Genomic DNA, 144,179 nt, shown 5'->3' with positions numbered 1-144,179 from the left:
GACCATATGATCCAGCAATCCCACGTATGTATCCATATCCAAAGGAATTTAAGTCGGAATCTTAAAGAGATGTCTACTGCAACATGGCTACTGTGGCATTCTAACATTCAAAAGATTATTATTAAATGTTATTTTCTCTTGAAACTTGATGTCTCATCTGATTAGAACCCCTGTCTCTCTATAGATATACGTGTTAGTCTATGATCCCATGAGAGTCCCCTAGTACACGTATGTGAACTTTGCCTCTCCAGAGCTCTTCTTGCCTTTACTCCTTCACAAAGAGTATTTTCTTTTAAGACGCTTAGAACCATCCACAATGATTGATATAAAACTGACAGCACATAAATTTCTTATTGCTTTCACACAGTTTTGTCTTTTCTTCTTGCTTTTGAGTACTTGCAGAACCGTATTCTTTGTCTAAACAGGACGAACCCAGACTGACCCGAGATGGCACATGTCATTGGCCACTTAGTAGGTGTGTAATTCAAGGCAAAAGTCTCATCTCAGCTTTGGACTTTTCACATGTACAATGAGTTTTTGTGAAAAGCAAATGAGGTGAAGCCTATAAAACATTAGAAGAGTGTCTAGCAACCTATACTTAGCTCTTTTGCGTAGGATGAAAATTTCTTTATCAGAACACACACCTATCAGTTCTGTTTTGTGCACTGTCCAACACACTGCTATCATTTATTAATGTGGTATCAGTTGTATTATTATAATATTTTTCAGTGTCAGCCACAGTATTATGGTTATATAAGGTAAAGCAATAAACTTACAGAACTAGAGTTTCAAACATCTTTGATAATAACACATTTCCTCTCCGCCAAAATTAAAATTTCCAGAGCTCCTTGGCCGTCAATGCTAAAATTAGAGCTTGCTTTATTTTTTTTCCATTATTTTACACATAATGTCTAACTACAACATATTATCTTTTCTTATGGAATACATTCTTTCATAGATAATCGGTGAATTTCAATGAGAATTTTAATAAGCTCTAAGGATTATATTAGATTTGCTTTGCCGGGTGTTTATTGAGCCCGTGAGAAGTCTGAGAAGAGAACGTGTGGATAGAGTCCTATTTACTGGACTTCAGAGTTTCAGGCAGACAGTGAATTTGATTCATTATTGCTGTTTTTATGCACAGGTCTTTTATGTTACTATTATCTAATCCTGTCATAGACAGTTTCTAATTCGCCCTAATCCGCTAGCGATCTGATAGAGACTGATAACCTCTTCCATTATTGACTTAGCAGAAAAAAGACGTGATGGAAATAATTATGCAATTCAGCATTATGAAAAATGTGATCACATCACTTTATAAAGGCATGCTATTTTGGATCTTAGTATTAACATTTTCCTGTCATTCAGAGTCTTAGAGCAAATATCACTTATCATACATATGTCATGACATTATTAAAGGGATAGTGACAATATGCCCCCTCCCCCTTAAAATTGTGCTTGATAAATATGGAAAGGCTGTCATTTCCCTGTGGGAGATATGGGTCTGTTAAAAGGGCAAAATGAGAAGAAACAAAATACTTCAATGCTAAAATAGAAACGGAAACCAATTTTTCCTTGCATACATTTTTAAATGCATGTTATTTATATAGGCCTAACCACTTGTACATGAAGATAAACAAGTTAATCATCAACCTGTTTACTTCTAGGTTTTAAAGGAAAGCTATGTGGAACTATAGTAAAAATCAACAACAAAAACAGTGAGTTTTTAAGATTGGGTGAGTAAACAATAGGAAAGTGAAGAGACAAAGTAACATAGGACAGAGTTAAATAAACAACTAAATTAAGCTTTATTTCTTTTTTAAATGGTCACAGGAATCAAATACAGCTTTGTGGTATCTTAGGGACAGAAATTCATTTCTGTGTGTAACGTTAACTCATAATCATAAGCATATCGTATTGTTCTAAGGTGAATCTGATTTTCTAAGTTGCCTCCTCTCGCTGGTCTTTTGCTCACTTTAGTACAAAGTCGAAATAGACCAGAGCTTTGGCCAAGACTATAAAAATATTGCTAATATTATTAGATCATGATTTGATTCAAGAACTCTGCCGGGCCTTTTATTCCTACCCTAATGAAGACATTTGATTAAGGTTAATATTGAGACTTACCTAGAAAATAACAATAAAACACTATTGCTATTCCCTTTCATGAAGTTGGTGAGGGAAAGAGGGGAGGAGAAAATGAGAAGTATGATGAAGTAGAGAAGCGACCTGTCACAGGTGTTGACCCACATGCAAAGGCAGGACACTGACTGGGCACCTTGTTGTGGAACATGACTGATAACTTCTCACACATTAGCAAATAAGTGCTTCAGCGAAATCTCAGCCCTGGTTATTATTGGGGGTGGGTGTCCTTAAAATTACAGGCTTTTTTTTATCCCTTTTCTACTAAGATAAGGGAAAAAGTAATGATAGACACTCTTAGGGTAACCACTGTCAGGAACTGTAGACATTTCTCGAGAAGGCCAGCAGATTGACACAAACAAGCCAGTTATGTCATTCGAGATGTGACTGGTCCATATTCCCTTGAATCACTTCAAAAATCAATAAGACCTTTAAGCAAGCGTTTGAGAAGAAAACTCAGTATCACTTGTTCATGCATACGGTGTGAGAAATTGCGTCGTGTATGGTTCTATCCCGCATCGGTCATTCTGTGCCTGGAATGCAAATGCCATCAGGAAGTACACGAGCTCCTGATCGGGTCTCCTGCTGCTTTGTCTACTGATCAGTGTGATAAAGCCACAAAAGTTGCCTTTTCTTCGTACTCACAAGAAAATAGAAAATGCGTCCTCATTTTCTTCCTTTCCTGTCCTCTGCGGCTTCTCAGCCCCGAGAAGGATCTGTTGGATGTATTTGGATGCTATGTGTCATCTAGGTTAACTTTGTCACAGTTGTTCTTTCCGGCCTCACCTCCACTGCTCTGCCCTCCATGCGGCTAATTATGGGGGGCCAGTTGTTTCTCTCAAACGATGCGCAGTTTCACGGGGGTTAGGGTTAGGGTTACGCCTGTGTTTCTTCATCCAACAGCACTTTCTCTGTCTTCTTAGACCTCCTAACTCGCTTTCACGGGTTTTGCCCAGTTTATCCTAATCCTTGCTATCCAGAAGATAGAGACTGCCTTCTTGCATGATCACTGTGTGTGTTCTGCATATCATTGGGGGGTAAAAAAGAGCACTTCTTCCAGCTGGTTTAAGTCAAAGAAGGAAGTGGACCCAGAGGCCGGCAGTTGGGTTTCTTGTCCCATCTCAGGAGAGGCTGGAAGCGGGGTGGCAGGCAACCTTAGCTCTTCTCTCTCTTCTTCTCTCTTCCTCTTTCTCTCAGGATGCAAATGCTATTTCTGTACAAATCTTACTGCCTCTTTAGCGTGTGTGTGCGTGCATGTGTGTGTGTCAGAAAATAAGTTTTCTGTAAATCTCTGAGCACATGACCAAACACAGCCTTCCCAAACATTTAAAATCTGCTAACACAAGAGTTCATCACAGACTCGCAAAATGGCCCCGTGTCCCAATACAAAGGAGCCTGGGTCAGGTGTTCACACTGGTCAGAAAAGCTTTAGCTTGTTGGTGTGTAAGCACATTTTGGAAGTTGGACTTTTGAAAAAGCATGTTTGGAAGAAATGCATTGAAAATTTCCATTACACCTGCTAAATGTTACTATTATAGCTATAGTTGCATTCTATTTAGATAAGGCATTTCCCCCAGTGAACAGTGAGCTCTGTGAAAGCATGGATAATAGCTTATTCTTTTTCTTTTGCCCAGAGCAAGCTTGTAGTCAGTTACCAAGAAATGTTAAATGAATTAGAATGGCTGCAATGTGTTGTGCCTGAAGATTATGTCAACCGTCATAACATGCGAACTTGCCAGAATCGCTTTGCAGAAGGCATTTGTGAGTTTTAGTTGCAGTTCAAGTGTTTGAATAAGAACATATTTAAAATAATATACTAAGGCTTGGATAAACTATAGAAGGCTATGAGGGAAGCTATGACTAGACTCCAGGATGTGAAATTTCGACACTCTGAGTCACTCAGCTTCCATTTATACTAAAGAAAGCAATGGCTATATTAAAACGCGGCTGACTCCTTGTGTTTCAGTTATCTATTGCATTAGCAAGCCACCCAAAACTTACTCACTCAAAGATATTGCCAGTTTATTTTCTTTTTAAAAACACTTTTCCATTGATTTGAGAGAGAGAGAGAGAGATTGAGAAAGAGAGAGGAATGGGGAGAGAAAAGAGAGAAAAGCATCAAGCCGTTGTTCCATTTTGTTGTGTACTCATTGATTGCTTCTCTTATGTGCTCTGACCAAGGTCAAACCCATGTCCTCTGGAGTGATGAGTTGATGCTTTATCCATTGAGCCACTGGCTGGTGCCAGCCAGTTTATTTTCTGATGATCCGTTGGATCAGTAGTTTGGACAGGGCATGGATCTCTTAACTTGATCATTCCCTGGGCATCCGCTAGTGTCAAACGGCTGGGCGCTAAGTGAGAGCTTCAGTTGGAATCTTGTTCTGAGGACTTGATTCAGGCTATCCATTGGATTTCTGTGTTTCTCCATATATGATCTCTCCACATGGATGACTTGGGCTTCCTCACACCATGGCGGTTGCCAGGTACCTGGGTTTTATACACTATATCTGGTTTCATCCCCCCTTCCGAGGGATAGAACCAGACCTCACAGATCCTGATTTCCAATGTGTTGTGTTGGTGGAGGCCAGTCAGAAGGCCAGTCCAAGTTCAAGAGGAGGAGGCCTGGACTCCACCCCTTGCTAAGTGTAGTTGCGTCCTAGGCATGAAGGGAAGAAATGGGTAGTGGCCGTGTCTGGAGACAGCCTAGCAAACATAAACATGCATACATTTAGGCACTACTTTCGTGGTTACTTTGTCTTCTAAATAAATACCAGATATCATCTGTGCATATTCAGTTTTTAGTGTTTGTGCAAAATTATGTCTACTTTCCTGTGTATTTAAACATCATTAAGAAGTATTTTCTTCTTTTCACCTTGGCAACATATGCACCAGGATGGACATAAAGGGATGAAAGTTAAAACTTAGCACTATGTGCTTGACTGGGCGGTGACACAGTGGATAGAGCATCAGACTGGGATGTGGAGGACCCAGGTTCGAGACCCCGAGGTTGCCAGCTTGAGTGCGGGCTCATCTGGTTTGAGCAAGGCTCACCAGCTTGAGCCCAGGGTTGCTGGCTCGAGCAAGGGATCACTGGGTCTGCTGTAGCCTCTGCTCAAGGCACATATGGAGGATCAATCAATGAACAACTAAGGAGCCACAACAAGGAGTTGGTGTTTCTCATCTCTCTCTCTTCCTGTCTGTCTGTCCCTATCTGTCCCTCTCTCTGACTCTCTCGGTCTCTGCCACAAAAATAAATAAATAAATAAATAAATAAATAAATAAATAAATAAAATAACTTAGCATTATGCATCTGGCACTCTCACACTATTTCTCAAATATCACCAGAAGAAGAGAAAAGTTTTGAGCAGCTTCTGTGCCCTGATCTGCAGAATATGCCACTCCAATTTTTAGATAGACTAGGGGATTCTATGAGAGTCAAATGGTCTTCCAATTCAGGCATTTTGGCTACTTGTAGGCCAAGGTAAGGACTTTGGCTTTGATTACAAAGCTGCAGGCATCCGTGGAGCATTTACAAAAGAGAAGTGATCTGATGTGATTTTTTATTGGTAGAAACTAGATCATTGATGGGAATCAGTTACATCCTATTTACATGGTTAGCACGTGCTTAGTGTGCAAATAAAAATCACAGTTTCCCTTTGGTGATTTTTCCAAATGTTGTAATAAAGACGATTCAAAAATACATATAACAAACACACCACTGATCCTGTTTGCCACCCAATTTGGAAGTACTAACAAAACTGATTGATCTGCTGACTGTTCTGTAACTTTGAGATCTGCTGAAAGTGTCAACAAAGCCCAGTGTCAAGAGCAGCTTCATGAGGTTGCATGTCAGGCATTCTGTGGAAAGTATGCAAGGCGCATACTGCCCATTACTGCCCATTGACAGTCAGCCCCTAGACTCTTCTGCAACCTTCCCCGAGTCCAGAAGCCCCCAAGGTGCATTCCAGATTTCCTGGGCAGCACAGTGTCAGCTGAATTTGGCCACTGGAGCTCCACACATCAGCAGTGGATGAAAGGGTAGCAGCCGCCTGGTCCCTCCGATGGCTTTAGCATCCTCACAATTGCTTGCGGGAGACACGGGTGTTGTCGGCAGGACAGTGGGGCTGCTGACTCCATGGGCGGCAGTTACAGCAGAAATGTAAGACGAATGGATTCCCAGAGGCTAGAAACGAGCTTCTTCCTTTAGCTAAGGACCTGCAGGGAGGGGTGCCCCGCCATCACGCACTGCCTCCCTTTTCTCTTCCAATGGTCCTATCTCTTAGTATCTCACTTGGCATCCTCCTCTGTGTCACTCAATATCATTAACTGCATGAAATGAATATTGCTTTGACTTTAGATCAGAGTGTAGCACTAGTTTTGTGATTGTATAAAACTGCTTGATTTAAACATGTGACAAGGTGCTCAGGAACTAAGATGCTCTCTAGAATGGCATCTGACAATCCTCTGAGAGACAGGTGGACACGCTTGTATACTTTAGTTTGGGCAGGGTGGCCTGCAAGCCCAGGTACAGAAGCAGATAGTCATTAGAAGTAGGAGGAAAACAAACTAATAATCACCCAAGTGAAAGTAAGCAACTTAGAATATTTTCAATAAAAAGACCAAACAAGATGTATAAATCATGGTGGAATAAATGGAATGAAATGGGCTGCAGTCACATGTAATATTCCCTATTTCCTTAAGCTCAGTGTCTTGTTTTTAATTTCTATATAAACTGACAAATTATGATAGTTCCTATGAAATGGAAAATGATGAGGAAGACCTAAATTTAATAAGCAAAACACTCTGGGTTTATACATGTAGCTGCAGGTGATATGTTAGAAAACACTTGGGTAAGCCAAAAAGATAGAAACCACATGTCAGTATGATGTATTTGAATATGTAATGTTGTTGCCAGCTGTTTCACCTGGGGAAAGTGGCATTTTGTAGATGCTATTTCCTTTTTCTCCCCCATTGCTAACTACCATTTTTCTATCGGGCAACACAGTTGTTCTACTTGTAACTAGGGTCTTTTATAAATCTTATAAATTAGACCTTCATCTTTTTCAATATTAAAACAACCCAGAATAGAATGTTCATTGAAGCAATTTGTTACTGTTTTATTGCAGCAAGAACAATACAGTAGATAGACTGCACAGCCTCTTGCAAGATGTCTGCCGTAATAGGAATTTGAATGCATGGTACAAATAAAGGAGGTTATTTTAAAATTTTAAAAGTAGGAATGTCCTCTTTATCTTCTGTCTGAGAATTAGCATGAGAATTTGAACCATAAATTTAAGCAAATATGAGGGATTATTATTTTTTTTTGGTTATTTTTTGGTGGTGTTTTATTTATTTAGGCCAATTTTTTTGGCATGTCCTCCTGTAGTAGCTGGCAACTCCAGCCCTTGCTAGAGATGCCGAATGAGTTTGAAAGTAGAGTTTCCATCTTTGATGCCTATGCCACTGTTTCCCTGGTGCCTCATGGTTTAGATAAGTTTTAACATAATAGCTTAATTTTTCTAGATGACCATCAACATAAAAAAAGGAGTCTGTTCATGATTACTGCTGAAATGTAATTCCCACTGTCTTTCTTCTGAAAAGACATATGTTACAATGTTAGTTTTCAGAATTAATCTCCAAGAAAATTCTATAAGAAGGCACCCAACAAAGGAATTAAAAGCATATACTCTGGGGACAGTGTTCAAATAATGACTTAATAGTCAATGTCAATTAATTTACCTTCCTGGGAATCAGTTTCTTCAGCTATGAAATAGAAATACTGCCATTGTGGTGGTGAATTTCATGCAGTGGCTTAACTGGGCAACAGGGGCCTAAATATTTCTCAAACATTATTCTGAGGGTGTTTGGGAATGAGATTCACATTTGAATTGGTGAACTGGGTCTACCAGACGGACCTCCCTAAAGTGGTTGTGGAGGCAGGTACAATATTGACGCTGTGTAAATATCTTTGAGGTCCATAGTTGCCATGACTACAGAAGCTCTATGACCTCCTTTCTGACCACGGTGGGAGACTAGTTTATCTAGACAGACACATATGAGGAACTTGACTGTGTCAGGCGCACCTTAGTGAGTAGATAGAATGACCCAAATGTTCCTGAAGGCCTGTGACTGCAGGAGGTCCCTGTGCACATGTCTATTTATGGGGCCTGGGAAGGTGGGAGCAGACAAGATTTACCCTTTTCAAGGAAGATAATCAGCACTGTTTTTACTGACTAGTAGAATCTTCACCATCACCTTGGCTTGACCAAGCTCCAAACAGGTTTCTTCCTGCCCCAGTCCCCTCCCCTCCCCTCTTACTAGTCCTTATGGAATTCACATGCCCTGACTACCGTGGACCCTCCTCTCTCTGTCTGAGAGCGTTCACTTTAGAGAACTTGCGACTATGAGTCATATCTCTTCTCCTTTGAAATGTAAGTCTTGAAAGCCTCTTGACAAGGACACAACCCAGGAAGCGGGCACCCTAGCTTCTGTTCTCTGGGAGGGCAGTGGCCAAGGGGACACTTCCTCCAGGTTGTCACCCACCTCCCATCACGGAGACAGGAGAAATTTTACTAAAATTACACTCTAGTGTGCAGTAGTGTCCCCTGATATGTAAAATGATTTTCCATGTGGAGATCAAACCAGGAAACATCCTAGCCCCATGTGTCTTTTTTATCATTTCTAGCTTATCTTGGTAGAAGATTTGTTAGCCACGGAGAAGACAGCCTAGTAGAAATTCTATTCAGCACAGAGGAGAGAAGAGTTCTCCCCTGAGAGAACTTCTGTTTCCTATCTAGATAGATCATTCTTACACAAGCAAGCAGACAATGGGATAGAGGGACCACATATTAATAAGAAACAAACACAGGTGTTGCTCTCTGTATGAAATCAGAAGTGACCTGGTCCCACTGGAGTTGGAGCCGGGGACCACAGGAATGATCGTGCATGAGGGCGAGCTTTCTGTCTACCTGAACTCACAGCCCCGGAGCAAACACATTCGGTTTTCTGATCAACTTGATGTAAATGTTCTTGTCCCTTCTTCAGCTGCAAGTTTGGATAAGACTGAAGAATAAATAAAAAGGCAAGAAAACTAGGAAAGACCATTTATAGTCCCCTCAGCATCTTAGTTTCCTTGCTGAGTCCATGTGTATCTGAGCTTGACACCATTCAGCAGAAGATTCTGTGTCCAGACATGATCCTTGCCTGTGACAGACACAAGCTAAATCTCTTAGGAGACGGCTTCGTCAAACCGTAGCATCAGAGAGCATTCCTCTGCAGGGAAAAATACAACGGGGTGGCTTATTGAAGTCATTTCTGAGATACCAGCTATTAGAAATATCCAATTATATAACCTTGTCTCAGGGAGCCCTGCTTACAAACAATGGAATGCAGTTGCAAACGATAAATGCAAACAAACGTCAGCAGGATTGAGACACACGTTTCTTCTGATGTAAAAGGTTGCAATGCACAGGCCTGATGGGTATTGCTCGGACCCTGACCCTTTGTGCACTGGCGTGGCCGATGTTGCCTCTTTTGACATGGTTTCTAGATCGTTTTATCGGTCATCAAGCACCATCGGGGATGGCGGTGTTGCTATGGAAGGTAACACCGCTTAGGCGATGGTGCCCGACTCTCGGACCGTCATTCCTTTTGTCTAAATTTACACTTGGTATCTCAAAGGGCAGCCCCATCGCCCTCTTTTCTGAGGGTGTAGAGGACACATCAACGGAGCTGTAAGTGCTGACATTAAATTCCTCCATAACCAGAGCCTTGATGTTTAAAAGAAAACTATTGATTCCTTTCTGAGAAATAGACCAGTGTTTTTCTGCCCGCCCTTCTAGAGGACTTGGACTAAAATGTCAAATGCGAAGAAGACATTTGAAGAAACCGGGCACGTTCAGGAATTGACAACTTTCTGACCGTAAGGATGTTCAAAGCTGAGCAGCATTTAAAGGGTGAGGCATTATTCTGCTCGCACAGACTCTTATATTTGTATAGCATTATTAAGCGCTAACATTGCCATCTCAATACAGTGCAGGTTTTTAAAGAGTTTCCCCCTGGGATTCAAATGAGAAGTATAGAAAGCATATTTTTAAAATATCTTACTGTCTTCAAGTTGGCAGAAGTCAAGCAGTGGTGAAGAAAGTTGGCTAGTAGCTGCAAGTTGTCCTTTACCCTCCCAGAGAGGCACGGTTGCCATGGTGACAAGAGCTGGTTAAATATGTAGAAAGACTGACAGACAAATGGATGCAATAAAATCCTATCTCTAAGGCCACATCTGATCTAAATCGCTAGTTTTATTTTTTGATGCACAATTTCTATTATCCCCATGAAAAGAAATATGTGAGAGTCATTTAAAATGTGCTACGATTTCATAGTTATCTGTTAATTTACTAGAAATGAAAAAGTATATGGTTGGGTTCAATACGATCACTTCTCAAGTCTCAGTGTGTTGTGTAATCTCAGGCTCACACAACAGTAAGGAACCTCGACAGTGGCCCATGGAAGAGGAGAAATGTGTCCCCAGGATGTTGACAGGCGGTGACGTCCACTGAGCCTGTCTTGCGCGGAGTGAGAGCTTGACTCTGACTTCAGAAGAGCTTTCGTCTCTAAGAAGAGATCTCTTAGCATCGCAGCTGCTGGTGCTTTCATTGCCTCTGCTTAAAAATTTGATTCTGGATTTAACCCCCTTGAACAAAAATGTGAATTCAAAGGTTCTACAGTGTCTTTGTGTTGCTAAAAGTAGACACCAACATGTACTTTGAAATGAAGCTATCTCCTTGCTCAGGCAGACTCATTCTCCCAAACAACTCTCTATGCTCGATGTGGATAGAAAATAATAAGCAGGGACTTCAGGGTGCGACCAGGGTCCTCAGTGACACACTGTGGGCTGGTGGGGGCCAGCGGGGGTCCGGGAAAGGCTACATGTGGCCCAGAAGGCACTTGTGTCCATGGAGTGTTTAGGTAAATACCACCAGAGACTACTGAGCTCCCGTTATGCAAGTGTGAGCAGAATATACCGTCACTTAAATAGGACAGGAGTGTGGGCCTTCCCAAAATTGAACAAATACTTGTGTTATGCATTTGATTCACATGTGGAGGGCAGATCTGCTATACATGTGAAATAATATATTTTTGCCTAAAAAAAAAAAAAAAACACAACAAAAAACTGCAAAACTACCCAAGAATGAGACCTAGATCTTAAAGCAAAAGGATGTTTGAATGGGTAATACCTACATATGGGATGTAAATCTCTAAATATATGTTGAAACCCATAAATAGTTGTGTTTTTTTTTATTAGAAACTACACTCTTCTTGAAAACCATAAAATAACAATGAGTGAAATCTGAGTGTTGGCTACCAGTGTAGTAATATTACCTGAACCTTACAAGAAAAGCAAGCTGGTTGCTGATGGCCGCTCATTTACTTTACCCTCTCAACAGACACTTCCCATCAGCATGCGTGACAGAATATGGGCTGTGTCAGTCAGCAAGCAACGCAAACACCTACTGCTGAAACCCACGTGTGGCGTGCACTTAACAGCTAAGGAACTATTTCTAGAAATTCTGCAAGACTATATGCATTATTATAGGAAAGATAAAGAAGAATTAAGCACAGGCCTCTTCCTTCATGTGTAGGCAAATGACCAAAACATGATCCCTAATGTTATCAATATCACAAATCAGAACAAATCAAGGAATACAGGAAAAGGAGAAATGCTAACAGATTAGGATACTCAGTAAAAGGCCTCATTGATATGTTAGGTTTACCTGGGGTAGATGAACGCAGTGGAGCCAGTCTAGAAAGAGGGTTCATTATGCGCAAAAGGTGGAAACATGCAGAGAGGGAGGAGTGGGCAGAGTCTGGCTGGTGACAGGTGCACAGAGCCCAGCAGTGAAAGCTAAGATTAGAAGAGCTCAAAGGGGCGGAATCAGGAGATTCTGTTCAAAACCATGTAGGTAATTATTTTAAGGTCATGAAGGGTCATAGACAACACAGAAGACTGTGACTCTCAATTGACAATCTCTTTAGCTATGTTCTGCAAATGTCACATCATGTAATTGACTGAGGCTCCTACCAGATAATAATTACAGAATCATTGTTGGTAAGAAAGAGTGCCCATTTACTAGTCTCAGTGTCAAAAGAGCAGTGAATAGGCTTCAGCTGTCTTCCTGAAAAACTTTGTATCTAATAAGCTGTAAAGTAGCTGGAACTCTTCTAACCAAGAAAATTAATGCGTCATTTTTTATTCACCTGAGCACCAAATGCACTGCTTTAATCGTAGATTATCAATAGGTAAACAATCCTAAGATAACTTATTGAGATTGACTCATATACTGGAACATTATTTGTTTTTGTATTTTATTTGTTCTTCATATTTTCTAAATAGCCTAGTTAAGAGACATGTATCTCTTAATTGCCTTTTTTTTTTCTTTGTAGCTATTGGCTATGCTTATAAGCATGAATTTTTGCTACTTACTAAAAATATCACACAGATGTATACCTTACAAACAGCGTTTTCCTTTTTTTCTTTTCAAAAAAATTTTTATCGGATTCATTGGGGTGACATTGGTTAATAACATTACACAGATTTCAAGTGTACAATTCTATAACACAACATCTGTATGTTGCACTGTGTGTTCACCACCCATGTCAAGTCTCCAGCCATCACCTTATATCCCTCCTCATAACTCATAAAGCAGTCCATACATGGGACTTACAAGTTCAAAGAAAATGATCATAAAAGATAAATTACCTTTTTTTAGTACTTGAGAGTTCATAGGGTCAACCAGAGGGTACTGTTTATATTATAAAGGCATTTGTTGTACTTCTTCTTTGTCTTTGTATTTTATTCTTTTTTTTCCTATTGTAATACTGAGACTATTTGATGTTGAGGAAGAAAACAATAAGAGAAACATTTCTTAATATCTATTTAAAAATTATAATTTTGCAATAGTAGAGTGTTTCTTTATTTTTTATAACCAGAGCATTAGGGCATCTATAGAGCAGATGGGAACAAACAGTATCATCATTAATTTCTGTACTAGAACTATGCAGGGGGCAAATTATTTTTGGATAACTTAAAATGTGTTCTTCTCCCACCCCCCAAAAAATCTGCATACATGCAACATGTTTATTTATGAGTTTCCTGATTAAATAAAATGCATTTGTGCACAAATATATTTATATGTATGTACGTAACCACTTAACTAGTCCTTGTAATGAAGCATAAAAAATTTTGTAAAACAGTGCTGCAGCTTCTAAGGTGAAATTGGGGCTGGCAGTTTATACCTCCCAAACTTGCCCACCGTCTTTCATAAGGCGATCCAAGGACCTAAGAAGAAAAGATGTTGCTTTCTTTGTGATTCAGACAACTATCAATCAAAAAAAAATACTGAAGAGGTGCCGGCAGATGACTAAAAAGAGAGAAAGTTTTTAATGTGTTTCAGAAACGCACAAGGAACTATACTGGAATATATATTGAATATTAAAATCATAAAATCTGAGGTTGTCCCCAGACTTTCTGCCTCCTTTCCATCCAGATCATTCTAGAATAGTCTTGAAATATCTGACTTCAAAGCACTAAAAATGTGAATAAAGAATCACTAAATATGAATCTTGGTGTATTATTTATGATAACCCATAGTAAGTCATATAATATTAACTTTTTTATTTGAAAGACTTATTAAATTTAAATATTTAAGATTAAAAAATGAATAACAATTTTTTTTTGCTAATGTATTAATTTTTATGGTATTTGGGAAGAAAAGAATTATGTGATCAAATAATTTTGGGAGAGAAACTATGTGACATTTACTAGTCTTGGAGAATAACACAGACTAGCAAAAAAATGTTACGTAAGTCGGGATGGACCTTGCACTTGGGGCCAGTCAGAGGAAGGAGAGAGAAAGTGGGGGAGAGAAAGAGCGTCATGGAATCTTCAAAAGGAAGCCACTGAGTCTTCAGCACTGACTAAAAGCACAACAGCTCTTCTGAACCTAATAAAAGCCCAGGGAAACACACTCTGCTGCCCTAGCCCACCCATGGGGTCAGCGGCAGGGTGGGCACAGGAGCCCTGGGGGCCTTAGTCACCTTCAGAGCACAGGCTGCTGCTTTGCTTCCGTCTTCTGTGGCTCATCCAAATTTCTGTGAACTTGAAATCCAAACTAGAACCATAAAGAGAGGCAATTGGGGAGGGCAAGTTCCGGTTTCACTCAACTGACATGGTAGGACATCCCCAAGGGGGCAATGTCAGGCTCTGCCTAAAGAAGGCTGCACTTTGGAGTCTTGTGCAGCCCAGCGTGACCCAGAGTATACCAGTAGGCAGCTCCCCCGCACCCTGGTTGGGCATAAGCATGTTGTATTCCAGCTCTAGACCTTCCCGAGAAACTCCTTAGCATTTTAGGGCAAAGGAATGGGTGAGGGGATCCCCAAGTCCTGGGTATCGGTAAGCACCAGTCCAGAAAACAGCTCTCTGCATTCGATGGTCACAGGCCAACTTGAGGCCCAGAAAGTAAGGCATGGCAAGCTCTTTTCGGATAGATGGAGGTAATTAAATTTCAAAACTCTGCCTTTTATCAGGGTTGACTGTGAACTTTCTTTTCTTCGGCTTCTTCAGCTTCTCCTGAAATGAGGCCCTTGCTTCTCCCCTGGGTGAGTGGTCGTTACCCACTTGCAGAGTGGTCCCCTCTAGCTCCTGTGCTCTATGGAGCAGAAACATTCCTGGCATTCTCTTGGAGGGCCTTGCCCATGTTTTAATTCAGTCCACCTGTTTTCCTGGTGACCCCAGGACCCTGGCAGGCTCCAGGAAAAGTTATTTTGTGGGACATCAGACTTTGTCATTGCGAAGGTGGCAACCACGGTCTGTTGCAGCTTTCTCCACATTAAGAGGGAGCAGAAGGCTGTCAGTAACTTCTGGTGTTTTTCTCAAATGATCTAATTAATCTTTTCATTATCTTTATGTCTGACAAAGTTAGATAAAATACTTAATTTTAAATTAACCATGTGTTCATTAACTTTCTGAATTCACTTATTATTTCTAATTCGTCACAGATCCCTTTGGATTTTGCTACGAGCACAACATCTGCAAATAAAGCTATTTTGTGTTTTCTTTCCAACTCTTTATCCCTCTTGTGTCTTTTTTCCAGCTTTATTACCATGCTAATGCAATGCACAAGAAAAATGGGGAACGTCAGTATCTGTGTCATCCGCCATCTCCCAAAGACAGCTTCACTATATCACCATCAAACGATATTAAAAATTGTGCTACCTATAGCTCCTTATAGATGTTCTTCTACAGATTTAGGGGCAGGCCCTTCTATTATTTGTGTGCATTTTTATTTCTAAATAATAAGTGTGTGTTGAATTTGATTACATGCATCCTCCCTAGCCTAACAAGTTGATCATCTATTTTGTTTTGGTTTGGTTTTTCCCTTCGATACTCTGTTAATTTGTTGAGTAGAGAATTCTTCTAAATCAATGCAATACAATGATGAATAGTTTAATTTGAAGACACCTTAGAATAAAGGTTAGAGACCACAAGTTATTAGAGTAATAAATAATACAATAAGTCAGAACTAAAATTTTGTTTTATTTTTTTTTGTCTAAATAATGTGTGCCTTATTCTTACTGTTACACCTGTCTTCAATTCTTTTTATGTTGATGTAAGAAATAAAAACAACTGGTGTTTCTTTAGATATTTTATGGAATTTATGGACTGAAATTCTCTCTGATAAGCATTTATATATTTTTTATTAGAGAAGTGTTAAAGGAAAAAATCTTAAAAATCTAGAAAAATATTAAGAATTAAGTCTTTCTTGTTTATTATGTAGGCTTTGAACACACCAGGGAATGACAATGTGCATGTATACAATAACACTCTTTTAAAAAAAATCTTCAGATAAGAATTTTACTTGGAGGTATTGGGAATAAAAATCCATGTTGATTCATTTCTACAATAATTAAAAATTCAAGATTACATCCATTTGTAGCATGGATTTAATCATTTCTAGTTATCAACCAAGTTGGAAACACAATTCAAACAAAATCATTTTTATCTCACTAAACTACAACAACTAAATTTTTAGAAAGTTAAAATTACTAATAGACACTCTGCGCATTTTTCTATGTCTAAATCTATTTAAAAATAAAGTGTATTTACTAAGGTACTAAAAAATGTATACACTTTCTACATGTCCAAATAAGACCTATTTTAAACTAATCATCCACTCTCAACTTTCAAATATTGACTCCTTGTAGGTATTACATATTTTAAGATAAAAATCTTTTAAAATTAATTTTAATGGGGTGACATTAATAAATCAGGGTATATATGTTCTGAGAAAACATCTCCAGATTATTTTGACATTTGATTATGTTGCATACCCCTCACCCAAAGTCAAATTGTCTTTCGTCACCTTCTTTTATCTGGTTTTCTTTGTGTCCCTCTCCTTCCTCCACCCCCTCCCTCATCTTCCCCCTCTTACCCCCCCCAGTTACCATCACATTCTTGTTCAAGTCTATGAGTCTCATTTTTATGTCCCATCTATGTATGGAATCATATAGTTCGACAATACATCTGATAAGGGGTTAATAACCAAAATTTATAAAGAACTTGTAAAACTCAATACCAGGAAGACAAACAATCCAATCAAAAAATGGGAAAAAGAAATGAATAGACACTTCTCCAAAGAGGACACACAGATGGCCAATAGGCATATGAAAAAATGCTCAACATCACTAATCATTAGAGAAATGCAAATTAAAACCACAGTGAGATATCACCTCACACCAGTCAGAATGGCACTCATCAAAAACAAAACCCTGTTAAGTGCAAATAATATTTCTTTAACTGTATGTTATTCTAAAATTATTTCAAAATAAATAGTTTAATTTTAAAAATAGACCTCCCTTTTTTTAAATTATCTTGGGAATAATGGAAAATAAAGCAATAGCATTCAACACTTTGGTTACTCAGATTCCTGAAGTTGTAATAAATGCTTTTTGTAGTTGTTGCATGAATTCAACTGCTCTACAAGGAGAATCCTGTTACCACTTCTGCTTTTAATTGTAGCAATATTCTTAGTGACTGCTGCCTGTGTACTTACTTGAGATGTGGCTGTAACCATAGCAGGGAAGTTAAGCATGCTTGTAGACTTGAATAGACACTTACTGTTACCCACGAAAGTAGATGCCACTTTTCTTGTGTCTAACATCCAGGGGAAAGTGGTTGGGAGTGTGAGCATATTTTCTATGGTATTGTAATAAGTCACTTTTCTGCTCACAGTACCTTTGGTGGAAATTGGGGCTGGCTCATTGGGTGGGCAGTGGAGCACACTTCCAGTAATGTCACACTCCAGTAAGGGAACATCATTGCACTCATAAAAGAATGAGCTCAAATCAATCCTGAGAGATTTATTGTCTGAACATCAGAGGAAAAACACTGGATGCCTATTTATTACTCATTTGTAAGATGGCTATTTAGTACGTCCAAACCCACCTTTTATAGAAAACAGTCATGAGTTTTTATGAAAGTTAACATCAGAAAACATATTAGAAAACAATTAACACATTCTGCTGGGTTTAAACATAGGTTTTCAAAAGGAAACATGGATTGAAACATTTGTGTTTTTCCTCTTGCCCACGTTGAAATGACTTGATCCTCCACTTTGCATTAGGTCTTATCCCTGGTCCCCAGAATCAGTGACAACCTGATGCTGGAGGTAGTGTAGTATCCCTGAATTCTGCAGAGTAAGACCCAACTCACATGACGTGTTTTGGATAACTTGGAAGTTCTTTTCTGTACAGAACTGAATCCTTCACTCACCCACATAGCCAGGAGTTCAGTTTACCTGTTCCAGGGTCTCCCATGGACAACTTGGCCCCTGCTGAACTGAAAGAGAACTGTTTCTCCAGCATCATTACTCATCCATACCTGGATGCTGCTGTGACCAGGGAAACTGAGTCAGGCTCCCACATCCCTCTGTCTGTGGTGCATTGAGGTAATGACAGCACACATCCAAATATGCTTTTCTTTCTGGGAAGAAATGAGCACTGCCTGTAAGATCTTCTCATGGAGTCCCAGAGATGGCCACACCGATTTTAACCTCATTTTCATGTGTTTGAGCAGAATTTCGCAACTTAAAATGGGCCTGTGTTCTAACCAAAGATCACTGTCAATTTTTTAAAAAGTTGTTTTCTTAAATGTTTAAACATGGTACTACACGATATGTTATGTTGGCAAATTGTAAATTATGGCACAATTTCATCACCATGTAAAATCAGTACATTGTTTGGGGGAGATAAAATAGTTATCTTAAATATTATTGAAAAGAATAACTTCATTGGAATATCATGTGACTCTTTTAAAATGTCAGGTGGCTGAATCATGGTGAGTCACAACTAGAGATAACTTGAGGGGTTCTTGAAGAAGAACTATGCATGAAGAACCATATGTCCCAACCACAGAACACAGAGAAGAGACAGGGGACAAGGACACTTAACCAGGAAAATCCAGTAGCATTCTGCCAGATGTTGGCTTTCCTCAGAATCCAGAGAGAATCAACTGATAAATAAGGGATTGCTGTGAAAGAATGCAAACTGATAAAAATGGGCAGAATACGCTCATTCTGGTCGGTATAGAAAACAGTAGCATTAAAAACAGGACACTTAATCCCAGTGCTCGAACCTCCTGAGATTTCAATCACTTCCTCTCTGCTTCCCTGCCTTCCTTCTGCTTTTCTCTGTGCTTATACATTATGTAGAATTATTTAATTTCCTATTGACTACTAATCCTCAGATTCATGATACTTGTTATGGGCTGAATTCATAGGTTAAAGTCCTAACCCCCATGTGACCATATTTGGTGACAGGCCCTTTGGGAGGTCATTCAGATGACATGAGGGCATAAACATGGAGCCCTGATCTGGTCGGATCACTTCCTGTCGAGCAGAGTGCTCTTTCTCTGGGCAGGGAAGGAAGGTCAGGGCAGCCCATGGTGAGAAGCCAGTCTCTGCAGCCAGGAAGGGGCCCCTCCACACCCAGCCCCCCTGATGCCCCATCTCAGACTTCCCACCTTCAGAACGGAGAGAAACGAACTTCTTGCAGTTTAAGCCACCACATCAAACTCACTGAAACAATACTAGCATTGTCATACATACAAGCTAGGCAAGGTGGGAAAAGGAATGTTGAGTGAAAGGTGCCTTGGAGAAAAATCAGGTTTGAAATCTGTTATGCAAAGGACGATATGTATATACATATTTACAATGATATATACACAATTGGAAATAAGCTGTTTATTTAGCACTTTATCCAAGCCATATCCAGAGTTCAGGAGGAATGGTGCTGTTGGAGAGAGTTGGGCAGGAGGCTGGGCATCCCGGCTCCAGGCTGAGTGACTCCAGAGGTGCGGCCTGGCCACACAGAGTGAGGAGGCGGGCTTTCTTGTGCCTCTGTTCCTCTCCCAGGACATCTGGATGTCTAGTCCTTTATATTTTCTAAATATAATACAGAATTAATTATACTTCCTATATGAATGGCCTAGTTAGTAGAATACAATATTCACAAGGAATTATGACGTCCTTGAGTCACGACATCACTGCTTTTCGGCAGTAGAAATAATTTCGCTGACATAGCAGCAAATGTATGTGGTCTTGAGTGCGTCCTACTTTGGCAAGGATCATTTCTTCTGATTCTGAAATGGGGAAATAAACGTGTAATGACTTGACTGTCCTCTTGTCGAGACTGATAAAAATTGAGCGATGAAACCTAATCCGATTGTGCCATTAGCCCCCCAAAATGAACTTTTTATCATCTGTTAGCAACTAAATAATAAATAATTTTTCAACAGCTTTTAAGGAGATAAAAAATAATCAAGGGGTGCAAGGAGGTGCTGTAGTATCCAATTTGGATAGTGATTCTTCCTGCTGTGAGAAATAAAGTCCTTTTCTCACACTCGTATATTGTTATCATTCACTTCTTTTTCTCCCACTCTTAATTTTGTCATTATAAATACCCAAAACCTTGCTCTCTGCCATTCAAATGTTTGAATGATAGTAATTTAGTATATAAAAAGTATCCCAGCAAAAGAAAGAATAGTATTACTCACTCATGCACGCACTATTTTTATCCCTTGATCCCATGACTGTGTGGCAGACGTTGTACTAGCTTTCCAGAGACAAAATATAGATAAGGCACGATCTGTCTTAAAAATACCAGTTTAACAAGGAAGAAAAAAACCACTAACAACAGATAACACTTTAGTATGATAAACTATGATAAAGGACTAATTAGTACATAAGCGAGGAAAGTAATTTTATTCCAAAAAAAGTGAGAACGGTGGGGAGAGACGAGCACAGGGGAAAGAATAGAAAGTCCGGACAAAACAGGTGACTTGGAATGTTTAAATGACAGAGGGCAGAGACAGAGGGAAAGCAGCTTCAGTTCATGTGGAGAACAGACAGGGGCTAACAAAATGCCAAGATACAGTCAACACTGGTAATAAATATGGATATTCCAAAGTTGGATGTGTTCATTATCACTTCAGAACCTGTGTGTCCCAAGCGCGCATGTCTAATTTCTGCTCAGGCAATTGGTATGATGTTGTGTGAACATTTTTATTTTGCAACTGGATACAGGTGAATCATGACAACAAGCATGAAGCCCATCCATTTTCTCAGACTTAGAGCATAGCAAAATCATGGTCAAAAATTTTAATTTCTGAATTAGATATTAGCACTCTTGTATGAACTTAAGTACTAGGATTTTTCTTTCATGTAAAATTTTAATTGGATCCATTTCAGAAATCCATATAAAGTCCCCTTTCCACCAAACATAGAAGGCTCATATGCACTATTTGTTAGGTGACTAGAGTAGGTATGATCTCACCGCATGTTTATTATTCAGAATGGAAAGGAACATGGTTCTTCTAGAGCACAGTCATTATTATGCCCCCAAATCAATCATTCCGGCCTCAATTATGTCTACTGTTTGCTCCTCTAGAGCTACTTTATAGTCATTTCAACATGAATAAAGATTATGGATGGAACATGCTGGCCTCTTCATTATTTTTCTTATTTGCTTTCTGCTCTCCGACATCTCCTTATTCAGGCAAAACTAGTTCATACCTCCATCACTTTAATTTCAAGTATCTCATTTTCTTATCACCATTCTATTTTTTTTTTTTTAGCTGCCATTCTCCTTCGTTCTAACAGTTAATTGCCTCTTGCATTATTTCAGGACTTGCAGCTGTACTTAGTCAAAACGAGAATTGCCACGGGGGCAACGTGTTACTATTAGTTTAGAAACATGTGGTTGTAGAGGAAAGGAAGTGAGGAATGCCACAGATGGTGAAGCATATCCAGACATTCAGTTGTTTAATTAAAACATTTGATGAGCAAACAAAAAAAATGTTTTCAAAAACCAAGGTGCTCCTCATTCATGGCAGTTACACTCTGTATGATGCCTGGCCTTGGATGTACTCAAGGTGAGGGAAGGTGAGCGGTTGTCATTAGGTCTTCACAAATACACTCCCTGCATATTCATTCAGATCCAGTTCCCCAGACGCTGATCTGTTGACAATTTATTACTCTGATCTTCACGTTTCTATCTTGATGTTGTATACTGGTATGAGTAATTAAGGGAAGACTTGACATTTATCTTCTTTGATGGTATTACAGAAGTTTCAGTCCTTGAATACTGATTTGCCACACTTGTACTTTCCTCTGAAATGTCGTAATTTAGAATTTCCCCAATAATCCATCTCTGCATTCTGAAGTTCAGTTCTCATCATATTGGGCATCCACACAGCTGGGAGCGGCCCTTCTCCTCCTCCACTCAGCTGCCTGTAACAGCAGGAAATGCGACTCTGAAATATTCACTGTGAATTCATCGCAAGGTGACAACCTAAACACCTACCCTTATTATCCCTTGACTCATGAGTATAGTGCTTCTTGGTTTATACATTATATATTGATTAAGCTATATGGGATATTATGATTGCATTCAGATATTTTAAGGATAAATAAAAATTACCTTTAAAAATGTTTATTGTTATAAAATATACATAAAATTAAATTTATCTTTTTGGCCGTTTTTAAGGGCACAGCTCAGCAACAGTGAGTACATTCCCATCGTTGTCCCACCATAACCACCATCCACTTCTGGGACTTTGCCATCTTCCCTAACTGAAACTCCCTTGGCAACCACCATTCTACTTTTTTGTCTCTATGAATTTGACTTTTTTAAGAACTCTAAGTAGAATCATACAGTACTTAGGTTTATGTGCCTGGCTTACTTTTATGTGCCTGGCTTACTGCACCTAGCATCATGTCCTCAGGATTCTTCTATGTTGTAGCATGTGTCAGAATTTTCTTCCTTTTTAAGGCTGAAGAACCAGTGTATCTAGAGACCACATTTGGTTTGTCTAGTCATCTGTCAATGGATACTTGGGTTATTACCACCTTCCCTATTCTGAATAATGCTTCTATAAACATGGAAACACACAGAGCTGTTTGACTTCCTACTTTTGATTCTTTGGAGTATCTACTTAGAATTTCTGGAAAACATGGTAATTCTATATTTAACTTTTCTAAGAAATTGCCATATTGTCTTTCATAGTGGCTTCACCATTTTAAATTCCTCCCAGCCATGTACAAGGATTCCAATTTCTCTATATATCTTCACCCACATTTTAAAATTTCTTTTAATGATAAACACCCCAATGGATGTGTAAACACCTTTTAAACGAAGTTTTATCTAAATGGTTCCAGAAACAAGGTAAATGCAGTTCTACTAAAGATAAAGGACACATTGCATAACTTAGTTTGCCAGTTCCCAGTTTGAGAGTTCTCGTCTACAGTAGCAATTTTTTAATGGGATTCTGAGTGTATTCCGGGAACCCATGGCCACCCAATAGTTTGATGACTGCCCAGAAGGACTCTTGTGATTTCACAACATGTTAAACTCAAGAATAAGATTTATTAGAGCAAAGGACACAGTGCAGGAACAGGAGGAGATATATATATTCTTGAAAATGAGATACTTGAAATATATATATGGAGGAGATGGTAAAATGATTATTCACAGACTTCTAAGGTCTTCTTCTCTCTGTAGGGACCTCATGACTTTCTTTTCTCTCCAGCCCAAGCAGCAACGATGCATGCAATATATTTCTACCCAAGAAAGACCACTCTGGTATTGGGGTCCAAAACTCAATGGGGCTATGTACTTAGCTATTTTTAACCAGCCATTGGCAAATCCTAAGCCAGGCAGCAGGTATACATCAAGAATCTTTGTGCCTGACCTGTGGTGGCACAGTGGATAAAGCATCGACCTGGAAATGCTGAGGTCGCTGTTTCGAAACCCTGGGCTTGCCCGGTCAAGGCACATATGGGAGTTGATGCTTCCAGCTCCTCCCCCCTTCTCTCTCTCTGTCTCTCTCTCTCCCTCTCTCTCTCCTCTCTAAAAAAAAAAAAAGAATAAATAAAATTTAAAAAAAAATTAAAAAAAAAAGAGAATCTTTGTGTAAACCAGGCTGCTAGCTTAGGACATCTCCGTTCACTTCTCCAAGGATATAGAGTATCCCCAATCAGTGACTCTGTGAACATTCTTGTAGCTTAGTTCTCGGAAGTTAACTGAAGGTTATTGCTGTGGCTACACAGATTAGCAAGGGTTGAGTAAAACAGATCTTTTGTGTTAACTCTTTCTTCTCAGGGTATGAATAAATAAAGGAATGAATGAGTAGCTAAGTAGATAAGTACATTCACAGAAAACTATTGGATAGAAAAAATAAGCCATTTTTTAAAAAATTGTTGTCCAGACTAGAAAGTTCTTATGTATTTCTAACTTGAATTGCACATACAACTCTTTTGCAAAAAAATTTCTCCCACGAACAGCTTTTTAAAAAAATGTGCACATGTACACATCATGTTTGAACTGTATAAATATCGACACTGTTTATTTCACTGAGTCAGAGTTTGCTCTTTGCCAGTGCACAATATTTAAAAACATATTATCGACAAAGTAAAAACAGATGATTATTTCCAGGAATCAGAGCATAACATGCAATGTGAAATTGATAGAATGGATATTAGCTGTCTATTGCTGTATTAAAGATTAATAGCATGGTGATTGCTGGGAGGGGCAGAGGTGGACGAGGAGATACAGGCATATGTGGTGACGGACGAGGACTTTACCTGAGGGGAGGTGAACACACAATATGGAGTATAGATGATGTGTCATAGAATTGGGCACCCGAAACCTGTGTAATTAGGTTCATAGTGTCATACATTTTTAAAAATTAGCCCCAAACTTAGCAGTTGAAAACAAAAAATACTTATCCTATCGCTCCTAAGGGTCAGGAGTCCACATGCAGCTTCGCTGGGTGCATCTGGGGCCAGGACCCCCGTAAGGCTGCATACAGGCTCCTGGCTGAGGCTGAGTTCGAGGGGAAGCCTTGATTGAGGGAAGGTGGGTCCAGGTGTCTGTCTGCTTGTTCTCTCAGACACGGACAGGCTGAGTTCTGTTCCACGTGGCCACCTTGTATGGGGAAGGTGCACCAGCCAGGAGCGAGCCGTCAGAAAGGGTGTGGAAGAGAGGAAATTGAACTTTCCAATATGGAAGTCGCAGTTTTATTATAACCTCAGCTCCGATACCATGGCCTATATAACCTATTCCCATAAGTCCCATCTCATCCCTTCTGCCCCATGGTAATAATAAGAAGCAAATAACTAAACCCGCGATGGAAAGGATTGCACAGGGCTGTGAGCCCCGGAGGCAGGGATCTCTAGAGTCAACTTAAAGGCTGCCTTCAGACTGTAGACCCTGCTCCAAATTCTTGCTGCTTACATTTTTAAGAAATTTCTTACATTGTTAGTATGCTGGGATGAGAGGTCTTTGGTATTACCAAACACCAATGCCTAAGTTTAACAAGGAAACTGATTAGATGAAAATCATTCTAATGTATTAGTGTCAGTTCACCAAATGGTGTTATGGAAAGAACTGTTACCATACCCTCATCCACTCCGCACTTGGGATAATTATGCTAACCCTGACAGCTTCAGTGACCTCAGATGTCAGACATGGAGTTTCTCTCTTTAGGGGAAGATCTGAAAATTACAGCTAATGAAGATGTCTGACAGCTTGTTTTCAGCTAATTGTAATTAGATTATGTGAAGGAGTATGTCACCATCCAATACCATATACAGGGAATGGTGCAAGTCGAGTGAGAAGATGATGATAACAATTACATCTGAGGATACAATTTCTGAAAAGATCACTTAAGTTAGTTATTTCCAACATGGACTTCTTCTCCCTCCCTGCGCTCACTCGCTTGTGTTGGGAGGTTGAGCTTGGTCTCACATTTGGGGATTCCTTCACCATCTAGAACAGGGGTAGTCAACCTTTTTATACCTACCGCCCACTTTTGTATCTCTGTTAGCAGTAAAATTTTCTAACTGCCCACCAGTTCCACAGTAATGGTGATTTATAAAGTAGGGAAGTAACTTTACTTTATAAAATTTATAAAGCAGAGTTAGAGCAAGTTAAAGTATATAATAATAATTACTTACCAAGTACTTTGTCGGATTTTCGCTGTTTGGCAGAATAAATTTTTATAAAACAACTTACTATAGTTAAATCTATCTATTTATACTTTGGTTGCTCTTCTACTGCCAACCATGAAAGCTGGAATGCCCACTAGTGGGCGGTAGGGACCAGGCTGACTACCACTGATCTAGAAGTTATGTCCTGTTTCAGGCATTTGTCAGACTCCGTTCCCCAAAACTCTTATGAGCAAGAAAGCAACAGTCAAGTGTAACTGGGAGGACCACTGTGGGGTGAAGGTGAAGGCAGGACTGACACAGAGGACTGGTGTAAGCGGAGGGCCTGCCAATACTGAGTCTGCTGTGCTGCGTCCCAGGCCAGGGACGCTGATCTGGAAAGGGTTGGGGGAAATTTTTACCAGCAAGAATCAGAGTGGCTTGGACTAGAGCCTTTTTAGGAGAAATAGCAAATATATATATAAATTTGGACCGTATTTCCACCATAGATGTGACATGACCTGCCAGTGGGTTAGATGTCAATGTCCAAGGGAAGGGGAAAACGAGAGAAATCGCGAGTCGTGCCTTGAATTAGCTGCAAGTATTTCAGTGATTTTATTTTTTTGAATGAGAGACTATTGGGCAGGGGAAATTTTTGAAAATTGATTTGTTCTTTAAATATCTGAGATGTCTAGTAGACGTTAATGTGCTGCTGTGGATTGGACAGCTAGATGCTCAATAACTGGGGTTTTAGAAATAGTCCAGATGATATAAATATAGATATAGATGGAGACATACCATGAAGATGGTAGAAAACATCTACTAAGAGATGAGGAGGCCCTGTCGTCATTGACTGACACACAGATTGCAACACTAGCTTCTTTAAAATCTGTCAACACCCAGAAACGGTTTCCACTGACACATGTCCCTTGGCCACATCCCCTCCTCTTCACGCCCTCCAACCTGTGCTTACTCCATGGGCGAGTGCTCAGGCGTTGGTACGTTCTGCTCCTGTAGGAGGGCACACGCAGCTCGGCCTTCAGAGCTTTGCACGAGTCCTCCCATTGCCCGGGCACCTCCCCATTTTCCAGAGTACGTTTCAGTAGTAAATAGTTTTTTGTAAGGGAAAAAATGACAGACAATCAGAAATCCCATTTCTTATAAAATGAAACCCTGTGGACTGCACAGTGTAGCTAGGCTAGCTAGATTGTTTAAATCATTTCTAAGAGAAGGGATGTAGAAAGTTTCAGAAGGAGGCACACAGGAATGGCTTATTCACTTTAAAAGGCTAGACTTTTTTTTTTTTTTTTTTTTTTTACAGAGACAAGAGAGAGTCAGAGAGAGGGATAGACAGGGACAGACAGACAGGAAGGGAGAGAGATGAGAAGCATCGATCATCAGTTTTTTGTCGCGACACCTTAGTTGTTCATTGATTGCTTTCCCATATGTGCCTTGACCGCGGGCCTTCAGCAGACTGAGTAACCCCTTGCTCGAGCCAGCAACCTTGGCTCCAAGCTGGTGAGCTTTGCTCAAACCAAATGAGCCTGCACTCAAGCTGGCGACCTCTGGGTCTCGAACTTGGGTCCTCGGCATCCCAGTCCGATGTTCTATCCACTGCACCACCACCTGGTCAGGCAAAAAGGCTAGACTATTTAAAAAAATCTCTTGGTTAAATTGAAAACTTGGAGGTATTTAGCTAAAAATGTCACATGGATTTCCAGATGGTTTGTTTGGAAAGACTCCTTGAATCGTACCTGATCACAAGAGGAGCTGCCATCGCAGAGCACACTGATATCAAAGTAGATTGCTTTAAGCCGGCAATTTTCAACCAGCGAGCAGCAACAATTTTTAAAAACATGCAATACTTGATTATTCAGTCAGGGGCACTGACCTCTGTTCCCACATACTGTCAAATAAAAAAAAATGACAATAGCCAACACAACCATAGCTGTCCAGTGTAAATGAATCAAAATTATATCTATGCTTGGCAGCTCTACTAAAACATATATATTTTTTGGTGTGCTACAGAATTTTAGTAATCCATTTATATGTGCCCTGAAATGAAAAATGGCTGAAAATGCTGTCCTAAAAGCCATCAAAAATTAGAAAACTTGAATTGTGGAGGTTGACATGTCTGTACTTAAATCTACTTTATTTTTAAATCTTTGATGCATAGAGTTTTTATATTCTATAATTTTTGAATTGGTTGTCAGATACATTTTGACATAAAACAGAAGTGATTTACCTATAGCTACGGAAATAAATGCACACATATAAACTTCAAGGTATTTTGTTCCAAAGAAAACGTAATCTATAGATGTCTGTATTGATGAAACACATAAGATCAGAAGTGATCTCAGAAATTATCATTGATGAATTGCTATGAGAAATACTTCAGTGGCTTGGACAAAATGAACTTGCTGGCTTCCTGGTATGAGAGCCCCTGGGATGGCGATGGGGTTTCTGACTCTGTACAGTGACAAGGTGGCTGTAGCCACGCCATCTCACATCCTTCCCGGTTCAGGCTCCATGGAAAAGACCCACGACCTCTGAAGAAGTCACAGCAGTCTCCTGGCACAGAAGGAACCCACCCCTCCAGTGCCTTAGCCTGAATTTATCATCAGGACTGCATATCATGATCTTATGGGATCATGGGAAATATGCAGCAATTCAGGACTGGGCCAAATATGGAGCCAAGTATGATGTCAGCCTTTGGAGGAGCCTGTAGGCGAGGACAAATGCTCACAAAGAAACAGAAGCTTCCAGAAACAGGGGCAACCGACACAGTGAGGTTCATGAGCTCATCTAACCATCCCAGAGGGTAGAACCCTTGTCTTCCTGAAGGAGCGGATCTGAGTCCTAGAGAGAGGGAGGTTGATAACTGAAATTGAGGTGTTTGATTAAATTCTGTAAAACATTAGTAATACTACTGGAGCTTTCCAAGGGAGCATGAGGAACAAGGAGAGAGAATTTCTAACATAAGTCTCAGGCAGCTTCAGAGAGCTACACTATCATGAGAGGCCCACAATGCCATCCTGGCATCAGACGAAGCCACTGGCAAGGTGAGTGTGACACAGCACCTTGAAGAGAAGCTATGGCAGCATAGGACGTAACTCTTTCTCTCCTCCCTCCCTCCTGCCTTCCCTCCCTCCCTCCTTCCCTTCCTTCCTTCCTTCCTTCCTTCCTTCCTTCCTTCCTTCCTTCCTTCCTTCCTTCCTTCCTTCCTTCCTTCCCTCCTTCCTTCCTTCCTTCCTTCCTTCCTTCCTTCCTTCCTTCCTTCCTTCCTTCCTTCCTTCCTTCCTCCCTTCTTTCCTCCCTAACTTCCCTCCCTCCCTTCTTCCCTCCTCTCTCCTCTCTTTATTCCTTTCTTCTTTTTCATTCTTAAACTTTATTTTCTCAGAGCAGTTATTAACTTCATGGCCACGTTGAACAGAGAGAACAGAGTTCCCATAAGCCTCCTGCCCCCACATGGGTAGGGTGTCCCCACCATCCCACACCACATGGTGCATTTGTTACAACTGATGGATCACATGACACATTGTTGATTGAAGTCCATGCTGACATGAGGGTTCACTCACATGTACCCATCATTATAGCGTGTACAGAAGGCATCTGCATATGTGTTGAGAAAAAGAAATTGATCATGCTAGACGTTCAACCAGCCCCTCCTTTAGCGTCTGAGCTGCCAGCAGGAAGCATAAAGCAATGCTCTTCCCTGCAAATCCATGCCGTAGGTTTACACATGAAGATGATCCTTCTGCTAAGATACACACATGGTGGAACACTGTCTTGGCCAGGAGTCTCTCCGATACAAACCTCAGAATTAGAAAGCCCACTGCTCGCTGACAATATCCACACCTTCATCAAAAATGAAGGGGTACTTCCTCTGCCTACCTCTTGTGCTCCATATCTGTCCTCCAGTTGCTTCAAACTTTTGGCAAAACCTGGGTGCTACCTATTAGGTTCCTCATTCGTATTCCCGACGGTGGTATTGCCAGGTCCAGCCGCAGGGCTCCTGAGCTCTAGCGTGCATTCACGGCCCTCAGCATGTTTGACTCACCACAGTATTGTGACAATAATCAGGACACGTATTCTCTATTGTGGAGGAGCTAATTTATGACCCAGACTGAGAACTTGAGCAATTATATAGGCATAATAGCACTTGAATAGGCTGCCCAACGATTATTATTCCAGTGAACCAATCAGCAGCTCACCATTATGTAAAATCCCTGTGAATCAAATCACTCTGATTTTACCATTTGAGCAGTGTTGTTAAATGCAAAAATGTACTTGCCTTGTCTCTGGGAGTCCCGCCCAGGACCCACCTGTACCCACTGAATTCAGGGAGCCCATCTGAATGTAGAGTATGCTATCGGCCTATAGTGATTATGCCATAACAGTACTTTCTTAAGAAACTCTGCACCAGTGCATTTGTAACAGATATAGAAAAGGAACGATCTTAGGACGTAAAGGTTTGCTTGCACCAGATACGTCCATGCCAGTGTTCCAGTTACAAAGTCTTGGGGTTCTTTCCCTTATAACAAGATTTTTGAGTGGTGTGGAAACTATTAGAACCTTCCCAATGACTTAATTTACCACAGGGAATCTAGAATCTCCTGGAAGTGTACTCGCACTAAGAAATTTAGCCCGTTCTGTAATTATAGTCTCCTCTCATTGATGTAAGTCCTTTGCAGCACCTCTCATGCTTGTGCTGGTACAGCAGGCCTGGCATTGTGTTGAGTTTCATTTCTCCAAGTCCCCCTATCTTCCTGTATTTCACCATTTTCAATCTGCAGGCTCTGACTCGTTCATCATCAATGCACTAAATTTTTATAAGAGACCTTGCCAGACGGTGAATTGTACTGATATTGTATCTTGGCCACCTGCAAAATCAATATTCGAGTTTGTTTTTTAAGTATCTTTGCCACAGGGCTGGAAGAGATAAGAAATTATTTCAATAGTTATAGAAAAGCCCTGGGTTTTGGTCTATTACATGAGCGAGGGATTTAAGAGTTTGAGGGTTTCGTTCTTTTTCTTTTCTCAGCTGTCTCATTCTGGTTAAATACAGCATCTCCACTCTTAAGAACAGACTGGGCACTGGAAGTCCTTGAATTCTGCAAGCACTTATCACGGGGTCTTTATTGGCTAGGGTCCCAACAGAAAAGATACCGTTCAAAGGACGAAAGAGGAAAGTTTAATTATTAGAGGAGTATTTAAAAAGTTGTGAGCAGGATTGATCATTTCATCCCAAGGCGAGCAAGAGCAGAAAAGCTTTTGATATGGAGCTATTAGATAGACACCACCCCAAAATCATGCCCTTCCCAGAATCTCAGAACATGACCTTATTTGGAAATCAGTCTATTGCAGATGTAATTAAGATGATGTCATACTGGAGTAGGTGGGTTTTCCATCCAGTGGGACTCATGTCCTTTTAAGGAGAGGAGGGGAGACACAGAGACAGAGACCTCCCCAAGGCACAGCACCGTGTGACAACAGAGGTGACATTGGGCGTGGTGAGTCTATGAACCAAGGAACACCCAGGGTTGCTGCCCATGGCAGAAGCCAAGAGAAAGGCATGGAACAGCCTCACCCTCAGAGCCCTCTAGAAGGAACAACTCGTGCTGACGTTGATTTCTGACTTCACCACTATGGGAGAATAAATTCCTATTGTCCTAAGCCGCTGTTTGTGTCTTAAGAAAATATTCACTGCCCATAGGGCCAGAGAAGGAGGCAGCTGTAGCTGAAGGAAAGGCCCCTGGACAGGAACTGCACCCTTGGTAGGGAGACACGGTCATTGGGATCGTGTGGCCTGGCCGGGAGGGACACAGGAAGAGGCCTCACTTGTCTGTGGTCCAGTCTTCTGCCCGTGCCCTGCCTCCTGTGCAGAGCAAGCAGCACTGGAGGACTGAGGAGCCTGTGGATTCAGTCCTCCAAGGTCAGGAGCCTGTGGATACCGTTCGCCAAGGTCGCCTTCTGGCGGGAAGCCTGTGAGGGGAGATGGAGGTCTATAGGGCAATGGAAGGGTGATTCCAAGCCCTTGATTTTGAGGGGTCTTCTTTTCTGCCCTTCATTAGCTATTTTTTCCATTTTGTGTTTTTTCAGGATAGTGAGCAACTCTGAATGAAGGGAAGGGAGGGAGAAGCTGCCTGAGAAAATGGGCAAGCATTCGTATGGCTAAGTGATCGTGCCCACTGCTCAGTCGTGGCTGGTTAGAACACCATCACCACCGCCACCCATGTGATACCTGGTTTGTACCTTTCTCTGTCTCTTTATGGTTTCTGAAAACATGCACTTTCTAGGTCCAGGGCGTTGTCAGCAAAGCACCGCATGCATCCCAATCCCAGTCCCTGAACACCTTCTCTCCGTTCGCTCCAACGGCCCCCTGGCTTTGTGCTGCGCCACCCCATCTTCTGTTCCCGTGACTGCCGGCCATCACCTGCCCACCGCCGCCCCTCTCACCCTCCCATCAGCTCCTTCAAGAGCTCCAAGTGACCTTGCAAAGTGTCACTACCCTCCTCCAAACTCTCCCTGCCTCCGTTTTTGACTCAGTGCAGTACCCAAATCCTTCCCATGTCCTGGGGAGTCCAACACGTCCTGGTCCCCCCAAACCAGTCTGATCTTACCCCTTCTCACGGCATGAATATCATACTCCCCCTGGATAGAATTACACCCTGTTCACGCAAACAGACTATTCTCTCCCTTAAGATCGATTCACTGGCATGTCTCTGCCTGAAACCACCTTCCCTGGATATCTTCACCTGCAATTCTTTGGTCAAAGACCACTTGCTGACTGAGCTCCCTCTAAGCCTGTTTGCTAATATAATCGCCAGTACTGTCCCTGATTCTGCTGGCCCTCCTTGCCCTACTCTACTTGACCGTTGTTCCATAACAGATATCCTGAACCCACACATTGGATCACAGATGTGTGTATGAGGCATATGCTTCATGACCTGCGTCTCTGCTAGAACACGACTTCAAAGAGCAGGAATCTTTGTCCGTGTGGTTCCCCAACGTGACCCAAGATCTGAAGAGTGCCTGTTTAGGTTCGATAAATATTTTGGGCTCAATAAATATTTTGAGTACTTGGATCACACATCAAGGATTGAGATAAAATTTAATCTCTGAATTGAAGTGAGGAGCAAAATGTCACCCTTAGTGTGCTTGACCTCTAGCAGTAACAAGTGGGATGAAGGACTACAAGGGAGTTTCATCTGTCATCATAGAAAAGACATTATAATAGTTCATCCTGATATTACGGTCATTGCTAGAATGTACCGATAATTTACAAATTCAGAACATACTCTCTTTTCAATTAATAAGAATTTATTTTATATATACTTCTAAAAAACCACACACACTCAAGTCTTATGACACTGCAATGTCACCATTTTAGACAATTTATTTTCCCAACCTCGTCAGGAGGTGTTCACAATTCTCAGCCGGAGCACACCGTGGTAGATGACATTTCTATGCGTTGTTTTAGCTGAGACCCTCAATACAGCCCTGTTTCACGACATGCTAATGAGCAATGGGTCAGAATACTTCATATTATTATTGATGTTTGAAAAAAAAAAGACAAAAAGAAAACAAACAAAACATACAGTCAAACCAGAGAGCCCTTGCTGAAGCATTGGTCCCATACTGTAAGGGAAAAATGTTCAGATGACTTATTAAATTTAGAAGCCTAATTCAGATAGAAGAGCTATTTCTTATTTCAAGACAATGACTTGCACCTCCCTAGACTATAAATTCTTGGACGTTGTATCCACATGTGAGAGGGATGCTCTCCCTCCCCCACCCAAGGGCTGTCCACCGCAGTGCCGTGCGCCTGGTGGGCACGGAGAAGTGCTGATGGTGATAATACCATAAAGTGAAATTACATTGTCTTCAAGGCAATAGCTACAGTCACTGCGCCTTCTATCCTTATTAGTGCATTATATCTTGATAAAGAATTTGTCTCAATAAGCCGGTAGCACTAACTTACTTGAATTGATTATATATATCACAGTTTAAATGGCTTTCATCTGACCCATTTTAAATTCACTGCTTTATAATTTCTTTATGAGACAGGATTAGTAGGAGTAGGCAAGAGAATTCTTTTCTATTACACTCTGATTTTTATATGTTGAAGCATATTTTCCAAGTGCCAGAGTCAATTAGGTCTATTTTTCACATCTAAGGAAATTATAAAGCCAAACAACCAAACCAACAACAAAGTTAAAATATGGTAAGTTAAATATATTTACTGAGACTGTAAATAATTTACACCTTTTTTTCTCCACAAGAGTGGTAATTACTAATCAAAAACCCAATTGACAAAAGAAAAAAGATAATGATCCTTTAAAAACATCGCCTTCCATAATTGCTTTTGTAGTCTATTTTGCCTTTAAGAATATCTGCTCCATTGTATCTGCTGATGGTCTTCTCTTTATCTAAAGTGATTATCATAACTACTTTTAGTTCATTTATAAATCTACACCATAATTTTTATTTCTTTGGTCATCTGTCCTTAGGTTATCTTTTAAGACAACCACTGGAGCAAAGTTGGCCTGGGCATTGAGGATGGCTCCATGGCCTCCACCTCAGGTGCTAGAATGGCTCCAATTGTAATGGAGCAATGGCCCAGATGGACAGAGCATCACCCCCTAGTGGACATGCCGGGTCGATCCCATTTGGGTGTATGTGGGAGTCTGTCTCTCTTCCTCCCCACTTCTCACTTCAGAAAAATACGAAAAAAAAAAATCCTTAACCATTAGACACACAGTATGAGTTTCCCCTAATCACCATAACTCCCTCTCTCTGTTCTATAGGGACTGATAGTTCAGTGAGTAAACTATTTAAAATAACAAAATTTCCTAACCAGTGTTTTTTTTTGTTTTTTTATTTTCAGTTTTAGAATAAGTTAGCTCTTCACTTCATGGGGTTTTAGGTAAGTTCAAGCAACAAACAGGTAACAGCCAGAGCAAAAATGATTGTCCTTTTTGAAGCTCAGATGGATAGTGTGACTTATTTCTAATTAAGTAGGCCTAAAGTATATGTCTAACAAACGTTTCTTGTTTTGTTGTCTGTTCTCAGTTTTTTACTTTGTTACTTCTTGACATGAGTTATTCAAATATTCATGTCTTTTTTTTCTGAATTCAACTTATTTTCCAGAATATGATGGTTGGTGATTAAAATATCTGTTAAGAATGTGTCTCTGGGCCCTGGCTGGTTGGCTGAGCGGTAGAGCATCACCCCAGTGTGTGGAAGTCCTGGGTTTGATTCCCGGGCAGGGCACACAGGAGAAGCACCCATCTGCTTCTTCACCTTTCCCCCTCTCCTTTCTCTCTATCTTTCTTTTTTCCTCCCACAGCCAAGGCTCCATTGGAGCAAAGTTGGCCTGGGCGCTGAGGATGGCTGCTAATGACTATAAGGTTCATGTCAGGTGCCTTAAGAGACTGAAACACAGGCACCTTGTACTTACTGGACTGTGCTCACCCTTCTTGTGACGCTGTGAGATGAGGCAGTGCAGACATGATGGGGGGATCAAGGGGACCACAGTGGCATTGTGATGTAGGGTTAAGCCAGTGCTGACCTTCTGACAACGCATACATCAGATGGAAGGTCATTTTCTTCGGGTGGTTCTGGATGAGGGAGCCTTGACAACATAGATGGCTGGGCATCAGGACCAGATGACGTTGATGGTTGGGGAAATTTAGTTAATATTTTTGGAGCACAGTTAACAGGGATCAGGGAGTAGCTGAAACCAGAGAAAGCAAGACAATGGATAAGTAAGGATCCCTGTATAGGCTTTGGTTTGCTGTACATCCTATATCTAGAAAGGAAAAGTTGGGAGGTGGGAGAGAGGAGTTCATTCCGGTCAAGTAGAACAATGTGTTTTCTTTGATAATGGCAGCATAGTGCCCAATTGCTGATCTGGGTGAGACAGAGTGGCCTGTAGCAAACCAATGGTCCTAACAGGAACAAGAAGAAAGCCCAGTAAAACACAACCATAACCTGTTTAAAGGCAGCCATGGCCGCTGGAGCATAGGGAACAAGAACAGCTAAGGACACAGACATGTGGCACTCCTATGAAGAATCCCTGGACAGATCTGTCCTTCACCACCTTAGCCAACTGATCAAATGAAACATTATTAACAGTGCAACACTGGCCAGTATAGCCCCCCCCAATGGGATGCAAGAGGCCACACACAAAGTCATCTATGAAATCCACAATATTTTAAAGTAATATAACCAAGTCTCCAGATTTCTTTCCAGCTTCTAGAAAATGCAGGAATAAAGAATGGAATTAGACATCATGAGAAATCAAAATCAGAGTGAGAAATAACCTAGAAGAAAAAGTCTATGAGTCTCTTTAAAAAAATCAGTGCCATGAACATGCCATGGGTCTCTTCTAGACAGAAAGAAATTAATAAGCCAGAACAATCGGTTACAAAGGTTGAACATAGAGTGGATTCTAGTTTGAATTTTTAAAGGAAAAGTATTTTTATAACAATTGTATAAATATGAATGTTGACTCCCTGAGAAATGACATTAAAATTACTATTTTTAAGCTTGCTAAAGACACTGCTATTGGTTGCTATTTTCGATAATTAGAAATACAAGAATCCATAATGTGACTTGAAATGAGGGACAAAAGTTAAGATTTTCTTTCAAGAGAACTGCCTTCTAATTAATGTGGAAGGGATGGTGAAAACCCTGTGTTTTGCAAGTCAGTGTGTAATAACTCCTTTAGGAAACTATTGTTAAAGGACAGTAATTACCCTCTTTCTTCCCATGGTGAGTATCAGTGTATTTAGATTGAAGCAGCAGGATTTTGGCATTGCACTTTCAAAAGTACATCACGGCCCTGGCTGGTTGGCTCAGTGGTAGAGTGTCGGCCTGGTGTGCAGGAGTCCCGGGTTTGATTCCGGCCAGGGCACACAGGAGAAGCACCCATCTGCTTCTTCACCCCTCCCCCTCTCCTTCCTCTCTGTCTCTCTCTTCCCCTCCCGCAGCCGAGGCTCCATTGGAGCAAAGGTGGCCCCGGGGGCTGAGGGTGGCTCTGTGGCCTCTGCCTCAGGTACTAGAATGGCTCTGATTGCGACAGAGCAATGCCCCCGATGGGCAGAGCATCACCCCCTGGTGGGCATGCCAGGTGGATCCCGGTCGGGCGCATGCGGGAGTCTTTCTGACTGCCTCCCGTTTCCAACTTCAGAAAAAAAAAAAAAAAAAAAGTACATCACGTGTGAGTGCGCACGCGTGTGTGTGAGCATGTATGTTTGTGTGACAAAGGGAAAAAGAGACAGAGAGGGGACAGATATTGCCAAATGTTGAGAATTTTATCTATATTTCTTTCAAAATTTCTTTATGTTTGAAAATTTATGTAGGGGAAATTGAGACTGAGGGAACTCACGTTACTTGTCAAAACTTAAAAAGAAAACAAAACAAAGAAACCCTCACTCTCATTGAAAAGGCAGTGTAAAACCAGGCTGGTTAGGATGCAGAGATAATGCGATGTATGAGCATCTGGGAGCGGGTCCTCATCCAGGAGGAAATGGACGGATTAGATAGATAATTGATGAATTCATGGAATATGCTAAATGGATAGAAGATAGACAGATGGAAAGATAGATAGATAATCTATAATTTTGTAAACCCACCTCGCATTGAACCAATTACAGAAGGAATTGTCTGTTCATTTAAGCACTTTATAGTTAATACGAAGTATTTTAACAATCATCCTAAAGCTGTATTATACAGTAAGCCTTTGGATATTAGTAAAATATTATGGGTTAATTTAATATTTTGATGAAATTGCAATATTTCATAATAGTTGATGAGAAAAGCAGTTCACTTTCAGCAATTAGGGTTAATCCCATCAGGAATTTATGGGTTGTGAGTGGCATGGTAATTTTTTTTTTCTCTAGACTCAAGGAGTCAATAAATGACTTGATTGTTTTTCCCCAAGAAGTGTGTTAGCTCAGGCAGCTTATTTTTACAGCTCCAAGGCAGTGGAGAAATCTCCAGCTGTCTCGGGGAGTGTGCATAAAATGTGGTGACACTACCTGAAATCCTGGAGCCACGGTCACAGCGGGCCTGGTTTCTGCGCACATGCTGGGGACCCCGAGGAAAGGATGCTAAACTGAGCGGCACCTAGAGCAGGCATCCTGTCACCTGCACGGAGACCCCTAAACGAGCTCTCCCGAACAGAGCTCCAGGCGCGGCAGGTGAGCACAGCCAATGGAACCGCCACTCCAGCCAGAGCCTCCCCGATTCTGGTGTGTGTATGTGTGTGTGTGCACGTGTGCGTGTGTGCGTGTGTGTGTGTGTGCACGTGTGTGTGTGTACGCACGCATGTGTGTGTGCACGTGTGTGTGCGTGTGTATGTGTGTGCGTGCATGTGTGTGCATGCATGTGTGTGCATGTGTGTGTGTGCGTGTGTGTGTGTGTGTGTGTGTTGGAGTCAGTCTACACACATTCGAAACCTCTCCCCAGCACGAGTATGCTGGCACAAACACAATGGTGCATTTTCCCAAATTCCCAGATTTCTCCCATTCTTTATGTTCCAGGTAAAACGATTTATTGTGTGTGTGTGTGTGTGTGTGTGTGTGTGTGTGTGTGTGTGACAGAGAGACAGAGAGAGGGACAGACAGACAGAAAGGGAGAGAGATGAGAAGCACCAATTCTTCGTTTTGACATTTTAGTTGTTGTTCACCAATTGCTTTCTCATATGTGCCTTGACCGGGGGACCACAGCAGACTGAGTGACCCCTTGCTCTGATCCCTTGCTTGAGCCAGTGACCTTGGTCTCAAGCTGGTAAGCTTTGCTCAAACCAGATGAGCCTGCGCTCAAGCCAGTGACCTCAGGGTTTCAAACCTGGGTCCTCTGTGTCCCACTCCAATATCCACTGCACCACTGCCTGGTCAGGTTAAAGTGATTTTTTTTTAAAATGCTTGAACTCCTTGGATACTTATTATTGATCTCACTTTGATAATAAATGCAATCAAACTATTCAAGTCAGGCATACAAATCTTCTTAGATGTTAATACAGTTTATTTCGAATGATGTAAAAGAAGTGAATTTAGAAAGCTCGAAAACTTTTTATCAACTAATTCAAGAACATATCCGGGAGTATATTTATTCCATTTCAAGGCAAATTTTTAAAGGCAGATAGCTGCCAAATTATTTCCATTCATAGAAGGAATTCTTATTTTAAGTTACACTGAATAGCAAGTCTATCTAGTGCCTGAAGTAATACCATAAATAATTTTGTGCTACTTTTCAGGAACGTGATATTCTGGCTTCAGGTTGTGCATTCGGTTTTTGTGTAACTTGGCCCCATTTTAAATCAGTTTGTTGCTGTTGTCTTATCTACGCAAGATACAGACATGGCCAAGGCTATCCAGCCCTCGGAGATGGGGAAATACTGGGATTACATCTCTCACTGACAGGATGGTTGCCGGGGGCTTCTCCCAGACTCCGTGGCCGTCTTGCATCTTCGACTGCTCATTGTGAAATCTCATTGGGCTGTTTGTCTCACCCACATGTATAAACATGTCTTCATTATGCTTTTTCAGGAAACCTAAACACACTCAGCGTTTTACACATTGGTGCCATTTCTGAAGGCCAGATGGGTGAGGGGTAGGAGCCGTGGTTCCTCCCCTCCCCATCCTGTCCCATCTCCCTTCTCTGCGTCCTCCATTTCTTGTCCTGCTGGGGGACCCGTCAGCCACAGGGACGCCCTGACTTCCAGCCTTCACTCTGACTCCTCCTCTGGGGGGAGAAGGGTGTGTGTGTGTGTGTGTGTGTGTGTGTGTGTGTGTGTGTGTGTGATATGGAGTCAGTCCACATGCACTCAAAACTCTTCCATGCTGCTGAAATTCTTGTAACACCTTTCTCCTGAGCCTCACTTTAAAAAAATAATGATAAGGTTCTGGCCGGTTGGCTCAGCGGAAGAGCGTTGGTCTGGCGTGCGGGGGACCCGGGTTCGATTCCCGGCCAGGGCACATAGGAAAAGCGCCCATTTGCTTTTCCACCCACCCCCCTCCTTCCTCTCTGTCTCTCTCTTCCCCTCCCGCAGCCGAGGCTCCATTGGAGCAAAGATGGCCCGGGCGCTGGGGATGGCTCCTCAGCCTCTGCCCCAGGCGATAGAGTGGCTCTGGTCGCAGCAGAGCGACCCCCCCCCCCCCGAGGGGCAGAGCATCGCCCCCTGGTGGGCAGAGCGTCGCCCCTGGTGGGCCTGCTGGGTGGATCCTGGTCGGGCACATGCGGGAGTCTGTCTGACTGTCTCTCCCTGTTTCCAGCTTCAGAAAAATACAAAATAATAATAATAATAAGTTGCCTACAAATATGTTTGCCTTAAACATGAACACTTAAAAAGCTTTAAGAAATATAAGAGAAACTTTTATTTTTGCTCTTCTGACTCCATTTCGTCTTTGTGAAGAATAAATGTATAGTTCATTTTGTGAAGTCCATGGAACAGATTCAAGAGCCAGGCCCAGATGTGCCGGCTAGATGTGATACCAGCTCTGACACTTAACTCAGTGGGCTTCAGACAGGTCCTGTCTGGGGCTGAGGTTTTTCCTGTATGAAAGGTGGATAGTAGAACAATATCTCACAGTGGTGCTATTCAGATTGAGTTACAGCATCCAAAGCCATTCGACAGCTAGAATGTGGCAGGTTTAAGAGAAGTGCTAACCCATGATGGGCAGGGCCAAATAGGTCTCCGGCTTCTCCCTGTTCTTAACACTTTCTCTATCTGCCTTCCTCAGAGTGGGCACTAACTTGGGGCGGGGCGGAGGGGGGAGTGAAGGGGAGGAGGCCACTGTTTCTATAAACTGAGCTTCAGTGGTACATAAATCCCAGCCATCCTGGGTTTCCCATCAGGCTGAAAAAGCTTCCTTTTACTCAAGTTGCATGTTTTCTCTCTGCTCTCAGATGTGTGGGCAGAGGCTGATTATAGCACCTCTCCTATAAAACTTGGTTGAGTGTAGCCAGAAGTCAACATATTTCAAAGTATCTATATATTTTTACCAAATTTCCTAAAGCCTGAAACGTGGTAAGCAGAAATATGGGTCCCAAGTTATCACAGGAGACAGTTTAAATAGCCAGCTGTTTTGCGACTATATCACAAGGCTGCTGGCCTCCTGCTTGGGGACAGAGAAACAATGTGTTCCTGATTTCACGCAGACCACCCTCACACCTCAGCGGCTCCTTTTCTTGTGCCAATGGTTACATTGGTCTAGATTTCTGGGGCCCTGTTGGCCACAGGTCTTAAAATTTTAAACAAGCACCCAAACCAAGAATACTTGAAAACATCTTAATCAGGGCAGTGGGGTAGAGAATAAAAAATCGTACCTGGGCCCTGGCCAGTTAGCTCATGGTAGAGCGTCGGCCTGGTGTGCAGGAGTCCCGGGTTCGATTCCCGGCCAGGGCACACAGGAGAAGCGCCCATCTGCTTCTCCACCCCTCCCCCTCTCCTTCCTCTCTGTCTCTCTCTTCCCCTCCCGCAGCCAAGGCTCCATTGGAGCAAAGTTGGCCCGGGTGCTGAGGATGGCTCTGTGGCCTCTGCCTCAGGTGCTAGAATGGCTCTGGTTGCAACAGGGCAACACCCCAGATGGGCAGAGCATCGCCCCCTGGTGGGCATGCCAGGTGGATCCCGGTCGGGCGCATGCGGGAGTCTGTCTGACTGCCTCCCCATTTCCAACTTCAGAAAAATACAAAAAATAAAATCAAATAAAAAAATATTTGTACCTATGTCAAGTAGGCTTGAAAAGAGATGATCACTTGAGGGTTGTTTATAAATGTCGAATGTAAAGCAAGGTAATGCTCCATCTCTGGAAACTGGAAAATTAAAAAATTTAATATAAAGTAGCACACTCAAAATATGGGTACTAAGAAGTATTTTCAACTGTGTATTTATGTAATTAAATTAAGTAAAACCATGTGGAGAGCCAAAAAAGTAATCTGAACACAATAGCTATGTGATGTTATTTTTTATTAGAATACAAAAAATTATATATTTCAAAGTTACATACATGTTTTTGTAAACAAAGAAGATAGTAGGAGACACTAGGAAAAATAAATTGATTTTCTCTAGGACACTGTATTGGGATTTTTGCCCTAAGCTTGTCTCTGAAGGTTAAGCACTTACTACAATAATGTGTTCATGTATAAACTATGTCATTAAAACAAATATTTCTTTTAAATTACAAAGCATACATTGAAAATTAGGGATTTTATTTCTGGAAAGTCTGAGAAAACCTCTTAAAAACTATTTGGTACTGAGACTTCAATACGATGCCTGGCTATAAATTTAATATATATGAAATCAATAACTTTATCTACAAGAAGTATAAACAGAAGGTTAGAAGATATTATAGCATGACGTTCCAATTTATAGCAGCAATGAAAAAGGTACAATACTGAGGAATAAAATAAAATGAAGCATACCGATAGTGAAAACCATAAACTGTTTCTTAGGAACATGGAAAAAAAATTCAAAAATATATATATTTTTAAAATGTACTATACTTTCGATAAAAGATAAACTTATTTTAAGTATGCAGAGTTCTTATAAATCAATACATAAAAGATCCCAGTTTGTTGTTCTACAAATGACATTCACCCTCCCCAAAATACTAATGTGGTTCATACGCATGTATAATGATGCACAACTATACTAATAAATGAAAAACCAAAGAATAGCATGCCATTTTCCACAGGTTAAGTTTTCATGGATCAAAATGTATATAACCCTTGGAGGTGTGCTAAGGCACTCTGCTCTGGATGACCTGAATATGCACAACTTCCCTGAAGGAGATGTTGTAGCATCTGCCATAACTGTAGTTCCATATTTCCAATGAACAAGTTCTTCTATTTCCAGAAATTTCATCTAAAGATGTACTCATGCAATGGCACAAAACTATAAATCCAAAGCATATGTTTGGCATGTTGTTCGTGATCAAAGACAATTAGGAAACCCTCTAGTATGTATCAACAGAGGACTAGATAAGTAAGTATTGTACAACAATACAGTGGGGTTTAGAATAAGTCAAACTATAGGTGTATAAGGTCACAAGGTTCTGTGTGTGTGTGTGTGTGTGTGTGTGTGTGTGTGTGTGTGTGAGAGAGAGAGAGAGAGAGAGAGAGAGAGAGAGAGAGAGATCTCTGAAAGGCCGGACAAGCAATTCTCAAACGTGCCTCAGAATTGTGTCACTGGTGAGGTACTTGAATTAAGTGACATGTGTCACTTTGCATAACCATTCGCATTGTTTGAAAAAAATGTTCATTTTAAAAAGTTCAACAAAAAGCACTTTAGCTTCCATACCAAGATTACCGTCAACATTTAACTATAAAATTTTAGGGCTCCACCCATATATTATCTGTAAATGAGAATGGTCAGAGTTGTGTCCTAAAGGGAATTCTAGGCAGGCTTACCGACTTCTTCTTACATCTTAATTTTAATCATCAATTATTACTCTTGTTACCAGTTTCACTGTCCTGTAGGAAAACAGGACATCGTGGCTTCACATTGAGTATAGATTTGGAGTCAACACACTTGGATTTAATTCTAACTCTGCACCCTCCTGGACAAAGGACCTCTGTCAATGCAGTATCAATGAGAATCAGTTCTTTCATCTATAAACTGAAAACATAGAGCTTAACCTCACAGAGCTGTTGTGAAGAAATCAACAATTTAATCTAGCTAAACTATGTAGCACGGTACCCAGCATTTATTAGTATTTCAGAATGTGGGTATGATTATTGTTGTGCATTGTATTCTTCACACTGAATTTGGGACTCAGAGAACCAAACCCCAAGAACTTGAAAGATAATAAACATCTCAGGCTCACTTATGCCAATTAGCCTCCAGGAACGCAGCGGAAACGGCAATAATGATGGAAGATGGCTTAAAAGAGGTGCACTTCTCTTGTTCCTGGCAACGTGCCCCAGAGAGAATTCAAGAATGTCCACCAGAACATCACAGGGGATGCCTGGGAAAGAGCGACACATCCCTTCCTTTGGGCCCCTGAATGCATTCCATAGCCAATGGTGAGCCATGGGCTAAAAACAGATGTTTACTAAACATTGGATAATTTATGAGGGCCCTTAAAAGAAGTGCTGTCTTGTCTTATGGTAGAAATAGGCCGATATCAGGGGATGCAGTAAAATCAGATGTTTCCAAGTCAGGAATAACTGCAGAGCGCCTGAGTTATGGACGCAGAGACCGGTGTAATGGAAGCCACTTCCCTCTCCGCACAGGCTTCGCGCAAGCTGAAAGCCCACGTTGTGGCCCACTCACAGAGAACGTGAAAGGTTCTTAAGAATTGATTTTTGTATTAGTCTCATTTTGGGATATATTTTATGAGTCCCTAACTTTGTATCCCTGGTCTCGTTCCCACCTACTTCTATTCTAGGACAGCTTAATGCATTTTATGTATCTGTTGTTTCAACAAATATTTATTGATCTTCTGCTAATGGGCCAAGAACCAGGGTGGACACCAGGAGTCGAGTGGATTGCGAAGTACGTGACCTTGCCCAGAGAAAACCGATGTTTCAGGGTAGGCTTCCTTTAAAAGGCAATAGACTAATGAAGTGCCTAATAAAATATGCTCACGGAGGACAGAGAAGTTAAATCTGCTGCAGGGGACATGTCTGTTTCAGCGGGGAAGAAGCACAGTGTCCCCGACAATGAGAAAAGTCAAACAATGGCCCTGCCAGCTGAATGCCGATTGCGGGAAGTGGAGGAGGCATGCACGACTGCCAGCCTCATCTCTTCCTCCAGCAGATTGGCACTCAATGCTGGCAGTGCCCAGATTCGCTTTGGAGACAGGAGGCCCATGCAATTAGGTGAAGGCTTAACACTCATTGTAAGCACCCGCAGACCCACAGCATGACTGTGCAACAGACACTGTTTCTCAGGTCGCTGTGAGCCCGATCCCTCATTCATGGCTGATGGGTTTCAGCCAAGAATTTCACTGATAGCCTCCTGGGAAGGGGAGAGGGCTCCATTGTCTGTGAGGGATTTTCTCATTCTCTGGCTGATTTTACAATTCTTTCTTTACCTTGGATTTTAGACAGTTTTATTATGATGTGTCTTGGAGTAGATCTTTTGGGGTTAAAATAGTTCAGAGACCTGTGAGTTTTGTGAACTTGGATATCCAGTACATATTTGGGGAGCTATCAGCCCTTGTATGTTTAAAAAGTTTTATGCCACTTTCTTCCTCTTTTCTCTTTTACGACCCCAATAGTACCTAGATTGTTCCTTTAAGTGGTATCCCAGAGTGCACACAGGCTTCCTGATAGAGTCTGAAAGGGAGGTTAGGAGGATGTTGGTTCTTTCGATGCCCCCAGGACCTCTGGAGCTGTCCCACCCCAGCCACACGTACCGTCAGTTTGCTGGATGGCGTGAGAAGGAAGCAGGTCTCTGGAGGCATCACACAGAGCTGGAAAAACCAGGCACTTCTTCACACACTGTCTGTGTGCCCTGTGGGAAAAGTCACAGGGTGAGAGGTTTCTCCTGGCACGGGGCTGTGTCACCTTGCGGGAGAGGGGCCTTGGTTAAAGTGAAACTGTTCCTCCTACTCTCTTGAGTGTTTCCAGTATCAGACCCATCTTTGTTGGTTTAACAACTTGCTAGAACTCCTCCATTGGCCTCCCAGCCTTCCACCAAGGCCGTCTAGTCTGTAATTGTCTCAATTGGTGTCCTTAGGGGGGACAAGTTGGTAGAAAACTCATTCTGCCATGCTGATGATGTCTCTTCTATCTGTCTCTTCTACGGAAGCAAACTGGCATAGATTATCTGTGATACGAATCATTCATTGTTCATTTTCTTTTATCATACTCTGATCTTTGATTTAATTCTTACCACTGGCATACTGATGCTGAGTGTTAACATGTGTTAATAGCAAGATTTTAAAATACAGTTTCATCTTCTGTAATCTTGATTAAAGAATCTTCAAACTTTCATGCATATTACACACAAACATAACGGCAGCCCCAGCCTTTTCTGTTCTGTGTACCATGCAGCCTTGTACAGATCCTCCCTGGCAGGGTCCTATTTGGTAATGAATTAACTAGCACCATCCACCAGTCTTATCATCCTCTACCTCTTATTCTTGACTTCAGTTTCCAAACTGAAGATCACAAGTTCAAGTTTATGAATGAGCTCAAAAAATGAAAGGCAAAATAAAAATGTGTTTGTGTTACTGTAAGCCACTAAGCTTGTTACCTATCAATATATATATATATATACAGGGTGGGTGTATCTTCTAACCGTAGAAAGGAAGAATTCCATTATGTTGCCATAATACAGACAGTCTCTTGGAAATGTGAATCTGAGTTTATCTAGCAGAAATAAAATGGGCTGAGCTTAAAGGAATACATACCACGCAGAAGCAGGACATGCAGAATGAGGGGGTGAGATGCCAGGGACATAGATAAAGAGGGTGGAAAGGCACCATGTGTCCTTTGAATCCCCTGAGGCCAATGGTCTCCTTCCACAGCTACAGGTGGGTCTGTTTCACTCTGCACCCCTGCTGGGCCAGCCAGGGTGACACATGACCCTGGAACCATGTGTTGGTATCCAAATGGCACCCCAACCTCAGCATTGGTGCCATTTGAGCTGCCTGCAAAGAACAAAAAAGGAATTATTATCCCACTATCTTTGTCATTTACTCTCATGAACTTTGCTTCAAGTTAGAAGAATGAAAAAAGCCCCAAAAAAGGACAAACAAAATATAGAGTACTACACTATGAACCAAGGGGTCTCTCTCCCCCACTGATCTTCATCCCATTGATAAACGCTACTAAATCTGCCACACACCATCAAAGGACAGCTTTTATATCAATTAGCTAATATGTGAGATCTGTGCATTAGAGATATAATTATAGTGATGTTGTTTTTCCTCAGCAAATTCCATCTAAGAATACTGTCTTGGCTTTCTTGATTAGACTGGGCTCAAACTTCAAGTAGCTTCTTGAAAACAGTATGGAGGAAGTAAGTGCAGATTTACTGGGAATAGGTCTCATTTTGCACCAATCCCACCGGGGCCAGATCTAAGAGAAAATTTCCTCTCCATTTCAAAGAGAAACACCAATGGTGATCATGTCTGTGTGGCTTTAAATAAGACATGAACATTATCATTAAGAATCCGAAATCAAAGGAGAAGATCTAAAGTCATGTTGGCACAGGGCTGTGAATAATGGAACATATAAGCATGATGAATATTTTTAATTTGATATCATGAAATGGGAAATTAAATCAAACTTTATCCAATTAAAAGTAGTCATTTTATTTTTTATGGTGAGGAAAAGAACCTTCAAACTATTCCTGCACAATCAGTGTTTTGTCAGACTCACAGAACTGGGCACCATCTCACCAATACCAGAAAATTGGAATGATTGAAGTCCTGATGCATTTTTAGAAATAAAAGCAGCATGTTCCTCAAATAGAATCTCATAGCTTAATATGTGTATGTCCTTGAGGTGGGGGACCTTCCAGTCAGAACTAGTAAAAGTACTAAAAGTAGATCAAACTATCTCAAGGACAAAGATCAGAGCAGATCAACAAACTGTTTTTGCTGTGTGTGCTCAAAATAACACATATGTGCTCAACATCACCGGCACAGACATACCATGAACATTACTAGGGGGCTCAAAGGGGAGTGTATCTACTGGAATATTTATTAGAAAATAGAGGTGGGATTACCTACAATTAAGGAATGTATCTGTATTGTCATTTGATGTTATTTCATTTTCCTAACCAAGGTCATATCCTTTACCAGAATGAACAGTTTTAATAAATGGGTTTTCTTTTGAGGTCACACTGGTTTTTGGTTTGTTTGTTTAGCTGGAATAATTATACAAATACAAAGAAAGACATTATGCACATTAGGAAAGCATAGGATAGGAGCACATGATATATATCATTTTTCAAGTGCTTAGCATCTGTTGTCAAGCTAAACAAAAGCAAGCATAAGCATGCACACCAAGCCTGCTGGAGAGAGCTTCTCAGGGAAAGGGCTCTGCTGCTGTGTTTCCCAGGGAAGTGTTGCCAGATCGACCAGGGTGAGACCACCTCTTCAGAGAGAGGGGCAGAAGCCATCAGGTGGGAGCGTCACAGTGGTGTGATGGGCAGGACCTAGGGTCCAACTCTGATCTAAGAACTCAGCAGTCATTGTGGAGGGACGGAAGGGCCCTGTTAACATTTGTGAACTAGAGCCCGGGTGCCAGGTGGTCAGACACGGTTCAATACCAGGCCGCAAGAGAAACTGAGATAGAGAAGTTTAGGACTCACAGGTCCCGGAGGACCTACCGTCTCGCCAAGAGGGGCCCCATGGGCAGGTCAAGGCCGGGTGCGGGCAGAGAGAGAGGGATAGACCTGGGCACATGCTTTTACCAAGTCTCTGGGTAGATGCTTTAGGGTTTATGGGCCACAGCTGGGTCAGGCCATTCAAACCAAACAGAGCAGTGTTTCGGTAAACCCCAAACAAGGTGGCCGTGAGCAGGGTCCTCTCAACGGGACGCACCGGGGGAAGTTGCTGGGAGGTAGAGACCGTGGACCAGAAGGGCTGTCGGAGAAGTCGTGTCAGGAACTTCCATTTCCTTGTGGCTCTGCGGGCTCTTATTGGGGGTGTGTGCTCACATGAGGGGCTCCTGCCAGGCGAAGGCCCCTCGGGCCGCTTGTCCAAACAAAATGGGCACCGAGGCAGCACCACCATGGGGCAACTTGAACTGCCCGCATGGCAGCACCCGGCAGCGTGGTCCTCAGAGCAATGGGTCTTAAGAAACCTGTGGGTTCGTTGTTTCGGACCGCCCTAACAGACTGCCCCAGACCAGGTGCTTTAAAACAGCAGGATCTTGTTCTCACGTTTCTGGGGGCCCAACGTCTGAAATCAAGGTGGCCGTGAGCAGCGTTCCACTGAGGGCTTGGAGGGAGACTCTGCCCAGCCTGCCTCCAGCTTGGGCAGGTTGCAGGCCACATCCCGGGTCCTGGGGGTGTGGACTACCAGCACCACGTGATGTTCTAAGCTATGCATCTCCAAGTGGCCTTTTTTGTAAGGACCACTGCCATTAGATTTAGGGTCCACCAACCCACTGTGTCTTTATCTTTGACCTCTGCAAAGACTCTGTTTCGAAAGGAGGTCACGTTCTGAGGTCCGAGGTGGACGTGAATTTGAATACAATTCAAGCCCAGTAGAGGGTGGCTTCTGCCTCCTAAAAACTAGCATCCATCCCCATATTTCCAAAATTTGTAATCCATTCCAGAATTAATTCTAAATGAAAAAAAATATACATCTAAATATCACTCAAAAATGTCCATGTCTTATCATCTAAGTCGTTTAGATCAGGTCCTGGAGAGAGTGTGGATAAGACACCCACACACACACCCTAAGGAAACAGTGTGCTTCATTCAGCTGTGGGCCTGTGAACTCAGGACTGAGTGCATCTCCTTATACAAGGCCCAGTGGGTCCAGCGTGGGACAGACACCCTCGTTCTGAAAGAGAAGGGAACTTCCGCAGGAATAAACGGGTCAGACAGACAACCTAAGTCCGAAACGAAGCAGGATGATTTCACCAGTTTTCCGAGCCTGATACTTTTCTGTGGCTTAGTCTGTCCACTGAGCCCATGAACCCCGCCAGCCTCGGCCAGGCCCGGCCAACCTCACCCCCGAGGCGGCTGTCCACTGAGCCCATGAACCCCGTCAGCCTCGGCCAGGCCCGGCCAACCTCACCCCCGAGTCGGCTGTCCACTGAGCCCATGAACCCCGTCAGCCTCGGCCAGGCCCGGCCAACCTCACCCCCGAGGCGGCTGCAGCTGAGCCCATGAACCCCGTCAGCCTCGGCCAGGCCCGGCCAACCTCACCCCCGAGGCGGCTGCAGCTGAGTAGGCCCCACCCTCTCAGCTCTCTGAGACACAATATTTGTGAATAAACAAACAAACAAAAATGTGTTAACCATGCACTTCAGAATAATGAAATTAAAGGGAGCTGCCATGAAAAATGACTTCAGGTTGCAGGATTTAATTTATTTCTATTGCAAATGTGACATCATTTCTTTTTTTTTTTTTATCAACCCATGAAAGCTGTTCCACTAAAGCTGGTTAGCAGGAGCTAAAAGGGAAAGTCTTTTATTAAAAACCAAATCACTTAATTACCTCTCCCAACCTGGGGTCATTATAAACTAGACAGACAGCAAAGTTAATGAGAAAGAGGGTGAGCATGCTTAGACTGAGCATTCAGGTCAGTTTCACAGGTAAACCTATTCATATCCATACAGAGGAGGATTAATTTAATAAGAAGAGAATATGATGTGGGGGGACAGTTCTCTAGCTTCTTCTGACTACTGTTAGAAATATAACTAACTTCAGCCTGACCACGCGGTGGCGCAGTGGATAGAGCGTTGGACTGGGATGCAGAGGACCCAGGTTCGAGACCCCGAGGTCGCCAGCTTGAGCGCGGGCTCATCTGGTTTGAGCAAGGCTCACCAGCTTGAGGCCAAGGTCACTGGCTCGAGCAAGGGATCAGTTGGTCTACTGCAGCCCCCCGGTCAAGGCACATATGAGAAATCAATCAATGAACAACTAAGGAACCGCAACTAAGAATTGATGTTTCTCATCTCTCTTTGTTCCTGTCTGTCTGTCCCTCTCTCTGTCTCTCCCACAAGAAAAAATATATATATACATATATAACTTCAGTATTATACCTATGAAATGTGACTTCATCATGATATTCAGAACAATATATTTGGATATGGTGAATTCTCAGAATATTGAACATACCCATGTAAATATGTATGTGTTAAAATATTTTCTAATTATCTCTGGTCCACTAAGTATAGATAAAGAAAAAATATTATGTGCAATTAAGTTTAATTTGAATGCCTATTATATAGTAATAGGTGTTGTATATCTCATATATATTATATTTATATAATATATATATAAATAATGTGGAAATGGGCTAGTATCAGGATATAGATCCTACATTTAAAAGCTTACTTTCTTAAGAAAATGACTCAATAAAAGATAGTATTTAACTATTTAACTACTCAGTAAACAGAACATGCAATAGTTAAATGATAGAATTTACAAATTATGTTGTCAATAACTTTGTCTTTATTAGCCTGAGTACTACAACACATTAATGCCAAATTACTAGATCAATGAATAACATTTTGACATTTTTTAAGAAATCCATAATTACTATTTACTATTCAACATCTGAAGAATATTTACTAGATATTCTCACTTAATTTTACTCTTGGATTCATGGATAACTTTTAATGATAAATACAAATATTTTTTAATAAAAGAATAATTATAATTTGGGTAAATATCAGAAAATGGCAGAAGTAGATGTATGAGAGATAAATAAAAATACAGGTAGATTTCCAATTTCCATGCACCATTTGTAGAATTTTAATTGTTTAAATTATTTATTTCTAACCACTTTTATATTAGTAAGATACTAAACTGGGATCAAAGTTGCATCAGACAATAGAGTTGCTTCATTTATTGGTTAATTTTCAAATAAGCCAATCCATATCTTTTTTTTAATATTATACTTTTGCTTCAAAGCTTTGCCCATTTGAATATCACTAATGGAAAAATGATAGATTCTAGATGTCTTTTCCCTGAACTAAATTATACACCAAGGATCCTGCTTTGAGAAAACCCAGAGTTAAAATAGGACACTGCCTTCAATTTGATTAGGCTTGACTTTTAAAAAATCAATACCCATCGTGATTTTAAGTAAACAGGCGCGCACACACACGCTCATGCGTGCATGTGTCCCACACATGCCCTCTTGCTTTGCGGTGCATAAAAAGAATAAGGTAGCTGGAGAAAGACAGATGAGAAAACCGAGACACATCTTATAGATGTACATGCATGTGTGTGCGTGTGTATGTGCGTGATGAATTTGGTGGAAATCTTCATACTAGATTTCTCCCTCTCTTTCTCTCTCTCTCACTCTCTTTCTCTCTCTTTGAAATCAGCCCCACTGTTCTCCCCTGAAATAAGCCTTCTGGATGTCTATCTGCCCCTCCCTCCATCTTGCTCCTCCCGCCTTTCTCTGCATGAGCCCCTTATTCTGCATGACCCAATATTCTACCCTTCTTTTCCCTGTGTGCCCTCCAGCCGCCTCGCTGAGTCTCTCCTCCCCTCCCCTCTCCTCTCCTCTCCTCTCCTCTCCTCTCCTCTCCTCTCCTCTCCTCTCCTCTCCTCTCCTCTCCTCCCCTCCCCTCCCCTCCCCTCCCCTCCCCTCCCCTCCCCTCCCCTCCCCTCCCCTCCCCTCCCCTCCCCTCCCCTCCCCTCCCCTCCCCTCTCCCCTCCCTCTCCCTCTCCCTCTCCCTCTCCCTCTCCTCTCCTCCCCTCCCCTCCCCTCTCCTCTCCTCTCCTCTCCTCTCCTCCCCTCCCCTCTCCTCTCCTCTCCTCTCCTCTCCTCTCCTCTCCTCTCCTCTCCTCTCCTCTCCTCTCCTCTCCTCTCCTCTCCTCTCCTCTCCTCCCCTCCCCTCCCCTCCCCTCCCCTCCCCTCTCCTCTCCTTCTCCTCTCCTCTCAGTTAGCGTCTCGCTTGGCCTCCTCCTGGATCATGAATATTGCTTTCACATCATGGACTATTCTGTGCCAGTTTACACAGCTAAACTACTGACTTAAAAAAAAAAAAAAAAAAAGATAATTTTGGTAGGTGCTTGATACAAGTTGAAAGAAGGATGAAGGACGGGGCGGGGGGGGGGAATACAAGGTAGTATTGTGATTATCCTAATTAGGCTTAAAAGTTACACGATTGCATCATTTTCTTTATAACAGAATTAACTGACCAAACTAAAGACAGAAGAGCCTGTTCGCGTTTCTTTGCAGCCAATTTGGACGGGAAGGCAAGCCATCAACTGTTTTGTCAGGTGCTGTTACCGGCTTTAAATAAAAACAAGTAATCAGCAAATAAAAGGCAGTTTCTTAACTAACCATTAAAATGATTGTCAAAATGTGAGTCCCAAATTGCAGATAAGTGGTACTTGTGCAATATATGATTTACGTTGTCCTAAACGGTGGGAAAACACTGTTCAAAAAAAAAAAAGGAAGGTAATCAGATTCTGCTTCTAAAATTTCAGTTATCAATAAGAATTAAAAACCAGAGAGGTAATTTCTCCTAGAACTTGAGTTTGGGGCAAACGTAAGCATCAGTTTAAAGTCTGACAACCCTAAGGGTTAGTGACCTTTAGCACAACACTTATCCTCTGTCAGCTATGGTATCTTCAAGTCAAACATGACCACCATCATGCTCACTCCACAGATTTGCTAAGAACACAAGTTATTCTAAGCACCCAGCATAATTTCCTAAATTTTTGAAATGTTTTAGATCTAGATTTAGATGTGGATCCCTATGGCAGTGAGCACATTTCTGGAGGTTCCTGGGAGCTCTTGGCAGGGTGATGCTCTATGCTACTCTTTCCTCACAATATGAAAAACAGTAGATGCATCACATTAAAGTTCAGGTTAATCAAAATATTGCTTGACAAAGCAAATAATTGAATCATACTTGCAGTGCACCGTGGTAGACAGTAATTAACATGCCACATCTTCCACATTGGAGAACAACTTCCAATTTCCATTTTAACATCATAGAGTGCTGTCTACACATTTTTTAATGGTGCCCATGATAATAATAGATTCTCTTTTTAATCATATTCTGCGTTGCAAGAAATGAAGCTTGCACTTTTCCCAGGTGCTTACCAAATTACGACTGCAAACTAATTCTCATCCCCCAAGTTAAGAGTTTCAACAGAGCACACATTAACAGCCTGCGTATGCTCTTCCCGCACAACAGAAGGTAAGTTAATATGTGGGCCTCAATTATACCCCGTTTGTGCTTTTACGGCACCCTGCGGGCAGCAGTCAGAAAGCTGTAAATGGACCTATCCTTAAGCCTGGGAAAGTGAAAAGAAAGCTGAGGAAAAGAAATATAAGAAAAGTGCTAAGAAAGAACCAGAAGGAAAAAAAAAAAAAGCCGATGTGAGGGGAATTGATAAGAAATGCAAATGAAAAGCATTGACTTAAACACTTCTCCGTTAAATTTATCCCAGAATTGATACACGTCTATAGGCATGGAATGCACACACACACCCTGTTCTATGCACGTCATTTACATAGCTTTGCTTATTTGAAACAGTAAAATGATCAAGGATAGTCTTGTTTGTCAAGCATAGTCTACAAATCAAATCACATAAGTAAGATTTAGAGTCTGCCACGTACACATTATAGACCTTGGGAATACCTATAATTTGTGTAGGCAAACCCATTAATTCCTATAGATGCAAGATAAACCTGTTTTCCTTCACTTCTCAGAAACCTTAAGTAGCTAGGTTAATTTGCAATATATAATTTGAATTTACAGAATATAGATCCAAGCTACAATATTTAAAGCGTCCCATATTGGCGTATGAGTCATGAATTTACAACTCTATGAAATAACAGTTTAAAAATCTACTCATATATTGCAAGTTGGGAACAACATTGACTCTATCTTTTTTCTGCCATTCAATGTTTAGTAGCCTTACCGACCATGAAATTTCAAAATAATGGAGATACAATGGTAATGAACTAATGCTATGTTCTGATTATTTGTCTCCTTCAGTTATGTAGCATGATAGGATATAGAAATTCAATGTGATTCACAGAGCTTAACACATTCTTATGCTGAACTTTAAGACACCTAAGGGCATAACTGTGGACAGTGGGCAAAAGAATTTCTAAGTTAAAAATAAAAATATATATCAAACTTTGATCACATTATTTTCACTATTAGTTCTCTGAGACACTAAAAAAACTTTAAAATTGTTTGTCAAACACAATGGTTTAAGCATTAATTTTAATTTTTATATTACCACAGGGGGAAAAATGAGAACTTAATAAATAATAATTCAAGCAATCAGCATTTAAATCCTTCTATTGCTCCCAGAACTTGCTTAGATTCTTTTTTTCTTTCCCTTCATGTTCATTTGACTTAAACTGACTCAATTTGAAAAACTGTCTTCTCTTTTCTGTTGGCTTATGGGCATTTTCCAATCCTGTAGCTGAGCAGGGAAGAACCAACACTCGCTCTCCTCATTCTGTTTCTGTACTCAGCACTTGTCCCTTATACCTTTGAGGGCTGTTGACCTGCATGGCTCTCCAGGGCAGGAACTAAAAGCACGTGCACCCAACACACCTGTTCCCAGTAATACTGAGCCAAACTGTGAGACGTCTAAGTCAGAGAACTTCTGGGTTGGCAGGAAGCTTAAAAGCCTCCCTGTGTTGTCCTCTCTCCTTCAATCGGTTTTTGCAAACATGATTAATTACCCCCTCGTTAAAACCTTTCCGTGGCCCACCATGACAGCCAAGGGAAGATCTAATATTTTCATGACATGCACGCATAGATTTATGCTGCGGTTTTCCACATGGCTTGTCAGTCTTCAACACAAACTCTACAGGTTAGCCACAGAGAATGTCACACAGTCTCCCACGGAGTCCAGCTAAGGTGCTGACCTCCTACTAAAGCCTCCCTGATGCATTCTCAAAGCAATGCTATTTCTTCCTTCGTGTAACTGCTCTCACTGAACAGGATTACTCAAGGAACGTTGGCTTCCAAAACTATATAGGATGCTGTATTTTCTGTTTGTTCTCAGTTAGAAACCTCGAGCGAGAATAGGCAACCAGTATGCACATGACTGTGATATAAACATCTTCAACAGCTAAGCCATTATTGCCTGGACATGGTCACTTGAAAGTCCAATTTACTTCTACACATATGTAGCCTTTAGACATCAGGTGTGTATTTGCATCTTTAAAGTTGTTAAGATAAATGGAAATTAGGTAAGCTAGTGATAATAGAGAGGATAAAAAAAATCTGTTCATTATACACATAAAAGCCAGGATCAAAGCCTCCCTCACACTTATGAGACAGATGACTGAGCCACAATCAAGCAATTGTTTCCTGTGCCTAGTCCATGTTCTACGGAAAGTTTGCTTCTCAGTGGAAAAGAGAGGTGAACAACCATTTCATCAGCAAATCCAAGCTAGGCACTTGTGAACATACATGAGATAAAGCAATGTGAGAATTGGCCTTCGTAATGGGATACAAACATTCCACAATACAAAGCAAAAACACATTTTTTTAGGCACCTGTGAAAAACCTTTGTATTGCATTCCCATAGAGGAAATTACTAAGATTCCTTTAGAAATGAAGACCTCCATTAGTAATGCAATGAACTTGGAGATGCCAGTCAGAGACTTCTAAAATTCTTGAATTAATTCAGTGCTTTTTGTTGTTGTTGTAGTTGTTGAAGAAGAAAATGATATGTACACTCAGGGATGCTAGGTACTATTTCTATTTTGCTAGCGTCTGTTTTCATCTAAAATTTGGGGGTGCCTTGGCCAGGTGGCTCCATGGATGGAGCATCATCCCAATGTGCTGAGGTCATGGGTTCGATTTCCTGTCAAGACAATCAATGAGTGCTCGACTAAATGGAACAACTAAGTAGGACAATGAGTTGATGCTTCTCTCTCTCCCCCCACCCTACCCCATCTCTTTCTCTCAAATCAATGGAAAAATTGGGGGGAAATATATTATAGTGGCTTAATTAAACCAAAGTTGGCAGACATAGATACTTCATTCATGAACAGATTTTCAATTAATACCTACTAAGGCATGCCTAAGCATTTTTAGAGAAGCAATTTAATGAATGGATAAAATATTTTCTCTCACTTCTATAAAATTTATTTCTGTATTTTTAAGTTTCAAAAATATTTGCATATATTATTTCAGCTTCTGTTGAACAATGATTCAATATTATGTCATTGGTTTTTATACACATCTATAATACATACATATTTACATGAATCATGCAATTACTTGTCTATTCACCCAATTTATTCAACAGTTGCTCTTAAGAACCTACTAGGTGACCAATAATACATTTTAGAATCTCTCTGCCTTTTTATTCTACTACAGTAGAAGCAAATGCTTACTGTTCTGTATACAAAGGCACCAACATTAAAGTTTTAGAGAAGTTTACTCTGAAGATAAACATGCCTTCTCTTTCTGATTATACTAGTAGCCACATTGCTCACCTTTGTATCACCTAGAATGCCTACCATCATTCGCTACACAAATCCAGTTCAACAAAGTGCTGAATTGAATCACTACTTTTTAACCGTGGCTGTCAAATGTATAGGGGAAAGTTTATTTATTTAATAAGCTTGATTTCTATTCATTCTGCTTTGTTTGAAAAGTTTTGTTTTACTTTTTTTTAATTTATATACTGTGTTAAGGCAATGTAACTATTTCAGAAGCAGGCAGACTATAAATTAGAAACAGGCTGTGACACCCTTTGAGAGTCATTATCTCATTCTAGTAGGTTTGTTGCCAGCAAAATACCTGTGTTACTGAGTGGCGTTATATGTACTCAAGTGATGCAAACTCCTTGCCTGACAGAAAACCAGGACAATGACAAAATAAATAATAAAAAGTGATAATGTAGCAATCCTTTCCTCAAACACTACCATCTTCCTTTCACCTAACTGATAAACTTGCACTGTGCAGTCAGTTCAAACAGACCTTGTCTGGTTGGTACAGTGCCCATCGGCCATGACACTGAGTATTGCTTTTCTTTAGACTCTTCCAATGCCATCACATTTAAACTGTAAAAGTGAATGTATTTGTTATTTCTACTTACCTAATTTTTAAGGTAGCCTTATTTTACTCACTTTGAAGCGACTGTCGCTGGAGAACAACCTTTTGTGTTGGTTTTGCAGACAACTGGAGAGTGGGTATCATGGGACACCTGCCTCTGCATCACCACCACGCCCTCCACTCTGACTGTAGATAAAACACGCCCACAAGAAGCCCTTGCTGGTTTAAGGCTTATTTTATGGTGCTGAGGTGTGAACTCACAGAGCCAGAATTATAAGGAAAATTATACCCATGAAAGCGCAATGATGCACACATACACAATGCTGAGGAATTTGTGAGTACCCATAAATGAAGCAAATCGAACATATTCTTTTTTATATCATCAGTTTTGTTTATAACCATATTTGGGTGTAAAGGTGCTAATTTCTTTGAATTAAAAGGGAGAATGAAGAGAAGGGGGGAGTAAATGAAGCATTCTCTAAGTTATATAACGAACAAGCTGTGCTGAGGAGAAAACTACGTCTTTTTTTATGTTTCAATGCTTTTATTCCCCCAGTAGCTGGCTAGCTGTATTATGAAGAAAAGGAAAGAATGTAAAGACACTAAATTTTTCATACAAACATGAGCCCTCCTCACCATCGTCATACTCTTAATCTCATATTTATCTTCCTTTGTTGGGTTTGATTCTTTCTTTGTGATATCCCAGTGATTTCTAATCTCATATTATAGTAAGATATAATGATGGCCATCTAAAGAGAGAATAAAAACAGCACCAGGATGTTCTAAATGGGATGATTTTTCAGAGTTTCCTGCAAGCTGTCAGTATCAGGTCTTTAAAATAGCATTTTATAATGTCAAAAGGAGGTTTTTATTCACACTAGGTTTGCCATAGAGTGGTATTAAAAACAAATTAAAAATGTATGCCAAGCTAGAAAATACTTTTGCATACTAACGAGGCCACTTAGGTGTGCCCAGGTATCAATCTACTTGTCAGCAAAACAAAACAGAAAACAATGTAACCCTTTAATGCCTTGTCTCAGGTACTGAGGAAATAGTTGCTACCCTTTGAGGGTCTGAGTATTATTTAGACAAGGAATACTTTAACTAGAAAAATCCTTACCATCAAATGATCGATCAATTGAATGATTAATGATGATTTGGGACAACCAGGTCTTTGTTACTGTTATTTTCTATAGATTCAAGATGGACTCAACTTTCTCTTTGTTTGCTTTTACTATATGCCATTTAGACACTGTGCCTGTGATCAGAATTATCAGAATAACCAATTAGAAATCTAAGTCATCATTTGCACTCCAAGTGACGCTATGGGATGACATGCTACCAGAAATATTTCTTAGTATTAGAAACCTAGCAAAGGAGACATCAAATTTGTCAGCAGCACTGCAGCTATGACTCTATCAATAATCCATGGCCTTCTGTATTCCCCATCGGAGGCTATTATATGGCTCTGGATAAAAGCCTGCTTCAACTTCATCATATGACCCTCTGGGACAGAAACTCATAACTGTTTCAACACAGAAGCTTCGGATAAAACGTAATAACCACAGTCAGGCAGGGTGGGACGAATTCTGAACACAGCGGCACTGAACACAAAAGTTGAGGGGAAAGCAGTTTGACATAAACCCGACAAAAACAAGCCCAGAGGACAGTTTCTTAAATGCTGAAGCAAGAAGAAACAGGCATCTTTGAAAGACATGCTTTGGAGAGTTCTGAAATTGTGTTCGTGTGTGTGTGTGTGTGTGTGTGTGTGTGTGTGTGTGTGTGTGTGAGTGTGTGTCTTACAGAGACAGAGAAAGGCATAAAGAGGGACAGATAGGGACAGACAGACAGAAAGGGAAAGGGATGAGAAGCATCCATCCTTCATTGTGGCACCTTAGTTGTTCATTGATTGCTTTCTGATATGTGCCTTGACCGGGGGACTACAGCAGACCAAGTGACCCTTGCTCAAGCCAGAGACCTTGGGATCAAGCTGGTGAGGCTTGCTCCAACCAGATGAGCCCGCGCTCAAGCTGGTTACCTCAGGGTTTCAAACCTGGATCCTCCGCATCCCAGTCTGACTCTCTATCCACTGCACCACCAGGCCTGGTCAGGCCCAGAATTGTGTTCCTACGGGAGCTGTGTGACTGTGTTAAAGGGCCAGGTATAATTTCCACACACCTGTCCCCACATACCCAGTCACCAAGGAGAAGATAAGAACTCCTCTGAGCGTGCCAGCAAGCACATCAGTGGGTCTATTCCTTATTGATAGATATGTAAATTCCAAACTGCCCTCTTGATGTTCCGCTTATCTGTCAGACCTCACCCTTACTGGACTATTGACCCTGAGACAGAGGAATTCCAAAAAGCTGAGAAGCCACCCCAAGGAGGGGCTCCGGACACACCAGGACTTTTGATTCAACACCCACATGCTCGAAGTCCCCCAAGGAGGAGCATTTTGGACATAGCAGGACTTTTGCCTCAGTATCCCCTCAGGCTCTCCCAAACACTATATAACTTGCCCCAAATCTGTAACTGGTGCTCTTCTCCCCTGGGAGAAGTACCCAGCAGGGTTCCTTTCTTCCTTTCAATAAAGCCTGTTACTCTGGTCTTTCGGACTCCCATGGATTCCAACACTTATAAACACTCTGTTTACTAAACTTGCTTCTCCTAATAACTCCTCATTGATTTCAGCATCTCTTAGGAGCAGCTTCAGGGGGCAGTGAAGATGTTGAGTGCTTTCTACCAGTCATGAGGGTCAATGGTTAAAATTGTAGAAGTTTTTTGTGCCACTTATTAAACCTCTAAGTGTTATTAAAAATTAGCTAAATTGACAACAAAATAAATTATTAAAAACAAAGGGAATATGCAAACAATTACCCCTCTTTAATGTTTTTATGAGATTTTACTATTAACGATACTCTCAAAGTTATGGACGTCTGTTATCTGTAAGATAGAAATATTGTATAATGGTGTGGAAATGTGCATCTTTCTGCAACTCTGTCTAGTAATCTTCACTGACATGTTGGTAGCTTAAAATCAGCCATAGCAGAAGTATTTACACCAGGGAAATTGGCAAATGCTGCAAATAAGGGCTCCATCTCTCCTCTAAGAGCTGGCGGTTTAATACATTCCAGCACAGGACTGAGCTAAGATGTTTTGTGTTGTCAATATCAGGCTTTGCATTTTCAAAGAGAAACACTCCTGCCACTGTACATCTTTATTGAAATGTAAACTAACAATTTAACCACCCTTTTTAGGTGCAGGTTAGAGGAAATAACTGGTTTCCATAGGACTATCAAGATTTTTATTAAACTTAACTTAGCAACCACCATCATCAGTTCATTACAGGATTTTCTTTTTTTTATTTTATTTTATTTTATTTTTTTCTGAAGCTGGAAACGGGGAGGCAGTCAGACAGACTCCCGCATGTGCCCGACCGGGATCCACCCGGCACGCCCACCAGGGGGCGATGCTCTGCCCACCAGGGGGCGATGCTCTGCCCATCCGGGGCATCACTCTGTCGCGACCAGAGCCACTCTAGCGCCTGGGGCAGAGGCCAAGGAGCCATCCCCAGCGCCCGGGCCATCTTTTGCTCCAATGGAGCCTCGGTTGCGGGAGGGGAAGAGAGAGACAGAGAGGAAGGATATTACAGGATTTTCAATGTCCTTTAATTCACGTCATTCCTTTTAAACTTTTAAAACAAGTTCAACGTAAAAAAAAATCTCAAAGCATTTAAAAATGTTGCCCTTTTAAGTTTAAAATAGTAGGCATATATCCAGTTTCATTCATAATTACTGATAGGTGTCTCACACATTTCGGGGGATGACTGAAATAACACCCATGCCTGCGACTATGGATTTAGGGAAGAAATACACAACAAAACAATGGGAGTCACTGAGTCTGTTCTGTGATGGTGAGGTGGGTAAAAATGGATCTTTGCACTTGGTACCGCTTGGTGATCCAACGACAAGTGTGGAACAGCCTATGCCACTGCCCTCCTGGGCCAATGGGAGGAGCCACACAAGCCAGGCAGAAGAGGAGACCTGCACATGGTTAGTCAGAGACGCATCCACAGTGTTTTCAAAGAACAGCTCTAGTCACTGTTGACAAAACCGACCAGATTCCATAAGGAACAGAAATGGAGGCAAGTATAGACATCAAGTTTTCAACTTGCAGGTTTAATCACCTGGCATTCATAAAACCTAAAAGGCATCTTTCTCGAGAGTTGAAAAATAATTTGAACTAATCTTAGTAGATTGATAGTCATAAAAATGGCCTTCAGAAATTTTCTGGTCCAGCCTCAATTTCTTAGAAAGATAAAATGTATGTCCATCCAAGTACTGTGGCATCTGTTCTATTTTGAAACATCGCAAGAGGAAAAATTCCATTTGGCGTTCATTGCTAATGTAGTCCATGATTTAATAATTATTGTAGAACAATTTCTTATTTTTAGCAACTTTTATTTTACTACCATTATATTCACATATGCGAAGAGTCACTGTTAAAATATGTTATGTGTCCACCATTTTTGTATACATAAATCAAATGACTACTGACCATCATTAGGAGAAAATGGAAAGTAGAGCACAAAGCTATTATTAAACTCAGGTTTATAATAATTATTTTTATGAAGAAATCACATTTATTTGATTAGAGTATAAAAATACTTAAAATAATAATACAAAACTAACATCTTTTTTCTGTTTATATAATTTACATATTGCTTATTTTCATTTTTTTTTTTGTATTTTTCTGAAGTTGGAAACAGGGAGGCAGTCAGACAGACTCCTGCATGCGCCTGACCGGGATCCACCCGGCATGCCCACCAGGGGGCGATGCTCTGCCCATCTGGGGCATTGCTCTGTTGCAACCAGAGTCATTCTAGCACCTGAGGCAGAGGCCATAGAGCCATCCCCAGCGCCCAGGCCAACTTCGCTCCAATGGAGCCTTGGCTGCAGGAGGGGAAGAGAGAGAGACAGAGAGGAAGGAGAGGGGGAGGAGTGGAGAAGCAGATGGGTGCCTCTCCTGTGTGCCCTGGCCAGGAATCGAACCCGGGACTCCTGCACACCAGGCTGACGCTCTACCACTGAGCCAACTGGCCGGGGCCATATTGCTTATTTTAAAATATATATGCTATAGACCAGCGGTTCTCAACCTGTGGGTCGCGACCCCAGCGGGGGTCGAACGACCAAAACACAGGGGTCGCCTAAAGCCATCAGAAATACATATTTTATTTAAAAATGTATTGTATAATAAATATGTATTTTCCAATGGCTTTAGGCGACCCCTGTGTTTTGGTCGTTCGACCCCCGCCGGGGTCACAACCCACAGGTTGAGAACCGCTGCAGACATTGCTATGCCGGTTAAATAAAGCATTGACTGTATAATGTTTGCTAGAAAGTTATTGCACTGGAACTGAAAAATGACAGCAATTTCAAACCTGTTTTCTTCTAGGCTAAATGTTTTATAAGTAATCACTAGGTTTAAAAAAAAAGTGGCTAGGCCCTGGCTGGTTGGCTCAGTGGTAGAGCGTCGGCCTGGTGTGTAGGAGTCCCAGGTTCGATTCCCGGCCAGGGCACACAGGAGAAGCGCCCATCTGCTTCTCCACCCCTCCCACTCTCCTTCCTCTCTGTCTCTCTCTTCCCCTCCCGCAGCCAAGGCTCCATTGGAGCAAAGTTGGCCCCGGGCGCTGAGGATGACTCTGTGGCCTCTGCCTCAGGCACTAGAGTGGCTCTGGTCGCAACAGAGCTGCACCCCAGATGGACAGAGCATCGCCCCCTGGTGGGCGTGCCGGGTGGATCCCGGTCGGGCGCATGCGGGAGTCTATCTGACTGCCTCCCCATTTCCAACTTCAGAAAAATACAAAAAAAAAAAAAGTGTCTAGAAGGTAGATGGTGACAATTATTGCTTAAAAGCTTATACATTTTTCTTTTATTTAAATATTCCACCCTCCCCTACTACTTGAAAACCAAACTAGCTACATAATGCAAAAAACAAACTAGCTAACAATTCAGTATATACTGAATGTTAAAAGCATTTCTCTTAAAATGCAAATCTCAGGATATAAGAATCCTTTGTGAACTTCAGACTAAACAGATAAAGAAGTTGCTTCTTTCTGAATTCTATGAGGAATGTACATTTGCTTGTTGATTGGTCCACTTTTTCAGATGGAATGAGATGTTTCTCATTCTCATTGCAAAATAATACATAGACATTTGGGAAGTTGGATATAATTACTTAGGTAGAACAGCCACTATGAAATTATGTAGAAAGTACTTGTTTTTATTATTCACTCTGATGGGAAAGAAAAAATAATCAAAATAAGTAAAGTTACATAAATCTATAAAGTTGAGTTTAGTGCCTATTCCTTTTATACATTAAAAAAAGTAAAATAAAATTTTCTGTGACCCCAAGTAAAAGCCAAGAAGGAGGAACTATCCCTTACTTCTGTTTACTTGCCAACCTTTTCATTACAACAAAATAACTATTTTTACAAGTCTCATATCAATCCTGTAGCTGTTGAAAGAGATAACTGTTATAAAAATAAAAAAAAAACATAAATGATATTTAACTGGCGTGGTAAAAATTTATATTGGTCTCCTGTTAAAGGTCTCCTGTTAAAAATAATGTTTTTTTTTCATAATTACAACTTGGATCTGTTAAAACTCCTATTTTCTAGAACATGTGCCTGAAATTAGAGAGGCTATTAAAAGTTGAATATGCTTCAAAGCTAAAATAATAATAATAATAATAAAGATAACCATGTGATCAATGGCAAATTTCCTGACCCTTAGTCCAACCTGTTTTCTTATAAAGTATTGGTCAGTTTCATGACAGCTTTTTTTTAAAAAAAATGTAAACCAGTGACTGTTTTGTAGATCACAGTTGAGAAAGAGGCCAGGTTAAATAGATGAATAAGTAAACACAATGACAGCCTCATCATCGGTGTGGGTTTGCTGGTGCGCTGGGCCTGGATCCAGGCAGCGGCGGAGAGAGGAGCTTGCACGGACGGACGCACGTTCTTTGCCCACTCTGCTCTCAGGGAATCGCCCCGCGTGCCCCTCAGAACGGAAGGGGGAGAAACGGGCGCAGAACGTCCCCTCACTCTCGCGTTGCTCAGTGCCCTTCCCGCTCACGTTGAGAACACATGTAGGTGGGAATGACACCTGAGAATAGGGTGGTGGTATGAATGTTTATGTTCCATGGTTACCTGAAGCAAGAAAGATTCCATCCGGGATTTGCTGGCTTCCAATCACTTTGAATTTATGGGAAGAGTTTCTTGAGCGTGAACATCCCCCCGGGAGGCCGAACACAAAGAAGGAGGCCGTCATACATTAGCGATAGACCGATGACAATGGGACATTAGTATCCGGTTTTCCCAGCCCAAAACGTGTTTGTGCACACGTTGACTGACGGCTGTAAATAGGTGTTTTGTCTCCTATGATCTGCAGGCGTCCCCAAACTTTTTACACAGGGGGCCAGTTCACTGTCCCTCAGACAGTTGGAGGGCCGCCAGAGTCAGTGGTCCTCTCACTGACCACCAATGAAAGAGGTGCCCCTTCCAGAAGTGCGGCGGGCCGGATAAATGGCCTCAGGGGGCCGCATTCTGCCCACAGGCTGTAGTTTGGGGATGCCTGTTCTAAAGCCTCATGTTAATGTCCATCATTATGCTTAAGTCAATCATTTGTCTGACCCCCCCACCCCTACCAGCTTAATATCTTTTGTCTTTAGCTGGAGATGGTATTAAAGGTGGTTCGTTTTCTGAATCTCTCCTATCTATACCAGAGGTGGACATGTTATGAAACTTCTGTTTGCTTTCCTCCCATTAATCTGTCCTTTATTATAAGGGTTTCTCAGCCAAGAACTTAGAAGGGTAGAGATGAAATTATTTTCTACCCCTGCGGTTCAATGAATACATGTTTTTTTAAGAAAATAAAGTTCTAAAACTATACGATGGGAAGATTATTAGGCTAAGTTAAGATAATTTTTGCGTTAAGATAATTTTTGCATGCCTTTGAGGGGAATACTTTGAAATATTATAACTGCCACAAAGTTCACATATGCCTGCTTGTGACATTTTAATTATTAAAACTTTTAATAATTAAAGAGGTATTCTTTAAATCTTATGTTCTTTTATTTTCCCTGTTAAAGCAAGATTGTAGTAAATACATCTAAACTTTCAAATAGCTAAACCCAAACTGGTGCAAATAACCCAGTTTTAGAGAAATTGATCTGGAGCAGGCTGGCATTGGATGCCAAGAGCTAAGTGTTAATTTTTGAAAAATTTTGTGGTAGCCAGACTTTTAAATCATTGATAGCTTAAAAGTGACCATGAGCCAATTCTATTAAAAGAGGGTCCCCCCTCTCTGCCCCCAAAACTATGCTGTTTACTATAATAACACCCTCAATAAGTCCTTGTTTAAGAGACACACGCAACTATAAAGGTAATTAAATTTTGCAAGACACCTATCTATCACGTGTTCAACAAAAGATTAGACCAAGGCAAAACTATGATGTGTGGATCTCTGTTTGCAACTTTGACCTTCTTTATCAGCCCAGTGTCAAAACAGGTATTTATAGATTTAGTAGACCTTAAATTAAAATGTAAATACCAATAGTACCTGTAAATTGCCCTAAATTATTTAATCAAGCTTTCTCTCAGCCTTCCACACAGTCCTACAGGTAGTACTGTCCAAAAATGACAACCACTCACGGCCCTTTCTTCCTCCCGGACGGGGTCAGCTCGGTGAGTCTGGCGGGTTTCCACGCGTGCTGCCCAGTCCCCGAGCTGCTCTAGAAAACTGGCAGGCTGGACTGTGACTGCCTCTGCTCACTTTTATGCCCGCCCTATCTCCCGAACAGCAATATTTGCATCTTCTTCAACCACATGCTCAAATGTTCAATGACTGTAGGTTATTCAGTGACCTACATAGTGGTTCTCAGAGCATCAGCGTCCCCTGACGCACAAATTCAGGGCCCCGTCCCAGGCCTGCGAAGTTTGAGATGCCACCCGTCAGACCCAGCAGCCTGCGCCCTGAACACGTGCATCAAGGCAGAGAGCCAGCGCTGCCGGGGAACATTGTGTGAGGACAGTGGCCATCCTCGTTGTCTGTGGAGTGCCCAGAACACACTCGGTAAGGAATAAAATATATACATATTGAGGATGAATGCATTATTCTTTGAAACAAGTACGCAGTGTTAACACACTTTGTACAAAAAAAAAAATTGGTGAACTGCGTTTGTGTTCCTTGAGACCATGGTCCCCAGAAAAGGCTTGCACTCAGCATGACAGGGACGAGCCCTTCTCTCCCTTGTTCCCATTGCCTTGGAGAAGACTTTGGGAAAAAAAGTCAGCACTTAGCCAAGTGCATCGGGATGCCTGCAGGGCAGTGGTCAGCACAGAGGAAAATGCAGCAATGTCGTGGTCACACGGGTCCTCTCAGGAGGAAAGGATGTTTATGCTGCTGTGGCTGGTCCTCGCTTCTGAGCCAGGCACAGATTTTTTTTTTTTTTTTAGAGAATGTTGGACCAGCAGTGAAAGGAATGAGATTAGGATCCAGACTGTAATAGTGAGGGGGGAAAAAAAATCAAAAGGCTTTCATGAAAGAGAAATCTCTAACAGCAGCTTTAATCTTGGACATCTCCCAAACAGCCCCATAGGGTGGGCAGCGTGGGGCAGGTCATTCTGCGGGAGTAGGTGAGCAAAAGAAAGAGATTGTCAGGCTGCCGCCGAGGCGTGTCTGTGACCCCTTCATCCCCGGGTGCCCTCTGCTTCTGCAGTGCACCTTTAGTGCAGGTGATTTTTTAGCTGGTACTTTTTAAGAACATAAAAGATTTCGCAGAACTGAAGAGGGCTGGGAGGTAGTCCATAAGCCTAAGGAGGCTGCCCTAGCAGCGGTCAGTAAGAATGTTCAGGAGGACGTTTGTGTTTACCCAGAGAGATAGATAAATAGGTTCTGTTTGCATTTCTTCTCAGTGAATGTTATAGTTAGTGACCAGACTAGTTCCAACTAGATATCTTTTTTCAAAAGAATCTCAAAGCATAAGGTACCATAGGACAAGTGCCATATGATTTCACTGGTATGTGGAATCTAGTGAACAAAATAAACTAACAAACACAATACAAACAGACTCATAGAGACAGAACAGACTGACAGCTGTCAGAGGGCGGGGGCATTGGGGGGAGCTGGGTGCAAAAGGAAGGGCTCATAAAAGTAAACTCATCCATACAGAAAACGTGTCAGCAAACATAAAAGCAAATTCATATACAACGTAAAAAGGAAAGCAGGAGTGATTCAGGTCTAACCAGTTTACGCCCTTTTGAGATAACTCCCTCTGTTTTGACTGAGGGCCAACACCCCGTATGAAACGATGTGATTAACCATGTCTTGTGTAAAAAAAAAAAACAAAAAAAAAGCCCACTATGGAAGGCCGATTCCCAAGGTGTAATGGGTTGACTTCCTTTTTTGGTAACTCCATCTGTTGGGCAGATAAAATGTATTATGCTCACTTTGTTAAAGATTACGCTGCCCACGAGGAGGCTTTCGCCCAGGTGATATTAATGTGTGTTGGGGTGGGCTAAAGGCAGGCAGAATCCTTGTAGCCTGGGGCTTGGTTTTGGGATTAAGCCTTTCCTACCCTTTTTGATGTGGGGTGGTACAATCCAATCATGCCTCAGAGAAGTGACTTTGTATTAGAGACTTCCCTATTTTGTATATTGGATTATGGGTTTGGATTTCTACACTATAAAATGGGGACAGAGCGGGAGCTTGGCTCTCTTGGTTCCTGGGATGACTAGCATGAGAGAGCAGAGGGAGCAGAGCAGAGAGCAGAAAGAGGCCATGTGGTCAGGAGAAGCAGCCAAGATGGCGGAGTGCTGAGTGAGATGCCAGTTTGTGCAGTTTGACGGTGGAGAAGGAAGGAGATGGGGAACTGAGGAGAATAAGTCTGGTGAGCTAGAAACCTTTGATTCTAGGAAACTCGGATAAATCAGTAGCTTTGTGAGCACTGAATGTGATTGGGTTTTGGAGCCCAGTGTGTGTTTTTACTTGCCCGCCGGGTGCAAGCTAGGATTAAAGATGAAGGCCCATCAGTTCTTGGCTCCGTTGTTTCTTTACCGACTGTCCGAATCCAATGCGAACCTGCATAGGCCAGAAGGCTGCTGTGATAGTGGCCCTGGCCTTGGCCACTGGCTTTACACCATCTGTCAACCTTGTCAAGCCCACCTGCGTCCTGTGTTTGAAGCATGATAACTGACCCTATGATAAGACCACTGGCCGAAATATAAGAAGCTGGAGTGAAGATCACGTCAGGCGCCTGAGACTCCAGGTGGCTAGCCAGGATCGCGGGAGAGCAGCTGGGTGAGGCCTGCTGGCTGGCTCCCAGGCTGCAAGCACTTTGCTGATTAGTGCCTGAGCACCTGGCAGCTCCACCTATTGTTAAGTCAGGCTGCAGGCGCTTTCCCTCCAGGCTAATTCTCCCAGATCTGCTCCCGCCACTGCAACGTGCTGTGTTTCTGCTCCCTTGCCCTTTGCTACGAACAGCAGGTTTTCCTCAGTGTATTTGCTCTTTCCCTTTTGTTGTTTATTCGCTGGCCGGTCTCTGCGAGCCTTCAATAAATGGGTAAGGCCAACACTTTCCAGCTCCGCAGTTCCTCTGCCATCTGCCTGAATCCGGCGTGGACCCACCTGGCCTGGGCCCCATGCATCACAACGCCCATATGACCGCTGCTGCCAAGCGCTCTGCCCCTCCAAGCAGGTTCCTTCGGGCCCCACCGAAACAGAGAGGACCCAGACTGAGCCGGCCACCGCCCTAACCGTGAGTGAATTAACATCTATGTCATTTAGCTTGCTATGAGTGTCCTACATTAAGTTACAACAGGCTACAGGGAGGAAAGGAGAGACAGGAGAGGTTAATGAGCTAGCAACAGCCGGGCAAAACCACCAGAGGGTGCTTACATTCCTGAATGTGTGGCGAATGTTGAATTAGCGTCCAGATGGCTATTTCTGAAATTATCTAGGGAGACCAGCCAGGGGCCACCTGGCCACCAGGTGCCTCTTGCTCCTTTCTGATGCAAACACTTTCCTGACTTTTGCCCACACACAGATTCAGAAACATCAAGTACTTCCCTCTTAGGGACAGTTCACCTATTCCAGAACTTTTTCCCCTTTCACCTTTTCCTACCTCCCCCCTTACCTACAGCTAATGTAAAAAAATTTTTTAAATAACTTATGTCTTTATTTTCCAAACTGTCTCCATGAGAACATCGTCAGCTTCAGGAGGGCTGACATTTCTTCTCCAGCCTATCTCCGCCACTGGGGCTGGGGTGATCGCACACCCCAGGACCTGGGTTTTCTCCAGCGTGCATTTGGCTCAGGAAAGCCTTTCTGCAAAACAGCATGATTTGTTTAACAAATGTAACTGTTTTCATGGAAAGGACAGGGATAGTCCTAACTTTCTGTCTAGTAGAACTGGTGTGAGAGGAGAGATGATACAGCTATAGAGCTGAGAGGCAAAGTCCGATCCACATATATTTCCATTTCCTAGTTTTCAGCATCTTCAAGGCCAGATTTAATTTTAACATCACAAAGGCACTGTAGCTTTTTGGTTTTTTTTTTTATTTTGTTTAGAAAATTATCTTTAATATGGTGACACTGATCAATAAGAATACATAGGTTTCAGGTAAGCATTTCTATAGCATTTGAACTGTTGATTGTGTTGTATATCCATCACCCAAAGTCAAATTATTTTCCATCACTGTAAGGTCGGTGGATAATGGGGGATGGTCACGTGGTGAACCCAGACCCGAGAACTTTGGCTAGGACCGCCCACAACCAAGCGTGCCTAAAGAGGTTTCACAGGAACCCTTTGGAAAAAAGCGACCAACCGTCTGCCAGCCAGTGAGATTTCACCATGTCATATTAGCCCGACTTCCCTAGAGGACCCCTTTAAATATCTCCCACGTGGTTTAATCCGTGCACCTTCCCTGACCTCCATCTTTCTTTGTTCGGGGCCAGGGAACCTTGTTGGGCGGGATGCACTGTACTCAATAAAGCCTTTTGCAATTCCACACTTGGTGGTTCTGGCCCCTTCATTCCTTCTTGGGCGGGGAAAAATACCTTACAATCACCTTATGTTTGTCCCTCTTTACACACTTCCCCCTACTCCCTCCCCCACGACCCTTTCCTCTGGTGACCACTTACTTCACTTTTATCTATGTCCTTGAGTCTCAGTTTTATATCCCACCTGTGTGTGAAATTACACAGTTCGTAGCTTTCTCTGACTTCCTTATTTCACTCAGTGTAATGTTCTCAGGGTCCATCCATGTTGTCGTAGATGGCAGTATGCCATTGTTTCTGATGGCTGAGTGGTATCCCATTATACTTATGTACCATGTCTTCTTTTTTCTCCATTGAGGGACACTTGGGTTGTTTCTGTTGTCTTGACCACTGTGAATAATGTTGTGATGAATATGGGGGTGCATGTGTCTTTATGTACCAGTGTTTTTAAGTTTTGTGGGTAGATTCCCAGTAGAGAGATTGCTGGGTCATATGGTAGTTCTAGTCTCAGTTTTTTGAGGAACCACCATACTTTCTTCCATAGTGGTTGTAATACTTTATTTACATCCCCACCAACAGTGAATGAGGGTTCCTTTTTCTCCACAGCCTCTCCAGCACTTGTTATCGCCTGTCTTGTTGATAATAGCTAATCTAACAGGCGTGAGGTGGTATCTCATTGTAGTTTTGATTTGCATTTCTCAAATAGCTAATGAAGATGAGCATCTTTTCATATATTTGTAGGCCATTTGTATTTCTTCCTGGGAGAAGTGTCTGTTCAGGTCCTCTTCCCATTTTTTTATTGGATTGTTTGCTTATTTGTTGTTGAGCTTTGTGAGTTCATTATATATTTTGGATATTAACCCCTTATCAGAGCTGTTGTTTGCAAATCTCATCTCCCATTTAGTTGGCTGTCTATTTGTTTTGTTGACAGTTTCTTTTGCTGTACAGAGGCTTTTTAGTTTGATGTAGTCCCAGTCATTTATTTTTGCCTTTATTTCCCTTGCCTTTGGGGTCAAATTCATAAATTGTTCTCTACAGCCAAGGTCCATGAGCTTAGTACCTATGTTTTCTTCTATGTAATTTATTTTTTCAGATCTTATATTTAGGTCTTGGATCCATTTTGAATTATTTTTTGTGCAGGGAGACAGCACTTTTGTTTTTTAAATGGTTTGAGTCTTTACAAAGATTAAGACAGAAATGTCTTTGGCTATAACAGTGAATAAAATGTTAATCTGTAAAAGTCCTGTGTTCTATCCCAGGACATATACTTGGCAATTGTCATTGTCCCATATTTTAATACAATTACCAGCAGGTTTTGAAACTGTGAGCTTGGTGCCTATGGTCAAATCACTGGCTATGATATAATTCCGTTTCTGTTATTTTAATGAAGTTCATGAGTTAAAAGTTGTCCTCACCTTGTTTTCATCATTCCATATGGACTTTTATTTTTCAACATTATTTGGTTTTTTTTGTTGTTGTTTTTACAGAGACAGAGAGAAGGATAGATAGGGACAGACAGACAGAAATGGAGAGAGATGAGAAGCATCAATCAATCATCAGTTTTTCATTGCGACACCTTCGTTGTTCATTGATTGCTTTCTCATATGTGCCTTGACCGCGGGCCTTCAGCAGACCGAGTAACCCCTTGCTCAAGCCAGCGACCTTGGGTCTAAGCTGGTGGGCTTTGCTCAAACCAGATGAGCCCATGCTCAAGTTGGTGACCTCGTGGTCTTGTACCTGGGTCCTTCGTGTCCCAGTCCAGCGCTCTATCCACTCTGCCACCACCCAGTCAGGCTCAACATAGTTTTGAAAAACAGTTTAGTGTCATTTGAGAAATTCTCTGTACCCATTTACAAGGAGAGTGCCCAGTTTTATTCCAGGTATAAAACAACAACAACAACAAAAACTATTGCATGTTTACAATAAACATATCTAGAAAATAAAAAATGTCAATACAGTATAGCAACTTTTAATATTTGGTAATAACCTTCTAAATCAGCTCCCTACCTCCCTCTACCCAACTAGGGGTCTTCATGCTACAACCAAACATCCAGTGCCCACCGTCGATGAAACGTGACTCTGAAACAGACAGGAGCTCCCTGGTTTCTACAGGATGAGCTTACGTTTCTTTTCTAATGCTTGTTGCCCTTCCTCTTGAGTCTGAACTCCCTTGTCCAGACACACTGAGCCCCACTCAAGTCACAGCGATGCTTATTGTCCTCTGTGCACACGGCTCGCTGTTCCCCCAGATCCAGCCTGTCTGCCTGGTTTATTTTGTTCTCTGCCCTCGGGCCAACCTCACTTATGAAGAAATGCTAACATTCAACCCCACGTTTCCCAAAAGTTCTCTGTTCAACACACTCAGTGGGATAGTTTCAAATCTGTCAATGGCATCTGTAGAGTAATGATACTAAATACGCATCAATCTTGTGAAATTTTCTATCTCTGGGATGCCTTCTTGCTTCAAATATTTTGTCTTCCTGTAGCTGTTGATACTGTGCTAATTATCATATTTTACATCTCCTGAAGACAGGAGTCATGTATTTTACATCTCTACCATATTTCTCTACCATGTTGGTTCCATTACCAATAATTTGTTCCTGAAATTTGCTGAGTAGCAGAGGTTCATGGGCAGCACCTCTTGTTTCTTTCAGAAAGATTTCATCCAAATGAAATCATTGGCATTATAACTTGACTTGAACATTTACTTTCACAAAATTGAATGTATTTTTTGTTTTTTCATTTCTTATTCCTAAAATTGTTCTTTTACCAGTGTTCTGTCTGGACAGGTATAATGATATGAATGTTTCCTAAGGAATTATTACATGTTGAAAAAAACACTATTATGAATAAGTCCTGAAGATGGCATCAAGTTCAGTGATATATGTCAATTATACCTTAATCTTCATACAAAAAGATGGCACCAAGCTAATAAAATCAAGCACTACCAAAGGGGACATTATTTGAATCAGATACATAATCCAGGTTGGGGCAAGAGGAGGTTTACTCTTGTGAGTACATGGAACACAGAGTTTATTCTTATATTATTACTTATTTTTTAAACTTTTTTAAATGTTTATTTTATTAATTTTAGAGAGAAGAAAAAGAAGGGAGCAACTGAGATAGGAACATCAATTTGTTCCTGTCTGTGCCCTGACCAGAGGTCAAACGGGCAGCCTCTGTGCTTTGGGATGATGCTCTTGCCAACCAAGTTATCTGACCAGGGCCGTATTAGTATTTATTAATTATTGTATTGTTTTGCATACATGCAAGCATAAACTTACTTTTGCCCCATCCATATTTACTTTTATGTGACATTCTCAACTTAAACCTTAACACATTCACTGTTAAATTTCATAATTGATTAAACTTTGCAAAAGGTATCAAAAGAAATACCTTTAGGTCCCATTGCTATGAGTTACTTTTACCTCAAAAAAAAGAATTCAGACTTTGTCTACTTCAAAGCCTGAGGAGAGAGATTTATAAAGACTGCCATGTGGTGTTTCAGGATGTAAAGTAGAGAATTCACCCACGAAAATGGAAGGGGTGGCTTGGGACAGGTCTCAGAGAGTATAAAGAGACCACAGACTTGGTGGGGGGATTTCATTCTCAAAATTAAATATGAAAAAATTATGTTTGCCCATGTTTGTCATTGTCTTAGAACTCAGAGTTAAAAACTAATCAATCTTCTTTTGGCTGTTACCAGCAATTTACAACAAATAAGCAAATAATATATGGTATAAATGAAAACAGCATGTTTAAGCCCACTTTGATCCAGAAAAATGGAGCTATACAGTATCAACAAATATTTACACACAGAGGAAAAAAGAAAGAGGTAATAGTTTAGTGTAGTTATGTCAAGAAAGCATGAGCCCCCCCCCTTCCCCCCCAAGAAAAGTGAGTTGGTTTATTCCTCACAGATAATAAGGACCATGGAATACATTCACTTCCCCTTTTTGCCTTCTTGACAATAAACTCAGAAGCCAAGTGTAATTTCTTTCTTCAACACTGTTTATAGCGGTGGGCAAAAGTAGGTTTTCTAGTTTTGAGTATGTAAAGCACGGAGTTAATTCTTGTGTTACTGTTTATTAATTATTGAATTATTTATTTGTATTAAAACTATGTACCTACTCTTGCCCACCTCTGTATAATTTGTCTGAACTCAAAACATAATTAGAAGGAAACCTAGGAGACAAAAGAAGTTTGTATGAAAGGCAGCCGAGCCAGGCTAGAAATAATTGGCTCCAAAACAAACATTCCAGGTCTGTTATCAGTCAGGGTTAGCTGAAAGGGTGTTATCAGCTTCTGTAGGAACCTCAAATATAACTCTTTAATCATAGCGCCCTATTCTTTGGTTTCTTGGGGTTGTAAACATCAAAAAAAAAAAAAAAAAAAGGCTTATGCAGCTTTCTCTCCCCCAAAAGAAGTTGAACCAGGATGCAATAGGTGAGTGTTCAACTACTCCCTATCTTAAAGGTCATGATCAATGTGAAACAAACCTACAAATCAATATGCAACATATCCTCGTGATCTCAATCAAGAAATACAGTGTATAATTAACATAATATGTTTTACTTATTCTAAGTTTTCTAACAGGAAGCTATTTATGTCCTTCTCATGATAAACGGTGACATCTACAGATTAGAATGATACTGTACCACTACTGAAGATATTTTATCCCATGCCATCCACGTGATGTGATTTTATTACAATGAGGAAAACCCTGGATTCACAGCACCGAAGTTGAACAAAGCATACCAGAGGATATAACTTCAACTTCAGTGGTACTACTCTGCGAATGAGCATGAATTACTTGTCTTCTTCTGTGCTCTATGTTGTCTACGTACAGTTGCAAATGAACTGGTTTCCCTTCAAAGAAAATTTAAAGTAAATGAATATAAAGTATAAAATAAGATGTCCTCCACTTATGCTCTGTTCAGAGGGGCCTGTGTTCTGATTAAGTGCGAAGACTGCCATGATCCTATCACCTGTCACTCATGTGCCAGGGAATCAAAAATCAAAGTGTTTGCTTAAATTCAAGTCCCTCTGTCTTTCTTCAAAACCGACAGACCTCAGCGTAACCCTGGGTTATTAGAAAACCTTACAGAAAAGCATTCTCTTTGCTCTCAGTGTTGACTCTTGACTTAAAAGGTAACTTGTCAGCAAATGGCCGTCCAATAGTGCATAAATACTACCAGGAAAATATTAGAACCAACGGTAGAAGCAAAGCCAAGGAGCGCACCTCTGCGTCTTACTAACACTCCCGTTTTCTCTGCACACAAACACACTTACTACCTTCCCAGGTGTGCAAGTGACATTTCTGTCTTCTGATGCCTTGCGCACATGCAGGTTGGAAGGTGAAATGATTAAATGTCAATGATAGGACGAAACCCGTGTTTCTTTTATCCACTCTCCCATGGCTGCATCCGAATGGAACATCGTTGTGCTGCATTACATGTTATTTTGAGTTTCTAGGGGTGTTTAACTGTTCCACTGATTTTGAATTATGTTTTTAAAACAGCCTCGGTAAGGAGAAGGTTGAGCACCCTTTATCAGGTAAATTAAGCAAGAGAGCACCTGAATAACCTGTATGTAGATATTCGCCTATCCGTATGAACAGTAGCCTGCTTGGAAAGAATTGCCGATGATTCAACGGCATGACTATGAGTCCATAGCAGCCTTTGAGCAGCAAACTCACAGCCAAACGGAACACACGAAAGGGCCTTCAATCTGAATGGCAATTTTCAAGTGACTTCCACCATCTTTCATTTTAAAAACCAAACCACCTGACTTAAACATAAAGAACACACGAGCAACACGCTGGTCAAGGCATCCACCGTGAAGTCAACAATCACGTGATTGAATTTATGGCTCTGAGCGCAGAGCACACAACCATGAACGTGGCGGAAGTGACACCTGGATCATTCTGTGGTCCGGATTGAAGCCCTCCAGAATATATCAGTCTCATCGTCCTCTTAGCTCAAATGACCACGAAGAGTGTACTGTGGGGGTAGGTGCCTGTTTGCAGAGGCACTTCATGATTTTTGAAGTGTGGTAAACCAAACTTACAGACACATCTTGTCAGGCAGAAAAAAACATTTTATTGGACACAATAAAAATACATTTGCCATCGCTTCTCGGCCTTTTGGCTAAGATCAAGTGTAGTAAAAATACATTTGCCATTTACTAGGGAAGGGGAAAACACAAGATACATATTTTCAAATTCCTGATCGTATTCTTGTTCTCATCTATTTAGCCAAACGATTTTGATGAACATCATAATCCCAACATAGGAAGTGTTTACTGTGTTACCAGGTCGTGGTGCTCTTAATATTTTAATTTCATCTTCACCGCATCCTTGCAAGAGAGGAAATGTTACTAGTTAACAAAACAGGAAGTCAGGGCTCAGAGAAGTTCACTTTGTTACTGTAGTCCTCAGCAGAGCTGGGAGCGGTGTCCAACTGTGCCTAACTGTAAACGTGGTTGAGTTAGTCTGCTAGGGCTGCGGTAACGAATTACCACAGACCAGGGCGTAAACAACTAGAATTCGCTTTCTCCCAGTTTCTGGAGGCTGGAAGCCCAAGCTCAGGGTGTTGGCGGCCACGGCTGATGGGCTTCTCCTGAGGCTTCTGTCCTTGACGTGCAGATAGCTGCCTCCTTGCTGGGTCCTCCCTTGATCTTCCCTCTGTTTGCACCAATGCTAGCATGGCTTCCTCTTCTGATGAGTCCATTCATCATATTGGATCGTGGCCCTCTCCCCTCATCTGACCTCATTTAACCTTAATTGCCCCTTTAAAAACCTATTATCTCCAAATGGAATCACTTTGGCCATAGGGCTTCAACATATGAACTGGTTGGGGAAGGCGGGTGGAAGGGAGTTTACAATTCAGTCCATATCAGCAGAGTTGTTGTTTTCTTAACTCTGCACAAGGTGCTGACCCAGGAAGTGAGTGCTCGCTGGTGTCGCATGCCTCACTCTGTGCTGGGAGCTTCCGACATACAAACTGCTAACCATGGACTCTGTCATCCAAAGGTCGTCCTGTGCGGGCACCAAAGCAGACCGCGTGCTGAGAAAGACGAGCACAGAATGCCCCGAGAGCCTTGACCTTGATCGGATTCATTCACATAATTTTGGGGGGCCGGGTGGGGTATAATTGTGCTGATGACCTAAAACAGGGCCTGCCCGCATTGGGGGTGTTTGAACAGACCTCTCAAACACATGGCTTTATGCTGAAGGTTATATTTGGTTAGCTACCTTCTTGGTTTAACGCAGGGGTAGTCAACCTTTTTATACCTACCGCCCACTTCTTCTGTATCTCTGTTAGTAGTAAAATTTTCTAACTGGCCACTGGTTCCACAGTAATGGTGATTTATAAAGTAGAGAAGTAACTTTACTTTATAAAATTTATAAAACAGCCCTGGCCGGTTGGCTCAACGGTAGAGTGTCGGCCTGATGTGTGGGGGACCCGGGTTCGATTCCCAGCCAGGGCACATAGGAGAAGTGCCCATTTGCTTCTCCACCCCCCCCCTCCTTCCTCTCTGTCTCTCTCTTCCCCTCCCGCAGCCAAGGCTCCATTGGAGCAAAGATGGCCCGGGCTCTGGGGATGGCTCCTTGGCCTCTGCCCCAGGCGCTGGAGTGGCTCTGGTCGCAGCAGAGCGACGCCCCGGAGGGGCAGAGCATCGCCCCCTGGTGGGCAGAGCGTCGCCCCTGGTGGGCGTGCCAGGTGGATCCCGGTCGGGCACATGCGGGAGTCTGTCTGACTGTCTCTCCCCGTTTCCAGCTTCAGGAAAAAAAAAAAAAAAATTTATAAAACAGAGTTACAGCAAGTTAAAGCATATAATAATACTTACTTACCAAGTACTTTATGTCGTATTTTTGCTAAGTTTGGCAGAATAAATCTTTATAAAACAAATTACTATAGTTAAATCTAGCTTTTTATTTATACTTTGGTTGCTTCACTAGCACCCACCATGAAAGCTGGAACACCCACTAGTAGGTGGTAGGAACCAGGTTGACTACCACTGGTTTAATGTCATAGCTTGGTAAGACCTCTTTTCCCTGTTAACCCAAATGTTGGTACTGACTCCAGGTGTAGAGACCGGCAGTGTAGGAGGTATTGGTCTGTGACAAATGGCGAAAGGGAAGCTCTTGTTATTGTCATTTCAGGGCATCTCTTAGTTTCCAGGCCAGCCGCAGTGCACACATCATCAAAGCCCCTGCTGGTGAGCTTTAATGCACTGAACTCAACAGAGCTTTCTCCCATGATAGCCCACATGCTTCCTTTTGCTTGGAGCATTTACCTTAAAAACGTTATTGCAATTTGTAACGAGCAATTCTTTCTCTGCCCCTTTGGAATGCATACAAGTTTCCTGAAAAATCTCTCATTAGTTTAGGACCCAGAGAATGTCTTTCTCAAGGACTTGCCAACCACCTGCCTGAGATGTGACCACCTAAGGGCAAGAGTATGCCCATCTCCCAGGCCCTGGGGAAAGGCAGGGCCTCAGGTCAGGGGACACCTGGATTCAAGGTGACAGCTACCTCCTGTCACAAGGATACCTGTCCTTTGCGGGAGGCCAGTAGAAACCATCAATGATTCACCTCCAGGCCAGCTCTGGGAAGCGCTCCAGACTTGTTTCAGGGGAGGGGTTTCATGTCTCCTCTGTCTTCATGACTGTTAAACTTGATCTGCTGCATTTCTTGTACTGATCATGGACTGAGAGACGCAAAATTGACTTTTTCCTTCAATTCAATAGCCAAATGGTCTGGGTTTAAGAGGGCCAGTTCTACAGTGCACAGCCTTGGGTAGCAGTTGGGTCACTCCCCCAAAGTCACAAATGTCAAAAAGTAAAGGTGTAGTTATCAGATTCAAATCCAGGTTTTAAACAAAACTTAAAAGTTTTATCATGATTGGTATAGATGACAAAGTAAACCTGAGTCACCTGCAGGCTCATCTGGAAATAAAGTTATCAGTAACCTCCTTTTAAAAACACATTATATTAAAAAAATATAATTGTACTTTATTATGTTCCCTATAATATATTTTTTAACCTATAATAAGGACTTTCAGACCAACAAAAACCAGTAAAAAAAAAAAAAAACTATTGTAATGGCATAACATCTTATCGTTTGTTTCACTTTTAATGATAATCTTTCTCCCAAAGTTGTTGAATCTCTCTTGCTCGTAAACAGAGATCTTACCTCATCAATCGACATGCCATGCCTCAGTTTGGGAAAATTGTCCTTAAAAACAAAAACAAAAAAATAAATCTCTCTATATAGTTGAAGTCCATTAATTGCACAAACAAAAACTAAGAAAACAGTGGTACGTTGAGATACGAACAGACCAACATACGAATTTTTTTTAAGATACGAGATGCAACTTGGTCTGTATTTTTGTTTGAGATCCGAGTGAAATTCGAGCTAAGAGTCGTGATTTGCTGCTGTGAGTTGGCGCATGGGTCCAGTATCAGAAGTTTGATATACATGTTGACTGACTTATGAGCTCGGTTATAGAATGAATTAAATTTGTATCTCAAGGTACCACTGTATTTACAAATAAGTTCCTATGACCCAGACCTATTTGACTCTAGGCATCCAAAGACGTAGCATAGCATGACTTAACACATTACACTCTAGCAGGAATGGGAAGCAGAGTAAGAGGTGACCAAACTCTCAGAGGGTTCAGTTTATTACTTCCATCAGCAGCAAAACATTGTGCAGCACTGTTCTTTCATTTTAAAGGTGCCCCTTGGGTGCTGCCCCCCTCCTAGCCATTTTAGGTGGTTGTCCTTACCTCAGATGCATCTAGTGAGGTCCCCCGAAAGTGCTTTTCCTACTCACTGTCTCTACTTCCTCACCTCCCCACCTTTTTTTTGCATTTCTCCAAGATGAGAAGCAGAGGGGAGGCAGACAAACAGACTCCTGCATGCACCCAACCAGGATCCACACAGCATGCCCACCAGAGGGCGATGCTCTGCCCATCTGGGGCACTGCTCCGTTGTAACTGGAGCCATCCTAGCACCTGAGGCAGAGGCCATGGAGCCATCCTCAGCACCTGGGCCAACTTTGCTCAGATGGAGCCTTGGCGGGCAGGGTGGGGGGGGGGGAGACAGAGAGGATGGAGAGAGGGAAGGGTTGAGAAGCAGATGGGCACTTCTTCTGTGTGCCCTGGCCAGGAATTGAACCCGGGACTTCCACACACCGGCCGACGCTCTACCACTGAGCGAACCGACCAGGGCTCCCCATTCTTTATTTAACTAGTCTCCATAGACATTTGTTTCTGCTATTTGCCAGAAATACTGTTTGTTTAGCCAAATCTATGGTCCAGTATTTGTTCACATAGTTCCAAGCTCCCTTTCATCTTGAGTGAGTAATCACACCCCCCACCTAACATGATTTTGGTTTGCAGGGTGCCATCTTCCCAGGGTTTTTTCCTCCTCTTCCCGTTCCTTCCTCTCTCAGTCTCCTTTGTCCCCTCGCCCTGCTGCCCTCTCGGGGACACCCTGTCTGGTCCTCTGTGCTGCCTGCCCACAGTCGTTTCCTCGCCATCCTCATTAAGTGCCAGCTTTCTGCGCCACCCACATGCTGAAGAGGCTTACCTTGCATGTCTAGCTCATGATGTCCTCCGTGAGTTCAAGGCCCCCTTGCCTCACCACCTGCTACTCTTGATTTCCCCAAGTTGTCAAACAGGCAGCTTCTGTTTAATACATCTAAAATGCACTAAATGAATAACTCATTTGCTCATTGTGGGTAGCTTCATCCTATGTCTATTGCAATTCTTTTTTTTTTCTATCTATTTTTTTTTGACAGATTCAGAGAGAGGGATAGATAGGGACAGATAGGAGTGGAGAGAGATGAGAACCATCAATTTTTCGTTGTGGCACTTTAGTTGTTCATTGATTGCTTTCTCATATCTGCCTTGACTGTGGAGCTACAGCAGACTGAGTAACCCCTTGCTCAAGCCAGTGACCTTAAGTCAAAGCTGTGAGCTTCACTCAAACCAGATAACCTGCGCTCAAGCTGGCGACCTCGGGGTCTCGAACCTGAGTCCTCCGCGTCCCACTCCAACACTCTATCCACTGTGCCACCTCCTGGTCAGGCTATTGCAATTCTTTTTAATATGTCCCTCTGAACTAGGAAGACTGAGAGGCTACCAGTGAGTTTGTCCAGGATCCTGACCATCCAGTTTCCCTCTATCAATTAAGGTCTGCCGAACGGATATTCTTCCACAAGGCTTGGCTTAAAAATGGGGTCATCTAAAGCCTGTGCAGGCTCAGCCCACCACAAAGGATGCACCTTTCTGACTGCATGGCTTCCTGCTGCGGGGGTGGGAGTCTCCTTGGTCATGGCAGAGGAAGTGCGACTCAGTGTCGATGGTTTGCCTAGTGCCATCGTTGGGGTCCTTGCTCGGAACAGCTGTCCTAACCTCCTTACTTACATAGCAGTTCCTGCCTCCGCCCTTCCCCATCTATTATCGTAGTCTGCCTCCTTTTCCTTTATCTGTCCCTACAGGGAAGCATGGTCTTGCTTCTGTTTACATGTCTATTTCCTGTCTTCTCCATTAGGAACATCAATGCCACCAGAGCACGAATTTCTCTTCTTCCTTCTTCTTTGCCCAGCATTTTGTCCTCAGCAAAGAACCATGGTCACTCTGCTTGCAGGAAGACTCCAATGTCTATCCTGAATAAATGAATGAACAAATGGGTGAATGACAATTTTTAGTGGTTGAGACAGAACATATGTAAGTCATTGCTTCCAGGAGTAACAGTCAGTATTAACCTTTCTCTTAGTCAGTAAAGAGCCTCTAACATTCATAGTGACTATTGAAAAGTTAGGTCAGTTACTGTTCCTCCCCACATGCAGAGGGACTCTGTTTGGGGGTGATCCAGACATGGTAGCCGTGCTTTTTTAGTGGCAAAAGAAATAGAAGAAGAAGGAGGATGTGTAACATTTAGACATCAGACACTTAGAAGGACTTTTAAAACTCACTGCAACAAAGAAGGATGTTGAAAATGGAGAGAAGGGGAAACTCCTGGCATACATCAGGAGCCCGGTGAAATGTACAGGGGATGGCAAAAGTAGGTTCACAGTTGTTGGTATGGAAAAAGATATAACACAAGAATTGCCTCTGTGTTTTGGGTACTCACAACTGTAAACCTAGTTTTGTCCACTCCTGCATTTCGTGTGCTGTCAACACCAGGGTTACAAGTCAGGAAGGGAAGACAAAACCTGAAAGTTAGAAATGGATTTCTGAAACATGAACATCTTCTGAATAGACCACAGTTGGCAAATCTTGGGTGTCACTGGTCTCTTGAAATAAAATGTGACATGCTTTGGCAGGCATGCTAATTGCTCTCACTGCTGCTCCCTTCACCATCAAAGGATTTGTACTAGCAACATCTGTAAATGATTTCCCTGGTACAGGAATGATCCCTGCAGGGTTCTCTCGTGCAGCAGAATAAGCCGGACTAGGTCCTGCTCTTCTCCTCTTCCTCCTCCCGTCCTTTCTCTGTTCTCCGGTTTCCTCGGCGATCGCTGCTGGCTTTTTTACTCTGATGCACCTTTGTGGTGGTTTCAGAGGCTGGACTGAAAAACGATGGAAACCATCATCAATGAACTAGAAGGGTAGGCAAGATTCCAAGAATACCATCTTTCCAACTGTAATAATATTTTCTGTATATTACCATTTTTAATTTCCAACACACTTTCAATGTAAGTCATCGTGCTTAAAGTCTCAACACCACCACCACTTCTCATAAGGTGAGAAAAACAGATTTTATTATTTTTGTATTATAGAAGCAACACCTTTGGCATCAAAAGACATACTCATTGTGATTCTGAGAAAAAGCAGACTTGTGAATCTGTCGGTTTTCGCTTGCTCAAACACCGGTTTAGGTTTTTTCTTTCAGCTTTTGTTTCAAAATATGAGATTTAAGATAATGATCTTAATCTAAGTATTCCCCTAGGTGAATCAGAAAAGAAAATAATTATTCTAGAATAAACCACTCCTTTTTAAAAATGCATGGAATCTTGTTTTCTAGTTTTACTGAGGTGCAGTAGCTATAAACACCTGCACGTGTTTATCATAGACAATGTAAAGAATTTGGACATATGCATACACCCATGATACTAGCATCACAACCAAGAAATGTGTAGATCAAATTTTCAGTGTAAAGATATTTTTAAAGTATAGCAGCAGGTCCATTGATCTAGTAAGGGCTTCACCAGGCATTACTGAAAAGCAGTGAAGGAGCAGTCCACCATCTTGCTGTCCAGATAATCTACTATAGCACCATCTCTACCCAAGGCCATCTCTACCAGTGGTCCTTGTCTTCTGCAATAGCCAACATCTGTAAAAATATCTGCCTTACTTTCCACCCACTTTTCCTAGTTTTATCTTCAACTTGGTGCTCAAATGCTCTTCCTTTTTGCAGTTAGGTAGCTAGTTAGGAGCAGATGATACCCCGAGGACCACAAACAAGCCCGGGTCTCTGAGGAAACTTTGCTCCCTTCACTGCCGGAGGGTTTCTTAGAATACAATTGGTCCTAAAGGAAATCGTTCTGAAACGCTCTTGTTGGCAGAGACATGTTGTGGACCCTGGAGAGTATCAGGGTCATGGTATACACACTCACCTTCAGCAGTCCTGCAAGGTGGGCAGCTGGGCTGGCACCAGGGCATCTCTGCTCTAGAAGATTCTATGGATGCTGTCTCACTCAGTAGTCAAACAACACTCTGTTTCTTCTGTGGCCAGTTTTCATAAATCAATTATGAGAAGCTAGAAAAGTTTCCACAAATGTCCCGCTGGAGTGGTACTTTTGAAATGTGCTTTCCTGGTCATTTCAACAGTGAACTGACCTCGTGGCCTTCAGGACACTGTCCTTACTCAGGTCTGCGCTGCAGTGCTGTGGGGTATGTTAAACAGGGTGGTCATTAATTAGCACTGCAGTACGCATAGTCACTCAGATGTCCTCGTCAGAATCTAAGTGTCCGTGACAGGCATACCGAGAAAAAAAAGAACAAGACTCTGCCTTCATTGAAACAAACAAACAAAAATTGGCATCTTCTCTATAATTTGATATTTCTCTTACAGCTTCCTGTAGGCTGGAGAGGAATTGGGATAGTTTAGGTATCCTTACAGCTATAGCTAATAAAATCTCTCTGGTACTTCCTCTAACCATCCTCTGTCTCAACACTCCCATGTGTCAAGATTCAAAGTGGTTTTATATTATTTCTGGAACATTTCTTTAACCTCGTCCATGCTGGTAGTGAGTTCAGAGAACAGCTGTTGGGATTCCATAAGCCTAACATCTGATCCACCACACCCCTGACTTTGTCCTTTTCAGAGGTAACCAATAAGGTCAGTTGTATCAAAAGTCTTTTCAAGACTCCATGTGCCTGTTGAAAAGTTCTTGATTGGTGGAGCTGGACTTGACCTTGCACTGGTGCTGGACCAAGCCCTGTCCTAGGAAACAGGGCTCCTTCCCTTGGTTGTAGACAGGAGGCTACCTGTGGGATCGGCATGTGGACAGAACCTCCAAAAAGTTTTGTTTGTTTTGAAAATAAAAGAATGTTACTTACAAATCATACAATCTAGTTATAACCCTCTTGAGACATTTCTTCAAATCAAAATGTTACTGCAGAAATATGTCAAATAATGATATTTTAAGATCAAATTGTTTTTTCTGTCACTTCAGGCTATCTTTGTAGAAATGATAACTAAATGCTTAATTAAGGTCTAGTAAAATGTGTACAATTAGAATGATGTAAAAATAAGTGCTTTCTATGGTTCAGCAATAGGCATGATAAGGAATTATTTTGTCACCAAGTTCAACCAAATTTGGTGTAATTATTGGTAGCCTTGGGCGGAAAGAGGAGAAAATAAGCAAGACTCTGAGATAAAGCAGTAATGCCTGTGTGTGTGTGTGTGTGTGTGTGTGTGTGTGTGTGTGTGTGTGTACACGTACATCTATACTATGCTGGGCTATAAGACATGACATCTAAGCCTGATCTGGGGAAAATGGGAGCCTTCCAATAGCCTGACCACACTTCTCCTATCTTCCTGACTCTCATGGTTAAGATTCCCAAGCAATTCTTGGCATGGGGATCAATCACAGTGCCTACTTATCCCTAAGTAGTGAGTTCAATTCCTGGCCTGCCCAGATAACTGTTCAAACAAACCACTCACCTCCTCAAAAGGCATCTCACCCTCTCGACACAACAAAGCCTGCCTCCCACATTCCGGCTTGTACACCCTGCCCCTGAATGCACCCTTGTGTGAGACCATGCCCCTCCATGCCCTGTAGTGTCCTCCTCTCCTGCCTGTGAATATATGTGTCAGCCTCTTCTGCCTAAGGCCATTGTCATGTGTTTGGCCACCCCAGGACAGGAATCTTTTCCTCACCAAATGCGTGAAAAGGAAGCTACTCACACATACATATCTCCATATACTATGTTGGTAAATTTATATTTTACAGATTGTTACTAATTCATGATGCTCTCCTTTGTTCTTAGTTTAGATTGCACCTCATGAAAGATTTCTGTCCTGGGAAAATATTGGTGGTCCTTTAACAAAAACTAGTATGGCCACACAGAAGTGCACCGGCCAAATGGACTGAGTGATGATCTTTAGAATTGTTTCAAGATGGATTAAGTGACAAGAGACTGAGGAGAAATGTCCTGTTCTAAAAATAATTGAGCATACCTATAATGATGGATAAGTAGATAATTTGCAATGAGCACTTCATAGAGCTTCTGTCTAAGCAATTTCCTAGCAATAAACTTGCCTTATCCATTATATAATGGAGTATATCCTCAATTCTGTGTAAAATGAACTAGTCTCAGGTTCAAATGCAAATAGGCAGAAAAGATTGAGTTGGAGTGTTTTCAAGTGGGCCAGAAAATCCCCTTTGAACCAACATTTCTTTCTATGTTGACATAAAGCCTAAAATTTCCACCATGGCATCTTACTCCTTTTGAATGAATCACTCAGGAAAAAAACTGTAATCAAAGAATTTTGTTATCTAGTATAAGCAGTGGGGTTTTTTAAATTTATTGTTCAAAACTAAGTGCAGCATTCTCTGGGCAAGTGATTAAAGATATTGTAGAAGCATTTAATGTCAGTCAGAAAAATAAGAAGGGATATCATCCATTCAGCATGGCTGGCTAATATGAGGATACTTTCTGTTTGCCTGCAACAGGGAGGTGAAGGCCAGGGACTTGTTGATGTCACAGGGGAAGACTGCTAAGGACAAAGGCCACTTCTTTATGGAGGACACATTCTACATACACTTCTCACAAAAATTAGGGGATGTTTTATCACTTCATATTAATTTTTGAAATATCCTTTAATGTTTGTGAGCAGTATAATTGCTCCTGGGAATTTTCACAAATTATTTGAAGTCCACTTTGTTTTAATACATGACAATATTAATCTCACTGTTATTTGTGAAGGTCAAAGAAATAATGTATATAAGATACCCAGTCCAAAGCATGCTTCCCAATAAGTTCTCAGTAAATGATGGCTATTTTGTAGCTTTTAATATCTATTATTGCCACTCGAGGAATGTTAAAAAAATGAGCTTTATTATTCTTTATAAAATTTAATTATTCTTGTTATTTTTTTCTCTCCTTATAATAAAGGGCAAATCTATGTATTATCTGTTTATACTTACATTTTTCTATTTCTTTTTTGTCTAATCTATTAATCATGTCCCAGTCCAATCATTTGAAGTATTGAAAGCATACACATATTTATGCCTCACCTGTGGTGGTGTGGTTGATAAAGCATCCACCTGGAATGCTGAGATTTCTAGTTCAAAACTCTAGGCTTGCCCGGTCAAGGCACATATGAGAAGCAACTACTCTGCTCTCCCTTCCACCCTCTCTCTCTCCTTTCCTCTGTCTAAAATAAATAAATAAAATCTTTTAAAATATTTTCATATATATATATATTTATGTTTAAGTATTTTATTTATTTTACATAAATGTCTAGACCTTGAGCCCCCTCTTCGGCATGTGCTCTCTTCCAATATGGCGGCTGGGTGAGAAGTTACGCAAAGAAGAGCTCCTTTGCTCCGCCCCTTCTCATTCTTTACTTCCATGCGTTTCAGTGTCAGCCTGAAATGTGTGACTTTCCACTTCCTGTACTTTTTTGTCTATGCTTCGTTTTATTTGAGCTATTCCTTTTAGCTCCAAAAGTGTGGCTTTCAGAATGATTCTCTTATTGAAAAGGTTAGTGAGCATTGGGAATCAGGGTTCATAAGTGGCATCTCTGGTCATAACAAAGGAATTCTTTTGAAGTCTGTGACCCTAACTCTCACGGCCTTGCCAGGGTGGAGGGCTGAAGGATAACAGGATATGAGAAAGGAAAACTAGAAGACAACAAATTAGTATTTGCCTAATTCGTCCCTGTTGCAAATATTAATGCTCATCATAATGATGATCTTCACATATACTCCCGAGGGGGAGGGGAATAAAACCTGTTCGCTGTGTATGTAAGTGTGATAACTCCACTTGAAAAGCCTCAAGTTACTGTCCTTCAAACGAGCAGTCAGGTTTCATTCTCTAACCAGAAACAAAATAAAACTTTTAAAAGCCTCGTTGTGTCAATGAATCACAAATTTCTCACTCCAGATGGTCTTAAGTCATAGCCTGCCAATACCTGCACTATTTACATATGACAGCAGATGAAATTAGCACGCGTTGGCACTTTGCATTGTCAAGTGTTAATTTGCTAGACATTCACAATCTTCCTTGTGCTTACTGTAGAATAGCAGCTGTTTTCTTAGGTCCTGGTTTAAAAATGTGCAAATACAGTTTTTCGAGACCACAGTCATTTTTCACAGGTATCTTGGTCCCTTTTTGGAGATAGGCACATGCAAGAAGTAAGTTAGAGCAGGAAGACTTTGGGGCTAGGATGCTGACTATCTGAATTCTGCTGGTAGCCATACTCAACATTCGTTGTCCACTTAGATCAGTCACTGTTTCCTGGACTTCTGCTTACTCTCTGTACACTGAAGATATTTGCTGCCTCGGTGGTTCATTTTAACTCTGATGCTGTGTGATTCTGGAATTTTATTTTAAGGTTAATTTTGACTCAAGGCCAGATTTGGGTCTAAATGTTCTTCCACATTTGTTTCTAAGATGTCGTTCTATTTGCAATGTAAAAGACCCTAGGCCAGTGTACTTAGGTAAGCATGTCAAAGACATCATTATTTTTTTTTTTACAGAGTCAGAGAGAGGAACAGATAGGGACAGACAGACACACAGGAACAGAGAGAGATGAGAAGCAACAATCATTAGTTTTTCGTTGAAACACCTTAGTTGTTCATTGATTGCTTTCTCATATGTGCCTTGACAGCAGGCCTTCAGCAGACCGAGCAACCCCTTACTCAAGCCAGCGACCTTGGGTCCAAGCTGGTGAGCTTTTGCTCAAACCAGATGAGCCCATGCTCAAGCTGGCAACCTCAGGATCTTGAACCTGGATCCTCCACATCCCAGTCCAACACTCTATCCACTGCGCCACCACCAGGTCAGGCGACATCATTAAAATTTGATAGAAGTCATAGAGGCTTTCCCATGGAACTTCAAGGGTTTAGTACAAATCAAGAGAATCAAGGAATCACAAAAATCAGGACAAATCCCTCATACTTCTTGTATAGACCGCACGTTGCTTTAAATAATCTTCTGAATTTGCCATTTAGAAACTTGATATTCATTAGACTGCTATGTACATATGTCACATGATTATATGCATATATGTGCAGCGTTACATGCACACACTCTTAGGCCAGTTGTAATTGTTAAAGGTTGGTCAGTGACAATCTTTAATTGAGAATTTCCACTCTTATAATAGTAGTTAACATATTTTGTGGGTTTATAGGTATTCTTAAGTGCCCTTGAAACCTATAATAAATCTGCACATTGGGGGTATTTTTCTTCTGTAAGAATATAGGAAAAGGGCTCAGAGATTTGGAGTCATCCATCCTGTTCAGGGTCACCCTGTGATACTGTGGCAGTCAGATTCGTGACCCAGGCTTATTCTGACACAATGTCCTTGTTTCCCCATCACGCTACATAGATCCATTTTAAAACCGCTTGAATGACCCTTGCTACTGCCGCAGTTCTCAGCAGATGTCTAGAGAGTAGATTGGAGAGAGGGGGCAGGCATCTGTGTCATTTTGAATCTACCTGCTAATTTGAATGCACCACAGAGCTTATAGGCGGAGTCTCTTGCATGCTTAAGACAGGGGAAGGGGCAGCAGGACACCCAGTGCCTCTGTGTCTGACAGGTCCGTGTCCTGGAGGACTGGCTGTCCCCTCATTCGGGTCCTAAGGACTTGGGGAAGTCTCCTTAGGAGTTCTGGTGCCCTCACCAGATGCCCTGCTTTCCTCTTCCTGTCACCCATAAACGTGTGTATACGTGTGTGTGTGTGTGTGTGTGTGTGTGTGTGTGGTTGGGGCCAATGAGGAAAATGACTTGGTACTCCCATATGCACTGACCCCCCCCCCTTGTATGGGAATGGGATGTGTGCCGGGTTCTGAGAGGATGGTCATGTTGTTTGCTTGTTATTAGGGGAGAGGACATCACAGCCATCACCCCCTAGAGTGGCTCTCTGCTCTGGGGACACTGCCTGGCCTCTGGGGTAGAAACCCTGCTTCAGGAAGAAAATCTTGTTAGTTCTTCCATGCCTACTGGTCTTCCCAACAACTTATATGTCTTTCCAAATTGAAAAACAGTGGCTCCTACATGCAGGCATTACTTTTTATATTGTTAGATTACAACTGGGAATCAAGGAGTCATATGCAGGTTCATCATTCCTGAAATCTTATAATTACCTGTTGGTCTGAGAATAATGCTATCAAATACTTATGTGGCTTATATGAACTGTTGATGCCTTTCATTTATATCTCATTAAGAGAGAAATTATTCTTATTTTTTAACTAAGAATTATAATACACTTACGAGGTATCAGGTAATGCTTAAAGTGTTTTACAAATCCTAAACTATTGTATTTCTCATCATTATAAGAGAAAGGTGCTGCTGTTATCTCAGCTTTGTGGGAGAGAGACATAGGCACAGAGAGGTTTACTAATATGTCCAGGGACACATTGCTAGTAAAAGGTAGCGCTGGAATTCAACCTTAGGCAGCCTGGCCTCATTAAATTGAAAATTAACCATGAAATCAAGTCCATCTCAGGGTTACTAGGAGGCCATGGAAGGCAGGATAATGCTCCCCATTGAAGATGCACACACCTTGATCCCCGTCAGTTAGGAAAATGTTCTTTTCTGTAGCAAAGAGGAATTAAGGTTGCAGGCAAAATTATAGTTGCTAAACAGCTGACCTTGAAATGGAGAGATAGCCTAGATTGCCAGGGCGACCACACTGGTCCATGAGGAACCTTGTATATGAGCAGGAAGACAGGAGGACCCGACTCCCAGAGGGGGCTGTGCGTGCAGACCACAGAGGTCAGCAGGCTGGGGGCCACAGGACCTGGAACGAGGGCCGCTGCTGGGAGTGGCGGGAACAGACAAGGATGTGGAATCCCCCCTACGGCAACCCAGACAGCTCAGAAGTTAGACTTCTAAACCTCCGAAAGGTAAGATAATAAATCTGTCTTGTACTGAGCTGTTCTATTTGTCCGAATTTGTTACAACAGCAAAAGGAGACGAATACGGAGCTCCAACAAGCATTCAAGTTCAAGGTGCAGAGCTCAGACGTCAGGTTCACAATTGATGAGGCATGTGACCCACAAGGACTTACTTAAACTTTTCTGTGTCTTGGTTGGCCTGCCTTTAAAATGAAGAAAGGCATATTTATTACACTACATGATTGTTAGGGTTGGGTTGCCATGAGGTGAAAAATGGCACCACCTAAAACATTGTTTGTTTTATTGAGGGAAGTTTTCCTTCTGGAATTGTGCAAGAAATTAGAATAGCTCACATATGCACAGCCTTGTGGGGCTGTGAAAATAGAGAGTGTATGCAAAGCATCATGTGCAGAATGCCGAAATATCATACAATGTATACCTAAAGAGAAGGGATGGTGATGATGGTAAAGGTGATGAATAAATGTCAGTGGGAGGCGTAGGATTGGATCAGAGGCTTGGGATGTGAGGTAAAGAGTATCTGCCTCAGAGTCAAGTGCCTTGGAAGCAGACCTGACTTCAATCCCAACTTTACCACCCACTGTCTATGAATTAGGACACATTTTTTGAAGTGTCAAACCTTTTGGAACTTCCAAGCTCACAAGCTATGGGGAAGTCTAGTTGAGTTGACATAAGGAGATGCCCAGAATGTGGCAGGTCCTCCTGACCGGTCTCTGCTGGGTTCATTGTGCCACACTATCATGAACTGTAGGCGAAACACTAAAAACTTGAGCAGCACCCCCACCTTTGACTAATGGCAACATGTTGGAGTCTTCCGCCTCTGCTCAAATCCAGCATGGTTCTTACAGATAGGTTTCATGTTATGTGTTCTCAGCAGTATTGAACATCTAGGTGGACTCAAAAATCAAAAAAATATATAGTGATTCTGCCAAAAACAGAGTTATCGAAGGTGAAATCAATAACTGGGAAGTAATAGCCCTAATAAAGTACTGGAATTTGAGGCTGCAATGAAAAGTGACAGCAATGGTAGGTCCATTGCATATCTATCAATAGCTGGCCTCATTAATACAGTCAGCCGCTATTGATTTCACGGAGAGCGATTAGATGCTAAAATGACAAGTGCATCACTGATTCTGCTGGGCCAGGGAAAGAAGACGGAACACCAACGGCCAGTCAGCTCCGGGAGCACCTTCCCGACTGCCTTTCTGATGAGCTCTCCACCCTTGGTGGACAGTTCACTTTGGGTTAGTTACCGACCTTGGAGGAGGCGAGGGAACATGACCTCAGAACATCAACACTGATCTATCCTCAACGGATTTATTTTTCTAATGTTTTGATGCTGTTTCATGTTTTCACAGTTTTGCACCAGCAAACTAATCTAATGGAAAGAACCCTGTTAATCGTAAAATTTGGAAAAGTCTTGGTTTCTTTAGTTTTCTCCAGAGCTCATAAATCCACTCAATAACTCACTCATAAGCCATTGAGATTTCTTAAGTCAAAAGGACATGGTATTGGCAGAGGATAATAGATATCCTTTTCTTCTGTTCTTACTAAATGTCAGGTGCTTGAGAGTAATGTCTCATTTAATCCTCATAAATTAATAGGGAAGTTAATCTGATATCAATTTTAAAGATGAGTTCATTGAGATACAGATAAATAAAGTAAGTAAAGACAAATAGCCAATAAAACTAGACTTCAGCACTGCAACCTAGTTGGAGAGACCGCAGTTTTAAATACTGCGCTGTCTTGCCTACCAGACATGGTGGGCCTAAGACAGTCGATTCTCAGCTTTCCTGTGGAAGGCATCTTCTTGAGGTCAGCCAAGAGCTGCAGAGATCATAAAAGGCAGTGGGACAAAGGTCACACTGAGACTCCGGGGATGCCGATTATTTCTTATACACCACTGGTATTGTATGGGTGGGGTTTCCAGAACTCTGATTCCCACATCCAGATCTCAGGCGTCTGTGAGTCAATGGGAGATTGACAGGAGGGGAAGACCAAGGTAATGCATCGATTCCGATTCAGTGGAGGGCTCTTAGTGGTTTGGGGATGTCATTGTCCTTGTGGATAGATGGATGGTGAAGAAGGTCAGAGTGGGAAGGCACCCCGTTGCCAGCGGTCTCAGGTGCATAATTGCAGGCCTCAGTCCTACCTTTCTGCAGACTTTTCAGTGATGCCTCTCAGTCACAAGCAGAGTCTAAATGTTATTGGCACAAACCCATCCTGGGACAAGTTATCTCACAAGTTATGCTCATGTCCGCTTCCTCTTGACAATGTCATAAACCAAGAGTGAGGGATGAGCTCAACACAGACCATGGGGGCATCAATGGGGGACACTGCAGAAGGCTGAGTAGCAGGCCAGTCTCTACAGACACCATGTGGACAGAGAATGGGGCTCTTCCTCAAGCATCTAAACCGGAAGTTATTCAGCCATTTCAGTGAGAGTCTGCACAGTTGGTTGTGTTGGGTTCCAAGCAGGATTTTGTTTTGTTTTGTTTTGTTTTATTTTTGAATCTCAGGTCTGTCCACTGACACACCATTGGCCAACAACCACCCAGAGTGAGTCCCAGGTGGAGCTTGGCAGGACCTCTGCTCCTAGCTTCCCTTCTGCCTATGCCAACTGACCTCCAGACTCATGCTCCTTCCTGGTTCTAGCTGGGACCTTTCTTCAGGCATAGAGGTAGCTGTAGGTAGCTGTTCCACCTCAGGGGCTGGGAAGTTTGTACACTTTCCTTTCATCTTGAGGATGGAACAGAGAGGATATGGGGTCATATCCTGAGTGAGGTGGGCTCGCCTTAGTAGTGCAAGTCACTAAAATGATATCATTGGACCAATAACTTGCTATGGTAACATTTTTGTTTGTTTGTTTGTTTAGAGTATATCTGTTTGTTTTCAATGTTTAAAGAAATCTTCCTTGTTCTTTTAAATCGTACAAAGCCTTACTGTCAGTTAAAACTAATTAAAGGACATCAACATTAGAGTTTGAACTCCTGTGGCTTGACACAGTAAGGTATCCCCTAGAGCAATGGTCCCCAACCCCTGGGCCACGGACCAGTACTGGTCCATGGGCTATTTGGTACTGGTCCGCAGAGAAAGAATAAATAACTTACATTATTTCCGTTTTATTTATATTTAAGTCTGAATGATGTTTTATTTTTTAAAAATGAGCAGATTCCCTCTGTTACATCTGTCTAAGACTCACTCTTGATGCTTGTCTCGTAAGTTTGACAATTATATTTTAAAATACCACAGTTTTTACGCCAGTCACATAACTTTATTTTGTGCATTTATCTGTCCCACCCTAAAGGCCGGTCCGTGAAAATATTTTCTGACACTAAACAAGTCCATGGCCCAAAAAAGGTTGGAGACCACTGCCCTAGAGGTCTATTATATTTGGATTAATTAATCATACCATGAGAATGCCTTATAAGTTGTCATTTATGATAATCTGGCAATATTAAACAAGTTATATAGTCTTAAATAAACAAAATTTCTGAGCTGACAATATCAGCCTTGTTTTGCAAAATGATTGATAAGACCGCAAATATCATTTGTTTAATTATAATCAAAAGGCAAAACATGAATTAAGATAATTTTTCTTTAAGTAGTATACTGGATATCTGGATATATGCTTTAATAGTAAATAAAGAAACAATTCATATTCCTATATTCTGGAAAGATACATTTTTCAAAAGTTGACTAATAATTTGAATATCACATTGCTACAGAAAATGTACAAATTATGTATGCAAAATAATGTGCAGAGATTGATTTAAATATTTCAAGTTATGCAAAATCATACTAATCTTTTGGAGTAATATCAAGTTTATGCTGTCTTACAAGTATGATATTGGAATTTATTAGATTTTACAAATGGTTCTCAGAGGAGTCAAATATTGTTCATAAAGAATAATACATAGTTTCTTTTGTAATAAATTCAAAATTGAATCTAGGCTTAAAAAACAAAAACATCATAAGAGAATTTAAATTAGGGCTGTGAATGTGTTCTTTATCTTTTCATTCTGAGTATTATGACTTTTAACTTAAGTCCTAAACATAAAATCATGTAGCTGATTTTTAGAATATTTAATATTACATAGTAGGTTAATCACTTTGTAATAATGACTGACAGTATTCCTTGGAGAAAAATCTAATTACATAGGGTTGGCTGCCAAAGAGATTGCTCCACAAGTCAAGTCACTTTATGGACGATGCTATGTAAATTTCCACGAAGAAGGTAGCAATGGGAAGGCTAATTTCATTGTTACAACTACATGTGTGAACAAATTAAGACTAAGTTAGTGATATGTCTACTGTGATTTTGATACTTGACAGAGACCAAAAAATATAAAGTCCAGAGTTAAAGTAATCGGTTCAGTCAATTAAGTAAAAGAGAGAGACTATAACAAATTGTTCTTTGAGTGATTTTGCACTTGTCTACTCGTAGTTTACCTTCTATTCAATCAAAATGGACAAACCTTTGTCTAGATCTTGTCTTCATGCATTACCACTTCAATACCGTAACTTCTGGATGTGATACTAAATATAGTGGTCCTAATATATATTGCAAGAAATATGCCCTTGTGTTTTAAAAAGGAATATTTTTCTTTTACCTAAGATCTCTTAAAAATGCTTAGAAGCAAGGAACTTGTATAACCTATGACGGGAGCTAAGTGTTTATCAACAAGATATTTATTTTTGCTACATTTAAAACATGGTAACTAGACTTCTAATTAATTTATAGAAAGCATTAAGTAGTCCCAAACTTGTAAAGTAACTGAACTTACTACGTGATAAAGTACAGTGTGTCCGTAAAGTCATGGTGCACTTTTGACCGGTCACAGGAAAGCAACAAAAGATGATAGAAATGTGAAATCTGCACCAAATAAAAGGAAAACCCTCCTAGTTTCTGTAGGATGATGTGGCACCATGTACGCATGCGCAGATGATGACATAACACTATGTATACAGCGGCGCAGCCCACGGCCATGCCAGTCAAGATGTGGATGGTACAGAGGAAAGTTCAGTATGTTCTGTGGCTCACTAAATTCAAATCAGTGACCAAAGTGCAACATGAATATCAGTGTGTTTATAACAAAGCACCACTACATAGGAATAACATTACTCGGTGGGATAAGCAGTTGAAGGAAACCGGCAGTTTGGTGGAGAAACCCCTTTCTGGTAGGCCATCAGTCAGTGACGAGTCTGTAGAGGCTATACGGGATAGCTACCTAAGAAGCCCTAAAAAATCTGTGCGTGAGCCCAAATCGAACTGCACTGAATAGGTATGAAACTGGGAGAGTTTTCCTTTTATTTGCTGCAGATTTCACATTTCTGTCGTCTTTTGTTGCTTTGCTGTGACCAGTCAAAAGTGCACCATGACTTTACGGACACACTGTATATCTCTAATATTATTGATTACCATAAGAAATGAGGCAGTTGCCACTTCTTCTGTAATAACCATTCTAACTCTTGGTGTCTCCTGAGTCAAAACAAAGAAGGAGAGAAGGAAAGTCTAGGAAATTCTTGCTGTGGTAGATTTCCCATGTTGTCTGTTACTAAGACTCCTCTGAGGATAAGGATCTCCTGTCTGACCAAGAGGGACTCATATGAGACCTGAGTATTCCAGAATAGTTCATCCTGTCTTCTGAAGGAAGTGTCCCAAGGGCTTTGTATCAGAAATGGCTAGCTCAAAGTTTGGGCACTTCTATGCAATGGAAACCACTAGTAGCTGAACCCACCTTCGTTGGTAATAATGGACCTAGGGACTAAGGCAGAATAAAATTGAATTTCAGCCTGAAAGGGGATAGAAAATGTTGCTTTCTTAGACTAACCATTATGCCTGGTTCACTGTATCACTTAAATAGGAACCATGTAATGGGAGACTGGAAATATTTTCTTCAGCAGCTTATAGAAAGAAATCTACACTTTCTCCCACTCTGTGCCCACAAATAGGAATTATCAGCATTTGCTGAGCTCTTAGAATGAAATGCCAGTGGGTTCAAGAATGGCCAGAAATGTAACTGATCTGAATTTACAGAATCAAGACAGGCTTTAAACTAGAAATAGCAAGAACAATCTTTAGGTGCTTTGAGACTATGCAATCTATTTAGCCAGACCCCCACCTCAAACACAACAAGAATTTAGGACACTGAGTATCCGGGTTCGATTTTCTTTAATGAAAAATTTAATGACTGCATTTTGGTGTATCTAACATTTGCCTGCATAAAACAAAAATATAACGATATGCTATTTTTCAAAACTGTCCTTGCAGGTGACTCTGAGAACATCTGCTGCAAATTCAAGGAAGACGTTTTTCAGACAAAACAAAACAAAAGAAATAAAAAATACAATCGGTCTATCCAAACAGCTGAGGACTAAAATTTATGATCAGACCACATTATTATTTAGTAAAATTTAAGAGAAAGTTCTTGATTTTTTTACATCATTCTTATATATTCTATTATTTTAGACAAATGTATAATGCAGAATAGTTTCAGTACCCTGAAAATCCTGTGTTCCATCTGCTTATCCCTCACCCCCACCGCCGACCCCCTGGTGACTCCTGGTCTCTTTACTGTCCCAATAACTTAAGAGTTTTCCAGAATGTCATTAGTTGGGATCACACAGTCTGTAGCCTTTTCAGACTGGCTTCTTTCACTCAGTAACGTGCAGTTAATGTTCCTCCTTGTCTTTGCATGACCGATTGTACTTTTCTGTTTAGCTCTGAATGATACTCCACTGTGCAAATGGAATGCAGTTTATCTGTCCACTCACAACTGATGGATATCCTGGTCGTTTCCAAGTTTTGACAGTTCTGAATAAGGTTGCTAGAAACATCCGTGTGTGAGTATCGGTATGGTTATCAGTTTCCAACGCCTCTGGATGAGTCCGAAGAAGCGTGACTGCCAGATGGAAGACTAGGGTCCGTTTCATAAGAAAGCACCAGCCGGTGCCGGTTTGCACTCCTGCCGGCAGGGAAGGAGAGCCCCCAGCACTCCACACTTTCGGTGTCATGTGATGCATGTGGTCAGGGGTCCGGATTTTGGCCATGCTGCTAGATGTGCAGTGGTGTCTTATTATGTGTGGCAGAGCATCTTTTCATGGGCTTATTTTGCCACCTATTTTCTTTTAACCAAATTTTCAGTCTTCCTACCAGGGAGTTTTAAGAGTTCATTGTATATTTTGGAAAGTGGCTCTCTGTCGGATATGTAACACTTTCTCTTAGTCCTTGGTCTGTCTGTCATTGATCTGACATTTTCTCTTGGTATGCAGAATTTTCTTCTTTTAAAGGTATCCAGCCCACCCATTATTTCTTTCACAGATCAGGCCTTTTGATGCCTAAATGTCATCACCAAACCCAGTGCTGCATTATTTTCAAAGAGCCAGCCTTTAGGGTCACTTATCAATTCTATTTTAATTTTTAATTTATTGATTTCAGTCATTATTGTTATCAATTATGTCCTTTATAGTTAAATAATGTTTACATATGTTTCTATTTCTGAAATTAAGCCTTTGATTCCTGCTAAATATTTTATATAATGAAATTATTTTCTAAATTACAATAGGGTGAAAATCACATTTCCCAGGCATTACGTACAGGTTCCTCATTTGTCCTCAAGGGTTCCAGTATTTTTATATTTTATCTTTAATTCAGAATAGGAAAATTTTAACTATTGCTATTGTTGTTAATTTTTAATTTTATTTCATTGTGGTTACAAAATGTGGCTTTAAAGATCTCTATTTTTTTTGAAGTTCCATTGTGGCTAAGAACATTTTGTACATAAGTTAATTTTATACCCATATTTTGACTGGGTAATTCAACTTCCAAGAATGTGATTTTTTTCTGAGAAATTAAAAGATTTGTGCACAAGTAAGTTTATCACCACATTACCTATCAAAGGGGAAAATAGCAATGAATCAAATTGTCATAGAATCTAGAAGAGTGGCAGTTTTTGTGCAGCTATTAAGAAACATGAGAGTCAGGAATCTGGGGGTTTGGGGATCTGGGGATTTCAGGGTCCCAGGAAACACTGATGATAGAGCACACAACATATTCTGTAATATACACACACACACACATAATGGTTTATATATGCACACAGAAAAAAGTGATTTGAATATATCAAAAGGAAAATTATAATAATTTGTGCAATGTGTTGGGTTTGTGTGTCTTACCCTAGATTTGGTTATGGAAAGACATCTTGGCCAATAGATATTTAGCCAATTATCTAGTGCAAGACCCAGGCACCAAGCTGCAAAAATCAAGTACCATTCAGCCAATGTCTGTTAACAGTTTTTTCACCTCCAGCCTTGGATGGCACATTCAACCCCCACATTTTAAGGACTTGAAGGGAAATCCCAGTTGACACTATTAGAAATCAAATCTAATTAGAAAAAGGATACGCAGAACAACAGTACACATTAATCAGTATCATTATTTTAAAAAGTTCACTTCAAGACTGGGTGCCTTTCATCCAAAAGAATACAAAGAGGTGGCTGGAGAAAGAGAAGACTTGGCGGTGCGGACCCTGCTCCAGTGGCGTCCTCCGAGGTGTTTCAGCTCAGAGTCAGGGCTGTGGTTTTTAATGTGCCTTTGCTGGGAAGCGCTCAGGCACAGAGCGCGAAGACCAGAATTTTATTAAAGAGTTATTGTGGGTTTTTGAGGCGTGCAAACAGACGGAGATCTGTCCGTGACCTCCACGTTTCCCAGAAGCTTAAGTCAATGTCCTTCAGGATGAAACTGAGGACATTTCAGGGAGCTTCAATATGAAAAGGAAATGTCTTCAAAGAGACTGTGTTAAAGTTAAAATGAATCAAAAGAGAGAGGTGTCCAGAAAAACCTATTTGAAATGTCTCAAGGCTACCAAAGACTGTTTTTCAAATCTGAACTAACTTATTTTGTGGGTAGTTTCCTAATCTATCACTTTCTTGGTATGAGTCCCTACATATATGAATGCATATTACCTAGATGAATTAGGTTTAACTTTATAACATTGAATTGTATAAGTCAAAAAAGGGCTCAACGTCTGCAACTTCACAGGGTTAACACGGTAAAAGTGTGAGAACCTGCATCCTCTGATAGACGGATCCTATGTATGCAGGTAGGCATCTGAGAGAAGGAGCATCCAACTGGACATGCCCCTAGAAATGGACCAAAACTTGGTGTTTTGGGGTAAGCAATCACGATCAGCACTGATGGTAGCCCCCAGCATGCAACCATGTGTCATGCCCACAGACAAACACTCAGCCGACATGGCAGGATCCCTATACCTCTGTCTCTGAGAGTGGCGTGGAAGTTTCTGGTACAACCGAAGTCTAATCTAGCAGGGTCGGCTGGGGTAGAGGCTTGGCCACTGGATAGTTCTGTTGCCTCCCAGAGCCTGGCGACCCTCAGAGAGGGACTCATGCTTCTCTGTTCCTGAAGCTAAACTCTCCACAGCCTGAGTGGGAGTTGCTGCTTCCAGAATTGAACATCCTGCTTGTTAGGTCTCTGAAGAGTCCCAGAATGAATGGGTGCCTGGGGACAGAGCGTGCATGTCACTGAGCTCAGCTGCTGCAGATTAAGTGCCGCCTCAGCAGGTGGGTGTTGCTGTCTGACTTGTTAGCACATCTGTGCAAGTGCTTGGCACTGACTTACCTTCATTTAGTGCTCAGCACTCACGAGGATCCATGCCAGGGGTTCGGGTGGGGTTCGGGAGGTGTTGATGGTAATATCTGATAAGTACGTTGCATGCTCTCTGCATCCAAGATACTTATGGACCATCTAGGGAAGACAAGAAAAAAACCTAATAAATATTAAATTCAAAAATGGTAAAACAAAAAGTAATGCCAGAGAGTGGAACAAGATCACAATGTGGCCCTGGCCGGTTGGCTCAGCGGTAAAGCGTCAGCCTGGCATGCGGGGGACCCGGGTTCGATTCCCGGCCAGGGCACATAGGAGAAGCATCCATTTGCTTCTCCACCCCCCACCTCTTCCTCTCTGTCTCTCTCTTCCCCTCCCGCAGCCGAGGCTCCATTGGAGCAAAGATGGCCCGGGAGCTGGGGATGGCTCCTTGGCCTCTGCCCCAGGCGCTAGAGTGGCTCTGGTTGCAACAGAGCGACGCCCCGGAGGGGCAGAGCATCGCCCCGTGGTGGGCAGAGCGTCGGCCCTGGTGGGCGTGCCGGGTGGATCCCGGTCGGGCACATGCGGGAGTCTGTCTGACTGTCTCTCCCCGTTTCCAGCTTCAGAAAAATACAAAAAAAAAAAAAAAAAAGATCACAATGTAAAAGCTGGAGAAGAATGCGTGCTTCAGGGAGGATGGAAAGAAACCTCTGTGAATGGGAAGTGACAAGAATGGCTTCAAAAAGGAGAAATGGGCCTCCTGGGGGATTTCTAGATGAAGAACATACTGTGGAAAGAGGCAAAGGCAAGAGAAAAGCCAAGAGTCGACCCTGAGCACAGTGCTTACAGACTTTTCTCTGGAGTGCATGGCTCGCAGGAGTAAGCATAGACGATCAGTCTGAGAAGGAATCAGGATGAACCCATGTGAACTTCCTGCTGAAAACATCTGCTCTGAACTCCTGCTTCCTGCAGAAACTGGATCTTGGGATCACAGGGACAGCGGACTTGCAAGTGAAGACACTTGTAGGGCTCCTAGGGATTTGCCCGTATGCTTTGTTTTCCGGGAAGCTCTCTCCTCCCCAAATCTGCTGAGTCATATAAGCTTATTCTTTGTGCAGAAACTAACGCCAAAGGCACCACTGGAGACAGACCACCTTTAGTGTCCAGGGCAGTATTCTTTTCATTTCTGTAGCCTTCTTCTTCTTCCTGACTAAGCAGACAAGGACTAGGAAGAGTTAGGGATGGGGACTTAGGGAAAAGTTCTTTTCTACTGAAGGAGGACTTTAGATTTCAGGGCTGCCCTTATGACACGTGCTGACAGCAATAAATTAAAGGTAAAATAATCTCCCTCCAGAGAGTTCAACTTAAAAACCCAAAAGTCACACATAGTAACAAAAAGGGGACACTGAAATCAGTCTAGAATTTATAGATTGCTCTTTTCCCCAAAGTTAACCTATTTTTTCTTTTTACATCTGTCGCATCAATCTAGAAGGAAACAAAATCTTGTGGTTTTGTTCTCCTGCGTTACAAATCCCCTGTGATTGATTTAATTAAAGATTTAGTTTTGTATCAGCAAGTTTCTTATTGATTTTTAGATGTCTTTGTTTGACTGTTATTGGAAGGTAATGGCTGAGTCATGTGAGGGTGGTCCCTCTTCAAGGTCGGCACTGAGCTCCCTTCTCCCATCCAAGTACTAACCAGGCCCGACCCTGCTTAGCTTCCGAGATCAGACAAGATCGGGCGCGTTCAGGGTGGTATGGCCGTAGACTGAGCTCCCTTCTAATGATTCTTCGGGAGTGGTTCTCAGCCTTGGCTTCACATCCAAATCCACAGAGCTTTTAAAAGTCCCAAAGCCCAGAGTGGGCCCCAAATGAGAACCTTTGGGAGAGAGATCCAGGCAGAGGTATTTTTGAAAGCTCTCCATATCTCATTTGCAGCAGAGACCAGGAACCACTTCTCCAAACCAATTTTTCCAAGTCTGTACTGGCTGAGCTTCTTACACCTGAAATACCATCTGCATTATCCCTTGGCACCAGAACACGAAGTTGACACTTTAGAAGATGTTCACGTCACTCGTGAACTTAATTGCCATCCATTTGTTGTGGAACTGTGTAGAAGTGCCCCCAAACTAAACCTGGCAAGACCCTCTGGCTCAGCAAACCATCTATTAAAAGGTGTTGGCAAGAAACTCTCAGTCTAACGAAAGGTGTGTGTACTATTTTGTCTGTAGAGCAGAGGTGATTTCTATAGTCCAATATGGGAAATAAACATTAACTGTCCCTAAAATTTTTAACATTAAAATACACACTGTGAACTGCTGGGTGGTTCTATAGACCAGCGGTTCTCAACCTGTGGGTCGCAACCCCGGCGGGGGTCGAATGACCGAAACACAGGGGTCGCCTAAAGCCATCGGAAATAATCTCCTGGAAGAATAAATAATCTACAGGAATGAACTTCCTAATGTATTCACCTTACTGTGTTATATTAGCGAAGCCTTGGGAAAGACCCAGCTTTGAATGCAACATGAGTGATAAATAGTGACATTTTCACTCATGAGTGATAGTGACATTCATATCTCCAAAGATAAAGAGCACAGTCACCAAGTTGAGCTTCAACTACAGCTTCAGCCCAAAATCTACCAATAAGTTTAGCAAAAGTGCCTAAATTTACATTTATCAAGCCATTCACATGATTTTCAACTATTTAATATAAGAAAAACAACTTCAAAAAGAAGAAGGTTCTCTTTAAATGTAATTTGCAAGTAGTATTCATACATGAATGCTTGGCATACACACAGATTCTAAGCCAGGAATCAGGCTTGATCACATAAAAGAATTCTGATCGTCTTAGACTTAAAGGCTAAATTATTTGTTCTACTCTTGTCAACATATTTTGAAGCACAATACATTTTTTTCCCTAAAATTGTATAAAAGGAGAGTCTGAGATATTAAAAAAATATATATTTATGAGCAAAGTCATGACACAGCTGTTTGTAAGACACAAACACTGTCTATAAATGAGGTTTAATTCTGAAATAAACTTTCAAAGTATTTTTCAAATGTGTTCTGGGAATCAATGGAGTTTTATCAGAAAATCTAAGTCAGTTTCCCTTATTTTAAAACTTATTGAGCATTAAATAATTACTAGGAATTGATCTTTGTATTATACATGTACTAAGTTCATCCTATAGTAACCTGATGACATGAGTGTTATGAATATCCCTCTCAATGAATGAAACAAGGAGAGATTAAATACTCGGCATAAGCACTGAAGTTTTGACCCCAGATGACACCGCTCAGAGTGCACGTGTAACCCTGTGCCCAACTGCCCCCGTAGCAAGCCAGAGCCAGGTTTCCCCATGACGCTGTTTGGTGTTGTGCAGCTTGTAGCGGCAGCCTAATGCACACCTTCCGTTTAGGTACAAGAGGAAATAAAAAAGAACATGACATCAAGTTATTATTGAACCATACTCATAGTCTATTTCTAAAAGTTGATGAAAAATGTACCAAGTCTGTAATGCGTAAGAGAAGAATGATGCTAGCATGATCTCTGGGATGTGAAGTTAAGTAGCCATTTAATGGGTCATTAGCATAGATTTAGAACAGGTAATTTACTTTGTAACATGTCATTAGCACCCTGGTGTGTTGTTGTTGAAGTCCTTTTCCTCACATTGAACAACTTTTATTTTTGACCCAAGACTGCTTCAGGAAGCCAGCAATGGCGTAGAGAGAAAGGAGAGAGTGTAGGTATGGATCACGGTCCCTAAGTTCTGGGAGGATAACAGGAGTTGGCACATTAACAGGAACTGGGGTGCTGTCCCTGTGGCTGGTCTGGGGATCGAACCCGGGAACCACAGTCTTCTGTCCTAACACATAAACATACACACCACATAGGCCTCACGAAATACAGGCTGATTTTTCACTTGTTTATGTTCCATGCACATCAGGTTGAGCCGTCACTCCGGGAAACTGAAAAACCCTCAATCATGGACCTTTCATTTACACAAAAATAAATTCCAAGGACAGTGAACAGGTGCTCTTGGCCTATCCCAAAGACAGCTGTCTCTATGCCTCCAAGGGTTTTGGATGATAGCACAAAGGCATTTGACTTGATCTTGAAATCAAAGTCTCTCCTTAGGCTGATAGTTTTGAGCCAATCATTTCATCTCATCTTGCATAAATGTGGCGGCCCTCATCCTGTCTAAACGATGAGAATATCTAATGCGAGAGGACATAGTGTGCTTAGATATTCTTTGTCTTGCGTGTTCTCCTGGGCAGCTCTTGACTGCTCTTATAGCAACTCACACACAATGCCCAGCTCCAAATGTCAAGAAAGCCACAGAGCACATTATTGGATGACACCAAGTAAGACCAGCGGCAGACTCATTGTGCCGTCACCAGTCAAATAAACAGACATTTTGAATTATACACTAAAAAACATGTAGTAAGAAGTGATTAGTAGAAGGCTGATTAACTCAACTTGAATTAGAGAGCCAGTGCCTGAGGGGGTCACCTGGTTGTATGAGTTAATGGAGGAGGCTGTGTGATGGAAGGTAGAATCAGAGTCATTGTGTTTGGCCACAGTGTGGTGGGTTTCTGACCATTGCCTTTGGTCTTTCTATTTGAGATCATCATTAACAACACAGAGGATGGTTTGGAAGATTAATTTTATTCTTTTATAAAGGATTAAGTAAAAACTGATCAAAGATAACCGATCAAAGACATTTTTTTACTGTTCTGCTTGAATTGCATATTTGTATTCCTTTTTTATTACCTAATATAAGAAAAGAATTTTTTTACTCTTGAGTTATTTTTTCCATGTTAGTGATTTCTGATATCAAGGAAATGATTAATAAGAACACACTAGCATAAACTGTTTCCTCTTTTTTAGATAAGAGGCAAATGAATGCGCATTGTACTTTTAAATTATAGAGAAACTGTCTTGAGGTACTAACTGCACAACCTTCTTTTTCTTTAGTGACATGTAAATATAGAAGGAACAGGCCCTGGCCGGTTGGCTCAGTGGTAGAGTGTCAGCCTGGCGTGCAGGAGTCCTGGGTTTGATTCCCGGCCAGGGAACACAGGAGAGGCACCCATCTGCTTCTCCACCCCTCCCCCTCTCCTTCCTCTCTGTCTCTCTCTTCCCCTCCCGCAGCCAAGGCTCCATTGGAGCAAAGTTGGCCCGGGCGCTGAGGATGGCTCCATGGCCTCTGCCTCAGACGCTAGAATGGCTCTGGTTGCAACAGAGCAACGGCCCAGATGGGCAGAGCATCGCCCCCTGGTGGGCGTACCGGGTGGATCCCGGTTGGGCGCATGCGGGAGTCTGTCTGACTGCCTTCCCATTTCCAACTTCAGAAAAATACAAAAAAAAATTTTTTTTTAAATTAAATTTAGAAGGAACATTGATAAGAATTCATTTCATCTAATTACGAGCTAAACCCTGCTATCTGTTTAGTAATTTACTTCTTTTGTTTCTTTTTCTTTCAAAAATTTACATTAATAAAAAAAAATGTTACTTTAACACAAGTAACCTGAAAATTCTGCAGACATAAATTGTGATTTCCATGGTTCAGTCAAGGTATCTTCCTTCTGAGGTTTGATTATAATTTACCATGATCATTACATCACTCCCATCAAAAATATAAATATTTATTTTAATGACCTCAAGATAGATGCTAAAACTCTGAATCATAAAAAAAAATAAAAATCTGTGGGTAGTAATGTTGATAGTGCTTTTGATGAAAACCAATTCCATATAATTAAAATATAACTTGTGGGCACTATATAACAGTAATGAGAACAAATATTTTCCTTCTGGTTTCTATCACATAAAGATCACAACAAAAGAATGTGATAGCCACCAATCACTTCCATGTCTCTGTGATTATTCAAGGGGTTGCTTTCAAATGCAAAACCTTAACAGATTATATAGATGGTTTATAGAGGCAATTTTATCTGGTCAGGGTATTTACTGTTTTCGTGGCTGATAAAAGGTAAAGTCAGATGATGGTACCAATTCAGAAAGCCACACCCTTTTCATCCTTCACAACTTAAAAAGTAAACGGATAGAAATTCCACACTTCTCCTACATAGGTTTGGAAGATTGTGTGCAAGATTGATCGATCTGAGAAGATCTCCATGAGCAAATATTAGTGGAAGACGCTCTCCTGTTGGCCCCTGCCACCGTGCCCCCACCTCTAGAGAGACAAACACCCTCACATCCTGGGCCTCACCTGCTTTTAGCCCAAATAGTGTCCTGTGCCAGGAAGCTCATAGACTCGGGCACATGCTACAACTGGTCCCTATGATATCGGGGTGCGGAGCAGAGAGTCTGAAGTCAGGATGCATCTGTGCCTCCTCACAACACTCCCACAGGTTAGGGAATAAACACTTAGCACTATTTAGATGGCACTGAAATGGAGAGACCCTAGACCAGTGTTTTTCAACTCTCGTGGACCAGCACAAAATTTCTGGAGGATCTGTGGTTGAAAAACACTGCCCGACCAGTGGTCAGCAAACTCTTTAGTCAGCAGAGCCAAATATCAACAGTACAATGATTGAAATTTCTTTTGAGAGCCAAATTTTTTAAACTTAAACTATATAGGTAGGTACATTCCTTATCGAGGTCGCGCCCACATGTGGTATTTTGTGGAAGAGCCACACTCAAGGGGCCAAAGAGCCGCGTGTGGCTCGTGAGCCGCGGTTTGCCTACCACTGCGTCTAGACCACGACAGTCACCGAAACTTCGTCCAAGTTGTGACCATTCGATCACCCCACATCACCTGAAAGAACATATTAGGGTAATAAACTGGAAACAGCTATTAATGTAAATGACAGATTAAATCAAAGTTTTCATAGTCATTTAAAAAATAATCTTAACTAAGACATTTATTAGGAAAACCAGGCAGTCAATCATGAATATGGACGTCTGTGGAGCATTTACGTGGTAACTAGGCCCATAAAATTTTAATTGGCAGTTTTCTCAGTATTTAAGACTAGATTACCATTAACATATTTTTTCACAGCATAAGTCACGCACCTCTGTCAGTTATATTTATTACACAGAGGGACATTTTCATACAATAATGCAGATGTCTTCATTCTATATAAACCCCCATGATACTTAAAGCTGGGAATCTATTACTTGTGCCAAGAGCCAAACAAAACTATAAACCTGCTCAATTCTAACTCAGCTACTGCTGTTGAGTTGGGCATGTCTGAGTTGTGACTACAGTATAAAGTAATCAAGTATGTACAAAACTGATAGTCATGGAAGCAGAATCCCAGATTCATAAGATTTCCTAAGAAATCAAGGAAATAATTTATAAACATCAACATTCCACTTTGGATTTAGGAATTTCTTTTCCTGAAATATAATGCTGTTCTAGTAACTTAAGAAATGGTCCCATCAATCAGCACTGCCTACATTTTCTTATTGTCTCCTTTATTCATCACTTATTGTCAAAACAATGATATCAGGTGCTGCGCTGACCTCTATCTTTACAGTTCCATTCTAATTTGGGAATATTGCTCTTTAAATATACCCTTTTTCTAACTGAAGCTGTGGTCTAACCAGTGGATGCCTGACATTGATACTCAGTGCAACTCTTTCTAAAGAAAAAGAACAAACCTGGTACTTAGCATAGTCCATCATCTTCCTGACAACCTTACGAGGTAGGTGCTATCTACTGCACAGATAGAGGATGAAATTTACTTCCAGTCACAGAGCTAGGCAGTGGCAGAGCTGGGATTTGAACTCAAGTCACATAACTGCAGAATCTGTGCCCTTGACCCCTCTGGTCTACGGGCTTTCTGTGTAATGGGAGTCTGAACCATTGACAGTTACGACTACTTTGGAACAGAGCCAGTGTCCTTGATATTTTTCTCTGGCCTGAAGATGACTTGATCCACCAGCAAAGTGAAGTGTCCTGCAGGTGCTGTCCATGGGTAATCTAGTGGATCTCAATTCCCACAATGCAACTGCATGTCTTTTTTGTATTAAGGGAACTATCTCAATTAAGTGACTTATAAATTTATCTAGAGAATGTTACCATTTGCTCCTGTGTGTGTGTGTGTGTGTGTGCATGTGTTAAGAAAAATAATAGTGGGAAGGGATAGAAGACAACTGTTGACAGAACCAGTATCGCAGCTTTGAAGCACATGAGGTTGTCCTTAGAATTTGTAAAACATGTCCATAAACTTAAAATATGTTTAGTTAGAAAATATGTCATTATTACAGCTTTAAAATATTCTGTACAAGTATTCCAAAATATAATATATATTGAAATTTAGGGTCACACTAATTAGGTCAGTTCGAAATTGGAAATTTACTTCAGGAACTTGGAAAGGAGGTCACGCCCTAAGGAAAGGCATGATCACATGGGAAGGAAAAAAAAGCTAAAAAATTGATCAGTCTGAACAGAGAACCTTTGGATCAGGGGGAGAGCAATGGGCAGAGGAAATAGAAGATATAAAAAGGAATTGAAGTTAAAAAAATTCTTAAGACTATTCATTTTAGAGAGGAGAGAGAGAGAGAGAGAGAGAGAGAGAGAGAGAGAGAGAGAGAAGGCGGGTGGAGCAGAAAGCATCAACTCTCATATGTGCCTTGACTGGACAAGCCCAGGGTTTCAAACTGATGACCTCTCAGCATTCCAGGTCGATGCTTTATCCACTGTGCCCCACAAAGGAAGGAAAGTTAAAATGAGAGGTTTCAGAGTCCTTTCGAGAGAGCACTGCTAAGTGACCATTAAGTAAACGCTTGAGGTAGATATGGGTGGAGATGGAGGAACTGGAAAAGATGTCCACAAAATAACCACGAGTCATTGTCAGAACTGCATTGTAAGAAGCCACATTTTTTTCTGTGTGTAAATTATTTATTCTATACAACCTCTATTTGGTCCCCGCATGTATGCAGTGAATATTGTTTTAACATGCTTTGTTAAAAAAAAAAAAAAAAAAAAAAGGCCCTGGCCGGTTGGCTCAGTGGTAGAGCATCAGCCTGGTGTGTAGAAGTCCCAGGTTCGATTCCTGGCCAGGGCACACAGGAGAAGTGCCCATTTGCTTCTCCACCCCTCCCCCTCTCCTTCCTCTCTGTCTCTCTCCCCCTCCTGCAGTAGAGTCTCCATTGGAGCAAAGATGGCCCGGGCGCTGGGGATGGCTCCTTGGCCTCTGCCCCAGGCGCTAGAGTGGCTCTGGTCAGGGAAGAGCGATGCCCTGGAGGGGCAGAGCATCGCCCCCTGGTGGGCAGAGCGTCGCCCCCTAATGGGCGTGCCAGGTGGATCCCGGTCGGGCACATGCGGGAGTCTGTCTGACTGTCTCTCCCGGTTTCTAGCTTCAAAAAAAAAATAAAAAAAATTAAAAAAAGTAAACCTTAGAGAGATTGCTCACATAGGGAAACCAGCACATGATGGAAACAAATACTTGAACTGAGAAACATGACCCAAACACCATCCTGTCTCCACATGTCCTACATCTTTTTTAATTCTGCATGAGAACATGATTTTCTACAAGGCAGAAAAATCGTAGGAAAAAGCGATGAAAGCCTTTTATGTAGCCTGCAACTAAAGCTGTACTAAACGTTCAAGGGGATTGCCCCACAGTATTCTCTCTGAGAGGTTCATCCCAGTCTCTCCAGACTTCCTGTGTTCATATCAGGGCAGTTCTTTGTTCTCCAAGAAAGTGACGAACAAACAATTTAAAGACTTTATTTATTCATTTTAGAGAAAGTAGAGAGAAAAAGAAGGGGGAGGAACAGGAAGCATCAACTCCCATATGTGCCTTGACCAGGCAAATCCAGGGTTTCGAATCAGCGAAATCAGTGTTCCAGGTCGACGCTTTATCCACTGTGCCACCACAGGTCAGGCTGAACGAACAATTTAATGAATAAGTTCTAGTAACAATATCAAAACTCAACGACGAAGGTTAGCGTTTTATCATTCATGGTTGTTGGGTTTGGGATGGGACTATGTTGTGAAACGTTGTAATGAAGATTCTCTTTTGAATTTTAGTGGTACTTGATATGTTGTGATTAGCTGACAGTCAGTACATTTTTGTCAATTGGTATTAAAGACATAATTTCAGGCATATTGATCATGTAAGTCCTTGATTGTCTTTACTAATATCAACCTCTCAGCTTTAGACTGAGAATACTTCAACTGCAACATATGATACAATTTCCTTAAAAAAGGCTTATGCAAGGCTTTTTTTTTTTAATCTATGTTTATGTCATGTCCTAAATTAGGTTTTATGGAAGTTTTCAAATCTGTTGTCATACTGAAAGACAAAAGTGTTCTAGCCTTGTTCATAACTATGGCAATGTGTACTGTTACATAAAGCCATATTGAGTCACTAATCCAGTCATTGACGTGCATAGGTAGAGAGAAAGCAAAAACAATCTTTCAGGAGTGAATCATGATCTTTAAAAAGCTCTGGAATAAAATTTCTCAAAATGGCCACAAAAATAAAAACAGGAAAAGAAAAAAATGAACTCCCCAAATTTGAATATAATATGTAAGGTTTGGCAAAAGTAGGTTTACAGTTGTTCATATGGAAAAAAAATAGAGTAAGTAATAAATAATACAAGAATAAACTGTGTTTTGAGCATTCACAACTGTCAACCTACTTTTGCCCCACTCTCTCTGAAACGCGAAGATTTGCTTTTTTTCTAATTCATTTGACAATCTTTCCTCAAAGTCTAAATCTTGCCACCTTTTCATAATGTACTTTCACTTTTCTGCTTAGTGTATTATTGTAATAAATTCACCAGACAGGATTTTCCCAGTTCACTTGGAATTAATCCATTTATCTCACACCTTCCCATTTGGGTCCCTATCATTCCTTTTATAAACTTCTGAAAACTAATTGCATACACTTCCTTCTGAGACGTAGCCTGCCAATAAAGTTTGCAAACTCCATAATGCCCTGAGTTACTCAGCTCAAGGTATTCATAGGGCATTGCCGGCTGTGGCAGCCCATCTTGTTGTCAACAGGTGTGCTACTGACATGGTTTCTGCGTGAGCGTTTATTTTTTAGTGTGGGGTTTTATACACCTTTTGCCTTGTCCTCAAATGTGTAAAAAGGTCCTACTGACTTTGAGGAACGCCCTCCGTCCTAAGTAGAGGGGATTGTATAAAGAGAAAAGAAAGATGGAGCCTTGGGAAGAGCGTCTGAGCTCGGTTCTCAGCGGCCCTCGGCCCAGCCGCGTCCTCCCCGCAGCCTGGGCGCTCGCTCCCCCACGTGGGCCTGAGCGGACGCGCTGCAGGCGGGTGTCCTAGGCAAGGCTTGCTAAGTCGCAGGTGAACTGAGGTAGTGATTCACCCCCAGCTCCTTTTCTGTCTGCTAAGTGCTGTCTTGGTTGTATCATTGGCTTTGGTTTGTGCTTCGTGGCTCTGCCCTCTTCCTTTGATGGACTTGGAGGGTTCGGCTTCGACGTCCCTGGAAAAGCTCCCCATCCCTTCCCAACGGGAGGAAATGAAACAGTGCTGTGAGACCAGGACTGTTCCTATGTGTGAATGCTATTGTCCCAGGCTTAGTTAGCGTTACTTTTCTTTTTACCCCTTCCTAAACACAGGACGTTTTTACTTGGGAAGAAGGACAGAAGAAGCCAGTGTTGGTCAAGGTAGGACAGACCCCTGCAGATCGTTCACGCTGACCTCTCTTCACGACCCCACAGGACTTTGTGACGATGCTTCTCAGCTCAGGGGCGCCCTGGCTCCACCTGTCACCTCGCTCTCCCCTGTGCATATCTTAACAAAGGAAAGACGACGCCTTCACCGCCTGTCCTCGTCTCTCTGGCCACCGGCAGGGCGGTGTTTTGATGGAGTAAGCTCCATTACACAGACGCTTCTTTTTTATTAAGAGTCGGAGTGCGAAAGGTGTTCCGTGCATGGGTTCTTCGGCCCTTTCTCCCGCCCACAGGCTGCAGTAAACACGCGGGGACAGGAAGGACCACGGCGGAAAGAGCTCTCTGCCCACGCCCCAAGCCTCCGCCCCATTCTAAACAACGTATTAGAAACATGCTGAGATTCACGGAGGAAGTGCAACGTAATAGTGCACAATCTTCCCCCAGGGTCCTGCCGTGTGGGGTAATTTTCTTACCCATTTCTTTCCTATTACTTCCCGTTCCTTTGTATAATCCACTGACACAATGTGTCCGCGTTTTCCCTGGTGTGACCTGAGAGCTTAGGAATCAGTCATACCCTCTTTTCTCATTTTCCTCTTCTGCTCATGAACTTTCTACTATCCACAGCCAGGAGCCCACCCGCCTCTGTCCCTCCAGCCCTCCCCTGAGGACAGCCCCAGGATCCTGCGGGCTCTGCCTGACTCAGCCCACCCACCAGCGGCTCCCTGGTCCCCTCATGCAAGCCCTCCAAGGTCCGGAACCATCTAGTCTTGGGAACACTATGCTGTCCTTGGAGTTCATCTCTGGAGATCGAGAGGTTCTCCCAAGTTCTGAGGGAAATAACTCTCTGGTCTCAAAGTCTCCTGGTTCCTGGTCCAGCATAACTGGTTAGACTATCTAGAAAAAAGAGAAGTTTTAGTTTCCTTTCTATTTTGAAATCAGAGAATGAACTATTTGAAAGGGCTACAGATGTGATTCTTCCAGTCTCTGGAAGGCTGGGCATTTTATAGGAGCACTGAGCAAACCAGCAAGCCAGACTTCCCCACAGTACGAGCTATCTTTGATTAATGGACTTAATTACAGTAGAAGAAAGAAGAGTGTAACAGCTCTTTACATAAAGTACTTTAAGTGTGAACAACGAGTCCAAACAGCTAGATCACAGAGACATACAACTTTTACATGGAGAAAAGCAGTCAGTTCACAGATTTTATTTTTAATGTTAAAAACATTTTAAAATCATACTATTGTCAAATCACAAGCTAAGTAAATAACTATTAAATGAAATAACCACTCCCTTTTTCTTTCTTTGATCATTCACAGCAAATCTATAATTTTTTAAAGAGAGGACAAAAATAACTATGCAGGGTTTACAGACTAACTACATCATATTCCCTTGTGCTTTCTTATATCAATGAGAACAAACTGGGGGGGGCATGCTTTGATAATTCAAATATATATTCTTACATATATAACTGAGGGTGCTTATATTTTCAGATTTCCCATGTTTCTTTATTTGTTCCATAATAATACAAATTAATGACAGGTCATTGAAATCAGTGATTTCCGAGAGGCATACTTCGACATCATATGTTTCATCCATATGCCTCTTATTAATTTCAGATACTTAAAAAGTATATTTTAGTCCATTGGCTTCTGTCCCACCATCAGAGATACTATGTGTGGAGCTGCAGACACTGTGTTTCACATATCATTAACACATACATCACAACTTGTGTTGTTACAGTACTGTTTGCTCAAGTAGCTTGCAAATCTGGAAAAGAAAAAAAAAGTAAAGCCCTGTGCAGGATAAATGGAAGGTTTCCTTCTGGAAAAACATCGCCCAGGGCTCAGATGATATGTCCTCTCATTAGGTGAGTCATTTACACCGTATGATTCTGAGGCTCACCTTCCTAAGTGTCAGAGGCGCTTGAGAAAGTCGGGGCAGTTTTCCTGTACAGTGAGGTAAATAAGATAAGCCAGAAAGTGTGTTAGAGTTCTCACATGCTAAAATTACCCTCGGCTGCTGGGTAATGCAGGAAGTCAGCGGGGCGTCCAGGCACTGTCTAGCTAAAGACAAGCTCAGTGAGCAGTCATCTAATGCATACAGATGTCATATGTGCATTTCCCTGATCTCCTCATCACCAACAGACCTGCATGTCTGCCATTGAACACCCACGATACCGCATACTGTCTTTCTGACTCCAAATTGCATCTGAATATGCTAGAAACGGAGGTTGATAAAGCCCAGGATACTTTGGGTTCTGTTCATTGTCATTCTCCCCAGGGTTAAGTATTTGCAAGGAATTTGCTTTTTAACACACAATGGTTCACTGTCAACTAAAAAAAAAAAAAAATCCCTAATTTGGAATTAGATATAGGAATATCAGTAAATATCTCTGGAGCTCATTGAAATGCTTTGTATAATCTTTTATTATTATTATTATTATTCACAGAAGTTAATATTAGATAGATGGCTTAAATGCTTCTAGAGAAACTTACGAATCATTCCAGAGCACCATGACAGGCAGAGCCCAGGGCAGCCCGGGCGCTGCCCATGTACCCGCCCTCGTGGCCGCGGGTTTCCGGCAGACTGTCTCCCACATGAGTCTCTATCTCACCCACTTCAGTTTTAAAAAACAAAAAAAGAGCTCACTCTCCTCAAGTGGTCTGGAGGTGAAACATTTGTTGGTGTCCATCTGCCAGTTACTCCCAGAAACTTTTCTCATTAAATTCAAGAGAGAGAGAGAGAGAGAGAGAAGAAACCTTGGCTATTGGTCCTAACAGGAAGCCTTGTTAGTAGCTCAGCCCAACCCAGGAAGCACTGAGTCACCCGTGCCTGACTTAATCCCTCTGGTTTATCAAGGGAACAGATGTGATCATGACAGACAGGGACACTCAGGAGCTGTCAGGGTGCGTGAGAAGGAACATCCCTTTCAGCAAGCGACCGTGCAGAGGCTTATGGCAAGGGGGCCACCATCCGGAGGAAGAAGAGGGGAGGGAATTTTGGGAAGAGGAGACCAGACACTAGCATGGTGAGGGGTCTCTGGCCAGAGAGCTCTGAAGGACAGACAGCAGACTCCTGGGTCCTGTGACCACAAGATTATTTTATCAATGGCCGGCAGAGGCTGGGTGAGTTTTATAGGATGTGTACGGCAGGCAGGCACTGACTGAAGGGCCCAATATTTGTTTGTTTGGACTCGTTGGAAAATATGTAAATGTGTAAAAATTTGACTTTGGAGCCTGCAGGCTTTTGAGCTAACAGGTATCCACCTGTGGAGAAGTCACAGTAACCTAGACACCCATACACAGAGACCATCCTGGGCTTGTTTAAAATGACATAAACAAGGTATAACCTATGTAAAAGGCAGTCCTCCGTTCCACGTCTTGAATTTGAGGACCTTTCTAGAATGACAAAATAGCGATCATGATGAAAATCCACAAAGATTGGTATTAATACTAGTCTGAGTTGGAGACTCACCAAGAATCACTTAGAAGTTAATTACCTTGTCCTTGACCAAGCATTTAATAGAACTGTCCCTCACACCTGGGCATTTTTTATCTTATCTCGTGATCATCAAAGGTAGAGTGGCATCTAACACCTCACACTTGCTCAATAACTTATGTGCTTGTCCCTTTACTCTTTAGCTAGTAGCTTTTGCCAAAAGCTGTTTAGCATACCTTCTCTTCGTCTTTTCGTGACATCCTCAGAATGGTTTGCCTTTTCCTGCCCATCGTCATCCAAAAGCTGCTCCCAAGAAGAAGACATTAGAATTTCCTTTCTCCTTCTAAACACACAGTGATTCTCTTCACTTTAATTGCTGGGAAGCAATTGATCCCAAGTGGTACATCTGTCCTTCTTTCCCCATCCTTCAATCCATTTACCATCGGCAAAGTTCATCTTGCTTCATCCCAAAACTCAGTTACAACCCTTTCTGACATTGAAGAGTGCTTATCTGGACTTGGTGAAACAGTGTTAATAGTACCTCATTCTCTTGAGTGTCTCATCTCTGTAAGGTAACATATGGTAACACACATGACACACCCTTATAACCAGGGCCCCAACAACCTCATACCTCAGTACTTTCCCAGATGACATGAAAACCTATGTTTAAACAGAACTTGTATGGAATGTTTATGGTGGTTACATTTATAATTGTTCAATACTAGTCAGCAATGAAAAGGACTGAACGCAGACACGAAAGGATAATTCAGTGGTGGTCAACCTGGTCCCTACCACCCACTAGTGGGCGTTCCAGCTGTCATGGTGGGCGCTAGCGGAGCAACCAAAGTATAAATAAAAACATAGATTTAACTATAGTAAGTTGTTTTATAAAGATTTATTCTGCCAAACTTAATGAAAATCTGACATAAAGTACTTGGTAAGCAATTATTATTATATGCTTTAACTTGCTGTAACTCTGCTTTATAAATTTGAAAAAGTTACTTCCCTACTTTATAAATCACCATTACTGTGGAACCGGTGGGAAGTTAGAAAATTTTACTACTAACAGAGATACAAAAGTGGGCAGTAGGTATAAAAAGGTTGACTACCGCTGGGATAAATGAATACCTTTATGTCTGTGTTCACTCCTTTTAGGACTGTGTGCTGTGGGGTTCACCTGCTATGACATACTAAAGAAGACAGAATTATAAGGCTGCAAAGAGCTCGGAGGTGTTCAGAGGCCGGGCGTCACAGGAAGGAGCTCGGAGGTGTTCAGAGGCCGGGCGTCACGGGAAGGAGCTCGGAGGTGTTCAGAGGCCGGGCGTCACGGGAAGGAGCTCGGAGGTGTTCAGAGGCCGGGCGTCACGGGAAGGAGCTCGGAGGTGTTCAGAGGCCGGGCGTCACGGGAAGGAGCTCGGAGGTGTTCAGAGGCCGGGCGTCACGGGAAGGAGCTCGGAGGTGTTCAGAGGCCGGGCGTCACGGGAAGGAGCTCGGAGGTGTTCAGAGGCCGGGCGTCACGGGAAGGAGCTCGGAGGTGTTCAGAGGCCGGGCGTCACGGGAAGGAGCTCGGAGGTGTTCAGAGGCCGGGCGTCACGGGAAAGAGCTCGGAGGTGTTCAGAGGCCGGGCGTCACAGGAAAGTTGTTCATTGGGACAAGTGGGAATTGGGGGAGTAAGAAACAACTGTTCTCTCTCTTGATTGTGCTGGATAAACTATAGCTTTGTCAAAACTCTCAGGACTACAAGTGAAAAGGGTGGGGTTTACTGCATGTAAATTATATCTTATTAAACACATAGACAAAGATTTAAATATTCTATGCATTTAAAAATCAACAAATCAAACACAGACATCAAAAATCTAGCACATAAACTTAAGAAAAAAACATTATAGCTTAGGCAGCATTGGCCTCCAAATTGCTTTAGAAATCAGCATAAAGTTTTCTTGATATTGTTGTTTTATTCTTTGAGGATGACCTAGCCTGGGGGCGGGACATTCTGATAGGCAGGAAGCAAACGCCTGGTCCCGGGGCACGTCTTATGACTCCACGACTAGTCAGTGCTCCGTTCCGACACCAACCAGTGACTGCGTTTTTAGAAGGGACTATGGAAAGACATATGAAGGTAGAAAAAGGTCAAATGTCAACATAATCCGGTTTCTGCATAAGATTCATATTCATGTCATAACAGCCTCATTAGAGTGATTTAAATTTGATTATAGCACTTTAATTCTTAAAACTGTAAAGGCTTTATCCTTGAGCTAAATACTAAATTCTTCGTTGTTTCCTGGGACTTTTTTCTCTAACTCCCTTTGTCTTCCCTGGCCCTGCACCCCACTGAGCCCATGCTGACTACGGCTCCCCATCCCTCTCCCTTTTCACGGGGGCTTAGATGTCACCCCTCTGGGACAGCCCCCTGCAGACACGGGAGAGTCTCCCCAGTGTGCTTCTGTTCCTGAAGCCCTCTGCTCCTCCTCCAAGTCCTGACATTTACTGGGCAGAGCAGAAGTGCCATCTCTGCTTATTAAAACCCCTCAAATCATACACTTCATGGTCTCTAACTGTCCCTGTCATCATCACACCCTCAGCACCTGACCCTAATACATACATGGATTAAGGACTCAAGTCTGGCTAGCAGCTACATTCAGCCATCAAGACAAGCACTTCAGTGTTGGGAGTTAGTTTGGCGTCCTATACGTGGCAAATAAATAAATTAAATAATACTATTAAATTCATGAATTAATTTTAACCTCAGCTATGGTTAACTTACAAATGTAAGAAATAACTAATTTATGGACTGAAAAGAAAACTTTTGCAAGATAGGCATCTGACCACCACCATCGATTTGAGAAAGGAGCATTCAGCCCTTACTGAAATTTTCTGAGGCAGCTCCCCAAATTTTCGGCTGGGCTGGCCAGCAGAGGGGTGGCGAGCAAAGGCACTAACCCCTGGGCTTTCATTTTCTCTGCATCAGAGTAGAGAGCATGAAGCACCTGGCTCCTAACAGGAAGGTAAACATGTAGATTGGCACCTGGAACATGGGAAGCTTTCAGCAAATGTTGGTCATTTTCATTAGTGACTTGAATTATCCTCTGATTGACAGAATTCCAATACAGAAATGAAAAGAGCACACCTAGATAACACTTTGCTTTTGTTTGAATGCTTTTCAGGTAGTGTCTGAAGCAGGTTTTAGAATCTGAATTAGTAGGGAAGGAAACTCTAAATATGACTAGTACAATTAAGACTTTAAAAGCATGTTAATGCTGTAAATAAACTAAAGTCTCCATATGTCTCCTAAATACGTTATTAGGGGATTTCTAGAAATATCCTTCATGGTATTTATAGTTCCCTAGTTCCAAGATCGGGATCACAATGAACACAAGGCATCAGCAAATCAAGCATCAAATTGCATTTGGCAGGGAACATTAAATCATCATTGTAGCAGATTCAGTTTTATGTTTCAGATCTAAAATGCTGTTTCGTTAGATGCAAAATAACAAAACCCACTAACCATATATATTAATACAAAATGAGTCATCTCAGCAAATAAAATGTGTTCATTTAGAATGCTTCATGCAGGAAAACAGAGCATCCAGCCCTGACTCCCGCTAGTTACACTGTGGTTGGTTTGCCGCCCATTGGAGATGCCTATTTCTTTTTCCTTACAAATCAGAACCCAAATACGTCTGAAGTGCAGAAAATTTTCCTGAAAAGAAGTCATGTTAGCTGTGATACAAATCATCTCGCACTCCTGACTTCCCGAATCCTGTCATAGATGCCGTTATTTGGCAAGTCATCCAAATGCACACTTTATCCCAGTTGGTCACCAGTTCCTTCCCTGCCCTCTATAGGCACCTCTCTTTCCCATCAAAGATACTTAAAGTTTACAAAATAAGATGTGGCTTGATTATTTGTATAAGGTCTGCAAGAATGATAATTGGCCATTGCAATACATGCCTATTTAAGTTTGCTTGTCTTGAAACATTTGTAAGGAATCTAGCTTAGACTTTCAAAAGGTTCTCGAGGCTAAAACACCAAGCCAGGAATTGACCACCAGACTTCACCTGCGGGACCCTATGGGTTTGGGTGAATTCTTCTGTCCTTGAGGCTCCCAAGGTGGTCTGAGTTTCCTGGGCCTGCCAGGGAGTATTTGTTTTTACCTGGAAGGCTGGGAACCTCAGAAACCGGATACCAGGCTGGTTTTCCAAGAGGTCTTTGTAAGGATGGTCTCCGCAAAGTCAGTTTTAGTTCCTTAAAACTGTCCGGTCATAACTGATTCTTTGTACATCATTCTCAAATCTGATAGTCCAGCCAAAGCTTGGGTTTATCTAACCAATTTTTCTCATGATTTCCTGTTAGAAGGAGGGTAGATCCTTACCGAACTGATGATGCCTAAGAGTTATATTGCCATGGAAAATAGGACCTTCAGGAAGAGTTTCCAAATTCTGGAGGAATTGAGCAGGAGAAAAAGATCAATGCTCCACTTCTGTTCACTAAAGGATGGCCTACTAAATTAGTTTGAGTTGCAGATATCCGAAGAGAAAAAGGAGATTCCTTATATCCAGAAAATAGAACATTAAAGAACCAACAATGTTCTAAACCAGTGGTAGTCAACCTCGTCCCTCCCACCCACTAGGGGGTGCTCCAGCTGTCATGGTGGGCGCTAGCGGAGCAACCAAAGTATAAATAAAAAGATAGATTTAGCTGTAGTAAGTTGTTTTATAAAGATTTATTCTGTCAAACAGCGAAAATCCGACATAAAGTACTTGGTAAGTAATTATTATATGCTTTAACTTTCTATAACTCTGCTTTATAAGTTTTATAAAGTAAAGTTACTTCCCTACTTTATAAATAACCATTACTGTGGGCGGTTAGAAAATTTTACTACTAACCGAGATACAGAAGTGGGTAGTAAGTATAAAAAGGTTGACTATCCCTGTTCTAAACACAAGCTGTAAACACTGCTTCTCATTCTTCATCGGTTCACTCATTCCCATGTGATTACTTCTTACTCCACTTGCTCTTGGCCTCGTGGTTTCCTGAACACATCTGTTTCTCCAGTTGTGTTCTGGACTCCTTGCTCTGTGCAATAGTGTGGTCTCAAAGGTATTTAGGTAAAGCCATTAGAAGTCTGCACCCAGCGTATTGGTCCTAATCCTTTCCATGGGTCTGTAAGGCAGTCCTTTTGTTGTTCTTGTTGTTGAAGATTAAACACACTGGTCTGTAGCTGATTGCAGAGCTTTTAGAGAATAATCAGAGTAAAACAAAAACTATCTGTGGGTGACAGATGACTTTCAATATCTGTGGTTATAGAGCTAATCAGAGTTCATTTGACAAAAGGCGTTTGGTTATTTCTGCAACATACAACATTATAAAAATAAGAACTGGAATTATGACTGATAAGGTCATACCAGGGCATATCATGGACAAGGGTTCTAATCCATCTCTATGAACTTCATATGGTTTCTGAAGTATTTATATTAATAAATGTACCCGTATAAATATAACCTAAAGAAGGTTAGGCATCTCTTCTTATCTGACAATGTTTTTCATGCCATTGAACCTATAAAATGCATCTCATTATTTTTTAACATCTCTCTTTGTGCACGATAAAAGGGCAGACCTTTGAGATTTCTTTTTTAGGGGTCCCTGTGGGGGATCCCAAAGTAAGTCCAAGATCAAGATTTCATTTAAGATCTGATTTTTGGAAGGCAAGATATAAAAAAATAATGTCAAAAGGTTTGAACTCTTAAATAAATAAGATCCCAGGTCACTATGAAAAAAACAAAAAACAAAAGGATGTAGGAGGTTGTGGTGGAGAGGAACCTGTCAGAGGCTTTGTGGAGACGGCAGTGAGTACACCCACAGGAAGAAAAGGAGGCTCAGAGTCATTCTGGGAGCACTTGTTCATCAGAAAAGCCTACACAGGTCCAAATCATCCTGATTACAGTCCTGCCGAGAAGAAAGGCGGCAGACGGAATCAGCATTGTCATGGTGGAGCGTGTCCTCAGTGCAAACCGGAGACGGGATTTCAGGATGTCAGTAGGCAGTTCAGTTGAGAAGCTCCCATGTTCTTAATGAAGGGCATTTTGCAAACAAAAAAGCCTGGGACTCTCACCCAGCCTCTGTGTTTTCTGACTCCTCTCATCCAGTTTTAAGTTAGAGGCTTAGGAAGAGGCCCGCTCGAGAACCAGGCAGCGAGGCGTCACTCAGAAATAGCCAAGAAGCCGTTTGTCAAGGAGGCGTCTTGCTCTATCATTCCTGGGCCACTGACTCAGCACTGAGAGTCTCCTAAGGGTCTTAGGAATCAATACCTGTTCTTACCATGCTTCAGGGCACTGTGATATGGACCACTGGACTGTGTTACCTCTTTCTAAACGGACTTAGCAGATTCTGCTACAGCTGAGTTAGACAGGCTTGAAGACAATGCCCAAGGTCAAGGCTTAGTAGGAAAGAGAGCTGAGAGAGCCTGTCAAAGTTGGTCAAGAGAGAGTCTCTGTCTGTTTATCTACCTGTCTCTCTACCTGTCTGTCTGTCTGTCTATTGATCATTCTGTCTATCTATCATCTACTATCCTACTCATGAGTACATTTAAATCCCTATATCATGATTCTACCAGTGTTCCCTGACACCCTTTCCATGCATTTGTATCTAATAAACCAGAATTATTTTAATTTTAAAATGTATATTTTTAGAATGAAAGCTGGTTCATGAAGATATGATGCACTTTCTCAAACTATCCTGCAGGCAGGAACATTCCAGAGCCAGATGGAGGGCACCAGGGAAACAGCCCCGGCACGGCCAGCTTTGCGGGATAGCTGGACAAGATGCATCATGTACGAGTGAGTTGAGTTAAAGGGACTCTCGTCTCATTTTCTAACTGAAGGAGTGGCCACCAGGGTTGGCAGGATAAGCTTCTATGATGTCGAAGTACTATCAATAAAACCAGATGTCCTAAATAATCAATAGAAAATGATCGATATCATTAATTTAAAAACCCTGAAATTCTTAAAATCTAAATTTATTGTAGGTTCATTTGAGATTTTATTTAAAGACCTTATTTCACTGAAAAGTTAAGCTTGCCCTGGTGTAAGTAGTTACATTTTTGGCTCATCTACCTTGTTGTCAGTTGGAAGCAATGAAGGGAACTCTGAGGCCTACAGCAGAGCCAGGCAAGGGAGCCAGACAGACGTGATGACACAAACAGGCACCCACCTCTCTTAACACATACCCTTCATTTACCCACTAAGACCAAGCCTCTTACTGTAAATAAAAGTTGTTAAAAGTATTGTTTGCCTAACCTTTTTCAATAGAAAGGTGACAATTATTTAAAAACTATCTTCTGTTTAAAATGTGAAATGACATATTAGATAAAAAGTCTTGTGTTCTCTGAACATATATAACCTGATTTATTAATGTCATCCCATTAAAATTAATAAAATAATTCAAAAAATACCTTAATGTTTTATTATATAGCACTAATAATATCCTTAAAAAAAAGAAAATTTAGATGTAATAATTCCAGATGTAAGCCCTGCGCTATGTCCACAGTCTTTAAGCTAATATGCTTTGCAAAAACAAACAAACAAACAAACAAACAAAAAAAAAAACGATATGAGAGGTAACAACAAAAATAAAAAAAATAAAAACCCAGAAAATTATTTTCAGATAAGAAAAATTAGGAGGCATTGTTTGTTTTGCCTTTTTATCTAAGTTCAAAAAATATATTTCTTCTAATTAGAATATAGTAAAAACTTTTTATTTTATTATTTTATTTTATTTTTAGTGAGAAGAGGGGAGGCAGAGACAGACTCCCGCATGCACCCCGACCAGGATCTACTCGGCAAGCCCACTAGGGGGCGATGCTCTGCCCATCTGGGGCTCTTGCTCCGTTGCAACCAGAGCCTTTTTTTTTTTAAGTACCTGAGGTGGAGGCCATGGAGCCATCCTCAGCACTTGGGGCCAACTAGCTTTAATCGAGCCTTGCCTGCAGGAGGGGAAAAGTGAGAGAGAAAGAGAGAGAGAAACAAGGGGGAGGGGTTGAGGAGCAGATGGATGCTTCTCCTGTGTGCCCTGAGCAGGAATCAAACCCATGACATCCACATGTTGGGCTGACGCTCTACCACCGAGTCAATCAGCCAGGGCCTAGTAAAAACTTTTAATCCAGCCAAAGGACACATACTATCTCTAAAATGCCCCATTAATTTTTATTAGTTTTAACTTTACTAATTATGTTTTCAAGGCTAAAGATTCTCTGATTCCAGGTTCTAAGGGATTTCACCACAGCTTTAGGTCAACTTGCTCAATTCAAGCATCCAAGCATCGCTTACTTCGCTTGTTTACTTCTCTTATACTCCCCCCCTCCGAAGCTGGAAACGGGGAGAGACAGTCAGACAGACTCCCGCATGCACCCGACCAGGATCCACCCGGCACGCCCACCAGGGGGCGATGCTCTGCCCACCAGGGGGTGATGCTCTGCCCCTCCGGGGCGTCGCTCTGCCACCACCAGAGCCACTCTAGCACCTGGGGCAGAGGCCAAGGAGCCATCCCCAGCGCCCGGGCCATCTTTGCTCCAATGGAGCCTTGGCTGCGGGAGGGGAAGAGAGAGACAGAGAGGAGGGGGGGGGTGGAGAAGCAAATGGGCGTTTCTCCTATGTGCCCTGGCCGGGAATCGAACCTGGGTCTCCCGCACGCCAGGCCGATGCTCTACCGCTGAGCCAACCGGCCAGGGCTACTTCTCTTATACTTTTAAGAAAATTTTGTTTTACTGATTTTATAGAGAAAGAGATGAGAGACAGACAGACAGAAACATTGCTCTGTTTCTGTATGTGCCCTGACTTACAATTGAATCAGCAACTTTTGCTTATGGGGACGCGCTCTAACCAACCGAGACCTCTGGCCAGGGCTGCTGCTTTTTGTACTTGACTTCTCAGATTTCACTCTGGAATTCTAGAGACAGGGACCCATATCCTCTAGAAGATGCACCTTTTTGTTGGGAAAATGAGCTATTTGCATTTCTGTGTTTGAATATGTTGAGTTTGTCTTTGCAAAGAGTTCTGGCAAAAGAAATTAAACAAAAAAAGGTTTCTATCAACATTTTCTTTGTGGAAAATGAGAAGTAAACATAGTGAGAGCCCAAACTTTGGTGTTTCTGGTGTGACAGGGTCACAGTGTTTCTCTCATGATTACAACCAAGTGTCTTATGTTCGCAGAGTGCAGAACTAAACTGTCCATTTTTTTTAAAAAACAATGGGTTCTATGGAAATAACTGTGAGGTAAACGCTTATGACTAATCATAGTATATATAGATTTCTCATTTAAGAAGAATGATTTGCACATTCTGGCTTTCATTCTGAGATGCAGTGTTAAACCTAGTTTAGAGACTTGGTTCTGAAGTTAGAAAATCCAAGATTGGAATTTTATCTCTGTGGTTCATGTGCTATGAGACCTTGACCACATTATGTCATCACTTTAAATCCTATTCTTATCATCTGTGAAAGGGCCATAATGATAATGTCAACTCTGTAGTATGATTGTAATTACACAGCATCCGACAGGGGAAAGGGTTGATACACTGAAGTTTTTCATTAACAGTGTTCTGCCAGTAGATTCAGCATCTTCCATTTTCCCTCCATGAATGGGGAGGAAGGATTCCAGTTTTCATTCTAATGAAATGGCTTTAACTAACAGACCCTTGAAGCATTATGCGAGGGCGTGGGGGAGACTTGGAAGGCCATGAAGCTCATCCTTCGGAACACTCAATTTTGTTTATGGTTACGCTTCAAAGATGTTTGAGACACCAAACAGTGAAGTCATTCCTTGACTTCCACACATCAAAAGAAAATCTTTCCAAAGTCTTCAAATTATACAATTGTGTCCATTTTCATTCAGCACAAATAAAGCCCCATTTTTTTGTCTTTCTATAACTTGATGTGAGGGAATTCTCAGAGGCTTCTCTCTGGAGCTTTTTTACATACTAATTATACAGTACTTTAAATCACAGCAGCAGCACCATCTATTGGGGAGTTTTTTTTGTTTGTTTTGTGTGTGTGTGTGTTTTCCCCCTGAATGAAATGTTTCTGCAATTCTTGAAGAAAAGATAACATAAACTAAGGTTCATTTCTTTTCTCTATTGTGATAAAGAGGGAAGTTGATTTCTAGAACTAATTTCTTCTATCAGCACACTCAGGAACTGGTGAGAATCCTGAGGGACAGATGCTTGGGGCAGTACATTTTGAGACATTTAAAAGAAGGAAAAATGAAGTATCAAAGGTAATGGGGAGAATAAGTCTTCCTTAATCATCTCAGCCTGATGCAGGAGGGTCGGCTACTTGCTAAGGACTGGGAGATGTGGCAATTTCCTTGAAAAAAAAACACCCCAAAACCCCAACCCCTTGTCAATCTTTTGAGCCATGACAATTCAGAGGTGATGGAGGGGGAGTGGAGGAGGCCAAGATCCACTCAAAGTTTCTCTCAGAAATATAGCACCAGCTGGCTGCATTATTCTTTGCAGTTCTCAGTCATTGTCTACAAGGAAGGCCAGATGTCCTTCCTACCTGGTGCTGAGATAAATTCCTCAGACTGAAGACAAGGCAGGAATGTACAGCCTCCTAGGCCAAGTCGTCAGATAAGAAGTTAGGAGAAATGAGTCTCTGTCCGCAAGCCATAGGCCCCGGGCTCCGTCAGGCCCTCCGTCGGGGCAGCTAGTGTTCAGTGGTGGCACAATGGGAGACACACTTTGTTTCTTAAGTTAGATCTTTGTTCATTTGATTAGTATCATGTAAAATACACCCAAGAGGACTGCCTGCATGTGCACACATGTTCGGGCACGCGCGCGCACACACACACACACACGCACACACACACAGTTCCGTTCTCCATGGACTCGATCTCGTGCCTCATTTACATCTTGCTTTATATCTGTCTTCTAAGGATTTGACTTATTCTAGCACAGCTTCTTCCTTCCCAAGCAGTGCACCCCGTAGGACAAGCAGGAACAACATGGTTACAAGGGCTAGTACAGTTGAACCTTCATGAGTTAAAATAATGGAAACAGTGGAATTTCCCCCATATCTGTCCACTCTGATCCGTTCCAAGTTAGTTCGTGAGCTTTGGGCAGCCACACACCAGCCAAAGAGCCAACCCTGTTCAGTGCAGGGAGGGGGGTAGGGGAGGGGAGACACGTAAAGGGGGGAGCTGTCCTTGGAGATCAACCAACATTCAGGGTTCAAGGTCCACACCAAAATAACATCCTCTTCCTCTGAGAAAAATGTAAATAACATTATCCTCTTTAGTAGAAAATACCCACATGGACCCCAGCCCACCACCACCCTCCAGCAGTGGAACTGGGGAGCCCCAGGGTGATTTTGTACACTGTTTTTAGCGAGGACTGTAAGCTCCTATACACCGAGTGCGTCTGTATTTTCCATCATCCTTGGGAAGCACACTGCCTGAGCCCTAGGCAGTGATCCATAAGTGTGGTGAAAAGATCTACATTCCGACCCCACAAGAATGGATTATTTTTTACAAGTAATATAATTGCTCTTTCCGCTGATGTTTTACAATTCTGGAACAAAAACCAGGCTATGACAACCTGACAGGGTGGTTGGGCCATGACAAAAAGATAGTGTCACATTTTTCAGGTCTTACATATTTTTTATGATCTAAAAGTTGCATGTTTGTAAATTTAAAAAAAAAACTGTTAACAATCAAAGAAAAATATTCACTTTAATATTAATTTTAAAGCAGGTTGGAATTTCTAAGAGCCAAGTAAAAATATTGCAAATGAGCGGGTTTTAGTATTAAGGTGTACTTGCCAAAAGTTTCTGGTCAATTTAGTTTTGTTATAGATATTACACTTAAGTCCATTCCATAACAACAATGCTTCCACAATGGCCATAAACACCCATTTAAAGCTCAAAGCCAAGGATTCTCTATAGCCTCCTGGACTTTAAAAGCGTGAGAGATTGATATAAGTATTGTAAAATGAATTAAGTCAGAGCAAACAGCCTTAAACAAAATACTCAGGAGTTGCACATACCAGGAATATCACCAATCTTCTCCGAAAGTCAGTCTTGCCACCTGAAATTAATTCAGGAGGTGAACAGCATTCTTGAAGAACGCGCGGGAACGTGGTAATCAAGTCCAGGCAGTGCTCCGAAGGTGGGCAGGTGGGCTCATTAACAAACAGCCTGCATTCTGGGAGGGGTGCTCCAAGGCACAGCCGCATTCTAACCCCGGGGAGCCCTGCCTCAGCATGAGGAGAGGGCAGGGAGATTTCTTTTCCAAATTAAGTTGTCAAGGAGCTCACTGTCATGACACAGCAAGTGTGTGTGGGCAAGCAGATGAAGATGATGATTTATGAGGCTGCGGACCCTGAAGTGATTCTGGCATCCGGGAATCCACAGCAAAATCCATTTAAGAAGATAAAACAGAGCTCCTGGTGTCAGCAGGAGGTGATGCCATGCGGCTCTTGCCCTTAAATTGCAAGTTACCCTACTGGGTTTGGGAATGGAAGGAGCACTCATTAACTGAGAATTCATGTTTTGGTATAATGTTATTATACAGACGCATACACATGCCATTTAAAAAAATGTTTATATGCATTGAATCTACCTTAAAGAGTTTTGACAAGATCTTTATTTCTTTTTTTGTTTTTTGCAGGAGTGAGTGAGTACTGGATCTGACCAATTATGTCACGGATGGCTGTGTGACACAAATGAGGTTTGAAACATCTAAATGTGAGAACATTGTAGCCCTCTATCTACCAAGACAGTGAATATACTTTTTTTGTGTGTGTGTGAAATACAGCTGCAAAAATAATGCTTTCAGAGGCCAGGCAAATGTGTGGACAGACTTGTTTAATGAATGTGGCCACCATCAGTTCACATCTTCAGAGTATCATTAAAAATATATTTTTAAATTCTGAGCTCAAAAAGCTAGAAGATGTTAAAACCCAAATGGAAATTGTAACTTATTTCCTTCTATGTCCTGTGGCTTGCTTGCTCCTTAAATGCCAAGAAAATCAATTTTAAGAATGTCTCATGAGAATTTATAGGCTTTGACCTGAAAATTTTTAAACTATATTTGTAATATCCCATTTTGGTAGCAAAGGATGGGCTTCGGAAACAAAAGCCCCAATGACAATTAAACACCTAACTAAGTAAGGCAAAGGGCAAAAACTCATTGTAGTTCTCCGGTTAATCTGGTCACACTTGTTTTACAGGTGAATGTACAGGGTACCCAGTAAAACACCTATGGAGTGATTCTGTGTAACCGCCTCTGTGAGCTTCATCCCTCGAGCTCCAGCATTTATTGACCTCATCTTAAAATATAATGTAACAAAGTACTTCAGTCATGTGCACCTGTGCATTGGATTATATGCTTCCTATGTTGTGGAAATGTAAAGGTGAACTGTCTACTCACAGCTACATCATCTTATGCCATATTTATTTCCTTATAAAAGATTGCCAAAATACGGGGATGTTGACAGGACACTCTTGGCTCCCTCTGTTGCACACCAAGCACACTGGAGTAACCTATGATTTTGTTTCTCTTGTGTCAAGTGATTTATCCAATTTTCCTCTCACGTACTTCTAGAGTTCAGGAGAACATGGCCAATCTGTATTTTATTTTATATCACTATGATAAAAAAAAAAAAGCGCACGATCACATATTTGCAGGCAAATCATATATACGCAGTAGTTACTATGGATGTGACATGGTATACATTCCCTTGATATCAAAGACCTGTCCCGGATAAGGAGTCAAATGCTTGCTTTGCATACCTTCTTCCCTCTTCTGATGCTTGCATTAACTAGATTTAGCTTAAATGTTTCTTTACAGATAAGTAAATTGTCATCTCGACAAGGTTCCATGAGTTTTCAGGCCAATATTCAATAGATTTTAACATCTTTGCTCTGAACAACCAGAGTAAGCATAAAGTTTAAAAACATAAATGACTTCATCATGCATGAATACCTAACTCAAAAAACATTAGGCTGAAAAAAAAAGCCCTCATGAGCTAGAGTTGGTAAACACTGTTTTTTAAGATCTAGAGTAAAATCATCAGGGTTATATTTCAAATTAGAATGTATTTGAGTTAAAAAAAATTCTAATTTTTTAAAAAGCATTTATTGCCTGATTGACCAGGCTGTGGCGCAGTGGATAGAGCGGGACACAGAGGACCCAGGTTTGAGACCCTTAGGTCGCCAGCTTGAGTGCAGTCTCATCTGGTTTGAGCAAGGCTCACCAGCTTGAGCCCAAGGTCGCTGGCTTAAGCAAGGGGTCACTCGCTCAGCTGTAGCTCCCCCCCCCTTCAAGGCATGTATGAGAAAGCAATCAATGAACAACTAAGGTGCCGCAACAAAGAATTGATACTTCTCATCTCTCTCCCTTCCTGTCTGCCCCTATCTGTCCCTCTCTCTGTCTCTATCACAAACACACAAAAAAGAAGCATTTGTAGTTAGTAGTATTAAAATTTATCAACTGGACCAACTTACTATTATAATACCAGAAAACTGATCATTCACTCTTTGCCTGTGTTAAAATGTGACAGTTGTATGTTGTTGTGGTTTTTATAAAGTGTTATCACATACTGGAACAGAAGGGCGGGCTTGAACCACAAAAGAAAGTCAAATACCATAACTGAGAACTGAGTTCATGGGAAAATGTGTAGATCTTCATACGTGCATATTATCATTTTTAAAAATCAGATTCTACTTCAATGTACTGCCACAGTTTAGTAGAACGCTATTTGAGAAGATGAAAATTCACACACACACGAAAATGCCCTCCTGTCAGATGTTCATCTTAAATAGGTTTTGTAAACTGTGTGCTGAAAAATCTGATCTTCCAGAAACACCCTCCTGACCGACACTTCCTGTAGTCACAGCGCCTGACAGCAGTGAGGGTCACCGGTCTCTGTGTGACCCTCACAACAGCATCATGAGCTGGGCAGAGGACAAGCAGCCCTTGTCCTCACATTACAGATGGGAAGACTGAGGCTCAGGTGGGACGGCTGAAATCAGGCGGCACACATTATACGTGCATCTTTTTTTTCTAATGAAAGGAAAATCTATTTCAAATTTTCATCTGGCCCATATAATTTTTGTCAACCACACACAAGAGCTTCATCTCCCTCAAGGTCCTCAGCCAAACAGAACCAGGGCAGATGCAGCCAGGGACATATAACCACCGCATCCAGAGACACCGCCATCATGGCTTCTTCCTATATAGTCTTTGGCATCCAGCTAAAAAAAAAAAAAAAAAATGGAATACACAGAATGAAGTATTTCACCTAGCAGAAAACAAACTCCTGAAATCTACTTATTTGGTCAGTGTAATAACATATTTATTAACCCATATAACCAAACGACAGCCTTATATAACCATGTCCTTCAAGACAAAGAAATACCTGTGCTCCGTATTCGTGAGCCATTAAGATAACAAGGACTCCTTCTGTAGCTTTCTACCTCTGAAGTGCTCTATTGTCCTCTAATGGGGTGCGCTGCTTGTTTCAAATTAAATAGACAGTGAGGTGACAGAAATGAAAGAAGACTAAATAACTGAGGACTATAAAACGCAGAGAACAATCTTCACCATCGTCCTTCCCTTTGCCTTGTCAGCATTCAGAACCAAGGCTCCCTCCCTCTCAGACGGGTCTCTACTGATCACAGCGCCCACACAGCCAGGGTGCCTTTTGACTGATGTGTCTTGATACTCCCCCCCTCACAAAATGTGACAGCATTTTAATTTAAATTTGATGCTGCATCCCATTAGGCTCTTCCCCTAAGAGCCGTGAAACTCAGGACCCTTCCTCAAACTGTAGCCTTTCAGTTAGGATTCCCACTACATTCCCTTTTTTGGAAAGTGGAATCCAACACCGTTCCATCCTCACAGGTACCTTAGACACCACCAATACTGTCTTCAAAGGTCATTTTTCTTTGAAATCTCTAGTCTGATGAAAATAATGGATGGAGACTTGGACCCCATCAACGCCTATATACGATAAAAGCAGACTGCCCATCCAGAAAGCCTTTTTAAATGCTCGGTTTTTTTTCACGTATCTTGCCACAAATTGTCCTATGTGACAAAATATTATGTACAAATTGTAACATGTTCAGTGTGCAGTGCCCATGGAGACCACCACTAGAGCTGCGTGTGGAGGCATGTTGGTGTGTGTCTTTTTTAAACGGGCAGGACATGGGTGTACATTCATGGACCCCCAGCTGATACTTACACACAATCTGAGGGTCTCCGGGAGACCATGGGAAGGGAGAAGCGCCAGGCAGACATCAAACCCATTTATTCTGAATCTTAAATTAGGACGTGTTATCAATATTTTGGTTACATTGTTACACAAAGGAGAAAGTAACATCCGGTTGAGGTCTCTTCTTCGACTGCTTTGGGATTAGTGACATTTCCGTGACTCAGGAATCCTGTGCCCATCACAAGCCTGTGCTCAGCTGAATTTTAATGAGACTGTTGTACAAGGTGCCAAATCAGGACCGAGTTGAGAAACCACTGGAACCACTGCGACCTCACATGGCTTCCCGCCAGGCGGATGGGAGGCTTGTCCACACCCCTGCCTTTCCTAGGCAGGTCAGAAGGGGGTCCTAGGGCATGTGGCTAACCTTGCTGTCTCAGAAACACCTGGCCCTAGGTGTGCTCACACAGAGTGGGTGCCCGTCAATGGCACACTCCGCTGGGAAGACGCAGGTCGCCGGGCAGAGAAGCATGTGCTGTTCGCCAGGACGGGAGATTCGATCACACAACTCCTGATCTCATCACATGTGATCCGGGCCACCCAGGACTAGGTTTTTTAAAAGTATTCCAAGGGTAAATTAAAAAAAAAAAATCCAGGTGGTTTAGTTTGTAAGGTACATCTGAGAGGGTCTCTTTGAAAGAACCAGCAACTCTGTCCTGACCATTTTTACTGTGATACTCTGGTACCTTTTGCTTGGTTTGGTCTCATCCAAAACAAAACATATAGATGCTTTTTTTTGTTTGTTTTGTTGTGTTTGGTCTGGAAACACAATATATATTTTCTCTCCTTCACCCCAGCACAAAGAATAAAAGCAGGGGTGAGGAGGAAGAGTGGAGTGAGAAAAGAAAAGCTTTTCGAGGAAGAAAAAAACCCACACAGAACAGAACAAAAGTCACGGTCCAATCGTGCAAAACTTGCTTCTCCAGATACACTTCTTGACACGTTCACAATGTCCCCTTCCCCCGCCCGGGTCCTCCCATTCACGCGGGAGACACACAGTGAAAGTGAAGCCATTCTCTTAAGGCTGAACAGACGTACAGAGAACACGGGTCGTGGACTGGACGGCGGGTGGCGACTGGTAGAGAAGCACTCTTTCTTGCTCTGAGCGTGGCCAACAACCTGCAATCCATCCTGAGGTCCAGGGCACTCCTCACGCATGTGGGGGCAATAATATAGCGTCCAAACCAAAGAAGAAATGTCAGTGGTCCCACAGTAAAATCCCAGATCGTCTTTACAATCACAGGTACAAATTGCTCAAATCGATCATGTCATTTCTCCCCAAGACCTTGTCATCTAAAACTAATTAGAGGCCAGGTTTTCCCGAGGGATGATCAATAGTCAAAGAAAATACTGGAGATTTGGAAGGAAATCATTCTTGTACCGCGACAGTCTGACGGAGCTTGGAAACCAGTTGTCCTGTTCTGCCAGGTTCAGGGTATGGGAGAGGGCGGGTTCCTGGGTCCGGGCGCGACCTTGCCTGCCATCCTGGGCTTTGCACTTATAGCGGGAACACCAAGAAGCCCGAGAACGTGGAGTACTTCCAGCCGCCCATCAGGTTGCCCCGCTCCAGTTTGAGGTGCACTTTGTCCTCTCTCTCCATCAGCAGCAGGACCCCATTGCTGGCTGCTTCTCTGGTAACATCCTGGTCTCCTGCAAACGCTGAGATCACCGGGTAGCCGTTCTGCATTAAACTGACCTACAAGGTAGAGCGCAAAGCTCAGCAAACCGTGCAGGGCCCACCTATGCTCACACCCTTGTGCTCAACACCTGTGCTCACATACTAGTTCTCACATAGCTATTCTCATACCCCTGGGCTCACACACCTGTGCACACAGCTGTTCTCACACAGCTGTTTTCAGACACCTGTGCTCACACATCTGTTTTCTTCTCCCCTCCACCCTGCCCCCACCGTTTCCATGGAGCCTGTCTTGGAGAACCAACCCAGAGGACTCAGCAAGTACCCAGCCCTGGGCTTCTGACCCCACAGAGGGTGTGGTCAGGTCTGCAGCAACAGGGATGAGTAACCCAAAGCCGAAAGGGTCCGGTTTCCAAAGCGACCCACCTGGATGGTCTGTCTGTTGTACACTTTGACCACGTGGAAGCTGAAGCTGTAAATCCCTTTCCTTGGTGCCACAAATATACTCGAGGCAAGGTCGAAATGGTTGCCAATGTTTACTAACACCTGCAACAAGAGGAACACAGCACAGGCATAGCAAGCCCCTCCCCGGCCAGGCCCCCTGGTCCTCTCTGAGCTGCCCGGGCTGCCCCAGGGCAGGCGCTGCTGTGTGTGTGTGTGTGTGTGTGTGTGTGTGTGTGTGTGTGTGTGTGGACGCCCTAGGGCAGGGAGGGATGTCAAAGGGGGATGTCCTAGGGGGTGGAGATGCAGGGTGACTTGTTCAAGTAGAGGCATCTGTGGGTTGGAGAAGTGGGTGCTCACTGCGTACAGCAGGGGCAGGGCAGAGAGAATGGAAGGAAGACCTTCGGGTCGGTAAGCGCACAGTAAACTGAGTCTGCTCAGAGGTTTGTGGGATCATGGGGCACTTCCACATGCAGTATTGACAAAAATGAGAGGCCGTGCCAGATGAGTGGAGGACGGATTATGGGGCAAGAGGCCAATGAAATGAGATAAATGAGGGCAGATGATGCTTGGGACCTCACTTCCCATGCTCTGGAAACAGACTGTGTGAGGTCTTGATTGGTCTCCATGTTCCCCCAGCCCTGGCACACACCCTGGCTACTGCACACAGTAGGTGCTCAATACTGGCTGCTGTGTGAAAGACTTCAGCCCATAAGCACTGGCTGTGCCCACTCCCCTCATTTTCCTCTAAATAATATTTGCTCCCCGGGATGAGCTATGATATCACACAATGGGCTTGAATACATAGCGGCTTGGTGAACCTCGGATCAACCCCGGGAATTCCATAGCTTGCAAGAATAATGACCCATCTAGCCAAGGGGTACAAGGTCACATGACCTGCAGGTGGTTTTCCCCACATCAATGGGGATGAGAGCATCGCAGTTATAAGCAAATGAAGTATTACCAGTCATTAAGCAGAATCTGCCCCTCTGCCTGGATCCTGCCCTCAGTCCCCCTCACACACACATGCACAGCTCGGTTACGACACTAGGATGGCCCGCCTGTGTGCTCGGCTTTCAAGACACACTGCCAGCAACACCATCACAGCCCTAGATAAGACAGCCAGTCATCTGTTTGAAAAACGAATGTCAAATGAATTCGATCTGTGGGGATTTCTTAGGCGCTCATTACAGATGAAGTACATGCCATTCCCAGAGCAGTGTCAGTGGCTGCTGCAACCACAACTGCTGGAATGACGGGTAAGTCGCCCACACCAGGACTGGGGGGCTCCCCCTCCAACCCCGACGCCTGCAGGGCTCTCTCTCACAGCACACACACACTCGGGCGCCACGGGCAAGGATAGTGTGCCCTCCTATTCTCTGTCTCTCCAGGCTACGGCCACAGCTGGACTTAGGATGCTCTCAGAAAGAATCAAGTGTTGTCCAGTCAAGTCCTGGAGTTGCTTCATCCAACTCTTGACCTCCACTCTTTCACCTCAATTTTATATTCTGGAAACTGGCCAATCCAGGGCCTGTGTATAGACAACAGAACCCCAGCCAGCTCAGAAAAGTAGGCTGCATCACCCAAAACGGGGAACTGGGGACACGCCCTTCAACCTGCCCTACCATAGGTCCATCATCCATGAAACGAGGATCCTGTAACCACTTGTCCTGCCCTACGTCACCGTGTTCTTGACACTCAAATGAAACGATGGACGTAGAAAGGCTGTGCATCTCTCCGTAGGACATTGGAAGGCACATTACAGTAACACAGTGAGGGGCTTATTAATTCAGTAAATAGTTACCAATGCCTCTTCTTGCTGTCTCCGTTACTTGCACATAACCAGTTATTTTTTATGTCTTGTAAGTAAAAGCAGATTAAAGACAGACTTCCTCCCACCACTGCTTCCAAATCCTCCAAAACTTCAACTGTGTACACACATTCCCTAACAGGAATTTAAAGAAATGCACGCACAGGCCTGAAATGAGGCAAGGCTGTGTGTGCAGGAGTATTGATACGTAGGTATGAGAGCTGGTGAATGGGGAGGGGGAAGTCTAAAAATGTACGGTGGCCCCCGTGTGCTGTCAGAGCCAAGAGAGCCCCATTGGTGGATAGCATTTTGTCAAAAGGAAAGGACTGGTGAATTCAAGTTTGGAAACCACTATGATATTTTCAATTTGTTGCTGAAAAAAATAAAAGCACAACAGAAATCAAGGGGGGAGCAAACGCAAGAGAAAAGTCACAACCTCTAACCCTGAGCAGGCACATCCCAAAGAAGAGATGGCCAAGGTAGGGTCATGTCCATGGTGCTCTGGCTTGGACCCAAGTGGGAGATGTTAAGTGGGTTAGGCAGGGGAACTCAAGTCATTGATCTTGATTTTCTTTTTATTCCTCTAACCACACCATAGATGGATATATTGTATATATTGTACGTGTATAGCACCTTGTGTGTATTGTTTTCAGTGCACACTGCATTTACATAACCACACACACTCTTGTGTTTTGTACTTATATAGCCATCCTTGCTATATTTCCCCCACCCTCTTGCTCACTTCTCTTTCCTGAAGATAAACATTGGCTTCCCAACTCCCTTCCAAAATAAGCAATAGGCACATCTTTTCTTACTGTCTGTTCAGACGTCCTGAGAACCCCTTCTTGAGCATGGAGAGTTTTAAATGCTCTGTGTCAACGTTGGCCAGCTGCATGGCTGAAGCCCATCCACCACAAATGACAGTCCCCACCTCAGCGAAAAGAAAAACATGCAGTTCGCTTTGGGGGAATACATTTCCAATCTCTTGGTTTTGTGGCGCTCTCAGTCACCCAGGTATCCCTGAGCTGACAGTTACAAAGCTACAATGTGAAAAAGATTTGGCAAGGAAAGAGTACTGGAAATTGGAGAGAGAAGAGAGAGGGGTAGAGCAGGGCAGAGAGGAGGGAAGAGCTCGGAGTTCCAGGTCCCCAGGGCCGGGAGCCCCAGCCGGCGTGCCCAGGACCCTGCCCTCCCCGGGCGGGCGGCACGGTGCGGAGACCCGAGACCCGCCAGCTGACCTGGTCGAAGTAGATGGTCATGGTGCGGTTACTCATCTCCGACGGCTCGTGGTTGGTGCTCCGTGTGGCGGAGAAGGCCACCTTGGCGCTGCCAGAGCGCACGGAGATGCCCAGCGAGGAGGTGACAGCACCGTCCGCCGAGGGGCTCGAATCACACACCACCAGGCACTTGCCCTCCAGCACGATGGGCTCCGTGTCGTTCTGCGCCCGCACCGGGCAGCCGGCGGGCAGCAGCAGCAGCAGCAGGGCCAGCGCCACCCCGAGGCAGGAGCCGCAGCCGGCCGGCTCGCGCAGCGCCCCCCGGAGCCCGAGCATGGTCAGCGGCGGCCCGCGGGGGGCCCGGCCGGGCGCCGGCATCCGGGCTGGGGGTCAGCACGCAGGGACTAGGGCGGGCAGCGGCTGGAGGAGCGCCAGCGGTCGGGCAACGCGCGGGGCTGGGGGAAGCCTCCTCTGGCCTCGGTCCCCTGCTCTGATGGTCAAGGCCAGGGTCGTCCTCACAAGAAAAGCGCCAGCGGACCTGTCAGGGCAAAGAACCCAAACCCTTAGTCCGGGACGTAAGGCCGTGCGGGGAGGGGGCGCGGGCAGCAGGGGCCTGTGGCGCTCGGGCCCCCTTGTTGGAGGCCACCCTCTTGGTCCCGCGCACAGCCGCCCCCCTCCCGGATTGGCACAACAGGTTCCGAGAAACGCCCCGGCGCCCTGGGTAGGGCATCCCTGAAGGCTCCCAGGCTGCGCGCGCCGGGGGTGCGGTCAGCTCGGCGGCCGGCGATTCTGCAGGGCCTCGGCTCTGAGACAGGGTCGGGGACTCTCGAAGACTCCTACCGCGCCACCCTCACACCCCCTTTCCGCTTAAGGCAAGGGGAGCACAGGAGGCAGGCAAAGAAAAATCCACTAAATGCTGTATCGCCTTCCAGTCGGCGGCATTTTCTTGAAAGCCACTCTAAGAAACCTCTTTTCTTTCTCCGCGTTCCCTTTTCTATTTTCCCATCCTAGAGGTTTCTTTTTAAGCGGTCCACTTAGTGAGGATCTTACCCATTTTCCACCCAGAGATCAAATCCCCAGCAAGCTCCTTAGGGTGCATACGAGAAAAAGAGAGAGCGCGACCCTAAAAGCAACCCCCCGCTTCCCCATCCCCGCGGGCAGCAGCGAGCGCCTTTGGAGAGCCCTCAAGATCCCTCCGGCGCAGGACGAGATGCCAGCGGCTGGAGCTGAGCTGGGCTGATAGTGAAGCTTTCGTTTCTGGACCCCGGCTCTGCCTCGCCGGGCTGGAAGGCGGCCTGGCGGTTCGCTGCTAACTTACGCGCCGTCTGCACTTTCCGTGGCCCCCTCTGTTCTCCCTACACCAGACAGGTCATTTCCGTACCCAGCCCAGAAACGAAAAACCTAGAAGCCTCTCCTCTCGCCGCCCACGGTCTCCGCACAACTCCTCCAATAGTCTAAGACGAGAGAAGTTATTTCCTGAGGAGTAGCCTCTGTCCTCAGCCCCAGGGAAAAAAAAATGATGTCGATATTCTCGGCCGCTTCTCCAAAAGCCCAGACGCAGACTCGCGTTGGTTCCCATCAAAATACACGCACGAATGCAATTAATGCGCGGAGCGCAGTGCCGGGTTGGTTACCTGGAACATCCATGACGAGCGAGCACCGCTGTCCGCCGCCAAGTTCTGCTTAGAAAGGATGAGCGGGGGCCGGCGGGAGGAGACGCCGGGGCGACCCAAGTCGCTGCGCCTGGCCAATGCAGCGCCGCCCCTCCCTGCCCCTCTTGCGCGCCGGCCCGCTCCCGCTCCCGGCGCACGGCGCCTCGCCTCGCCCCAAACCGCACTGCAACCACTGCACGCCCAGCACCGCGTACACCCGCTTCGCACCGGTACGTTCCGCGTCCCGCACCGGGTCCGGCACAGGGTCCGCCCTGCGCCCGCGCCCACAGCGCCGCCCAGCCTCTCCCCCAGGCCGCAGAGCGCACAGCCTGACGCCCGAGGTCTCCCTCCCAGCACGCACAGCCGGCGCCCTCTCGGCTTGGCACCCGCTCCCGCAGCCTGGCTGCGCCCCGCACCGCCCAGGGCCGGCGCTCACCCTAACGCCCAGAGCGAAATCCTTCCAGCCGCTTCTTTCAACAGTGAGCACCATCAAAAACACCGGGCGTGCCTCTGATGTTCGATTCTTTCTCTTCGTTTCCAAATTCCCTCCAAATCTTAGTCCTGAGCAGCGTAACCACTTTCATAACTGACGGCTGGAAGGAAGCAACTTAAACAAACAACAAACAGAAAACTGAAAACCAAAATTAAACAAAGAACAAAGAGCTGGGAGAGGAAAAACGTTGGGATTTTAATATTCTCAACGCTGTGGTTCCGGAGTCTCCAGTTTGGGAAATGTCAGCATCTGGCCGGGATGAGGGAGGCGCACCCGCCGGGGTTTCTGTGCTGCTCCACTGTACTTCGGGGCTCGTGGAGCGCTTGGCACTCGAGCTTATTTATTAAAATGCCTGCTCGGAGCTCCAAGGACCTGGAGAGACGAGCGGGGTTTCCGAGCTGTGCCCAGAGCGCCACGAGAGCACAAGCACGGACGTGGGGCGCCCCCTACGGGCACTGGGCTCTCCCTGCCTCGAGCTGGGCAGGAGTGGGGGAGCACCAGGGACAAGGATGAGGTTTGCCTGTATAGCCTTCTGGGGAAGTCTCAGCAGTGCTCCTGAACTCTTCAAAAATATAACAATAAACCATATTTTTTGACCCTCGCCCCTGACAAAAAGAATTGGCACGCTTGAGAGTTGGACTCTCACAAACAACTCTGCCCAGGTGATACATGCTGCAGCTGGGTTCTCATGGGAGCAGGGTTGACGGACCTTTGCGCAGATCCCTCCCTGTCCAGTCCATGCCTCCTTTCAACAGAGACACATATGCAAATACGCACTCACTTTGTAACCTGGCTTTGCAAACCATCGTTAAAAAATACTTAGTGCTTTGACTTGCACAGTATCCCCTCTGCTGATCAAAATAAACCATCCATCAGCCAACGCTATACAAAAAAAAGGACAGAGGAAATGTTATTTCTTACTCCTCTGGACTGCACACCCAGCCCTCTCTGGGTTGGAGGGTTCAGCCGGAGCTCTGGCTCTACTCTCTAGCCTGGGTCTTTTCAGGTACGGGGTGTTCAAGGCCTGATTTCCCCCTGGGCTCTCAAAGAACTCTTCTCCCCATTAGAACCACCAGGGCCTCATCGCTACACAGTGAAGAGCAAATTCATGTCCAATTAAGTTTAACCTACCTGGGTGGGGGTGGAGGGAGACAAGGCCAGGTGAGAACACAACTCCACGGTGTGACCCGAGATACAGAATATGATTGTAAAAATCCAATGTAAAGAACTTCTGAGCCACATGTTTCCTACTTCTCGTGCAAAAGTAGGATAAAATACAAAATCGCTCCCAGATCGATTATGCTCCTTGGGATGTTTACTGAAAATTGTTTCACTTGAACATTTTTTATAACCTGCTGGTCAGATGCACTGAACTCTGTTGAGAAATTCCTTCAAAACCGCTATATTTTGTTACCATTTGTGTGTGTGTGTGTGTGTGTGTGTGTGTTTTTGACAGAGTGGACATTGGATACTGTTAATTCCTTTTTTTTTTTTTTTTTTTTCTGAAGTGGGAAACCAGGAGGCAGTCAGACAGACTCTGGCATGCGCCCAACTGGGATCCACCCAGCATGCCCACCAGGGGGCGATGCTCTGCCCATCGGGGGCGTTGCTCTGTTGCAACCAAAGCCATTCTAGTGTCTGAGGCAGAGGCCAAGGAGCCATCCCCAGCGACCGGGCCATCTTTGCTCCAATGGAGCCTTGGCTGTGGGAGGGGAAGAGAGAGACAGAGAGGAAGGAGAAGGGGAGGGGTGGAGAAGCAGATGGGCGCTTCTCCTGTGTGCCCTGGCTGGGAATCGAACCAGGGACTCCTGCACGCCAGGCTGACGCTCTACCACTGAGCCAACTGGCCAGGGCCTAATTCTTAACTTTCGGGTCGTTCCTTTAGCCCAGTGGTCAGCAAACCGCGGCTCGCAAGCCACATGCAGCTCTATGGCCCCTTGAGTGCAGCTCTTTGGCCGGTTTAGGAGTACCCTAATTAAGTTAATAACAATGTACCTACCTATATAGTTTAAGTTTAAAAAATTTGGCTCTCAAAAGAAATTTCAGTCATTGTACTGTTGATATTTGTCTCTGTTGACTAATGAGTTTGCCGACCACTGCTTTAGCCCAGTATGGCATCAATTTGACAGTCTCTTATTGCCACAGTAAGCACAACTCTACCCGTCGTATAGAGCCCTGATTTGTGTGCATCAATAGCAAAGAACACCGGATCTAGATGGCTATATGAGGCACAGATGGATAATTAGACCAATTCGGGAATGCTAATTGAGCGGCAATACCTCTCGCACATCTATACATCTTTAAATAACAGCTCTGTCAAGCAACTGCCTTAAACGTTTTGTTGTAAGCATGTCTCCCGACTAATACGAATGCAAACACATGTGAACCAGATTATCATCATCACCTTTGGGGTGATAAAACCAAACCTCTCTTCCAGACAGTAACAAAAACATTTAAGATCTATACATAAAGAAACTTCTCATCTTTGTATATAGCAAACTCAATTATGGAATTAGAGCAGTAAGCATTCTTATATAATGGAGGGGAGGGGAAACTAGGTTAGGCTTAAGTGTAGGCTTGAGATTATTTTTAGGAGGAAGTTGGTAATTGTGAAAAGAAGCTGACTGACAGGTGGGAGATTAATTGTCCACTGATTAGTTGCTTGTTAAGTCTGTAAGGAGGCAAGTAACTCGTGATAGATTTTAGTACACAAACATGCTTAGAAAAACTGTTAGACCATAACTAGATTTAAAAAGGGACAATGTCTTCTAGTTTTCACAGGGATTGCATTTTCTGTCTCATTTCCACATAACTAGTCATTGTTACCTGTAGTGCTAGAACAGTAAGGCCCATCCCCACAGAACATCACTATGGTAACCATCTATATGTGTCAGATATTATAGGAAATATATGTGTATAAAACACAATTTAATACCCACAATCACCCAGCTATAGGTCACATAGAGCTTAAGAGAAAAGTATTCTAAAATATATATTTTTTTAAGTGAGAAAAGGACACTGGGATAATTCAGGCTCCCTTCCTCTCATTTGTCCTAAGAATTGATTTCTAACAAAGAGTAAATATGCCTCCTTTGGATAGAAGCCATCACTGGCATACATCTCTAGTGAACACTGTATCCTTTACTTGCTGCTTTAAACTAATAGATCACATTTATGATTTTCTTTTGGGTATGTGATAAGTATGATCTGCTATGTATTTCATGTTCTTGGATGTGAACACCATATACATACATTTAGAAATCAATAGGTAAGCAGTAATAAGCAGAGATAATCTTTTTAAAATTTATTTATTAATTTTAGATAGAGGAATGGAGAAAGAGACAGACAGACAGACAGAAACATTGATCTGTTTCTGTATGTGCCCTGACCAGGGATCAAACTGGCAAACTTCATGTTTCAGGACAACACTTAAACCAATGAACTATCCAGCCAAGGTAGTGATAATTGTCTTTTTTATTTAGAAAATACTTAACAAATATAATTGTATACATTTAAAGTGTACATACATTGTGATGATTAGATAGACATATACATTGTTGAAAGATTACCAAGAGCAAGATAATACATCCAACACTTCACATAATTCACAGTTAACTCTTTTTTTTAATTTATGTGGTGAGATGCTTAAGATTTACTTTCAGCAAAATTTACCATATTATTAACTATAATAACCATGTTGTACATTAGACCCTGAGAGCTTCTTACAACTGGAAATGTATACCTTTGACCCACATCACCCTATGTTCCTCCCTCCCCCACCTATCAATCAGTTCATTCAATTCTCTATTTCTGTGACATTAGGCCTTTTAATTTCCTTAAGGTTCATGGCCTGATCTGCAGTGGCGCAGTGGATAAAGTATCCACCTGGAACGCTGAGGTTGCCCTGGGCTTACCTGGACAAGGCACATATGGGAGTTGATACTTCCTGCTCCCCCCTTCTCTCTTTCTCTCTCTCTCTCTCTCTCTCTCTCTCTCTCTCTATCTATCTATCTATCTATCTATCTATCTCTGTCTCTCCTCTCTAAAATGAATAAATAAAAAAATCTAAAAAGAAAGATTTGCAAAAAAATAATTTCTTTAAGGTTCCTCCTATAAGTGAGATCATACAATATTTGTCTTTCTCTGTCTGGCTTATGCATTTAGCATTAGCATAGTTATTTTCAGATTTATTCATGTTGTTAAGCTAGCAGGATTACCTTCTTTTTGATGGCTGGATAATATTTTCTTATATACTTCATTTTCTGTATCCATTCCTCTGCACTGTAATTATTGTACATAGTGCTACAGTGAACATGGGGCTGTAGATAACTCTTTGAGATCCTGATTTAATTTCCTTCAGATATACCCAGGAATGGGCTTGATGGATTGTAAGATAAGTTCCATATTCACTTTAGTAGAAACATAATTTTATTTTTAAATCATTAGTGTCTGTATTTCCAATGTGATGTAATACTATCCTTGAGGATTACTAAGATGTGGGAAATAACAATTCTAAATATTATATACCCCTAAGTTATACATGCTAAACTGTTAACTATGTATGTTTATATTTCACTCTGTAATAAAAAACATATTGAAGTGCCTATTAATTTAAAGTTGTATAACAGCAATGAAGAAAATAAATACTACTGAATGATATACTATCATGTTATAGACCTTATGTGTATACAATTCTTATTTAAAATAAATAAAATATGTTGTGGAGGCATAATTATTTATATTACGTAAAAAGTTATGCTCTATTTCCAAATCTGATTTGAGGCAGCCAAGTGTAAGAAGTGTAAGTAAACTTCTTTCTAGTTGGAGGGCCTGAGGAGGAACATTATCAGGCGTGGACCACAAAAGAATGTTATACAAGGCTAGGCTTGACCAGTGTCTTGACCAGTCCTTAAGACAATTGAGGTGAGTGAGTAACTAATGACGCTGGACTTTCCCTTTCCCTTGACATTTAAAGAAGCAGGCTGAAGTCAAGAGAGAAAAC

The 144,179-nt window shown here is 42.3% G+C and overlaps 1 protein-coding gene, 1 long non-coding RNA gene and 1 pseudogene across 4 annotated transcripts; 2 read left to right on the top strand and 1 right to left on the bottom strand.

Annotated features, from left to right (window-relative positions):
- The first annotated feature begins 68,801 nt into the window (after positions 1-68,801).
- LOC136383374 (uncharacterized) lies at positions 68,802-129,149 on the top strand. Its single transcript, XR_010747405.1, has 3 exons — positions 68,802-69,152; positions 128,325-128,384; positions 128,887-129,149. It is a non-coding gene; the product is annotated as an uncharacterized lncRNA (long non-coding RNA).
- LOC136383691 (U2 spliceosomal RNA) lies at positions 76,523-76,673 on the top strand (annotated as a pseudogene).
- A 2,713-nt stretch (positions 129,150-131,862) lies between the features above and the next one.
- CBLN2 (cerebellin 2 precursor) lies at positions 131,863-139,458 on the bottom strand. 3 transcript variants are annotated; one of them, XM_066353191.1, is made up of 4 exons: positions 139,121-139,458; positions 137,054-137,570; positions 133,991-134,110; positions 131,863-133,624 (listed from the first exon to the last, which is right to left on the bottom strand). In XM_066353191.1, the coding sequence occupies exons 2-4, from the start codon at positions 137,408-137,410 to the stop codon at positions 133,427-133,429; spliced, it is 675 nt and encodes a 224-aa protein (XP_066209288.1). In that variant the 5' UTR covers positions 137,411-137,570; positions 139,121-139,458; the 3' UTR covers positions 131,863-133,426. The 3 variants fall into 3 exon arrangements, with proteins under 3 accessions (XP_066209288.1, XP_066209289.1, XP_066209290.1); XM_066353192.1 differs by lacking the exon at positions 139,121-139,458 and adding an exon at positions 138,667-138,851; XM_066353193.1 differs by lacking the exon at positions 139,121-139,458 and adding an exon at positions 138,083-138,171.
- Positions 139,459-144,179: the final 4,721 nt, after the last annotated feature.

Source organism: Saccopteryx leptura, chromosome 11 (genome assembly GCF_036850995.1).
Source record: "Saccopteryx leptura isolate mSacLep1 chromosome 11, mSacLep1_pri_phased_curated, whole genome shotgun sequence".
NCBI classification, from domain to species: Eukaryota; Metazoa; Chordata; class Mammalia; order Chiroptera; family Emballonuridae; genus Saccopteryx; species Saccopteryx leptura.
Note: the sequence above shows the minus strand (reverse complement) of the source record. Positions and strands in the feature narration are given on the sequence as shown.

Bases quoted from the DNA above. Each gene is read 5' to 3' on its own strand.
- CBLN2 (XM_066353191.1), bottom strand. From the start codon at position 137,410: ATGCCGGCGCCCGGCCGGGCCCCCCGCGGGCCGCCGCTGACCATGCTC. The intron at 134,111-137,053 runs GTCAGCTGGCGG...CTCTTGTTGCAG, and splicing joins TGACCATCTACTTCGACCAG to GTGTTAGTAAACATTGGCAA. The intron at 133,625-133,990 runs GTGGGTCGCTTT...TCTACCTTGTAG, and splicing joins ACAACAGACAGACCATCCAG to GTCAGTTTAATGCAGAACGG.